The 106,141-nt window shown below is 40.8% G+C and overlaps 1 protein-coding gene across 8 annotated transcripts; it reads right to left on the bottom strand.

Moving 5' to 3' along the window:
* Window positions 1-816: 816 nt before the first annotated feature.
* Window positions 817-89,029, bottom strand: SNAP25 (synaptosome associated protein 25). Of its 8 annotated transcripts, none has more exons than XM_035298368.3 (9): window positions 88,910-89,029; window positions 80,491-80,642; window positions 33,520-33,654; window positions 31,481-31,522; window positions 23,353-23,401; window positions 15,882-15,999; window positions 11,837-11,962; window positions 8,915-9,059; window positions 817-2,118 (listed from the first exon to the last, which is right to left on the bottom strand). In XM_035298368.3, exons 3-9 carry the CDS (start codon window positions 33,589-33,591, stop codon window positions 2,050-2,052), a joined length of 621 nt encoding a protein of 206 aa, XP_035154259.1. In that variant the 5' UTR covers window positions 33,592-33,654; window positions 80,491-80,642; window positions 88,910-89,029; the 3' UTR covers window positions 817-2,049. The 8 variants fall into 8 exon arrangements, with proteins under 8 accessions (XP_035154259.1, XP_008993995.1, XP_078227467.1 ...); XM_008995747.5 differs by lacking the exon at window positions 15,882-15,999 and adding an exon at window positions 15,600-15,717; XM_078371341.1 differs by having other exon boundaries at window positions 80,491-80,587.
* Between the last annotated feature and the right edge of the window lie 17,112 nt (window positions 89,030-106,141).

Here is a 106,141-nt window from a genome sequence, read left to right as displayed (position 1 = left end):
GCAAATATTCACAACCTGATGAACTGATAAACAAAATGGGATCTATGCATACAGTGGAATATTATTTGGCCATAAAAAGGAATGAAGTACTGATCGTGATATGACCTGGAGGAACCTTGGAAACATGCTAAGTGAAAGAAATCAGTCCCTGAAGACCACACATTGTATGATGCCATTTATGTGAAATGTATGGGTGAATCTATAGAGATAACTAGTAAACCAGTAGTTCCCTAGGGCTGGGAGCAGTGAGATGGGAGTGGCTGCTAATAGGTATGGGTATTTTGGTGGCAGTGATAAAGATGTTCTAAAATTAGATTGCACACCTCTGTGAATATATAACAAAATTTAATTATATATTTAAATGGGTGGATTTTACAGTGAGTTAGTCAAGCTGTTTAAGAAAAACATGGAGTCAGTGGTGGTGTGATAGTGAAGCTCTCAATTTTAGATGGTGGAGATTCTGTAAAAAGGAAACAATACTGGAGTTGACAGACACCAGATACACCCGAATCTATGTAGGGCCATGCCTGGATATCACAGATTTTTTTCCTATGAATTTTTTTCTACGTCTTCTGGATAACTACATTTTCTCCCTTAGCCAACACTGAATTCACAAGGTAATTCTAGAACAGGTTATGAGAATCAAGCCAAGTTGTCAATTGCCACTGGAATCATGCTTAAACCTTCTATTTTCCCCTACACTGTCCTCGGTGCACAGAACTGAGTTTTAGTAGCTGGGTTAGAGTAGCCAGGCTTCCTCTTCTTGTGTGAGTACAAAAATCAGACGGGTCCATGAAGAAATTAAAGCAGATCATCTGGGGTCTATAATTTTTAATAATTTTAAACTAGCTACAAAATGTCAATCACTTCACAAACTGACAGAGGAGACAGAAGGAATTTAATATTACATGCTATAATGATATTTATCTCACAGTTTATCTATATTTCATTCATTTATATTATTTTTTAAAAGGTTTCTTTATCAGCTACTAAACATCTCAGCAATTTGGTGTGCATAGCTCTAGATTAAGCAACAAAGAATTGTACTGATAACAAACCACAAGGGAAATGGTGGTTGGTAATAGCCTTATAAAATTTACATCCACACTGTTTCACGGCAAGATTGCTTTCTCCAAAATGTAGCCATCAAAAGCAGCAAACAAACCCTATATTACATCCATGTGACATAATTTCAGCCAAACATGTATTTTGCTGGAAATGATTAAATGGTGAATGTGTCAAATCCAACTTTTTTAAAATTATTTTTTTAAAAAAAGGATGATTATGATTTAGAAGTCTCTATATATTGACAGGAAAAAAAGTGACACTACTGCACTTTTGCTGGTATAACTTAATCTTGACAGTGTCTCAATACTGAGCATGCTTTGTTGTTCTGTTGCTGTTGCTGCTGTTGTTTGATGTGTGTGTGTGTGTTGTCTCATCAGTATGCTACTGTCATGGAAAGTTTTTGTTTAAGTAGGAATCTAAAAATCTATTTAGTTCTCATGCATAAATGCATAAATCACATCACTTTTAGTGCAATGCCTGTTATGTAATTCCACATTGTCTAATCATGAAATCATAAAGACAGATAACAGCCATGAGGAACCAAAGACAGCACATTTGGAGAGATTCAGAGCCTGACACTCAAAGAAAGGACCGTGGCAGTAGCTCTGTGGAATGTCACAGTTTTACAAGAACAATACTGTGTATTGAAAGAATCAACAGCACATTGAGCATTCCTAAATTGTTGTTATTCAGCAAATGCCACTGAGGAGAGAAAAGGAAAAACGAAACTCAAGACATCTTATGAAAGGAGTTAGAGCCACCCAATGACCACTATATACAACCTTTGGAAAGAAAGAGACCCAGAGAGAACAAAAGACACAAAATATTGTTGGGAAGCTGACAGATGGCACAGGACAACATTCACAATGGGGGTGGACTGATGTGTGTTATGTGTGCAGACCTACTAGGTAACACCATGAGAAAAGCATGAAGGAGCTATCTTGCCCGACAGCATTCGGAAGAGAACACAGGTGGGCACATTTAACCACTTCCCAGCATCTTTGTTGCACGTTGGTTGGCCTCATCAATTCTGGTTTTGTTGGAATCAGCCTAGAAAAAGAGGAAAAGAAACAGAACTCAGGTTACTGCTTACAAATTCATTCACCCCTCTGGGTCCAGCTTCAGTGCTTCCTCTTGGGGGAAACCACTTAAGACCTCCTTGGTCAGAATGGGCCATTCTTTCTTTTGTCTTCCCAGAACGATGGCTATGGCTGTATCTGAACATGACCGTAGAAGCTTAATTTTCATTTTTAATAGTTCTCCCTACCAGAGAACATAGGTTTATATATGATTTATCTTTCTATCCTGGAATGACACTCAGTGACATCTATGGTAGACATTCACATCTGTTGGACTAAGTTGAATTACACTCCTTATACAGTAAGATTCAAACCATGGCTAACTTATTAGCGGTGTCATTTGAACAAATTACATCTTGGATCTTCAGTTTTCTTGTCTCCTACGTGAGAATGACAAAAAGTATTGCTAATGAACATAAGAATGTATGGTGGACCCTTGGACATCATGGGTTTGAACTGTGTGAATCCACTTTTATGTGGATTTCTCTTTCTTTTCTTTTCTTTCTTCTGTCCTTCTTTCTTTCTTGTGACAGAGTCTTGCTCTGATGTCCAGGCTGGAGAGCAGTGCTGTGATCATGGCTCACTGCAGCCTTGATTGCCTGGGCTCAAGTAATCCTCCTGTCTCAGCCTCCTGAATAGCTAAGACCACAGGCATGTGCCACTATGCTTGGCTAACTTTTCTATTTGTTGTATAGATGAGGTCTCATTACGTTGCCCATGTTGGTCTCAAACTCCTGGGCTCAAGCGATTCTTCCTCCTCAGCCTCTCAAAATGCTGAGATTACAGGCATGAGCCATTGTGCCGGACTGGGATTTTTTTCAATAAATTTATTGGAAAATATTTTGGAGATTTGTTACAAGTAAGACAAACTTGCAGATAAATGTGTAACTAAAAATATTAAGAAAATTAAGAAAAAATTAGGCATGTCATGAACGCCTAAAATGTATGTAGATACTAGTCTATTCCATTATTTACTACCATAAAATACATACAAATCTATTATGAAAAGTTAAAATGTATAAGACCTAAACAAACATAGAGCATGCATGGCACTATTTGCATTTAAGAGAAATGTAAAGATGCAGTATTAAATCATAATTATATAAAGTTAACTGCAGTCCATACTGTACTACTCTAATAATTTCATAGCCACCTCCTGTTATTATGGTGAACTCAAGGGTTGTGCGTGTCCGCTTCAGATGCTCTGTGATGCTAATCATCCTCACCATCTCTCCAGTCAATTGCATAGTGCAGTAAAAAGTGATCTCTTGCAGTTTTCACATTTTTTAAAAATTGTGTTTAATGCAATACTGTAAACCTTGAATAACATCATGGCACTCATACAAAGTGCCACTAATGATGCTAGCAGTGCTCCCAAGAAGCAAAAAAAAGTCAGGACAGATCAAAAAATTTGAATAGCTTAATGTGTACTGAAGATTTCAGACTGATGAGACATCTTGTAAACAAATGATATAAACCGGTGATATCAATAAATACAATAGAGTATTATAAATGTATTTTCTCTTCCTTATGATTTTTCTTAATCACATTTTCTTTTCTCCAGCTTGCTTTATTGTATGAATACAGTAAATAATACATAAAACATATATGCTAACAGACTTTTTATGTCATTAAGGCTTCTAGTCAGCAGTAGGCCATTAGTAGTTAAATTCTTAGCTACATGGGGGTTGACACCCAAAACCCCATGTTGTTCATACTATGCTCCACTCATTAAGCTTTGACAACATCAAGATTAATGATATCAACTAGAAAATGTGTACTGTTATTAGCTCCCTTTTTCAAATTAGACAAGCAGGCAGAAAGTATCTGAGCAATGTGTCTGAAGTCTTAGTACCAATAAATGAAGAAATCAGAGTCTGAATGCTAGCAACCTGGAGTCAGAGTCCACACTATTCATCACTTACTGAGATCAAATGAGTTTATACACATAATGTGCTTGGAATAACGTTTTGCAAAAATGAAGGGCTCTTTAGTTTATCTTGCAATTATTGTTACCGTGTAAAACTTGGCTTGCTTCTAGGATGCTTATTAGTTTTTAATGTGTACTGAAGATTTCAGACCAATGATTCATCTTGTAATGTGAAGACTCATATCTATGAGTTTAATAACTGTCTTGTCTTTAACAGTTGCACATTTTACCATGATTTTATATCTGGCTTGCTTTAGTGTCTCAGTTGATCTCTTTACTGCTTGGGTTATGTTTGCTGTATATGCAACATGAAACCTAGGGCTGCTACCGAGATAAATCTTTAAACTCCAGGAAATGAATGATTACCATTGCCACTGAGAAAAATGCATCAGCAAGCAGAGGTGAAGACAGCGATTCTGTTGAGGCTATTGTTTTGTCCTCCCCTGACTGGTAATGCTGTCTATCTTTCTATAGCCTGGGAAGTAGAGGAGGAGGCTGCGAGGCAGTGTGGGGAATCCAAACTGTTTTTCTGTCAACCAGTGTCACTCGGTGATTACCAACTTTGCACCTATTGTTGTACTTCCCAATTTCTACTGAACTGAGTCTTCTGTATTCAGTTCACATTATGAATTCCCAGGACATTAGAATTATCCATGTTCAAATAGATATTTGCAAAGTAAAAACAAACATTTCTAGATTAATCATAGCTTTGAATTACCTGTCAATAGTCCTCTGCCATCTGTTTGAATAATTGAGACTTGACTTTTAAAACTAGGATTTACATAGTAAGATAAGGCATTTATTTTGGTTGTTTTGAACTACTGACTCGTATTTTTGACCTTGGTTTTCTCAACTGGAAAACAGATAATCTCTCCAATTTTACCTGGTTCTTAAACCCTCCGTTTCTATCTACAAATGGTATCAGAAATAATGACACTTCAGTGCAACAGAAAATTACAGGATCAGAGCAATGTGAAATGATCCTGCAGATTCAATTATCATGTTGCCAGACTGAACTCTGAGAAAAGCTCAAATAAGAACAATAATTCATTGAAAAATAATGACATTTCTGAGGGCAAACATTCTAGGATCTCCTGTTCAAGAATGCACTGAGGAGCCTTCACATGGGGATATGAAGTAAAGTGTGAGGTTACTCTGTATATCCTCAAAGGATTCGGGAGGAGCTGAAATAGACTTATGTTCAATGAGCATCTGTGATTTCCACCTAACTTATTTCTGAAGCATATGAAAATTCCACCCCATGTAGTATCTGACACAGAAAGTACTGTATCTTTATTATATAAAAGAAGCAGTTCCTTTTAGAAAAAAGTCTGGAATCTCCTTTTAGATGTCTTCCTGGTGTTTGAAGAATGCCCCTATGATCACCCTACTTATATGCTGTAGGACTTTATTTATGACATCTGTCCCATTCTAGTTTTTATATTTCTATTTAGAAAATTCTAAATTTGCTGGCATGCCTAACACATGTTACATGTTTGTCCTTGCGAGAAGGCCAGGATCACCACCAGAGAGCCTGTAAAAGGTTAGAAGGAGCTGTTCAGCCCATCTTCTGAACACTCTGGGAATCTCTTCAGTTTCAGAGCATGGCAGGTAACTTTTAGAACCCAGTTCAGACTTCCAGCTTATTCTGATCCTGGGTTTGAACGGTTCTGTTACTATCCTTCAGGTGAAGTAACCAGGTCACAGAGCTGGTGATTGGCAAAACCGTATTAGAACTCAAAATTTTAGCTTTCAAATGCTATGTTTCCTCACTGATAGAAGAACGTGAGGACTGCTAAAGCATCAGCCTCACTCTATTCCAATGTGTGGCTGTCATCTACCACTGACAACTTTATGACCATAGCTCACTGCAGCCTGGAATTCCTGGGCAAGGGATCCTCCCACCTCAGCCTCTGGAGTAGCTGGGATTCCAAGCCTAACTTACCAATGATAACTTTAAATTAAAGTTTGAACATTGCTAAGGTATTTCCTTAGCAACAGTTCTCATAAACCCTCTGATATAGGCTTGCCTCCAATTGAGTAAGTTTTCTGAAAAAAAAAATATGTTTTTAACCTCAGAAGGTATATCTATGTATATCTATATGGGGTTGTTTATTTTTATATATTGTTATTTATATATGGATATATATATATATGGCTAGGTATTTATATATGTAAATACCCTTAAGCAGAAAACAACATTTTTAAATAAAGTAATTTCTTGACAGTCCACAGGGATGTATTGAAAATCCCATTGTTAAGGACTCCCAAAACTTCACTATTAAGTGATGAGAAAAGATCATGATTGATAGAACTGGGTGAAAGTTGCTGTTGGAGTCATGAGAGACTATGAGAGAAACATCACGTCTCTCCTTACCCTGCAGTGTGATTGTAATTATATCTTAGATATGCAGGAGACTTCTGCATACTGTTTCCTGTTATCAGAAATGAGAACTTCAATGAAAAGGTGGAAATCTATTAATAATTGTGCAGTTCATGCAACATGATCATTGGGGGCAATGCTGAGTTGAAATGCGCTCTATTTAAATCACGTGTGGATTTTAATTCTGAAAAAAAGGGGGGTTTTAAGTGTTGACTGGAAACTAATTATTCAAAGGCAATTAGACCCCTTTCCCACTTCTTAAATGGTTCAGTACTCAAGGAATGATACAAATTGAAACAGTTATTACCCATCCACCTGCCTGGCTTCTGATTAAACTTTGTAGCTGCATATGTCTCTGTCCTTACAGTACACTGGGCTTAGAAGAAAACCTCCCTAAAGATGAGAACTAGAAATACAAAGTGGCAGAATCAAGATGCCACTTGCCTTTCCAGAAACACATTTTCTTGCTTAAAGTTCAATTCTGTCAATAAGAGTTTGACCTTTCTATTAGTAAAGACTCTCCTTCTGGAACCCTAATTGGCTTTGATGCATTATCTAGCTGCATCTGCAAGTAAAGTGGGTCCATTAATATAAAACAGATACTTCCTGTGTTTTTCAAATCATTTTTCTGTTGGAAGGCAGCTCAGCAATGATTTCTTAGTTCATTATTCTGAGCCGTAATGGGTTAGGTCAGTGTGTGTTGGCTCTAGTGAGTTCTGAAACTCTCAATATTATTCTAATATATATTGATTTACACAGCTTTAAAAGCTTTATCATATGAAAGCCTTAACAATGATAAGCATGCCATTACTTGCAAAAGTAAGCAAAACACAAATATTTTGCCAATGAACACTAAAGTTTGCGCTCATATTGATCAGGCAAAATATACAATCAGATTTTTTTTTTTTTGAGACAGAGTTTCACTCTTGTTACCCAGGCTGGTGGTGCAATCTCGGCTCACTGCAACCTCCGCCTCCTGGGTTCAGGCAATTCTCCTGCCTCAGCCTCCTGAGTAGCTGGGATTAGGCATGCGCCACCATGCACAGCTAATTTTTTGTATTTTTAGTAGAGACGGGGTTTCACCATGTTGACCAGGATGGTCTCGATGTCTTGACCTCATGATCCACCCGCCTTGGCCTCCCAAAGTGCTGGGATTACAGGCGTGAGCCACCGCGCCCAGCCTACAATCAGATATTTTTAACGTGGAGTAAGTACCACACAACGGGGTGAAGTGTCCTTTGATGCCTACTTACGCCTTTTTCAAGTCATTGGAGGCTGCCTGGATACCAAGAAACTACTATTTAGACTTAGGATTCTAGAAATCTTAAAAATATCTTTCTCTGCCTACCAAAATGGAATGAATTATTATAAGGAAATTCAGGATATCAGACAAAGAACTTCAACATCTCCCAGAAAATAAACACACAACATAAGTTACCCACATTGAGTAGACTGTAGATGTGCAATTATCATTAAATCTATAATGTCTCTATTTCTCCTCTTTAGCATTTGGACGTAAGAGTTTCTAATCAATATTCAAGACCCTACTGCTTGAGGAAAGGGTGTGAAACAAGGAAATATAAGTTATGTCAGATTTCTGTGTTGTAGAATATCAGGTTTTGGTGCCCTAGGTCTCTTTATAGGAACTTTCCAATCTTTTCTAATTTTTAGCCTCCAAATCCACCTTTTCAGTCCACTTCCTCCAGCCTTTCTTATGGCCCACACTGACACTGTGGGTCTTAGAGCCAAGTCTGGCGTCATTGTGTAAACTTGATTTTATCAGATAAAATTCCCTGTTTTAAGATCTGGGGATGTGAACTGTTAAACTGAAAATGAAACCTGGATATTTTCAAATTATCGTTAAAGCTTTGGCACTTATAAAAACAAAGATCATAATCATGTCCTGGCTAAACTGACTATTCCTTCCCCCATTTTCTGATTCTGTTTCTTTACCACCTCCGCTTGACGAGCTATTAATGCTAACTATACTTCAAGACTCAATTCAAAGTCAACTTATTCTGAGATTTTCCCAAATTTGCTGCTTGAGATCTTTCCTTATCTAATCCTGTTTAGCATTTTACCTGTAGATCTCTTAGCGAATTATATTTTGAGTGATAGAAAATTCATCTGGAGGCTCATTGCCTCCCATAGGCTGTGAATTTCTTGGCAGTAGGGATTATGTCTTTCTCATGTGTACAGGGCCCACAGTGCCTAGAACAATTCGTGGCCAACAGGAGTCTTTGGGACTATCTGATGGTTTAAATTTGATCTCTTACTTTTAATTCTGTTGCTGAATCCTATATTTTTTCTCTTGGAAAATGAAGAACATTTCCAGCTATCAGTGTGCCTGAATTCAAGGCCCTGTTTTGAAGATCTTGTTATGCCCTTCACACTTCCTGATGGTCATTTCAGAAGTGACTCGCAGTAGCGACTTGCTGACTGCCACGTGCTCACCTTCTCCATGATCCTGTCGATCTGGCGATTCTGTGTATCGATCTCATTGCCCATATCCAGGGCCATGTGACGGAGGTTCCCGATGATACCGCTCACCTGCTCCAGGTTTTCATCCATTTCATTTTCTCGGGCATCATTTGTTACCCTGGGATCCAAAGAGCAAGTTTTAGAAGATAGAGGTTGGAAAACATATTGAACACCAAGGACCCAAAGCATAGGGGAAATCTGTAGTCCTCTGGGCATCAACTTTATCTATAATCTCCATCCAGTACAAAAACACATTTTAGCTTTTGTACATTTAAAAAATAATGTTTACAATTGCATTTTGATCCCCTGAATTTCTATTCTTAAAGAAGGCATATTAAATGGATTTATCTATTTTTCTCACTCCTGCCATTATGTCGTTTCCCCTTCATGTGTTTATTCCAATTTTTATTGTTTAAGGATGAAAACATTTTACTTGAAAGAACTTTAGGTCAGAGCACGAAGATGGAATTAGACAGAAATGGTATTCTTCTTTCTGAAATACCAACCAAAATTTCTAAGACTCAAATTAAGAATACAATGAAAACTTATGGGGCTAAGTCAGAGTCTCTATGCTCATCTCTTTTCCCATTTGGGATTGACACCAATGAGAAGAGTAATGATAATTACAGTCTGCCCCTTAACCCTGCTTGCTCCCATGAACTCCAAGGAGAGCTACTTGTTCAAGATGATTTTTATTTGCTCATATGTTAATACCATGGGTTTTTAGTGGCATGGTGAATAGGTGATTTCAGCGTAAAAAGTTGTGACAAAAGACTATTGTTTCACGTTGAGTGGAGTGCGAATGGGAGGAAGGAGCTGGCTCACAAAACACATTACATTTTTTTCACAGTCCAACTTGAAAGTTAAAAAGGTACTTATTCGGCCGGGCGTGGTGGCTCTTGCCTGTAATCCCAGCATTTGGGAGGCCAAGGCAGGCGGATCACGAGGTCAAGAAATCGAGACCATCCTGACCAACATGGTGAAACCCCGTCTCTACTAAAAGTACAAAAAATTAGTTGGGCATGGTGGAGCGTGCCTGTCGTCCCAGCTACTCAGGAGGCTGAGGCAGGAGAATTGCTTGAAACTGGAAAACGGAAGCTGCAGTGAACCGGGTTCGCTCCACTACACTCCAGCCTGGGATAGAGCGGGACTCTGTTTCAAAAAAAAAAACGGTACTTATTCCAGAATTTCCCCAGTATATATGGTATTGAGCTAAAAAATGTTCAAAAAGGTTAAAATTCTTCCCCCATGGTAACTCCCAATCTACACTGGCTCATTACGGTTTTAAAAACAGCCCAGGCCAGAGAAAACTTAAAAACTTAAAGGAGAACTTTGTAGCTTTTTTCCTGCAGGGAAGAAGTTTGTTTAAATGATCATCAACAGCTAAGACATACTTCTAGCTCGATGGTGGTTGGACCTGAGTGCATATCAGAATCACCTGAGGAGCTTTAATGGGCCACAGGTGCTTGTGTCTCACTTCGAGATTCTGGTTCAACTGGTGTTCAATTAAAAGAAAAAAAAATCTCCCCTGGTGATTCTAATGTGCAGCCAGGCTTGAGAATCCTTGGTCTACTTTCCCTGGGAGCAAAGGGAGAGCTGAGTTCTGAATTGGCTGATGTGTGTAACTCCAGGTTTTTTTTTTTTAAGAAAATGTCCCTGAGTCATAATTTGAGATTTAAATATATATATATTTATTAATTGATTCATTTATTTTGAGACAGAGTCATACTCTGTCACCAGGCTGGAGTGCAGGGGTGCCATCCCGGCTCACTGCAACCTCCACCTTCTGGGTTCAAGCAATTCTCCTGCCTCAGCCTCCCGAGTAGCAGGGACTACAGGCACTCGCACCATGCCCAGCTACGTTTTGTAATATTAATAGAGATGAGGTTTCTCCATGTTGGCCTTGATGGTCTCGATCTCTTGACCTCAGGATCTGCCCGCCTCGGACTCCCAAAGTGCTGGGATTAGAGGCGTGAGTCACCATGTCTGGCCGAGATTTTTAAATAGATATTTAAGCTGGCTTTTGATTCTAGGTTTCAAAATAAACCATTCATAAAAAGCTCATTATTCTCTATTTTCGCTCCAAATCCATTCTTGGACCTTCTTTGCTCTGTGCTCTCAGAGGCTAACCTCATGACTGTATCATCCAGCTTCTCTTACCCTGTGGCTTTTAATAGGCTTTAGCTAATGGCCAATGAGAAACTGGAGGCCAAGAGGAGTGAGGAGTAGGACCTTTATCTCCCTCTTTCACTCCCTGCTAGCTTTGGTAGTGGCTGTGTTTCTCTACTGATAGTTCCTTGCCCACAGTCATAACTATGTTGGGTTCTAATAATCATTCCTTCTCCTGTCCCCCAGGACTATGGTGGTAACAGCTTCCTGCTATTGGTAGCTCAGAAGTGCTTCACCATTCCTTGTTATTAGCCCTGCCCATCCCTCTGTAAGTAGTTTCTTTTATAAGCTCTATTCAAGTATACTCATGGAATGAGATGCCTGTCTACTGCCACATTGAGGCTGGATATGGTCATGTGACTTGCTTTGTCTAATGAACCTTCAGTGAATACAAGCACAGGTTTGGTAAGTGTTGTGCACTGAAGCTTGCCCCCTTGGAATGCTGCTACCACCATGTAAGGAACCTAGACTCTCTTGCTGAAGAGGCCACATGGAGGAGAACAGAGGTGCCCCACTAACAGCCCCAGCCAACCACCAGACAAGTGAATGGGGCCATCTTGGATCACCCCACCGCAGGGAAGGGCCAGGAAAGGCTTAGAAAAGAACACTCAGCCAATAGGTAGATTCATGAGCAATAAAATCATTGTTTTTTAGAACAACACTCAGTTTTGCAGTTGATTGTACTTGACAACAGAGAACCGCTACAGTGCATGCTATGAGGCTCACCTGCGGATGAAGCCGCCACTGATGGCCATCTGCTCCCGTTCGTCCACTACACGAGCAGGCTGGCTGGCCACCACTCCATCCTGATTATTGCCCCAGGCTTTTTTGTAAGCATCACTTGATTTAAGCCTATGTAAAAGAGAGGGTGAGTGACAAGGCACAGGGGTGGAGCAGCAAGCTCTCAATAATTGTCACTTCCTCAAGCGAAGAATCGAACCAAGCGAAAGAGTTTTAAGTCGAGGCATTAGAGAATACCGATATATCATAATCCAGACCCAAACAGTTGGCCACCACCATGCCTCAGCTACTCAACATTTCACTTCCAATGGAGTCCACTGTAGTGGACTTCACTCTTTGCCCATAAGGTTGTTCTTGTTTTGGTTTGTTTTGTGGTTTGGTTTGGATTTCAGACAAGGATTAAGGTAGCTGGAGGACATTTAGTTCTATTTTAGTGATGTGGTTATATTTGGAGACACAAAACACAGAAAAACATACTGGCAGACAGACACAAAACAAGACTGCCAAGTAGAGTGTGCACACCACACCACAGCAACACACTGTCAACAAGAAAACATCCTCAACCAAGTTTTTACACACCATCATGCAAAGATCCCTGTGGAATATTTTTTTTTCCCCCGAAACATGTGGAACTAACATTTCCAAATCTCCATGAAGGACATAAAGGATTGGTGGTTGGCCAAGGGTGATGGTCTTTGTGTTGCCTCTAGAGTGATTTGAATTAGATAATATATCGGTACTTCCAAACAGTCACCATACATCCAGAGTTGATGTACAAACCTTTGTCCACAGAGACAAAAAGTAAAAGAAGCATAGTGAAATGAATGCAGGAAAATAGAAGAGAGAACAAGCCATCTAGCACCAAAAAGGGAAACCCCTCTATGTCTTCTTCATGCACCAGCTACAGGCATGAGTAGAAAGTGAAGCATTCTCATTTAAGCCAAACTACTCCAGAAGTTGACCATTCTCGAAAAAGGCACTAGCAGGACAGTAATAGCCTTCATGAGGATTTGAAACGCAGGTTCAGTAGCTTCTTTGTTGGGCTGAGGGGCAGGGTGGAGAGTGCTTACAAACTCCTACTTTAAACTATCCTGGATTGTAATAAAGGAGAGTGGTTTGATGCTGGTATGGTCTCCATGGGCTGTATTCACTGAGCTGCCTTGGAGAAAAACTTAAAATCCAGGCATACCTATTGTGCCCAATAGAAACATGTGCAGCATATCTTGGTGGGTGTTGTAATTAAAGGCAATCAAAGATGTTTTTAGGTTCTTTACATAGTAGAAACCACATGCTTTTTAGTCCAAAAACAAGAGACATTCTTTGGTCCGATTTTCACATTTTCTATTCTAAGACACCAGAATTTAACATTTTTTTTCTCCTTCTTTCACCAGAGGACTGTAGCCCTCTATTAAAACTGGCTCCAATACTTGCAGATTGGGGACCAAGCAACCCTGGAGACAAACTGGAAAACTGTAAGGATGGAATTTAAGCAACTCCCACAATCAACTCTATAATGCCACAGGCCTTAGTGCAGTCAAAATGTATTGCACCAAAGGGCCACGGACCCATTCAATGAAACAAGATCCCCAAACTAAATTTAATAGGACTTAGAGTCTGGCTTTTTTAATTTTATTTTTTCCAACTCCCCATCTCCCTCCTCAGATTAAAAGAAGGTATATGGACTTTGTGATGTTTTCTGCTATGTCAAATGTCTGCCATACCATCTTTGGCAAAGTCAAAGGAGTGGGAAGTATGCGTTTCTGAAAGAAGGCAAACCACTGCACCCACAATGCTGCACATAGACTCACATCACTGCCGTACATCTACCATAGTCCCTCGAAACATGCCGAGACAGGGCGAAGCCCTCAGAGAGTCCAGGGCACCACCAGCCACTGCGTTGTGACACATGGTTTTTAAAGCATTATTTACACACAATAGGGAACACCTCAGTCAAGCTTTGAAGCTTAATTTAGGGTCTCTTGTGCATTAAGGAAATTAGTGACCACTCAAATGTGGAATTCATAGGAGCCATCATTTCATTAGAACATTAGAATCCATCCCAGGGGACCCTGCCCCCACCCTTTCTTCACACACAGTTGATGAAGGGGGGAAAATGTATCTGTTGGAATTTATCACAAAATGAATGGAAATCTCACCTGGGGACGAGTTGCCACAGAAAGGAATATACAGTCAAATCTTGACTAACTGGAATGCTTGGCAGTGAATTTTTTGATGAATTATATGACTTTCTTAATGAACAGTGGGACCATGAAGGAAAGTTTTCTTTCATGGGTGATGGGGGAGTATCTTTTCTAGACTCCTGAGCCACTTTCCTGCCTAAGAGTCTTAAGGTAGAAAACCAGATTGAATCTTTCCTTGGTTATCATTTATATTGATTACTTGATGGCCTTTCTTGTGAAGATCAACTGTCATTGTTTGGTTCTCATAGATGTGGAATTTGCAGGAGGATGGAGACTGAGTGAGACAATGCACACTACCTAGACTGCCCTGGAAGGAAAACCATTTTACATTTCTGATATGAATTTTTTTCTTCTTTGCTAAAAATGGAAGAGAGAAAGAGCATGCAGCTGAGGTTTCCAGTTACCTAGATTCCAGTTAATCAGGCTTTACTGTAGATCATTCTTTAAAAAGCAAATCTTAAAAAGATTTTTTTTTTGCAGTATGAGCCCCTCCCCCTCCTAAACAGGAAGTGGGATATTTTAAATCAGCCTCAAAGTTTAAAGGATGTGAATGGTCATATAATCTGCTAAAAAGGATGTCAATTTCTATTCTAAAAGCTAGGATCAGGAGAGCTTTTAGGAAAAAGGGTTCTTTTAAAAGGGGAAAGTGGGAGGGGTGAGGGAGACTGAATGAGGAGTTTAATTTTCCAAATGCATGTTGGACAGTCCACTCATGCATTTCTTTTTCCACCACTAGCCAAATGAGATAATCGTCCAGAACCCTCAGTTTTAGGTTCCTTCTGTTGCAAACCTTTATAACCACATGTCACATTTCTGCTACATTCCAAAACAGCGTTGCAGAACCTTGAGAACAGTTGAATGTTTTGTGATGTTGTGCATGCAAAATCTACACATTTCAACATTTCAGCCAGTGTACTGCTAGATCTTCCAAGAAGAACAATTTGGGAGGGATGGGTTCAATTTGGGTAAGGCTTTAGCGCTTCTTGCTGAAGAGCTCTTTGCCTCTGTTGGGTGCGGCAGCAGCATCTATTAACCGAATTTGGCAACTGGCGGGCAGTAGAAAGGGAGAATCTCTGTTGTATTCTCTAATTTATAGAATGCTTTCCTGGGCCAAATTACCTGTCTCTTTTATTTCAGAAAAAAAATCAAACCCTCATATATATGTTTCTCATCTTCCAAACTTACCCGCGGCCTTTTCTAAATCTGCAATTTTAGACCCTTGGGGTTGGGGGAAAGGAAGTTCCCTGGGTGCCTCTTTCTTGAGGCTAGGCTCTGTCTCAAGGTACACTTTCTGGAAAATGTTGAAACGTTCATCCATAAAGTTGCTGACAGTGAAGATTTCACTGTAGTATGCCTGATTTGTAATGCATCAACAGTAACTCCTGCTAATATCATCTATGCTATGAGATGAATGCATTGGAGACGGTATTGATCTGTTCTGCATGCCACATGCTCATCCTGCTTATGAGCTTGGCAGGAATGAGCTTGTCAAGGCTTGGAGATGGGCCTTGGGAAACCAAAGCTTCAGGCAGGCAGGCAGCACCTACTTGTTACAGGGACACACACAAAGCCCGCAGAATTTTCCTAGGTCCGTCAAATTCTTTTCTGCTTCTTTCATGTCCTTATTGATTTGGTCCATCCCTTCCTCAATGCGTTCCAGTTGTTCTGATTAAACACAAGTATTTTATCCCCACAGAATGAAGCAGATGGAAAAGGACAAAGAAAAAAAAGACAAAACTTCAGACATTCACTTTGACATTAAAAAAGAAAAAAAAAAAAAAAGAAAGAAAACTGGACGCCACAGATTAGAGCTGGTACCCAGTACCTACTTGTTACAAGGACATATGAAAAGGCCACAGCATTTCCCTAAATCTTTTAAATTTTTCTCAGCCTCCTTCATGTCTTGGTTGATATGGTTCATGCCTTCTTCGACACGATCGAGTTGTTCTGGTTAGGACAAAGGGATGACAGTGTGGAATGAATTTTTTGGGGGTTTCCAACAGAACATGAGAAATGACTACGTGAAACAGAATTTGAAAGAGAAGGAGAGATCTCGCAATGCATTGTCCAAGAGGATGCATTGTTGAAGACTGCTACGACTGCCCTACACAGGTACAGGTGGAAGGAAATGAACAAAAATGATGCTCAAAATAGTTTGTAATTCAAACATGATGGGATGGGGTCGAAGGCCTGTTTGATTCTGAGTGTCCAGGAAAACAGCACAGCATATTCACTTACTCAGGCACCAGTGAAACCCAGGAGAAAGAAAAATAGGGTGTTAGTTTATGTTTTAGGCATTCCAATGTAATGCTACTAGAGAAAGTGTCTGTTACAACTTTAAAATATCTCCATCTTTTGGTTTTTAAGCATCGTCAACCAGATAAAGGTAGAAAATAGAATCCGTTTTCTTCTTTGGAGACAACAGCAGCAGCAGCAATCGTAAGCAATGGATATGGACCTCTTTCCTTTTCCTAGCAGTGGCTGTCCAGCAAGAGGTAGCCCGTGGTCTGCACTCGATGGTGCATATGTAATTCATAAAAGCTGTTAAAAAAAAAAGTAACATCCACACAGCAACACTGTAAGTCCTGGAACATTGCAATTCCTCTCTCATCCTATGACTTAATTGCTACGAATGTTTTGGAAGGCGTTTCACTTTTCTGTCCCCTGATTTCCAAGTCTACGATGGCTGGCATGTCAAACACCAAGCCCAGGCAGAAAGCAGGGAGAATGAGTGTCTCTTTGGAGGTAGGGTGATGGATTGGAGCATAGGACAGTACAGTGTCACTGCTGCTAGCACAGCTGACCTTAGTGTATCTGAGACATAGATCGACAGTTCATAAAAATGAATCATACTTCTAGGTTGCCAGGGTTACATATACCAACTTGATTAATTTTATGAATTGTGTCACCAAATTGAGACAACTACAAGTTAAAGGAAAGGATTTTTGAAACAGCTTTTAAAAGACCATTAAAGGAAAGCAGCAATGAATGTCTTGGCTGTCTAATTACAAACCCTAATTACGTTTCCATTCCTCTTTTCATCTGTATTTTCATGCATGCATGGCTGTGCCTCCTGGAATAAACGCATGCCTAGAATACAACTGATAAGGACATTCCCAGCCTAGGGGCATACATTAGTGCTTAAACACAATTTCATATTAAGTTATACAGTGGAAATTGTGCTTCCAAAAAATTAAGATACATTCACTAGTGACCCAAACTGCCAGACTGTGAATTTGGTGGTGGGAGGGGGGGAGGCCTATTTTGTTTTCTTCTGTGAGGCTAAATAGCAGAAATCAGTTCATGAGGAATCTATTTCTCCTATGCTTCGTAAATGATGGGTGAAAAAAAATTTCATTGTTTATCCAGCATTGAATACCCGGAGGAAATAGCAAGGTAGTGCAGGAGAAGTTTTGCTGAATAAATACAGGCACAGCAATGGCTTAAAAAAAGACTCCTTAAAAGAGCTAAATATGGCTGGGCACAGTGGTTCATGCCTGTAATCCCATCACTTTGGGAGGCCGCAGTGGGTAGATCACCTGAGGTCAGTTCAAGACAGCTCTGGGTAACATGGTGAAACCCATCTCTACTAAAAATACAAAAAATTAGCCGGGTGTGGTGGTGCGGCTGAGGCAGGAGAATCTCTTGCACCCAGGAGATAGAGGTTGCAGTGAGCTGAGATCGCACCATTGCACTCTAGCTTGGGCAACAGGAGTGAAACCACATCTCAAAAAAAAAGAGTGGTTGGGAGTAAGTATATATATGGCAACACTCTACATGCAAGAGGACTTTTTTCACTAAGAACTTCACTCCAGTTTCCTTTAAAGAGTACAATGAATTAGTCTGTAGATAAAGGTAAATATTCAAATGGAGGGACTGGTGCAGGGAAAGGAGCTCATCAGATGAAGAACCATTATATGTACAGACAATAGCGATACCAAATCCCAATCAAATAATTGCTAATGGTCTTTGGGAGTATGGGCTTGAGATGGATTGGAGGAGGTGTCTGGGATCAGAAGAAATGCTGCACTCAGCTAATGGCAGCTGAAATAAGCATATATTATGGTGTGGGGACACATATGCAGTCATCTGTCCTTCTTGAGGAGTTTCTCCTAGGAAACAAAGCAAGCTGATAAATTTTTTTGGCCAAAATATAAACTCGCTGCAACTATATCAGGGACCCATCCACTGTGCTTCCAGAGATTAGGAGGTAACATATATATGTGAATTGGTGCACAGGTAGCTATGAGTTAGATAATTGATATTAAAAGGGTAAAACAAACAGGCAAGTCTAAATCCATATTTCGGAAAGCTGGGCTCTGCCATCAGTTACCAGCTTGATTTGGCAAAGGTTTGACTAAAAGAAAATTCTGAAGCTGAATTTGATTCAGAAAACAATTGACTCAAAACACTATTTCATAACTATCAATGTCAGTTGAATATGCATTTATATATGAATTCTAAGTCAAACCCTTAATTTAAAAAACATTGTGGGATCATTTTGTTGCAGAAATTCTAACAGTAATATTAATTTTTAGAGTATACTGAGTTATGTTTGTGGAGATGCTTGGCATATTGGGACTTCAGAGCACTTCAGTGATTTCTGTGAAGACGTTTCTCAGGAAATGCTTAAAAGCTTCTCATTCTGGGATGGACAGCAGCATCTCTGAGGCTGGTGGAGCGCCCCATCGGTGTTGACTGCTTTTGTTCTCCCTAAGCTTGTTCTCTGGCTGGTTTCTGTTTACTCTTGGAGGCTGGAAGGACAATCACATTTTGAGTAGGGAGGGGTCCTTCTAGTAGATGACCCTCTATGTTGGGGCCAGAGCTTAGGCTTTCTTTTGCCATGATGTTGGATCACTGGTTATTTGTGATAGATCCACCAATGATAAGATGCTCAAGGATCTATGTTAATGTTTTCCACTAATGTTTTTCCAATGATTGGTGAAAACAAAATTTCTACTAATCTCTCCTAAGTAAGCCAAAATGGGGCCCTTAGTATTCTCAACCTGGTAAAAATCAGTAGAAGAATAGTAAGCATTAATACTATTAATCTAGTATGCAGCCTTCATGAATATATATAGTTATGAGACATTGCCTATGTGAATTTCATTTTCCTTAGCATTGATAAGCATAAAGAAATTTATTTAAATTTAAACAGCCATAAGTGGCTATCATGTTGGATAGTACAGATTTAGTCATTCATAACAGATATTGGTGAGTGGACTTTAGCTAGAGAGATTGTTCTTCAAATGCCACCTTGTAGTGCCATGAATCTTGTAAGAAAGCTGACTCTCTGGAGAGGGATTTACTTTGTCTTTCTTCTGTCAGATAGTAGACAGATTTCACTGTTTAGTTTGGAGTTGATCCCCAGGTATTTTCCCAAAAGCCACATCTTCAGCATTAAAACAGACATATAACCCAGCAAAGACCAGCAAAAGAAACAAGCTATATTGAGGTAAAAGCCTACATTAGTGCCAAAGTCATTTGGGGACTTCTCTTGGTGACAAATTTTCTAGAGGAATAAAAGTCCCAGGGCTCAGTACATTTCCAGGGCTGTGTTGTCATGCTCAGTGCTCCTTGGTGTCTCCTGATACCTGGGTATAAAGCAAGAATCCCATAGGAAATTTCCCCGTGCAGTCATTTAACTGGACAACCTGAAATGGCTTGGCCTGACCCAACAGTGGTTGGGATGGTTCTTTAGAAGGATGGCTGTTTCTTGAGGCTCCCATGCTGCTGTGGGGTAGAAATAGTCAACACTTTTGGTGCTCAAGCATAAAGAAAATTAGTAGAGCATAACTGAAGAGAAATTTCAAAGCAGTTACCTATCTAAACAAGTAAAGGCATATGCAAAATTAAAATGCATTTATAATGGCAATGAAGATAGTTGTTGACATGCTCATCTGTCAATTAGAAAGGTCCTTCTGGGTCCCTACTGCCTAATTAAGGGGGTCCTGAGTTCCTATTATAGTATAAATGAAATGTGTACCATTTAAGACTGGGCAGAAACCACCCACTTTCAGGGGGTTTACAGTTGCATGTTTCTCAGTATCTATCTACTCACCACACACTGGGTAAAACCTGGTCTATCCTTGTTTAACTGAGGAATTCAGCATTTACTGTGGTATGGCCATAACTGAAATGTCTTAGCCAAGAACATTAAGTGTCTCATGGGGAAATCTGTCAGACATCCTATTCTGCTTTGTTTCTCAGAGAATAATACACAGATGATTCTGGAGATCATTTGTGCTAAAGAATATATATTTTTACATTTTTATGAAGATTTCAGCAAATTGTTATCTCTATTTTCTTTAGCAAAGTACAATGCAATTTATCACACATGTAAGCCTGTTATCCATGTTTTCTCTTTTTGATACCAGGCTCGTATATATTATTTTCCATGTCTTTATGTCAGTGCTTTATTGTTCGGAGGGAAACGGCTTGATCCTAAATCTACCCTCCATTGCAATGTCTCTTTTTCCACCCCCCTCAAGTTAAAAATCATTAACTTAAAAAAAAAATAAGGTGAAACTGCTAATTATTTGAGTGTGGGTACCACTCTTCTATTGGGCTTTTGCTGTTTAGTTATTTCATTTATTTACCTATTTTGAGACAGAATCTAGCTCTGTTGCCCAGGCTGGAGTGCAGTGGTGCAATCTCAGCTCACTGCAGCCTCTGCCTCTGGGGTTCAAGAGATTCTCCTGCCTCAGCCTTCTGAGTAGCTGGGATTACAGGTGCATGCCACCATGGCTGGCTAATTTTTATCAGAGATGGGGTTTCACCATATTGGTCAGGCTGGTCTTGAACTCCTGACCTCATGATCCACCCGCCTCGGCCTCCCAAAGTGCTGGGATTACAAGCATGAGCCACCATGCCTGGACTGTTTAGTTATTTTTAAAAGCAATGACTTGCTGCACCCTGAGTTTCAAAGCCTGGGACATTGTTACACAGATTCAGCCAACAAGTCACATGATAATAATAAACCCATTTGGAGAGTTCTGAAGACTTCCACTGCAAATGCAATACCTTCAACATGGAACTCCAGTAGACTTCATTATTTGTATATAACTTTTGACAATTTGTATTGTGAAAATTGAAGGTAAAGCATTGGAGTTTATGTTCAACTTTTTTTCAAAAATTTTTCTCCATTTTTTGGATCAATTGGTATATATTTATTGAAAAATTTTAATACAAATAAATAATGTAAAACCAATAGTCTTTATATGACAGCCAGATGCCTCTAGCTGTGCAATTATGCACCCCACCACAGTGTTTACATTGAGGCCAGGCTCTTCCTGTGATGCTTCAAGCCAATGGCTGGGCACAATGGGGCTACTAGTGCTGGAACATTTCTGCCCAGCACAGGGCTCCTCTAATCAGCAATCTTTGCTTTTGAGTTCTCATGAGCCTGGCTGAGGGCTTCTCAGAGTAGCATTGCAGTGTGAAGCTCTTCCCATCCAATTCTACTTCCTTCCCCATCTACTTTTATAGGGGTCAGACTTGATTCATAGTTGGAAGGCTGTCCCTACCTACTCTGCCCCTCTTCCCTTGATCTAGCACAGACATTTCCCAAATAAATCTCTTTTGCTTCCTGGCATTTGCTCCCCAGGGGACTCCAAAGGATGTACCTTCCTCCAGTCCCTCTGGCTCCCATCCCAAATCCATGGAAGTCAGTAAATAAAGATTTACCTCATTTATTATGTTGGTTGCAGAACATTTCTTTTATGGCCGTACCACAATTAATTGGATTGGTCTCCTCACCTACAGACATTTAAGTTGTTTCTAATATTACATTATTATGAGTAAGGCACATGCATTTTTCTTCATATAACTGTAAATGTATATCTGTAGTGTAAAATTCTAGGAGTGGAGTGTCTTGGTTAAAGATGGGCACAGTTTAAAATGTGAAGATATTATCAAATTATTCTTCAAGACATTTGTATCAGGCTGCAGTGCCCAGCTGTAGAATAAGAGTTTCTGTTTTCCCAACACATTCACAACACTGGTTATTATCAATTTTTAAAATGTACACCAGTCTGCTCTAAAAAGTGCATCTTTTCCTGGTTGGTGATTAGAGCATGGTTTAATACACCTGTGAGACATTTTATCTTACATCCAATACACCTGTGATGACGTTTTATCTTACATCCAATACGCCTGTGAGACATATTATCTTACATCCAATACACCTGTGATGACGTTTTATCTTACATCCAATACACCTGTGATGACGTTTTATCTTACATCCAATACACCTGTGAGACATTTTATCTTATATCCATCTTTTTCTTTGGGTTGCTGCCCTTTTCTTGGACATGCAAGGGCTCTCTGGATTTTAGAAGTGCCTTCTGTCTGTCATCTGTAAGGCATGTTATCCCCCACAACTTGAAATTTATGCTTAGAGGTTATTTATGGTTTCCTATGTCGTGAGTACATTTTACATGTTTATTTTTATCATTAAAAAAACAGTCATGACTCCAAACAATTTTCTAATGCATTTACGATATATGAATTAAAAAATTGCAGAAATCTGTTTCTTATTATAAGAATTCAGAATGGAATCAGGTAACTGACTTGTGGGTAGAATGCTGTACAATCTCACCACAGGGCTAGATACATTGAGACAAAGAAAAATGATGGTATTATCCTTTTTGTTTCCAGGTTAGGTATAGAGATGCTATATTAAAATGCTGGCTATCTAATTTTCCTTGCTTCTAGTATTTCTGTAATAATTTTAAAAACTGGCCAAATATTTCAATTGGTTCAATGTTCTACTTTCCAGATAATTTCCCTCAGGTTACATTCTGTGAAAGGTAGTTCCCAGGTATTTAAGAAATACCCACAGTGACTTGGAAATCAAAACCACTAGATACTGAATTGGGATGGTCAAAAAAAGTAGACAACATGATATACCACATCTCATTCTATCTAGGTATTATTAGAAGAAAACCAAATTTATTGGGAAAGTTTGGGGACAAGGATAATAAAAAAATTCTTATACTATCCAAAATAATATCACTAAAAAAATAAACAATGGCTTATGACTTCAAAATTCTGTTACCCCAAAATATATAACAGAGATAGTAGTATCATCGATTCACTCATGAAGAAGGCCTCAACATTTCCATACGTGCAATCTTTTCAATAGAGAAAGAAAAAAAGCAATGTGAAAAACCCAAAACCCTCACATTCTTGTACACGTGTAACATAGGTCAAAATGACCTCCTGCATATGCACAAATAATTTTAAAAATGCACATTATTCAGAAGCGGAATTGTTCTTACTGAAGAAATCTGAACTTACCTCCTTGTTCATCCAACATAACCAAAGTCCTGATACCAGCATCTTTACTCTACATTCCAATAATGGTAGCAAAGGTGAAAAGGAGTTCGAGAGAGAAAAGAGAGAAAGAGAAATCAGTAAGGGGACCATTAGCCCTAGAAATGGAAAATGAAGAAGGACCAAAAGGAAAAAAGGGAGGAAGTATGGATGAGAGCCCTGATGGGTTGGGGAGGGATAGAAGAATGGACCACCTGTGGACTTGCTCCACCAGTGATGTTCTGGGCAGAAGAGGAATGGAGCACAGTCTCCATGGGGTAGGGCTAGGGTGGGGCCTGCATAAAATCAGAATACACATACTTCATATTGTAATTTCACATACTGTAATTTTATGTTTAGAAATAAAAATGTCTACAGTTTTTAATAACACCAATCACAGAAAGCAAACCTTTGGAAATTTTCTAGCTTGAATTTTCCTCTTGGTCATGATCTATCAGAAAATCTTCAGCAGTGAAACTGGGGAGGGATGCCCCATGGGGAAGGTGAGCAAGAATCTTGGTGGTGGGGGTTGAGGTTTTTAGATTCAACAGAAGAGAGCATGGCTTCGCAAAGGTTGGAAAACACAGCTCAAAGGAAAACTCACTCTCCTATTTTCTCTCTCTATAGACAGGGTCTGCAGTATTTAGAATGGGATTGAGATAAGAAATAAGGGCTCTTAATTCTGAAATCTAAATTCTGCATAATAATCTAGTGTGAGAAATTCCTTTACAAGCGTTACAGAAATTCCCCTGTGCAGGAGAAGTTTTTAAAAGCCACCCTTCATCTGCTTATTATTCAAACAAACCAAACACCACCTGAACTGTGGGCAGGAAGAGAGTGGAAGTTGGTGGGCAGGGCAGAAGGAACCAAGATATCTGTGTCACTCATACTTAAGAATCCTCATTTCTAGAAAGTTTAATCAGTTAATGCCTTTCATTTTACAGGGTGACTGCTAATCAGCATAAAATGGCATTGCTTATAGTTTGAATTAACTGGTTTTCAAGTAAAGCTCATGGTAACCCCAGAATAAATTCTAAGCTAGGACCACTCTCATGGTACTTATTTTCCACTGATATCCTCTGAACTAAGAAAGAAAAGGGAGAGATACTAGTGGAGGCCACCAAAGGGCTTTTAAACAAATAGTATTTTAACAATTAAATTGCAATAGTGCTTCTGAAAAATAAAATCCAACACTGAAAACGATTTCTCAGAGCTTTTATAAACTCATCATTTTAGAGAATGTGTGCAGTTAAATACCCAGGACACAAAAGCCTCCTTTGCCTTTGAGCACACTTTGATAGGCTTTAGTGGCAAAGTCAGGATGTGTGTGAACAGGACGGGCCAAGGATGGCCTCAGGAGTCCTTGACGGCACAGACTCTGGAGCCAGATGTTAGGTATAGTGAATCCCAAGTTTCTCTTCAAAGAATCAGTAGGTCAGTATGTAAAGCTCTCTTACTCTTTAATACTCATTCTTTAATTCTCCATTGTAAAGTTTTCTTTGTAGTTTCCAGTAAATAACCTTTTCCACCAGTTCTAATCAGTAGTTCATATCTGTTCCCCCGGTCCCCTGCTCTGTCTTCACTCATCCCAGCCACATGCTCCAGTCACCTGCTCCAACCATCTGCTTTGACCCCTGGCTACTTGCTCTGACCTGCCCGTAACCATCCTTCCCACCTGTAACCATCCTTCCTGCCAAACTACCCACCGTACCACTCTGGCTCGTACCCCTCCTCCCTTTATTTTTATTTATTTATTTTTTTGAGACAGAGTTTTGCTCTTGTTACCCAGGCTGGAGTGCAATGATGCGATCTCTGCTCACCGCAACCTCAGCCTCCTGAGTAGCTGGGATTACAGGCACGTGCCACCATGCCCAGCTAATTTTTTGTATTTTTAGTAGAGATGGGGTTTCACCATGTTGACCAGGATGGTCTTGATCTCTTGACCTAGTGATCCACCCGCCTCGGCCTCCCAAAGTGCTGGGACTACAGGCGTGAGCCACTGCTCCCGGCCCCCCTCCCCCTTTAAAAACAGCCAATCGGGATTAGTCTAGACTGTGTGGTCTAACCCTAGCCAATAGGGGAATGACACGGCAGTAGGTGACCCTCCCACAGGCATAAGTACCCCTTTCCCTTCCTTGTTCAGGTGTGCACTCGCCATTATTCCATCTGTGAGCCACACCCTTCTATAGAAGCAAATGGCCTTGATGAGGAAATTTATATTTGAGTGCTATTTCTTTTGTGGCATGGAAAGTTCTAATTCTAACACAGACTCTAGGCTGGAATGCTGGTGATTTCACTCCCTAACTATAGGGCCTCAGGCAAGTGTCCTAATTGTTCTGTGCCTCAGTTCTCTCCTTTGTAAGACAGCAATGACAATAGTTAATACCTCATTGAGGTGGTATGTGCAGTGAACAAATTAATATGTGGCATGTGCTAGAATGGAGTCTGGCCTACAGTTAGTGTTACGTGTTTCTAAAATAAATATATTCAGAAAATGCATCTATAGCAGGCTATCTAGGCAAACTAAAGATATCATCATTATCAAGTATCTGAAGCTTCTAGACCACTACTTCCCAAACTTGAATGTGCATATGAATCCTCTGCACATGAATTGTCTTGTAAAATATAGATTCTGATTCAAGAGGGCTAGGGTAGAGCCTGGGCTTTTCATTTCTAACAAGCTCCCGAAACATGGAGCTGGTTCAGGGACATACATACACAAAAAACATTCCAAAATATTTTCTTTAAATGTGTTGTAAATAGGCTTTTGTCTGTACCAGCCTGTATTTCAATGATTTCTTTGCTGTTTTCTGGATTCTTTCTCCATTTCTTGTGAGATGAAATTATAAAAGGCAGATGGCTATTCAGGCATATGGATGTGACAATGCAGGTTCTGCTGAGGGCAGAGGCAGCTCAGAGATCACTTTATCCTCAAGGACCCAATCAGGCCACACGTGACATCCTTGCTCCATTCTTTTGGGGACAGTGGATGGGAAAAGGTTAGTGATTTTAGTTTGGCCAGTCCAGCCCTCATCTGTTTGGACTTTCTTGATATTCTATCATACCCATTTATTTTTATGCAGAGTCCTGCAAGTCTAATTTCACATTTGTCTAATTCGGCGCTGAATGTTTTAACACTAGAATGATTCACGGAACTAATTTGAGGGAGCAACCGTTTTTTTAGGTTGCCCCAATTTGGGAGAACAGAAGCAGCGAGCACTGATGTGGGAGTCAGGGATGCTGGGTTGTGTTCTCAGCTCAGCCAGCAACCAGTCATGAGACCCGGGAGAGACATCTGACCTTCCAGAATGTTTCTCCATGTTTAAGATAAGGATAGGGATGCCAAATAAGATTGAGCAGTTGATAGTTGGTTAATCAGTCACTGGCTCGCTCCTCCCTCCCTTCCTTCCCAGTATTTATTGAGCCTCTACTCTGCCCTAGGCACTAAGGATAATGGGTAAACCAATGTATGACTTCTCAAATATGCTCCTCTGTGTGTCAGACGATTAGGTCAGGTGGGCAGAACCAGGATCTGTGAGTCATCACTTCTTAATTCTAGACCTATCTTTGTAATGCTAGTGCTCTAGAGTCACCTGTTCTGTCTCAGCTTCCCTGCTGTCAAATGGGGACAGTAACTACTCCCTCATAACTTCTCACAGTCTGTTATGAAGTAAGATGAGCTAAAGAGGGACCAGCCTCTCAAGGTTCACCTCTATGGGAAGCTGACACCTCCATGCATTCAGGAAATAAGATACGAAGATGCAGGATTTAATTTGAGTAGAATCTCAATCTGTTAAGCTGTCTTGTTTCCTTAGATTCTTTGTGTGTGTGTGTGTGTGTGTGAAATCTCAAAGAAAAATAATGATTGTAAGAATTGCTGGTGGAAGAGAAGTTAAGTGTTACGTGTAAGAACTTACACTCTGAAATCAGGTAGACCTGGGTTTTAACTTCATGTCTGTCATTTATAACTGTGTGTCTCAAGCAAGCTACTTAACCACTGTGTACCTCAAGTTCCTCTACAGCAAAACAGAGATCAAAATAGTAGTAAAAGGAAGCTAACAAAGATTAGATTAGGTAATGTACATTTGATGATGATGGTAATGATAGCTCCAAGCACAGTCCCAGGCGCGGTGGCTCAAGCCTGTAATCCCAGCACTTTGGGAGGCCGAGGCGGGTGGATCACGAGGTTGAAAGATCAAGACCATTCTGGTCAATATGGTGAAACCCCGTCTCTACTAAAAATACAAAAAATTAGCTGTGCACGGTGGCGCGTGCCTGTAATCCCAGCTACTCAGGAGGCTGAGGCAGGAGAATTGCCTGAACCCAGGAGGCAGAGGTTGCGGTGAGCCGAGATCACACCATTGCACTCCAGCCTGGGTAACAAGAGCGAAACTCCGTCTCAAAAAAAAAAAAAAAAAAAAAAAAAAAAAAAAAAAAAAAGAACTTGGATTTGGCTCTGCTGTTTTGCTGACAGCTTCTATCAAAATAACTAAGTTGTTTTTTGGGGGAACTAGAAGCTTAGAGATGGGCAGGAAAGAAACAAGATTTCAGGGAGGCAGAATATTACTTTCTCTTTTTCCTTAAATAGTATTATGTTTTAGTAGCTAGGAGTGTGGGGAGGTAGTTCTATTTTTATCTTAGCTCAATTCTTAGTTTCTATTTGAGATTGCTGGGGAAATTGCCTACCTAAAAACAGGGGAGTTGGAGATACGAAGGATTACTTTCTCTTTTCCATTTCTTTCTTTTCTCTTTTTATTATTTCTCTGTTTTAATTTTTTTGTTTTAGTTTTTGCAGATGAACTAAGACAATCCTTACAGAATGTTTCGAATCTTTCCTTGGCCATTCTGAGATGCTTTCCCCAAAGTCCAAAACATTTGAACTAAAACTAGAACACTCCAGGCACTATCTCCAAAAGACCCCACATCTGCAGATCTGAAAAGGACTGTCCAATCTCAATTTTTTCATTTTTAGCGGAAAGTCTGGCATGCACCGCTTTAGAATGCTTATTCTCTTCGAGTGGCCAAAGTGTCTTCAAAGTCTTGTAAGATAAGTTGGCATAAAAAGGAAGGATGCTAAAACATTCATGAAATATTAGTTGTTCAATAACCACTCCATGAAAGCTATGTGGTGCCTCTGAATTGACCTGCCCTAAGGCTGCAGGGCTTTTCCTGGGCTTAGTTTACATAGCCCTGGGCATTCGTGAGCAGGCTTCATTTCCTGCATTTAGCATTAGCAGAGTTAACTTTTTTTTCCTGGAATTAAATACTCTCTCCTTAAGGATTCTCCTACCAGAATCAGCTGTTCCCTCCCCTAAGCGCCTGAGGCAAATATGGCCTTGAATTTGCAGAGCTATTTACTTATCTGTTTCCCAGCAAGATACGAATTTACATCTTCCTTCCTAGCCCCCAGAGGTAGGGATTCTGTGACTATTTGTTGAAATGCATTCACCAAAAGCGAGTTCCTAACTGCAGGCTGAGAACCAAATGCTCTGTGATTTCTAACGTTTTTACTTATCTATGGCATTCATTCTTTTTCTGAATTTTCTCCACTGAGCTCTGTGTAGCTTTACATTGACCTTAAAATGCTCATAATGACGACTATTAAAAAGCAAGACCCCACCCCTAACCACGGTTACACCCAGGAGTCTACTAAGGATGGTGAAAGTTGTATATTCCACTGAAAGTGAGACTGTTTGCCTTAGGGAGATTTCACAAGTTTAGTAACCTTTCCTGTCTTTGAGACTGAATTTCAATAAGGATTCAGCTCAATTCAAATTATATGGCACTGTTGAACCTTGGGATCATGGGTAAGATCCTGGTACTTCAATGCTCAGGTTTTCCAAATGATTTTTGCCCTTGATAAATATTTAATACAGATTCTCCTAGAGAACATCCTTTTTGATTGAAAAGCAGAATATCATCTGAATAGCCAATGTCCTAGACATCAGGATGTTTGGTCATAAATATAAAATAACCCAGGAGGAAGTAAGAGCAAATCAATCTACGCTAATAACACTTTGCTCACAATTTCCTAAGCATGGAAAGTCTAATAGCCTCCTCTCATTTATTAGAGGTAGGAGATAGCTTCCATCTGCTTTGCTCCTTGTCCTAAGATGTAGCTTCATGCTTGATTGAAAAACGCTTTAGGAGAAACAAAACCATGCGATTCGAGAATCCTCCTTCAGATTCAGAAAATCTCAATAAGCTCTTGAGATTTTCTTCCTTAGACTAAATTAGAGCAGATACTCATTTTTCAAGACTGGCCAACACAGCTTGCAGTTTAAGAAGACACGTGAAAAAGTGACCACGTCTCAGACTATGATGTGTCAGGGATCGGTTAAAGGTGTGTGTTCTGACTCATTGGTTCTGTCCTTTCCACGATCTGGGCAGCATTTCAGCATTGCCCGGGCAGGCGAATTGGTGACAGTTCTGGTATTTCAGAAACTTATAGCAGATGTGCATACACATAAGCAAAAAAGAAAACTGAGATTGGGGCTATGGTTGAAGGTCATAAGGATGTATTAGGATAATAATATAATAACATACAATCAAATAAATATCTTGGTTGACTTCCAGGTTCCCTTCGGGTTACCATCAGAGCTCATGTCGGCATATTACTAAGATGAGCTTGTTTCCCTTTTTTTCCTCCTGAAAACTTGAGAAAGAGTAAGTCTATGCTAAGAGCCTTGCCTGCACCTTAGATTTAGAGTATCTGCCTTTTTCTTGGTCCCCAAGCATTTCTGCATGAGCAGTGGTGTTCTCAGGACAGAGCAGATAAAGCATTGCTCTTCACTTAGACAGAACGCTGCTTCCCTGCGCGGAGGGCCTGCTTTGCTATGGCTGCCTTCCTGTGTGGCCTGTGTGTGCCACACTGCAGGCTCAAATTATCATTTTGGGGGATAACAGATTTTGTTATGTGCGCCCCACCCACTTCCCCGGCTTCCTAGGGAGTGCATGCTTGCCACCTCCTTCCCACTCCTCCTGTGGCAATTCACATTTAGCCATATCTCATTGCTAGGTGAGAAGCTGAAGCTACAGAAATAAAGAGAAGGAAGACATTGGCTCCTCGAGTGTGAGAAGCGGCTGCCTTTCCTTTCAGCTTTTGTAAAATGTATCTTTTCTTCCCTTTCATCTTGCTGCGTTTGCAATTTATGGTCGCATGACAGGAGTAGCTTCATTTAATCATTCTGCCAGAGAAAGCCCAAGATCTCTAAAAATGATAATCACACATGAATTTATACACTGATAAGCAGTTTCAAAGCACAGCTAAAACAACATCTCACTCAGTAAAAACTTAGGCTTGTTTTATTAGGTTAAGATAAATATAGTTCAATCCATTCTTTTTCCACTTCATCTCTCCCATTGGCAAGTTCAATTAATCCATTTATTCTGCCTGGTTGATTGCTGCTCTACCAAATTGGAATGAGTGAGGTTTATGATTGCAAGTACCCTTTTGATTCCATTATTGCTATGTGCCCCATATTACCTGTTTAAAAATAGGTTGGGATTCATTAACCCTGTCTTGCAAATGGATGCTCAATCCAGACAGGAATCTAAAAAAGCTTCTGTATTTATATTATTGGACTTGATATTTCCCCTTGTTAAAGGGTTTTCCTATTTTTTTCATAAATTTTAGTGCTTGACTTTAAATACAACAGTTTCTAAATATGACATATTTATATGCATACATACTTTAAAAAGTTATATATGTAGCTAAAGTTAGAACAGAATCTCAGGATTAGATGCAATTTACAGGTACTAAAATAATTACAAATAAAGTTCTATGTGGATAACTCCTTTGCATATTAAAAATTGCTCTGATTTGCTTAAAGTGATACAATCTATTGTGATTTCCTGAGAGCACTGACTTGGAAATTCTATTCTTCTCTGCTTCCCAGACTACAGAAGTGTCTTGGGCTGGAAGGGAGAGTGAAGGGGCCTTCATGGCTATCTGGCAACCTAAATACAGCATCTCCTTCCTTATGAGCTTTCCTGATAGGCTACATTCACACTGGAATCAATGGGATCATGGCCTAAGGAAACGTAATACCATCTAGGAAAGGATATATCAGCATAAGGGATTTGTTTATCTTAAAATACTCTCACTTCTTACCTCTTCAACCAGTTGCAGCATACGACGGGTGCTTTCCAGCGACTAAGATTAAACAAACAAACAAACAAACATAAACATTATGAATGCAGGATCCAGAGGTCTTGGAAAGTCAGAAAAACTTCCTTTACTTAAGAAACACAAAGCGTCTCTATCACATGTTCTTTTCTGTTGGCACGTGAAACACAAAATGTCATTACATTTTCAAACTCTTTCCTGTCAGTTTTTACATGATCAGACTCCCTAAAGCAATTCCATTAAAGCTCATCTTCATAAAATCAAAACCATATGAAGCTGATCTTGATATCAAAGACAAAGTAATCTGGAGAAGATAATTTTGCATGCTCAGAATGCATGAAAATTTATATCAAATACTCAGAGGACTAATTTGGCCTCCCTGGGCCAGAAAGATTGAATTTTAAACACAAACATAATTTTTCATGAATTGAAATGAATATAACATACAGTTTCTTACAAAACTCCTAGAAACACTATTGGAAGTTCTTATCAATACAAATTAAGTTGTCACCCTGGGGTGAAAAAAATCAAGCATGTTTGAAATAACTGGCCTATAGGAGACAGCTATAATAATTATCTTCATTCTCAGATAAGAAAAAAATGAGATGGGAAGTCTGAGCTCTGCAATGGTTCCTTGGGCATGGCATTGTCACTTTTTTCTCAGTTCTTTTGAAACGACTAGAATCCAACAACCAGTGTGATTTCTCAAAGCTTTGCTTTTAAGTGACAAACTTATTTTGAAAAAAATTCTGCAGGAACCTGAAGGATGTTAAGTTCCCTGGAGGAGCTGTCAGTTGGCTGCTTTTTGAAATAGAATGGCTGCAAGTAGCAGTCTGCTGGTAAAGGTTTAACTACCGGCTCTCTAGGACAAATGTACGAAGACATACATGTATTCAAGTGTATTATATTACTGATATAAAGGATGAAGGGCACCCAATTTACAAAGAATAGTAAAATATACAATACTCTCTTTATTGTAAATTCCACATAGCCAGTTGATTCTCACAGAAACCTTTTACTGATTTTTGCTGAACTTTTGTGCCTGTAGCTAACCATGTGATGAACCAGTGTCTTAGGGAATCATAATTTTCAAATCCTGGAAGATTTCCTCTTTTTGTGTTATTCATAGTACAATAGCTCCAGACATATATAATTTTAAATTTAATCTGCATTATTAATATTTTCTCCACTTTTTAAAGTCTAGGCAATCAGCAAAACAATAAGTCAAGTCCTGATCTGTACTATTTGCAGATTCTTGGACTATAAATATTCTTACTGTATCTGATTTTTAAATTTTAAAGTATTTTTAGAGACAGGAGTCTCTCTATGTTGCTGAGGTTGGTCATGAACTCTTGGCTTTATGTGATCCTCCCACCTCAGACTCCCAAGTAGCTGAGGTTACAGGTGGGAGCCACTGTGCCCGGCTCTGCCTGATTTTAAGCTACAATTTCATACTAGGATCATGAAATTGGAAAAACACACAGTAACACATTATTACACCTTATTTCCACCGTATAAGTACAATAGATGGATCTCAAAAGCATGGATAGTAGAAAAATGTAGCAAAATAATTAGGAAGTGATGAGGTTTGAGTGTTTATTATTTTTGACTTTAATATAATCTGTCTAATTGTCAGTTTATGTAATTCGATTTTAATAATGGCTGCATTCAGCAACCAGCTTGCAAAGTTCCCGAAAAATGTTAACAATCTGCTCTCAGAACTGAGCCTTCTCCAACACAGCACTGCATGTAAGGCACCCAGAGACATTTCTTTTTTTTCTTAGAAGACCTTGACTTCTCAGGATTTTTAGAAATTGAGAGTTAGGACCAAGATATTAATTCATATGAAGGTTTTTAATCAACTCATTCTGGTCTGCGGAAGCCTTAGGTGTATAGAAAATCAAAGTCATATTACTTTTTCTAAAATAAATTGAGACATTAAAAGAAAGTCTTTCCCTACCTGAACTTGACAAACCCCTTAGGCCCCCATCTTTTGCCTCCCTCTCTAGGTCTCCACTCCTTACCTCATCAGCCAACTGGTCAGCCCTTCTCTGCATCTCCTCCAGCTCATTGCGCATATCTGCGTCTTCGGCCATGGTAGTGGTGGGGAGTGGCTGGGCACCTGGCCTGGGGGGTCAGTGATGGGTTTGGCCCTGGACCTGAGAAGAAGTAGATTTGAAAATATGAGAGCTTATGTAGGTGTGCAAAGACCAGAAAATCTAAATGGCTCATACTCAGTCCATATGACTCAAGTTTTCTGAACTGAAAGCTATGTTCAGACAGGGGTCAACAGAATTGTGCTATTTCTCTGAAAAGCACCACAAATACATTCTTGCTAATTCTACCATGGAGATAGACACCTGTCTACCTATGAAGTATTTTATTTTTTGAGATAAAGTTTTGCTCTATCACCAGGCTGGAGTGCAGTGGCGTAATCTTGGCTCACTGCAACCTCTGCTTCCCAGGTTCAAGCAATTCTCCTGACTCAATCTCCCGAAAGCTGGGACTATAGGTGCGTACCACCACATGCAGCTAATTTTCAAATTTTTTTCTTTTTTAGTAGAAATGTGGTTTCATCATGCTGGTCAGGATGGTCTCAATCTCTTGACCTCATGATCCACCTGCCTTGGCCTCCCAAAAAGCTGGGATTACAGGCCTGAGCCACCGCGCCCAGCCCCTATGAAGTATTTTTAAAGAGACAAACTACCCAGGAGTTGGAAATGATAATGTGGAAGGATATGGTTTGGGGTTAGTGCACTTTTATCATCCCATTTATTTATTTTTCTTTTTTCTTTATTTTAAATAGCTCTATTAAATTATAACTGATATATAGTCCACCCCACATATTTGAAGTGTACAACTTGAGAAGTTTTGATAAGTATCCCAGGAAAACATGACCACAATCAAAACAATGAACATACTCATTACTCGCCCAAATTTCCTAGGCACCCACTGGCCCTTGCTCCATCCCACCCATCTATGCCCAGAAAACTTTCTGTCACTATACATTAATTTGCATTTCCTATAATTTTACATAATAAAAATCACATAGTAGTACTATTTTTTGTCTGCCTTCTTTCACTTAGCATAATTATTTTTGAGATTTATCTATGTTGAAGAATGTATTAGTAGTTCATTCATTTTTGTTGTTGAATAGAATTCCACTGTATTTAGAGACCTTTGGAAGCCAAAGACAGACAATCTTTCATCTATTTCAGTTGTCATCAGAGGTTGCCAAAAGGGCTTGTGTGAGGGTGAGCCACTATCACTCCAAAGAGGATGGGTCCTTGTGCCTGAAAGGTGACCAGTCCATTTCTTGGCTACTCTCTTGAAATCCTACATGATGCAAATGATGGGCAGCAGGACTGAGTCCATTCCAGGGAGAGCCCTCCTTCCTCCTTCCTTCTCAGATATTTATTGAGCACCTATAATATTGCAGACTGTGCTAGGCATTAGGGATACAGTGATGAACAAGATAGGCAAATTCCCTGCCTTTACAGAATTCAGTCTAATTGAGAAGACACAAGCAAAAGAGGGAATTCGATGATTCAGTGTGATGATATTACACTCAGGGACATGTCTGGTATCATGGGTGCCCATGGTTTGCAACAGGCCTCTCTGAGGAAGCCATGTCCCCAGGCCATCAGAGGGAAGGAGGTAAAGGGCCCAATGGTGTAGGTATCTGCTAGAATGAAAACTTCTCTGTGAGTAGCACATTTGAAGAAGGCATGGGCTCTTGCCTTGTAGGTAAGATGGTCAATTGTGCACTTTATCTTCACTCTTGCACGGTAGAGCGTGATCTCTGGGAAATGGCCATGCAGCCAGGAATTACATTTCTGGTTCCCATTGCAAGAAAGTGGTGCTTCATGGCGAGACAGTCCATGAGTGGTAATAGAATGATGTGTGTCCCTGTCAGTCTAAGGCAATTCGAAAGCAGGTGTTTTCCTCCCTCTCTTTCTCCTTCTGCTAGAAAAACAGAATCTTAAAGGATGGCTAAGCCATGAGACAGCAGGAACTTGGGTCCTCCATATTCCTGCATGGAGGAGAGCGACTCCTGTCCGGTAACGCCTGGACTCTTACATGAGCAAACAATATATTTCTATGATGCTATGGCAATGTGAGCATTGTTTTGTTATAGCAGCCTGTGTTACACTAAGTAATAAATGTCTGAAGAAACTTAACATGGAAAAGAAACATTGCACAGGAGCATGGTTTCCTAACCAAAAAACGTATTTGTGTCTGTCCTTGTACTGAAAACTGAAGCAGGGAAAGGAAATTAGATTTAGGGCCTTGGGGCACTACAATGTTTATTACTATTATTATTTGCCTAAGAATCAGAATCACTTTTTGCAAAAATAAAAATGAAAATTCTGTATCAAAAAAATCAGGAACCTACTCACTGAGAGGCAAGCCTAGATCCGAGCCTGGGGGAGGAGGCTCTGCCGTTTCACCTCCCAGGTCCACGATTCTACTGCTCTCTCAACAAAGGTGGAATCTTCTGGGCTTTTAATTTAGTATATATTAGTATCACTTTCCAAATGTATTGCTCTTGTGAAAGAGATCATACTATTCAAGGTTCTTAGGAGGAATCCTAAAGTGAAACTTCTTTGGAGATAACAGGTTTTGCAGGTCTCTACCCAGTGATTCTTGAGCAAAGCATCAAATATGAAGCCAAATTAAAAAAAGAAATAATAAAGCTTTGGGGTTGCATTATTCTACCACTGGCTTTAAACAAATAATGGAGTAAGTTAATGTGAGGTTAGTTTTATGGGCAGTCATTTAATAACCGACAGAGCATCTTACTATGAGCCTGCTAATTTTCAAATGCCTGTTCTGGCCACTAGATGAGATGATGTAGAGATGTGACACTGTGTTTTGCTTAAATACATGAGAATTTATTTCCATATCTCCATTTTAGAAACTAGGATCTAGAAAACAGACACTGGAAGGAATTTACACCAAGTCACTCCTGAATCTCAAGATGCACAGAAATGAAATTCCAGCATTCCCAAGTGACTGGGGATCTATCCTCCAGAATAAAGCTGTGGACCTGTGGAGAAGTTGAGTAGTTTGTGAGCCATAGCTTAGTGAAGTGGGTGGATAAAGGCGTTGATGTCAGGAAGACCTAGCTGGACTGTTGGCTATGGCACTCAGGAGCTGGGTGAGTCTGGGTAAGTTCATCACCATCTCTGAGCTTTAGTTTTCTCAACAGGACAAACAATACCAATCTCATGGGGTTGTTGAGGGGAATAAATTATAGAATAGTTCTGGCCAACCTAGTTTGTAAAAAAGGATGTGGAGCTTAATATTCAGAAAGCCTTGCTCATTCGTGACAGTCCCATAACCTTGGCTAAGAGTGGAACAAACCCAGTATTTGTTAATCAGCTTTCCTCTACTAACGTCTGGGCACGAGGCATGTGGCTGTGGTGGTGAGCACTGAGGAAGCCTGAAACCAGGGAAACCAGCAGAGTGCCTGGGTCTCCAGTCTTTAAGCAGCACCTCTCACAGGAATACCACAAGGAGACAAACAAGAGTGCCTTCCGGCCCGAGCTCCATCTTTACATTTTGCTGCTGGGTTCCTGGGGGAAAACGTCTATCTTCAACCTAAGCAAGGCATTGACCTTTCCTTTTAACAGGTCAGTTTATTCCAAGGCAGGGGTCCTTGTGCTTTCAGACCTGTAGTGCTATTGCTCTGTCCCACTCTTTCAGGTCTATTTGCTGATGACTGTTTCTGAGCACGCTCTCTCTCTCTTCTCTCTTCCTCTCTCTCCCCATCCCCCACTCCGCGCATACTCAAGTTTCCTGTGTTTCCTTGGCAATCTGCTCTCAAAGTTGTTATTCTTAGCATGTGAAGAACAGCTGCAGGGCCCCCTGGCTCCAAGCTGACAGCAACCTATCCAGGTCTGGCTGATGGGCAGCTGGTGCGATGGCAGAGAAGCCATGTGGCAGATACCCTTGGTTTCATCACTTTCACGGTTCCCCCAGGAGCTCCCACACCTCTGTTTTGCTCTAAAACATGGAGATACGTTTGTGATTTGAAAGGAGGGCTGATGAATCCAAGAGGTCTCAAACACACAGTATTTCAAAGCTGAAAAAGCAATTCCCCTTCTCCTAACAAGAACAGCTGGAGAGTGGGCGCTGAGTGCACCTCCAGATCTTCTGTTGGGATGTTTAGCTAGTGTTTAATAAATTGCTCCTATAAACCCCAAACTCATGCATGTTAGCATTCTAAAAGACAGCAGCTGAAGAGGCATAAGGATGTTTATTAATAGTAGTTTCAATAGCTGAAAGGATGTTAGTAGTGAAATGGCATTTATGATCAAGACAGCCTGTAATACTTCCCTCATATTAGCACATTAAACTGCATCTTGAGATTCAGGAGTGACTTGGTATAAATTCCTTCCAATGTCTGTTTTCTAGATCTTGGATGTTGCAGAGCAGGTAGAAAGAGGAAACTAGGAAGCAGAGGAAAGTAGAAAGAAAAGCCACTCAAAACTATTCCCCGAGGCTCTGATGTAAGACAACCTCCTAGTCTATTGAGAGCCTAACAGTATCTAAATAATTATCTCAAATAATCAGTTGCTTATTAGCCAAGGGTCTGGCCCCTAGTTGGGGTTCAATTCATGTTAACTGACATGAATGTGACACCCCCAGGTAGCATTCAGTGTTCCCTAATCAGCACTTTTCAAGGTGTGGTCCAGGACAGTGTTTCCGAAACTTCCCCCAGAGTCAGAATAAGCAGAAACCTTGCTTAAATGAATTGCGGGGCCCCACCCTCAGGGATTCTAATTCAGTTGGTCTGAAAGGGGGTCACTTGTCCTTCTTTCCTTCCTTCCTTCCTTCCTTCCTTCCTTCCTTCCTTCCTTCCTTCCTCCCTCCCTCCCTCCCTCCTTCCTTCCTTCCTTCTTTCCTTCCTTCCTTCCTTCCTCCCTTCCTTCCCTCCTTCCTTTCTTCCCTCCTTCCTTCCTTCCTTTCTTCCCTCCCCCCGCCCCCACAGTCTTGCTCTGTTGCCTAGGCTGGAGTGGAGTGGCACAATCTTGGCTCACTGCAATCTCTACCTCCCAGGTTCAAGTGATTCTCCTGCCTCAGCCTCCTGAGTAACTGGGATTACAGGCATGAGCACCTTGCCTGGCTAATTTTGTATTTTTAGTAGAGATGGGGTTTCCCCATGTTGGCCAGGCTGGTCTCAAACTTCTGACCTCAAGTGATCCACCTGCCTCAGCCTCCCAAAGTGCTGGGATTACAGGCATAAGCCACCAGGCCAGGCCTCTGGAACATATTTTAAAACAATGCACAAAGTAGAATACAAGATATAAAAACAAATTTGCCTTTGATTGATTATTCCTACAGGTTTTAGGATTGCAAATCAAATTTAATCTGTATGATTAATCGTAGTTATAGGGTACCCTTGCAGCTCTCAAAATAATTTCTAATTTCTGTAACCAACTGCAGACAAACGTTCCCAGCCGCAGTAGCAGTGGTGAGAGACAGAAACATCTGAGACAGATGTTTAACATTAGAAATGGAAACATCTGAGGGTCTGTCACTGTCAAGATACTTGCTTCAAGGTGGGCAGGCTGCAGTTATTCTTTGGTGTCATGGGTAATTTGAAAAGCTCTTTATTCTTTAATGCTACACACAAGTCTATCTGAAACCCTCATAAGATGGGAGGGCAAATGGACTCCACAGAAAACCCTTCTTCCCTGTCAAGGGGCTTATTTAGCTAGGTGCCTTAGGGTAAAAATGCTTTCCAGCTAAGACTCTGAACTGAAATATGAGTTTAGGGCCCAGAAAGAGAGGTGAGTGTGGATAGAGCAGTGTGTGTTTTTTGACATACAAGGTGGATAGGGACATGGCTATTATGCTGGGGACATTGATCATTAGTCCAAGTTCCACAGGACAGGAATGTCTCAGGAAAGATATAAGGAAAGTCTGCCCTGAGCTAATATCTATTTCTTTCTGTTCCTCTTTTAATAAATAAACCAGACTAACAAATATGTATAAATCAACACCCATCAGCTGAATTATCACAGAGAGCTGAAACCTACATCTTGATGTGTCCCCACACTGTTCATCATTTGTAGGAAGCGTCTTCAGGGTAGATCCTTCTCTTTCTGCAGACCCTGCCTGTTTTCTGGTGGAGGTACACTTTCAAATTAAACAAAAGTTTGTAAAAACTCACTATATTCAGCAAAGCCCAGAGAGGAACAAAAGGACTTTATAAACCAAGTGGGACAACTCTCCTTATCTATTAAGAATCATGCTGACTAACACTTATGGAGGGCTTGCTCTTTGTTGGGCACTATTTTAAGCACTTTTTATACAAAGTATAACTTTACATAAACTTTCAGTGAAACACAGGGTGCATACTATTACTATCCTCACTTTGTAGATTATGAAGCAGGCTTATGGTAACTATTAACATTAGGCTAAATGTTAGATCAAGAGTTTGGGTCATTTAAAAAATGTATTTTCAAAGCGCATTTATTCTCAAAGCAAAGTGTATGGATATCTCACGTTTTCATAACAAACTGGAGACTATTTTTAGATTCATATATATATTGGAAAACAATATGGGGTGATTTCACAGGTACATCTCAGTAAATCCCAGTTTTTCTTATTGTTTATCATCTTTATCTATATTTTAAATCACTGGTTCTTTCACACCCCCCACTTCCACCTTTATTCTTTTTTCTTCCTAAGATGTGTTATTGTGTTGTTCCTTTTATACCTTCTTGAATTGACAAATGACTCATTTACTTGGCATTTTTCTTGTTTTGGGTATAGTATACTTACTGCTATAAATTGTCCTCTGTGTGTTACTGTTGCTGTATCCTATAGGTTTTGGCATATAGTATGTTCTTTGTTATTTATATCTATTGAGTTTTAATTTTCAGTTTTAATTTCTTCTCTAATGCAAGAGTTATTTGAAAATGTGATGTTAAGATTTAAATATTAGAAGTTTTTTTTGTAATTTCTAATTTTATTTTCAGTATGTTGAAAGTGGTCTATATAACTTTTACTTTTTGGAATTTGTTGAGATTTCCTTTGTGCCCTAACACATGGCCAATGTCTGTGAATGTTTAATTTGTGTCTGGAAAGAAAGCCCATTCTCTCTTTGACTCCAACTACCTACCTATTGACATCCAGTCAAGCAGAAAAGGAAGGTTTATGTTATTCAAACTCTAAATTCTTTAGTCAGTTTGGCCTATTGATTTCTGAATGGGGCGTTCAGGCCTTCCACAGTGAGTTAGTTCCATCAATTCCTTCTATTGCAGCTCATTTTTACTTTTTACATTTTGCAGCTGTGTTGTTATATGTTTATAGTCCATGATTGCTACCTTTCCATAGTGCATTATTGCATTTATCAATGACGAAGTATTGCTACCATATGTTCTTCATGTTGCGCAACCTTGATCAAACTCTATCCAATCAAATATTCATTTCTCTTAGCCTTATGTCTCTCAAATTCATCAGGTGAACCAAGATAACAGCAACAACATCAAACTAGATGTAAGAATTTATCTCATGTTAATCAGTCGTTTTGTCCACCCTCCAGTACAGGGCACCATTAGGAGACTCAGAACCCGTGGCTCCATGGAGCTTTCAGTCAGCTTGGGAAGTAAATGATGTTGGTAGTTTGTAGGGCATGTGAAATGGGGAGATTAAAATAACATAGCACGGTCAAGGGTGGAGCACAGGCACAGAGTCACACCCAAGGTGGGAGCTCAGCCTCTCACACCTAGCAGCCTAATATGGAGATCGTGTGCATCTAAGCTTCTAAGTCATAGGTTAATGTGCTCTCACTTGGTTCATGGTAGTCACCTTTTTTCCCTCCGGGTTTCTATTCTTGCCCTTTAGAAAGAGCCAGTACTTGGATTTGTTTGGAGACTAATAATCTCTTTCCCTGACTGGAATGGCATGGGAATATGATCAAAACTGGGTTTAGTGCTATTATTTTCTCTAGATGAAATTTCTTGAAAAGAATGCACCTGTAAGACGCAAAGCACGTATTCTAAGGGAATAATTAAGCACAGTGACTGCGGCTGAGACAACTCTCTAAGTCCCCTCATTGGAGGGGTGAGTGAAAGTGGTGGAGAGGTGATTCCTTCTGTTTTCTGAATCATGAGAATTTGACCCAGGTTTGAAGCAGCCTTTCCCTATTGGGCAAAATCAGCTGGATTTATTTTAACATGCTATGCCACATAACTGTTAGTTGTCAAAACACTTTTCACAATAATAGCTATTTATCAAGAACTTGCAATGTGATACAAATCAAACTAGGTACTTTATATAAAACTAGGGGGGTTATATAGAAACCTTCAAATCTTTGGTATTCAAATGTGGTGCCCAGACCATCATCACCCTGACCTGGGAGCTTGTTAGAAGCTCCACCCAGACTTATTGAATTGGATCACCTACTGAACAACATATCAAGCACTTAGTTTAAGAAGTGCTGCCCCAAACCATGATCTCTATATTAGGCTGGTAGGTGTGAGAGGCTGGGGTCCCACCTTGGGGGTGATTCTGCCCATGCTCCAACCTTGACCATGCTATGTTATATTAACGTCCTCAGTTCACATGTCTTACAGACTCCCAACATCATTTACTTCCCAAGCTGACTGAAAGCTCCATGGTGCCATGGGTTCTGAGTCTCCTAATGGTGCCTGTGCTGGAGGGTGGACAAAATGACTGATTTCCACGAGTTAAAAATCTTGTATTCAGAAAACAAAGAGAAGATAGTTATTAGAAAAAGCACATTGACAACGTTCTGTTTCTCCCAAATAACACGGTTTGTGAAGGCTTGTTGTATAAGATAGAGGAACCCAGTACCAGTGGCTCATGCCTGTAATCCTAGCACTTTGGGAGTCTGAGGCGGGTGGATCATGAGGTCAAGAGATTGAGACCATCCTGGTCAACAGGGTAAAACCCTGTCTCCACTAAAAAATACAAAAATTAGCTGGGCGTGGGGGCATGTGCCTGTAGTCCTAGATACTCAGGAGGCTGAGGCAGGAGAATTGCTTGAACCCAGGAGGTGGAGATTGCAGTGAGCCGAGATTGCGCCATTGCACTCCAGCGTGGTGCCTGGCAACAGAGCAAGACTCTGAAAAAAAAGAAGATAGAGGAAGAAGACACGGAGGATTTTGCATATTGGAGACTCTGTGGATGGTACTAATACATTATTCTTCTTCCTCTGCAAACAATTAAAGCTCATGTCTTAATGCTAAACTAAGGAGCAGAGCAAAAAGTACTTTCAGCAAATAACAGGTTGGAAGTTTCTGTTTACATTTTTATTACTAAGAATGGGCATTTCTTAAATCTTCTGTGTTCATAGTTATAAATTTTCTGAAGTATGAAATGGACTTGGCTCCTTGTTATTATATTTTTGAATATTCCTGTGCATGAAATTCAATCTCCTCTTTTCATAACAGGAAATACTGGTCTTAAACTATTTTCTAGTTAAATCAGATTGTATTTCAAATATGATGAACACATGTCTTGTGAATGAATTGAAATGCCATCTTTTATCCATTTTATACCCATTTTCTGGATACCAGATGAGTCACAATGGCTCAAAATAGGACCTCTTAGTAGCATGGTCTGAGATGTCCTTGCACCAAAACCTTTTGTAGTTGCTTGTTAAAATGTAGATTCCCAATTACGTTACCCGTGGAAAGTAATCTGGAGGTCGGATTAGCATCTGCATTTTCAACAACCACCATAGGTCCTTCTTATGCCTCCCAGAATGGGAGGATCCATGTGTAGCATCACTTAGGGCTGAAGGTCTTTGCAAGGATCCAGTGGGAAACTCTAGTAACCTTATGATAAACCACCCAAAAACACAAGAACATGGTTCCCCAGCATTGAGGAGGCCATCTTGATCTGAGGTGGTGGTCTCTTTTTCTTCCCACCATGTTCTTTCCAATATCTGATGACATAATATGTGTTAAACACCATTGATATGCTTCTTATAGGAGGATTTGGCTGAAGAATAATCTCAAGTGACAAGTATTTTAACCAGCTCACAGAATTGCCACCCTCTCCCACAGTGTCTCTGAGGGGAGGCACTATATTGGGCATTAAAGCCCAATTCCTTTCCAGCTTGGCTCATCTATTTCCCAGAACATTCCACCCCACACCATTCCTAAATGGGATTCTATATCTGTATATCTGGATATAAATAGATGCAGTCTTGATCTGGTTTATTTTGAGAAGGGAAGTCTGGCTTCCCTGATATGCCTCTTCCCTGGGCTAGTCCAGGATTAATGACAGCATCATGAAAAGCGGCCTCTGCTTGGGGTTTGTATTTTAAGGTGCTGGGTCTGGGGAGGCCTAGCATTTAAATGCAGCCAGCATTGGCATTTCTTAATTGTAACAGGGCATCCAGCCACAACCAACACTGATTATGCCTAAATCTCTCTTTTTTGAAAATGCCAATATTTCTTTTGTCTGTTTTGCAAATGTGGCTAAATGGGTATTTAGCCCTGTGGTTGTATTATGCAACAGTTCCTGATTGTTTACTTCGGAGCCAAAGCACAGTGGCCTCACTGACCAGGAGAGAGAGAGAAGAGGGGCCTCAACCTTGTCTCATTGATTCTGTTCATAGTTAAACCACAGAAACTGGTTCATTCATTTAACCAATATTTACTGAGTGCTATTGTGAGTGCTGCATCCAGCCCGAAGCTGGAGTGGAGAACCGCCCCGAAGGGATGGTTCTAGGAGCTCTCACAAGAAACCTTTGCTTTTGGGTCTCTTCCTTCCCCTTGCTAGGACAGAACTGATGAAAATGTTTGTGTTCCGAGGTATACGACTTGGTTCTTGGGAGATGAGCGTGGTGCTAACGCTTGGCCACAATAAAAGAAAATCTTGTTATACCCTAAACAAAATGATTCCTCTCAGGAGCGCGTGAACAGACAGAATCTAAGACCAAGCAGAAAAAGACCCCACTACCACCATTCTCATGAAAACCAAAGGATTTCTGCACTCCTATGACCACACCAACACCTGGAAGGAACGTGCTGTGTGTTCAGGTTTAGTAACAGTTTTGCCTTCAGGAGTCGACGTTATTGGTGATCTCAGCTCCCTGAGGGGTTCTTTGTGGTCATCTCCGTGTTTCCGTGCCTGTGACCTTCTTTGTAAGAGCACCCCAGGGTTGCTTCGCCTGATCCACTGAGGGTGGCAGCAAGTACCTGGGACCATTTGACCCACTACTCCCCCCACCCCCACCCACCTGGGCAGGCCCATAGCTCATAACTGACTGGCAGGGGAGTCCAAACACCCAGCTCCTGTACTGCTTCTGTGCCTTAAGGTGAGACAAACCACAGGTGTAATTTACTCCAGAGATTCTCTCAGGATCATGCCAAACTGGGACCCTGCCGGCAAAGGCTCCTTTGCTTGGCTTCCTTCCGTCCTCGCTGTCCTTCTCCACACTCCCTTTCTGGTTTCTCCTGGGAGCACTGCCTTAATAAATCTCTATCACATAAATCCCTGTCTTAGGGTCTGCTTCTGAGGAATCCAACTGAAGACAACTTCCACTAGTTTATGAGCTATTTATTTATTTTTGTCACATCTGGATAACTACACGCCATGTACTTAGGGGAATCAATAAATCATTGAATCAGGAAAAGAGCGGGGGTGGGGGAAAGGAACAAAAATGCTCTGTCTTCTCAGCCTGGCTGAACTTACTTGGATTTGAAGACTCAACATACAAAATATCACAGAATGGCTAGAGCTTGAGGGTTACTGAGTGTCATTTGTCGCAGGAGAAAGGGAAGCTCAGAAAGGTGGAGTAAATTGAAACTACAGAGTCATGCAGGGCCTGAATCTTTAAGTCTGGATCTAGCGCTCACCTTAAGGTATCCATGGAATGGCAAACATCAAAACAGTGGAAAGGAAGGGACTTGTCTGTGCTAGCTGAGAATGTTTTTAGAAAATATAAAAATAACAGGACTAAGGCCAATGTGGCCTTTTTCCTACTGTTATTTCAGACAATTGCTATTTTTATATTTTATGATATCATCCTTCCATAGCAAAACTAAAACTCTGCTTTTTTTCTGACTTAGATCTTCTCTGGTGGGTGCTGGTCTTGGTATAGAATGCTTTCTCTCCTGAATTAAAGCAGGCATAGGAACGATATGGTTATTTATCAGAGTATCAGTGGTGTTTCTATTGCTGAACGAATTGCGTTTTTTGCATTTTGTGTTATTTTCTTCTGCCTTCTGGAGAAAAGATAAACAGATTGGCGGGTAAATAATGCTGATCAACATAATTTCTGTTTTCCCAGAAAAAGTATTTACGGTGAAGACAACTGTGGCCAGGGCCCCCATATCCTGAACTCATTATCCTTGTGAATAGTTTTTCCAAAACCCTGGGCTTCTTATGTTTTCTTCACAATTTAGGCATAAATGCACACTACATTATTAATACTAAATCTTTTAAAAATAATGGGTTTGAATGCACCTTTCAAACACATAGCCTTATTCCAAGTAATAATATCTATAAAATCAGAAATGTTATGGCTAATTATGTTTGTCTAATATACATTAAAGTAGATACACAATTGCTAAAATTTATAATGCAAACTTCATCTATCATCCCCCTAAGCTCATCTGGCCAGCCACTGAAGGTGTATGTGCTATACTGGGGAATTCATTGCTATCCATGTGGGGCTGAATCACACACTTACATTCTTGCCTATGTTTCTATATGTCTGGCCCATATAGAGGGTGCAAGCATAGCAAGGCAAGCTTTGCAAACAGAGTCTGAGTTGAGCAAAATCTAGGGTGTGGTGGCCCAGGAACAGAAGTAGAACATTTAGGGTGTGTGGAGGTACCTTTATCCTGGGATCTGGAAGCCCACAGGACAAGTGATTTCCTGAATCACATGTTCATACTCATTCATTTGTAGTTACCTTAAAGCTGAGAGGAGAACAGTGTGGTCAAGGACTTTGAAATCCCATTATACTAAGGATGACTGAAGGTATGAAGATGTTTAGCTTGGAGAAAAGAAAACAGAGGATGACTCAGTAGTTACTGCAAGGAATAGATACCAGACTTGTTCAGTGGTAGCCAATAAATTGTGATTTCACTTACAACTCATTGGCATGAATGTGTATTAGTTGTAATCTGTACCCTAGAGGTGGTTAGTAAACACCGATAGTACCCTAAGCAGACTTCTAGGAGAGGCAGTTAGCATTTGAAAGAGTTATGTCAGGAGCACACATTCCTGAGAGAGCTACTCTAAGTGCTTCAACTCTGTTTGCCTGTGATCTACGGAAAGGTTTACTTATTAACATAATGGATGTTAGGAATAATTTTTTATTGGTGGAAAGTGTTCAAAATATAAGCATTGTCTAGAAATACTGTAAAGGTACTAACATCCCACATAATATAAGCTTTGTGTGTGTGTGTGTGTGTTTGTATGTATGTGTGTTTGTGTGTTGTGTGTAGTGAGTCTGCATATGCCATTAACCTAAGGCTCAAAATTGCTCCTTGATTCTGTCATGATTAGAGGAGTTTCTTGACCAGTTCTCACTGGTAGAGCTTGTTAAAACTCAGAATGCTGATGTAGTAAGTGATTCTGGGGTAGGGCCTAGCAATTTGCATTTCTAAGATTCTCATTAGTTGATGTTGCTGCTGCTGGTGGCTCAGGGTACACAGATTAAGAACCACTTTTTTGTTTGTTTGTTTTAGTCTGATCTGACTGCAAGGCCACCTGAATCCTGCCACTAGAATATTATGTAAGGTGCTGATTAGAATGCCCAAATGAACAGAAAACAGGTACTACATTGTGTTTATAGAACAAATTTCCAACTAGTATTGTGTCTGCTTGCTAAGAAATATTTCAGTGAGGGAAGAATCCATACTGAGGCTTGTTTTCCTTAAACATAATACCTAGTTCCAACGTCATGAGGGAGAAGACCTACGAACTTCACCTACTTTATGTCTACTAAAATAATTACTAAGAATTATCAAATTGGCAGAGGAAAATTTGCGACAGACTCCAAGGAATAAAATCATCAGCACTGGGAGGAAGTGACAGAAGAACCTTCTAATATCTGTCCAAAGTCTGGGTTAGAGGACTTGGAAGAAGCGAGTTCCCTATTTCAGGAAAGGCTAATCAACCAGCTGGCAGCCTTTGATGGCCATGATTCATTTATAAGATGCGACACTGGATCAGGTGATGTGTAAATTCTCTTCCAAACCTGGGGTCTTTGGTTCTATGAAGAAAGCCAAGGTGCATGTATGGTATTGATGACACAAACCCAGGACCCTTCATAAGAATGAGTTCTGGCTGGGCACAGTGGCTCATGCCTATAATCCTAGCATTTTAGGAGGTCAAGGCAGAAGGATTGCTTGAGGCCAAGAGTTTGAGACAAGCCTGGGCAACATAGCAAGACCCATCTCTACAAAAAATTTAAAAATTAGCCAGCATGGCAGTGTGCACCTGCAGTCCAGCCACTTGGGAGGCTGAAGTAGGAGGATGGCTTGAGCTTAGGAATTAGAGGCAGCAGTGAGCTATGATCACATCACAGCATGCCAGCCTGGGCAAGAGAATGAGACTCTGTCTCAAAAAAAAAAAAAACAAAAAAAAAAAACCAGAGAAGAAAAAAAATTCCTGATTAGCTGGTCTTTTAAAATGGTTCCTCAGAATCGCATTTCACCCACAAGACTGTCATAGAGATTAGAATGCTGATGGACCTAATTCTTTCTATCCATTTTGGAAAAGGTTTGCCTTGCTGGAAGAAACACCATCTGCTCCTCAGTATTACAGGATCCACTGTGGAAACAAGAAAGACATTTCCTAAGCCAGCAAACTCCCAGGAAGGAGCTGACTCACTTGCAAATTCTGCTTCCATGGAGGTGAGAGAAACAAAAATGCCAACCTAATTGTTATTCCTCAGATTAATCTGATAATCTCATATCAAAAAACATGGGCATTCACCCTAGACCTCATCATTACTATCACCTCTGCTGAACATATATATATATATACACACACACACACACACACACACACACACACACACACACACATATCACCTCTGCTGAACACACACACACATACACATATATATGTATATATCGCTCTCTCTCTCTCTGTGTGCATATATAGCCTTAGTTAACAGTTCTGGTATGTCCCTCTTTGAAGAAACCAGGACCTATGAACACAATCCCACTCTGAAAAAACCTTACTGTACATCAACCTACCAAGCAGTTAAACTAATATAGAGACTCACTGGAAAATTATTTGTTCTAGAAGTGAATTCATTGCAGGGTTTCTTTAAATAGCAAAGCTACTAACTTACATTCTAGAATTTTATATATCATTAAGTACTTGACACAGGGATGGGTAACAAAAAATAGAAAAAGGTCCCCAGCTGAAGTGTCAGGCATCCCAGCTGATGGCAGAAGAGCTCCACATGATGATAGAGTATCTCTGAAGTGATTGTGGAAGTCAACGAGAACAGAAGACTGATTGGTAAAATTGGATTTACCCAAATATCTAATTGCTTAAGATAAGTAACTACTGTGACTGTAACTACCTTAGTGTGAAAATTTCACTACCTCAGTTGCTCAATTTGGCATTTCCTATCATTATCATGAAGTGGATTTAAAAGGCCCTTGGATTAGACCTTGTAGGCAAAGGGTCTGGGGGTGTTTGTAAACCACATAGAGAGCAAGTCCTGAGAACATCAGGGAAGGAAGCATTTTGTGGCCAAATGCTAAGATGTTGTTGCTGGATCAATCTCCACTCAGGGTGCGTTTTCTAGGTTCACGTCTATCACTAAATCCATGTTTAATCATGGATAGTTTTCAAGGTACCCTTTCAAAAAGTTAAAAACATGAGTCTCATAAAAATATAGAAGGAGTATGTGATGCAGATTTATTAACTCATTAACAAGAGGGCCAACAAGATGGTAAGGCCGGTTCAAAGAGAATTCATACATAATGTTGGAATAAGATTACTAAGAAATACAAAGCTGGTTAATATCTTACCGAGCAATAAAAGTGTAACCTTTGCAGTTGTTTTTTCTACCACATAGAAATCATTTAAATTTAAATTTTCATCACATAAGAATCTCTAAATTAACAAACAGAGTCTGGACCCTGATCAAAGTTGAGAGTATGTCAAAGAAAGAGAATGGGATAATCCTTGAGTGGGTCCATTAGATGATGATGTACCAGTATGTCAAATGAGAGATGTGATGATGCACCAGTATGTCAAATGAGAGACGTGCAGCCATCATTGTGCTTTATTTCCAAGTTATGGACAGTTTTTCTGAATAATACAAACAGGTAAAGTTTTCCTTGGGCACTATGCTATGAAATTTGTTGGCCTAGTAGGTGAACTTTTTTTTTTTTTTTTTTTTGAGACAGAGTCTCATTCCATTTGCCCAGGCTGGGGTGCAGTGCTGCGATCTTGGCTCACTGCAACCTCTGCCTCCTGGGTTCATGCAATTCTCCTGCCTCAGCCTCCTGAGTAGCTGGGACTACAGGCACATGCCATCATACTGGTTAATTTTCTTAGTTTTAGTAGAGACAGGGTTTTTCCATGTTGGTCCAGCTGGTCTCAAACTCCTGACCTCAAGTGATCCACCTGCCCCAGCTTCCCAAAGTATTAGGATTACAGGCGTGAGCCACCATGCCTGGCCAGGTGAACTTCTTTTTGCTTTGGAAGGTTGAATAATATTTATTGTTTCTCTTAGTGTTCTCAGTGAAGAATTTTGTTTTCTCTTTTTTTTTTTTTTTTTTGAGACGGAGTTTCGCTCTTGTTACCCAGGCTGGAGTGCAATGGCGCGATCTCGGCTCACTGCAACCTCTGCCTCCTGGGTTCAGGCAATTCTCCTGCCTCAGCCTCCTGAGTAGCTGGGATTACAGGCACGCGCTACCATGTCCAGCTCAGTTTTTGTATTTTTAGTAGAGACGGGGTTTCACCATGTTGACCAGGATGGTCTCGATCTCTCGACCTCGTGATCCACCCGCCTCAGCCTTCCAAAGTGCTGGGTTTACAGGCTTGAGCCACGGCGCCCGGCATGTTTTCCTTTTTTTGAATTGTATACCCATGGTTCTCAAATCTGAAGGGGTACATTAAAATCTCCCGGGGAGCTTTAAAAAAATTGATGTCTATCCAGTTTGGGCAGTATGGCCATTTTCACTCATAGGTGGGTGTTGAACAATCAGAACACATGGATACAGGGAGGGGAACACTACACACTGGGGTCTGTTGAGGGGAATAGGGAAGGGACAGCGCGGGGTGGGGAGTTGGGGAGAGAAAGCATGGGGAGAAATGCCAGATAAAGGTGATGGGGAGGAAGGCAGCAAATCACACTGCCACGTGTGTACCTATGCAACTATCTTGCATGTTTTTCGCATGTACCCCAAAACCTAAAATGCAAAAAAAAAAAAAAAAAAGCAAAAAAAAAAAACTGATGCCTAGGTGACACTCCAGACCAACTCAATCAGAATCTCTGAGAATGAATCCCAGATGCAATATATTTAAAGCTCCCCAGATGAGTTTAATGTGCAGCCAAGATTGGAAATTAATGTACTATTTAGAATCAATATAGATGTATGTATGCATATACATAAATTAATTTTTAAAGTAGAATCAGATATACACATATTATCCCGTTTTTTCTTTTTAATTAACTGAATTATGAAAATTTTCATAATTATTAGTCATTGCTCAAGTGATTTTTTTTTTGAGATAGTCTTGCTCTCTCACCCACACTGGAGTGCAGTGACGCGATCTGCTCACTGCAAGCTCCACCTGCTGAGTTCACATGATTCTCCTGCCCCAGCCTCCTGAGTATCTGGGACTACAGATACGTGCCACCATACCCATCAATTTTTTTTTGTATTTTTAGTGGAGACAGGGTTTCATTGTGTTAGCCAGGATGGTCTTGATCTCTTGACCTCCTCATCTGCCCACCTCAATCTCCCAAAGTGCTGGGATTACAGGCATGAGCACCTGGGGTGTTCAAGCGACACCCCAGTCCAATTCAATCAGAATCTCTAAGAATGAATCCCAGGATGCAATCTGACATTTTTGCCTCAATGGCATTTTTAATGATTGTGTAATGTTCCCTCATATAACACATTAAGGTTTGTTTGGCTAATCTCCTATTACTGAATGTTTAGGGTTGTTTTGTTTCCTCTCTCCTTTCCCTTCACCATCCCTTCCCTTCCTTTCTATTCCCTTTCTTTTTGCCATTATAAGTTAGGCTACCATGAATATATTTACATAAACATTGCATCTACATCTTGGATTATGTCTTTATAATAGATTCCCGGGAGTGATTATCTAGGTCAAAGAAAAGAAATGATTTAATGACACTGAAGTATATTATCAAAATGCTTTCTACAAAGGCTCATCAGTGTATACTTTCAACTTGTGATTTCTTCAATATTTTATTTGTAAAATATTTGCATATTCCAAAATGAGTTAAAAATTCATTTTTTTCTAGTTTTCTCAGTGGTCATATTTAATTCAACATTTTAATTCAGCTAAAATTTGTTTTAGTGTTCATATGGAAAGAATGAAAGCTCTCATCTATATATTTTTAAACAGCTCCTTTTTCAACATATTTTATTGAATAATTCATTCTTTCTCCATTAGTTTATGACTCAGAAAAGTTTAAAATAAAATATGTAGGCTAATTAATGGTACTCCATAATACTGGATAGACTCGAAAGATGCACATGAAGGTTTCAACTACTAACAAACTAGTTTAAGTACATTCTTGCCTAAATCTTAGCTATTATCATTTCTTAAAGATACCTAGTTCTGATTTTAACTCTTACTCATTTATAGAACACTTAGGTGTTGAAAAACAACCCAAAGCTCATCCTCTCTAAGATGGCTTTAATCTGTCTGCAAGCAGCTTGTAGCTTTGCCAGTAACAGGTCTGCCTAAATCCATCTGTTCTACTTCACATGTTCTCCCTCTGGAACATTGTTTATACCCTTGCATTATCTATGAATAAAGGTTTTTTGACATAAGTTGATTTATTATCAATTCTGAATTTAATGGAATCCATTTTCATAAGTTTTGTTATTATGCATTTATTTCTATTTTTATAATCATCATGGTCTCACAGTTCGGTGCTTAATAGCCCTATGTAAAATCAGTAAATGAAGCCCTAAGTTATCAAAGCCACATTAACAGATGAAAAGGAGGCTAGAATTTTTATGTCCAAGAAAACAGAAAAATGTTCACTAAATGGGGGACACAAATCTTCCAACCCACCTGATTCCTGTGTTAAATCATAGGAAAGGTAGACTTGCCTACTAATCTTTTTAACCAGTTGTGCTTCATCAGTAACTGTAGTTCTCAAGTTGTACTCTTTATTACCTTTCTTGAGCCCAAACCCCTTCATTTTGCGTCTTCTATTGCCAGGTAGTATATAGACCACTCATGATTAAGTGTTAGGAAGAGGAACAACGAGCCTCAGTGAATTCCCACTCCAGAACCGTGAGTTGGCAGAGGAAATAAATTGTGTGTGCATGGTGTGTGTGTTACTATTCCAGAAACTTACAGGAACTTACCCTGACCCATTCACCCTCTCCCACCTAGTCTCTGTATTGCTCAAAGAATTACTTGCCCATTGGAAGGACACATGCAAGATGGTGGACAATACTTAAGGTTGTCACTTGTGGCCGGGGGAGCAGGCATTGTTTGATGGCCTTTTAAACAATCAAATTTTGGAGTGCTTTGCCACACCAATGAGTCTGTGTAATACTATCCAGTCTTTTGGAAACATGGCAGGTTGGTGGTCACAACTGTTATTCTCATCCATGGGTCCACCTGGACCCTGGTATTTGGCAAATTCCAACAGGCAAATTTTCAGATCTTTTTCTTACCCAAAGTTTAGGCTATGGGCTGCCCCAATGCCTCGGGGAGAAGGAATTCCTCTGTATCATTTCAAGTACCTTAGCCACAAATGGCTGGGCTCCATTGTGTCCCATAAATCTTTTTACTTCAGATGAAGAAAAGTCTGAAGGTTCAGACCCTTTTCTATGGCAGCTAGCTGGAGGAAAGCTAGGGAGACTTTCCCTGAGGTCAGTGAGACACAGACAGGCTATATCTGCTTTAGAAGAAGTTCATGAGGGTCCGAGACTGCCCAGTGCATTAAAAAATAATTTTCCAGACCAGAGGCAGGTATGTGTCTCCAGCACTTTGCCTTGGGGGAACTGTTTTTTCTTTGGAGGATTTGAATTGCTATTTTCTCCATTTACCACAAGGCCTGTGTCTTCCTAACCAGTTTCTCCTCCTGCTCCCAAAGTATTTACAAAGAAGGTAGCTCAGGATGGGGCAAACTGCTCAAAGTTCTGTGTTTCTAAGAACTTCAGAGCAGGACCATCCTCCTTTGGGATTCCACAAGCTATCTGCAGAGAGGCACTTCTCTATTGGAGGTGCAAGTGTGGGGAAAAGTAGAGCATCCTGGGTTTGCTGCTTCTAAGAGCCAATCCTGAACCAAAAGTCTATGCGCAGAGAATTTATTGAGGGACTGCTCTGGGGGAAGATCAGGATGGGAGTAGAGGTCAAGAAAGGGGAAGAAGCCAAGTAAGGAGGGTGTGCCAGTATCAGCATCATCCTCCATGGAGCTCTGGAGTCTTAAATGCACCTCAGAGCATCCCTCATCTCCAGGAGAGACAGCTGGACTTTTGCACACTTCTGTATCAATCAGTCATTGGCTAAAACCACTTGTGAGATACAAACACTCCCAGCCATTTCTGATCTCTGTATGGATGAAGCAATACTTTGTATAAGTAAAATCACACATTGCCTTTAGCAGCAAAACATACAGAAGCTGTGTAATGGGCTGGTAAAAGGGAACAAAGGGATCTCATAGGAGAGCCACAGTGTCTGCTAAAGGAATCCTCTGGGGACAAATCTTGTAGCTCAGGCTGAGCAATGCCCCAGAACTAGGGAGAAGCCATCTTCCTGAAAGCAGGTGGTAAGCCATCTGTGGGCTCTGTGGGAGCAGGAGGGCACATCCTGCTTAGGGAACCCTGCCAGTCAGCAGGGTGGAAGGTCTGGCCAGGTCACCCTGAGAACCGCCAGGTCAGCCCCGTAGTGGGTGTTAACACCTTTTTTCCAGTCCCAGGGCGTGTGTGACATGCAGATCACAAAATGTTTAAATGTCATTAAACTACATATACAACTGCCAGATGACTTGTATTAGTACCCCCAAGTATACCTTTGGAGTTATTGCTGAGTGACACCACGAACAGGAAGAGTCCTGCATATAAAAATTACATTTTCAAGTCTCATGATTATGAGATCCATCAGCACTCCTCAGTCTTGCTGAATGGGACCCTTTGCTGCTCGACCACTCATTCACAGGCGCTCACAGTAACAGGGATGATCCCTGAGCATGTAGAGTCAGCCCAGCACTGTGTAGATCCTGATATGTGATAACACAGTGTCATAGTTTCTACAGCTCTATGTGAGGTGGGTGCCTTCATCATCCCCATTTTATAGATAAGAAACCAAAATACAGAGGGGCTAAGCAAGTGGCCTAGAGTCACATAGCTAGTAAGTGGCAGAACCGGAATTCAAATCCAGAGTCCTCATCACTGAGATGCAATACCGTGGACAGACACCCTGAAGAGCTTATGAGATTCTGGATGTGAAGAAGCCAGGATTCCATCAGGATTCAGTTCAAGGCCCGGCAAATCTTACTTTAAAAGTTAGGACCTGCTTTAGCTCTCATCTACCCCTCACAGTTTGTAGCTGAGGAATCAGAAATAAGGTAAAGACAAGTGACCTGGTCAAGACCACAGTTCTGAGTGTCCTTAGGGTCTCATTCCTGGTCTATGATCGTCTTCATTTCATTGCCTCTCATTCACATAGCTCCTCAGCTATGTTGCTCCTTGGAAATGATAATTAAGAACAGTTAACCTTTACTAGGTCCTCAATATGTACCAGGTGCTGTGCTAAGCACCCAAATGCATATTTTTATTTAACCCTAGTAATACACCTATGAAATAGAGATCTATTATTATCTAGATTTTTTTTTCAGATGAAGAATCTGAGTCTTAGGGAGGTTTAAATATTTTGCAGCAGGTTACACACTTAGTAAGTGGTCAAAACCTAAATCTCTTTGAGTTGAGAATAATTACTTTAATTAAAGCCAAGAAAAATTATCAAAAGCTTGAAAGCTAATAAAAAGAATGAGAAAATTCTTTTATATCAATTGAAACATTTTCTAATAGGATCGCCTGGGGATTATCTAATTTTTTTTAGGGGAATGTACCTTGTCTGGCTTACTGTTTTTTTCTAATAGCTTTATTGAAGTATAAAGAGCATACAACTAATGCACACATTTAATTCACAATCTGTCAAATTTTTAACATATGCATATTGCTATGAAACCAGCACTACGATAAAGGTAATGAATGTGTCAATCACCCTCAAAAGTTTTTGTTATTTACTCTTGATTAGAGACGAGACTGACAAGTTAGATGTTACTTTATAGAAGATTGAGCAAATGACTTTCATCCAGTAAAGAAGCAAATGATATCTCTCTGGCAGAAAGGATAATCCCAAACACTGTAGTTGTATTGCGTGGGAGGGCATGAGTCAGTTTGGAACCCAATTTAACAAATTTATTTTAACCTCCATTTCCTGACCGGCCACATAAATCTTTGTTCCTCAAATACTCTGTGAACCAACTTGATCTGCCTACTGGTTTTCTCACTAATGAAGTAAATAAATCTCTGACATATAGTCACTATACAGTCCTATGATAGTCATGTGCTAATTCTGGAAATTATGATTGCCTCTACCAAGTTTGCATGTGTGTATCTCAGTATGTGCAGATGTACAAAATGTTCCCAAGAGCAAATCAGGGCACATATTGGCCTGTTAACTGGAGGGTGGTAGAGTTCTAGATGGTTCTAGAAGGTCATGGCAGCCATATGAGAGAGCAAGCTTACGAAGTTCGCTCATCCTCATTTGGCATGTGCTGCTGCAGTGACCTGTCAAACACAAATGTACAGAGAATTTGTGCCTCAAATCTCTGTAGGTTCCTGTTCTTTCCATCTCCCCAGATTTGAGATTTCCTTTTCTGTAGCTACACAAATATCCAACATTTCCATAAATTCACTTTCTAGGAGGAACATATGATAGGCAAACAGGCTTTTCTAGGCCTGTAGTTCATTTACCTAGAACCTCGAGGGGATATACGATGAAAACAGAAGATCTCATGAATAACAAAAAGGAAAGACAAACGCCACCCAGGAAAGGTTATCCTGCTTTAATCACAAGTGCAAACATGGCTCCCTTCAAAGAAATTCATGTGTTCTTTTTTGGAGGTAGAAGCAGGTTTGTTTAACATTTTCCAAGGGATCAGATCTCATGCTTATTAATCACTGCTCCCTTAGGAGCACGACTGATGAAAATGCTTCCCTATGTACTTTTACTATAATCCTTCCAATGTCTGCTATTTGTTTTGCCATAATATCATCCCTCAATCCTTTTCCAGCCTTCAAAAGTCTGAACAAATGGCATCTCCTGGAGGAGGTTGGCAGCCTGGACCAAGGCTCCCTTTGGACTCCTGTGTGTTTTCAGGTATCCTTCCCAGCATTTCTTGCTTCATGCTACACTGGCCTCTTTATGTTATCTCTATCTCCCAGGACACTGTGATAAGTCCTCAAATTCTCCATGAAGCACAAATTTGCCAGGAAACAAAATTCTCTGTACATCGTGTTTGAGAGGTCCACTCCACCAGCGTCGTTTTAGTCTGAGTGTCTACCATGCAGAAAGCAGCAGGTAAATAATTGTGGGATGAGGATCATGTCTCACACTTCTTCATAGCATTTTTTGTTTGATATGATCCTGGGCTCTTAAGCTGGAGTATACAGTCATGCGTCACTTAACTATGGGGATACCTTCTGGGAAATGCGTCATTAAGCTATTTCATCATTGTGTAAACGTTATAGTGTGTACTTAGGCCAAACTAGATGGGATAGCATCTAAGCAGACTATCCCGTCTAGGTTTGCTTAAGTACACACTGTAATACAATATGGTATAGCCTATTGCTCCCAGGTTATAAATCTGTTTAGCATGTTACTGTACTGAATACTAAGGGTAACTGTAACACAATGGTAAGTGTTTGTGTACCTAGAGATATCTCAACATAAAAAAGGTACAGTAATAATCTGGTATTATTATCTTATGGGACCACCCATCCATCCATCGTTAACCAAAATGCATGGCACATGACTGTGTATGTTTTTTAACTGTTTCACAAAGCTTTTTGGCACCGATCTTCCCTTGACTATTTAAGGTAGTATGTTTCAAATTAATTTGAGCATGCTAATACCTATTGGAGAGACCAATGAGTAATTTAAAAAATTCTATACACACTTTGCCCATTAAGCGTTAGTATCCTAGAGACTGTGGGTTAAGTCACTGAGGGTTTAAGACTAGAGATAAGTGTTGGGGCAATGCTTTAAGGTTTCTTCTTCGGGGGACTTGGAGACCACTCGTGGCCATTTGGGTGTCATTTTTGCAGGGCTTGACTAATGTGCTCAGAAAATTTAGTCCCCCACAATGTGTATCATGGGGGCTCTGGTTCTAAGCAGATAGAAGGTGATCAACGTCTCCTGAACAGGAATCATGAAGCCATGTCATACCTCTTCCACTTAGACCCAACAAGTTCTTTCACAAACATCTTGGACAACCAGAACCAAATCTATTTTTAAATAGTTTGTAGACTTTGATTGAAAAATACTTTTAAAAATTAAGTTGTTTTCAGAAGAAACTGAGTTCCCTAAATAAGAAAATATTTAAATGGAATAATAGAGTCAGAGATCTTGTAAAGGTCTGATAGTTGCAGTCAGTTTTTTTTTCTTTAAGAAGGATGTTGCTGGGCCAGGCGCCATGGCTCAAGCCTGTAATCCCAGCACTTTGGGAGGCCGAGGCAAGTGGATCACGAGGTCAAGAGATCGAGACCATCCTGGTCAACATGGTGAAGCCCCGCCTCTACTAAAACTACAAAAAATTAGCTGGGCACAGTGGCGCGTGCCTGTAATCCCAGCTACTCAGAAGGCTGAGGCAGGAGAATTGCCTGAACCCAGGAGGTGGAGGTTGCGGTGAGCCGAGATTGTGCCATTGCACTCCAGCCTGGTAAACAAGAGCAAAACTCCGTCTCAAAAAAAAAAAGAAGGATGTTGCTAAAGGAGTCTAGGAGTTTAGTCCAGGACAGGCAGCAGCAACATCTGCAGAGAACCAGCTAGAAATGCATATTCATGAGCTCCACCCTAGATCCACCGAATTGGAATCTCTGAGAGTGCGGCCCAGGAATTTATGGTTTTTTTTTTTTTTTTTTTTTTTTTTGAGACAGAGTCTCCTTCCGTTGCCAGGTGCCAGGCTGGAGTGCAGTGGCACAATCTTGGCTCACTGCAACCTCTGCTTCCCGGGTTCAAGCAATTCTCCTGCCTCAGCCTCCCAAGTAGCTGGGACTGCAGGTGCACGCCACCATGCCCAGCTAATTTTTGTATTTTTTTAGTAGAGACAGGGTCTCACCATGTTGGTCAGGATGGTCTCCATCTCTTGACCTCGTGATCTGCCTGCCTTAGCCTCCCAAAGTGCTGGGATTACAGGTGTGAGCCACCACGTCTGACAGAAATTTATGTTTTAATAAGTTCTCCAGGTGATCCTGATGGTCACTAAAATTTGAGACAAGCAGACCTAAAACTTTACCGAGGGTTAGCTCTTCTCCTTGGGAAGCAAAATAATTAGCTTTGCAGGGTTCTTGTTAGACTAGGGCTTCTAAAAATCACCTGGAGAGCTTATTAAAACACAGATTCCTGGGCTGCTGTCTGTGGCATGCACTGAGCAGGAAGGATGGACACCCAGAGAGCTCCAAGCTAGTCTTACATGGTTACAAAAGCTACACTCCATCTAGGCAGACATCACAGAGGCTCTGCCATCACAGGAGGGTTATTGTTTTTCATGTAAGGAAACTGCCAAAATAATACCAGTCTCTTTGCTGTTTGAAAATAGCACAGAGGACTTGGGAACAGGTTCCCGTCAATAGCTTCAAAGGGTAACATCTTTGGGCCATTTATTTTTCTATTCAGACTTCACTTGATGAGATTGTCATTCCTTCAGTCAGAAACAGTCACTTCAGTATCAGTATGTGGAAGCTGCTGGGGACAGGGCTCCTACCACCAACCATCATGGATGGGGCTTCCCAGCAAGGGCCCCTTGCCAAGGGATTGAATGAATGAGTGAACAAATGAGTAGCTGCAATCCACATACCTCCCAGGAAAACCTGGCTCTCAGAGAGGTTGCATCTAACTTCTGAACTATCTCCTTGAGCACTATAGCCTCACTGGAAGAAAGACACGAGCTATCAAATAAAGTAAACATTGGTTGTTACTGTTTTCTGTGAGAGTAAACTGGAAAATGGATATAACATAGACTTGACAAGCTGTGTGTCCATGGCCTATTTATTGAACCTTTCTGAACTTCTTTTTCATTTGTGAAGCAGAATTAACAGCACATGCCTTGACACTGCTGTGACCAGAGTTATTCGCAGAGTGGTTGATGAACCTGCAACATCAGCATCAGCTGGGAGTCTGTTAGAGATGCAAATTCTTAGGCTCCAGACTAAATGAATCACAATATCTAAAAATGATGCTCAGCAAATTGCTTTCACAGGCCCTTCAGGGGATTCTGATGCAAATTAACATTTGAGTAGCTTTGGATGTGAGGATCAATCGTAGAGATTTTAAGGGTCAAAAATGTTCTAAGTAGGGCTGCACTACTTTGAATGGTTGTTCCACTACCTGCTTGCTGTGTGATCACAGGCAAGATGTCTAGCCTCTCTGTGCCCCATTTTCCCCATCTCAAAAATGATTGTTGTTGTAGGGATTAAATGAATTAGTACATATAAAGCAGTTAGCAGACATTCTGACACACGGAGCATAACAAATGGTATTATTGGATATTTAAATACAAAACAATGTCATGTTATGCTATATGTATAATAATTATTCGTAATTACTGCCTCTACACATGAAATTATGGTTAATTTCATTTTCCTCGTCATATTCCTCTTTACCTATTTTTCTGAAATTAACATGAATTACTTTTATAATCCGAAAGAAAACACTATAGAATAATTTGCATTGAAGGAGGGAAAATATTAACAGGTAAATTACATGAGGTGTTGGGGGGGTGGCTATGAGCTATTTTATGGGTTCTCCTGGGTTACTCTGCACTCTGTGCCCTTATCCTTAAAGCCAAGTATACTTTTTGTTGGTTTCTGTGCACACATGTGTGTTTTATAACTTCCATGTAATTCAATCAACTTTTTAGGTCTCATTACCTCATGGGCATGGGCTCCACATGATTAGATTGAAATGTTAGCCATCCCTCTTTGTATTCATGCAATCACTTGGTGAACAAACCCAGGCTAGTCTAGTGGATTATGAGATACACCCTGCGGAAGAGTGTTAAGTCATCTTAGCTAAGGCCACTCTAAACCAATGCGCCCTCCAGCTGAGCTAGCAACACTACAGAGGGAGTGAGTCCAGCTGAAGTCAGCCCAAACTGCTGACTTACGGAATCATGAGCTAAATAAACGAATGTTGTTTGAAGCCTTCAAGTTTTAAGTCGAGGGTCATTTGTTACAAAGCAAAAGCTAACTGACCTACTGAGTGTATCTCCAAAGTTTGCTTTCGTGCCATCATCCTCTCTCCTAGTTCTGCCCTCCATACCCTGCAGTCAAATTTCTTTTCAACACAGTTGGACTATCAGGATGAGTAAGCAGCAGGCAGCAAGTGGAGCAGAAATGCAGCATGCTTGGAAGGCACAGTCATGGAAGGTGCAGTCTTTACATCCTTTACTAAAAGAAAATAGGCCAAGAGGAAAAAAGGAAGCCTGACTTAATCTAAATTTTTCATATGGCATCTCAGGAACAACCAATGATTCTATTCTGAGCCTTTTCCTCTATTGGAGCTGAAATGTATTTCCAGTTTTTAATGCCCGTGTTGGTCTAAAAGGAAATACTGAAGTTGTGGGCTAGGACAGGAAGAATGTCACTGGTGAAATAAAATCTTGTCATCTCATTTCATTTCAGGAGCCAGAAAAAAATTTGCTACAGGGCTGTCCCTAAATGCCATCACCAATTGGAACAAGTGGTTGTTAGTGGCACCTCTTGACCACTCTGTTGTTGGTCATCGATTTATGAGAGCTCGGGGGCAGCCTTCTGGGCAGAACCAGGGTGTTCTCTGCGGCTTCCCAAATCCTTTAAGAAGTAAAAAAGATTTTGCATTTGCCATTGAGAAATTGCCAGTTCTTTTATAACTTTTGGGTCATATGGATCTTAACTGAATGCATGAGGCCATCTTAAGTGCTTAGAAACACCATAGTTGACATCTGTGAATCACGCACATCATGTCAAGCAGGGTCTAACTTCTTCATGTGTGTTTGTGCTCATAACAATGCTATTATCATCACCCCTGTTTTACACATGAAGAATGGAGGAACAGAAAAGTTAAATAACTTTCCCCTAGGTCTCAGGCTCTTAACCTTTATGCTAAATTGCCATTACATGCAGGACTGTGCCTGAACATAATAAATGCTCAATATTTGTGCCCGATGATGTGAGTCCTAATAGTAATATTGAACCCAGTGGTTGGTGAACACATCTATAGAATAAATATTAGTGACAGGGCACTTTTTTATTCACCTCTTCTGTCCTTATATCTCCACCTAAAGGGCCACTCTTAGCACATCTATTCTTTCTGGATTTCAAGGGGATCACGAAATTAAAAGGTGGCAATTTGGTAGGAAGTTTATGAGACTTGTCTGGAAAGTGAGTTTTTCAGCAAGCATTTAGTTTTCACTGAGGCTGTGTGTGCATTGTGGCTGAGGGCTGGGGTACTGATGGAGCCCCTGGGCATGGTGAGTGGCAGTAGGACCCATTCCCCTGCCACTGTCATGGGAAATGGGTCCATCTTTTCTTTCTTTTCCATAAGATGTTTTAGATAAACATCAAAATTTCCTGGCTCAGTCAATAAGGAGATAATAATTATCTCCTTATCAGTTCTCCTGATAAGGAGAACCTTGCAAATGCAATTTCCCTTCTCTTTCAGTAAACAGGCCAACCCCCTTTTATCTCCCTCTCCAGCTTCTCCTCCCACCCCACGTACAGGCACAGATGTGCATAGGATGCACTTGTGCACGCACACACACACACACCCACACACCATCTTTTCTTTTATTCTAAACAAGGAAAATTAAATGTGAGATCCTGTCTTTCAAACATAATAGCTCAGAGATAGCTCAGACTCAGCTTAGAATCAATATGCCCTTGGTGAAGCCACTGGAATTTCAAGTTTTCCCAGCAGGTTTTAGACAGAAGTGGAGTCAACATATTTGGGCATAAAATGAATTCCAATGAGCTCCATTAAATAATGTCAATGCTTGGGGACACTCACTAGTTACCTGGGCTCAAGGGCACACAGCTTTGAAGTCTCAGACTTCAGTAAAGGTATGTTTAAAATTTCAGTCATGAAGTGAATTAACATGCTTTTCTTCCCTGCCAGTTTTGGAAGTAGAAAGATAATTTTATATGGGGACAAGATGGGACAAAGGAAAGGACAAAGCTTAAGATTTACATGTGCTCTTGGGATTTCAAATATAGATGCAGGAACAAATAAGCAAGTCACAGCACCTTATCATGAGTCTATTTAATTATAAATTCTTTTTTTCTTTTTGAGATGGAGTTTCGCTCTTGTTACCCAGGCTGGAGTGCAATGGCGCGATCTCAGCTCACTGCAACCTCCGCCTCCTGGGTTCAGGCAATCTCCTGCCTCAGCCTCCTGAGTAGCTGGGATTACAGGCACGTGCCACCATGCCCAGCTAAATTTTTGTATTTTTAGTAGAGACGGGTTTCACCATGTTGACCAGGATGGTCTCGATCTCTTGACCTCGTGAGCGGCTCACCTTGGCCTCCCAAAGTGCTGGGATTACAGGCTTGAGCCACCGCGCCAGGCCTAATTATAAATTCATTTAAGACACATTGGGCACCCATTGTATGGGAATTGTGTGTGTGTGTGTGTGCGTGTGTGTGTGTGAGAGAGAGAGAGAGAGAGAAAGAGAAGGAGAAAGATGAAGATAGCATTTCTGTCACCCAGAAGTTTGTAGTTGAATTCTGATGCAAGACTTTGGATCTGGGCACATGCCCAGGGTGAAACTGTAAATGCAATACTTTGAAACCCACACTGCCCCAGAAACAAAACCTTTTTTAGACACCCCAGTTTTATTTTTGAGGCCAAGTTTTGCTTTTGTTGCCCAAGCTAGAGTGCAATGGTGCAATCTCAGCTCACTGCAACCTCTGCCTCCCAGGTTCAAGTGATTCTCCTGCCTCAGCCTCCCAAGTAGCTGGGATTTCAGGTGTTTGTCACCATGCCAGCTAATTTTGTATTTTTAGTAGAGACAGGGTTTCTTCATGTTGGTTAGGCTGGTCTCAAACTCCTGACCTCAGGCAATCCACCTAACTTGGCCTCCCAAAGTGCTGGGATTACAGGCCTGAGCCACCGTGCTCAGCCTAGACCCTCAGTTTTAAATGAACGTTCACTTTCCCCAAATATAATTCGATAGCTAATCTAAATTCTCCCAATCAGAAACTTCCTTTGCTTTACAAAACTCCTGACCTAAAAGTTAAGGAGGGTGGACTGGTTTTCTTAACTGTGGAAGACACAGCATGAGGATGTGAGGATGTGGTTTGAGTGGTCCAGGTTCTATTTTTTTTTTAAATTGCATTTTAGGTTTTGGGGTACATGTGAAGAACATGCAAGATAGTTGCATAGGTACACACGTGGCAGTGTGATTTGCTGCCTTCCTCCCCTTCACCTATATCTGGCATTTCTCCCCATGCTATCTCTCCCCAACTCCCCACCCCCCGCTGTCCCTCCCCTATTCCCCCCAACAGACCCCGGTGTGTAAGTGCTTCCCTCCCTGTGTCCATGTGTTCTGATTGTTCAATACCCGCCTATGAGTAAGAATATGCGGTGTTTCATTTTCTGTTCTTGTGTCAGTTTGCTGAGAATGATGTTCTCCAGGTTCATCCATGTCCCTACAAAGGAGACGAATTCATCGTTCTTTTATGCTGGCCATCAGTTCCATTTACTGAAAGAGATGCCCTGCCAGCTCCAACATCCCTAAAACCAAAGACGAACTGAATTCCCAAATGCACATTCAGAAATTGAGAGAGCAAGCTACAGATGGTGAGAGAGAGAAGGAGGTATTTCTCAGAAAGAAAATTTAATATTAGTTGGCTTTGGGAGAGAATGCTTAATATCAGCTGGCTTTTGGAGAGAATGCCACATTCAACTGGGAGTCCCTCAGCAACCTTTCTGAACACCTCAGCTCTCTTTCCCTGATCTAGGCCCCTCTTTCCTGTCTGGCATATGCTTGTTTAAGACTTAGCAGATGATGGCCAGGTGGAGTGACTCACGCCTGTAATCCCAGCACTTTGGGAGGCCGAGATGAGTGGATCATCTGAGGTCAGGAGTTCGAGACCAGCCTGACCAAGATGGTGAAACCCCTTGTCTACTAAAAATACAATACTTAGCCAGGCGTGGTGGCACACACCTGTAATCTCAGCTACTCATGAGCCCCAGGCAGGAGAATCACTTGAACCCGGGAGGTAGAGGTTGCAGTGAGCCAAGACCATGCCATTGTACTCCAGTCTGGGTGACAGAGCAAGACCCCACCCATCTTAAAAAAAAAAAAAAGAAAAAAAGATTTAGCGTATGTTATTTCTCACTGGCTTCCCTCTCCCGATGAGACCCGCCACCTTTCACACAGTCTCACACAGTTTATACTTCTCCTTTATACCACACAGCATCGTGTAGTGGTTACAAGTGTGGACTCTGAAGTCGAAATGCCTACATTCAAATCTTGGCTCTGCCACTCACTGGCTGTGTGCCATTAGGTAAGCTGCCTAACCTCACTGTGCCTCGGTTTCCTAATGTGTAAAATAGTGATAATAGTCCCTACCTTGAATTCTCTTTATGAAGATGGAATGGGTTAATATTTATAAAATGATTTGAACAATGCTGGGTATATAGTAAGTGCTAAGTAAATGTTTGTTTAATAAACTCGGTGGATTTAGTTTTGTTTCTTTTTCCCAAATGTAAGTTTTAACTTACTATTTTATGTCACCGAAGTGCATTATTGTGACCTTAGATATCAGATACACAAGGTCAGAATAAAGAAGGCAATTATTACTACCACTATTATTAACACAATTGATAGTGAACATTTGGTGAATGTTTGCACCATAGTCACAACCTTATTAGGCATTATCTAATTTAATCTTGGTAATAACTCCTAGAAATAGATATTTGACCAATGCCCATTTCTCAGAGGAGGAAACTGAGGCTCAGATAAACCTAAAATAACTCACCCAAAGTAACAGCCAGGAAGTGCTGGCTCAATCCCAGGGGAACTGAGGGGTATGCAAAGTCCTAGATCACTTGAAAAAGTTTGCAAACAGTAATTGAGATCTAATGCAAATTGGTGAGGATAGTGTGGTGGCTATGAAAAGGTACCTCACAGATTTCTGACTGATTTCCACCCACCTCCACACACACCATACTGTGAGGGTGAGCTAGACGCAGTCAAAGATTTTAGAGTTGGGAAAGGGAAAAATACTAACTTTATAGTGGAGAGACCTGGCCGATATGACCTTCACCAAATAACGAACTGTAATATTACCTGTGATGTCATATAGATCCACTGTGTCCCCGACATGAAATGACAAGTAGGCCACGTTGCCTTAGCTGTATTCTTTCCAAAAACCCGTAACCCAAATCTAACAACCCAAGTCTTGTACAGGAACAAGAATAGACACACCCAGATTGGAGGACAGTCCACAGGATCCCTGGTCAATGCTCACTCAAGACTGTCAAGGTCATGGACAACAAAGAAAGACTGGCAAAACTGTCACAAGCTAAAGAAGACAGGGTGGATATGATAACGAGATGCACTGTGGTGTTCTGGATTCGTCCTGGAACAAGAAAGAAACACCGATTGAAAAGCTGATGAAATCCAAGTCAAGTCAGGAGGTTGATTAGGAGTAATGTACTCATGTCGGTTTCTTGGTTGTAACGAATGTATCATGATAATGTTAGGTTTTAACAATGGGGGAAGTGGGGTGAGAGGTATACTACCCTTGCAACGTTTCTGTAAATCTAAAAATATTTCAAAATTAAAAGTATTTAAAAAGTACTCCCAGGGATTGTAATTCAATTGGTTCAGGATACAGCCTGGGCTTCAGGATTTTTAGAAGATCCCAGGGCATTCTGATGTGCAGGCAACGTTTGGACAACACGGATCTACATTCGAAAGAGCTACACAGTTGAATGGTAAAGCCAGTGTCTCTAAGTAAAGCTGTGACCATCACAGAAGCAGCTGTTAGGCCGTCCTACTTCTCAGCTACTGGTTTCTTCTCTGCAATCACAGAGCAGGGGACAGGAAGAGCCACTCCTTGCTAATAGGCCCTGTTTATTCTCCATTTATTCTCAGAAACAGGAGCAGATATCTTTGGTGGAAGATTCTAATGTACTGGTTAAGTGCACCTAATCCTAATCTCCTTTTATGCTGGCTAAATGAATATTTAGATACAACCTTCCAGAATGCAGTGAATTTATTCCTGGGAAGCTGGATGAATGGAATACCCATAAATTGATTCCTATTTTAAGTGTACAGTGGGAGTTGATTATTTGGAGAGCATCTGTAGGCAACGAGAGGTTTCTCCTGTCATAGGCCTCCTATGTTAACACATTTACTGTTAGAAATGTGGGTCCTATGCTTTCTTGCAGCAGGACACTTTCTTAGTCTAGGCCTCCTCCCTGTCCTCTCTCAGTAAAGTCATGGCTACTATAACAGATGCTGGAGGTGCCCTGTCCAGAGTCCTGTACTTTCCACTGGCAGGTGCATCTGTTCCCCAGATGCTGGGCCTGACATATCTCAGAGTTTACACCTGTGACTTCTCCTGAGCCCTGCCCTTGACAGACAGGAGTCCCTTCCCTACCGGGAGTTTCCAACCCCTCCACCCTGTGCTCGCCAATGACTGACCGGTTCAGGGCTCCCAAAACCTGCCTCTCCAAGTCTCAAGGCAGGAGTCACTATGATGCAATCCACACTCCAGGGCTCGTCTGGGAGTCTCCAGCTGCAACCACATCCTTTCTCCTGCCCCATTCTTCCCCCCTCACTTTCTTATATAGGTTTCACTTGAGAATCCTCCCTTACTGAATCACTTGCATACACATTCTGCTGCATTTAGGGAATAGATTTAGAATCAGCTTCTCTTCTGCTCCAGGGGGAGACTGTGGGGACAGCATTTAAAGTTTTACGCAGCCCCCCATGGTGCTCACCCACTGGCCATTCCTGTCCAGCTGGGAGCCCCTCGTAAGGAACGCTACCTCTCTGAGTCTCAGTTGCTTCACTCACAGTCATACTCTGGAACTGCAGTCACCTCCTCGGAAGGCTCCACTCTCACTCCACTCCAAACCAGAGTATCTTGTAGAAGATATATCAGATCATATCAATCTCCCTGTTATAATTCCAGGGGCTCCCCAGTGCTCTTGGAACAAAAGCCAATCTCCTCTGCAGGCTGCCAGGCCCTGGCTGACCTAGCTCCCTCCTAATACTTCACTTTCCTCTGTGCTTCCCTCCAACGGCGTCAGCCTATTGCTGTGTCTTGAAAGCACCCACCTTGCCCCGGCTTCAGGCTTGGCATGGACTGTCTGTAACGCCTGTCTACAGCATCTTGTGACTGGCCATTCATGTCATCAGGCCTCAGCTTAAACACCTCCTCCTTGGAGAGACCTTCCCTAATCTGTCTCTCACGACCACCTCACCCTATTTCAATCTCCTGCTTAGCCACCATCCCCATCTGATATTTTTCTTGTCCATCTGTCTGTTTGATGTCTGCCCCTTCCCTAAAAGGTAATCACCCTGAGAGGAAATATTGCCTGGCATGTTCACCCCTGTTTTCTCGGTGCCCAGAGCAGCGCTAGGCCTGTAATAGATGCTCAGTAAACACTTGGGGAGTGGCAGAAAGAGGGAGGGGAATTGATGGACGCTGTGGGCTGCAACTGTGTGTGATGAGGAAGATGAGGTTGACGAGGAGCTGGGGTGCAGAGCCAACTCCACGTGCTCTGAGGCTCAGGAGACACTGCCAGCTTGCCTGTGAATCACAGAACACAGATGCTGCCCTCACTCCCTCCACTGCACCCACCCTGCCCTCCCATCCTGATCCCTGCCTTCCCAGCCAAGGCCTCTGCTGTTTTCTTCGGCCCAAGAACAGCTTTGTCAGGAAAGCCCATGTTGGCCCTGCAGTTCACGCTGGGCTTCTCTAGAGCAGGGCACACAGCCCGAGACTCTTGCCTGGCTCCGTGGAAGCTCAGTGAGGCCACAGGGCATTTCCATTACGCTGGCAGCTGCTTCGCAGAGGCTTTTCTCCAGCTCATGTCAGGGACCCCCAAAGCCCGCTGTGATTGCTGGCTCCACGGAGCAATTGAAGCCATTGGCATCACTCCCCAGGTCGCTAATGGCAAATGCTGAAAGACTGAATGCTCCAGAGCCCCCTGCCTGCTCTTCCAGGGCTCTGCAAGCCTAGCCTCCTCTGGAGGGATGATTGTAGAATGAGGCAATCAAGATCAGAACAATGAATGCAGGCCCCAAGTCAGGCAAGGGGATGGGCCTGCAAACATCACAATTACCCACTTCAGAACAAGGCCTGGCTGCTAAGAAACGTTCGTTCGGGAGGCCTCTGGCTGTGTGATGTGGACCAAGCCTCTCCGTAAGGCAGGAACACGTGCAGCCTTCGGGGGAGACGCGGAGGATGGCTGAAGGAAGCAGGATCACGCTTTCCTGGCGTGGAGGGTGCCATGTTGAAATGAATCCTAGCATTTCTGTGCCCTGGTGCCCAAGTTCTTTATAATCTCGTTCTCTTGAGCATGGGAGGCACCTGTGAGCCTGACAGGATGCCATTCTGTGATTAGTTACGATATATGGAAAATGTAAATGCGTCCTGCATGTATGATTAAGACTTCTAATCACTCGATTTTGAGGTATGTAAAAAAGGAGATTGCCTGGGCTGGGCCTGACTTAATTAGATGAAGCCCTTAAAAGAAGGACTGGCCCTTCCTGAAGAGAGAGATTCTCCTGCTGGACTTGAAGTTAGCTGTCATGTTGTGAGTGGTCCCCAAAGGGGTCACATGATGAGGGACTGAGCGTGATCCCCAGATGACAGCCAGCCAGGAAACAGGGCCCTCAGTCCTGAAATGCAAGGAACTGAATTCTTTCAACAACCCGAATGAGCTCGTTGTGGAGAAAGCTGCAGATGAAAATGTGCCCCAGCTGACCCCTGCACAGAAGCCTTGTGAGATACTGAGCAGAGCGCCCTGCCATTTGGGCCCAGACTTGTGATCCCCAGAAACTGTGAGGTAAGAAATGTGTGTTGCTTTAAGCCACTAGGGTTATGGTAACAGTGTTACACAGCAAGAGCTAATGAATACAGTCGGGCTCCAGAAAGTCCCCTCGGGTTCCTGCTGCTGCCTTCCCCAAATCAGAAGGCTCTACCCTGTCTTGTCCTCCTCTGCTGCTTTACTTAGGGAGGGCTCATGGGACATTGTGAAGTAGCATAGAAGCTTTGGCCCAAGGCTCCGCAGGTTCCAGGGATGGCCACCCCACTGACTAGCATGGTCATATTCCATATTCTGGGCATATTCCTTGTAACTTCCTGGAACCTCAGTTTCCCTGTCTGTAAATGGAAACATTACAATTACCTACTGCATTTGGCAGAGTGTACAGCAAATGACTTCATATGCATAGAGTGCTCAGTTAGTGCCTGGGAGCACACAAAATTTGTAATGACTTTTGTAATTCTTCCCTGCTTGTACACCTGCCTGCAGCCACCAAATTAAGTCTACTTAGTACTTTAAAAAGACCTACAGGCTTGGGCCTAGAAAGAATTCAATTGTGTTTCAAAGCCAAAAGTCTTAGATGAATGTCCACTCTGTCTAAATATAGTATCTCCTTCATTCTCTTTGCTCTTCCTACTTTATATGTCTTCAGAGCATTTACATTACCTGAAATATCACCTATGATGGGTGTCTATGAATTTCATATACGTATGCATGAAATCTGACTATTGTCTAAAGCCACAGAGGTGGCATGGCATGCTCGGTGGTTCAAAAGAACCCGGAATTGGAATCTAAGGTGGGATTTAAAATGAGGTTTGAATGACTTGAGACCCGTACTCTTTCTTCTCCATAAAACACTTTAGATTTTGCCATTTAAATGGTTCATTTGGAAGCACTGTATAAAATTTATGCTCCCTGAACTATACCAGGACATTTTCCATCAATGACCTCTGTCACATTCTTTCAGTTTTTTTAGGTCTAGCTTTACTTTTTGTTTTCGGCCTATGATGGGTGGAGAGAATCTGCCACTCACTGATAGTGGCTTCTGAGCCCCCACCTGAGATGGTGTCAGCATTGATGTGTTATTGATATTATTATTATTGAGATGGAGTCTGGCTCTGTTGCCCAGGTTGGAGTGCGGTGGTGTGATCTTGGCTCACCGCAACCTCTGCATCCTGGGTTCAAGTTATTTTCCTGCCTCAGCCTCCTGAGTAGCTGAGGTTACAGGTGCTGGCCACCACACCTGATTGACTTCCACAGTTTTAGAAGAGACAGGGTTTCACCATGTTGGCCAGGCTGGTCTTGAATTCCTGTCCTCATGTGATCTGCATGTCTTGACCTCCCAAAGTACTGGGTTTAGAGGTGTGAGCCACTGCACCCAGCCTATTGATATTTTTGAAATAACAGTATGATCTTTATGAAGTTGGATATGTTGGCTCTAAAATGGAGTCGCACAGCATCCTTCTGCACCCACCCATTCCCCTTATATTTTTGGCCACCTGGAAACAACAGTTTTGTATTTATTACTATGGAGCCCCCCTGAGACTGCTGGAGCTGCCACCTCCCTCCCACTCCCTCGCTGCCAGGCTAGAATTAATTACTCCCTCTTTTAGTCATTGCCACATGGCATCTTAGTTTTAAAATATTAACCACAGTGAATCAGGGCTTACATTGTGGCCTGGTGCTTATGAACAAATCGTGTGGTTCAATTTGCTTGGGGTACACAGGTGAGGTCCGTCCTAAGCCTGCAAGGTGCTGCAAAGAAATGGTTCCATGATTTCTTCCCCACTAGGATGCCAGAAGCAGCAGGGTCCACCAAAGCACCTGTTGTATGTGGGTGGAAAGAGACCAGAACATGGGTGGGTGGGTATGAGTTGGAGGGAGCTTAAGGACTTGGAGAGTCAAAGATGTGTTGAGCGTGCAGACAGTGGTCCCAGTGCCCAGAGTAAGGAGGCCTGGAGGATGAGAGGGATAGCCGCTTCCCCAAGAAAGGATCTGGAACACTGACAGGACATCAGTTAATTCCATGGAACCAACCTGAGAACAAGAGATAAAGGAACAGGAGAGATAGGAAAGGAAGAGGAGAAGGATTCAGGAGAAATGGTGGTATGGGGGCTGTATATGGCTGAAACTTTTCTCAGCAGGAGAAAAGACTCCTCACCTAATTGGGGTGAAGCTTGCTGTGGATGGAGGTTGGGCTTAAAAGTGGATCTGCATGGGAATCTCAGCTTTGTTATTTTTAAGCTGACGGACTTAAGGTAATTTACTTAACCTCATTGCACCTCGGTTTTCTCAGCTATAAAATGAAGCTAATAATATCCTGCATGTTGCCCTGAGAGTCGGATGTGATGATGATGATAAAAAACTTCATCTCAGTACCCTGCACATTGATATTGAATGAATGGTACCCAGTAGAGACTCAGTGAATAAATGAAGGGCCAAGCTATCAATGTGCCGAAGCTGGAGACAGCTGTTGTGATACTTGGGGTGTCTGGTGGTAACAATTTGCAAAACTATCGCCGGCAGTTGGTGCCCACCATATACCCATGGCACTCAACTTTTCTGTATATTCTAAGGGGCTCTTCTGCTAGTGCCTCTACTGCAAGTAAGGCAAGACTCATTGCCTCAATCTGAGTTGTAGAGTTGGTCCCCTGCAGGGCTGGGTGCAAGTTTACACTCCTGGGAACAGCCCTTAGCCACTGAAGGATGGGAGTTGGTGCGTAATACTCCGGCCTCCTTGCTTTTCAGGTGGGGTAATCCAGGCATGTTGTACACTCTCTTCGAGAGAGGTCCCTGACTGTGCTGAGTCCCAGCAGCAGGCAACCTGCTCAAGAGTGTCCCCTGTATTAGCTTTCTTTGAATCTCTGTCTAGATTCTCCACTCCCCCTCTGCACTTCCTAGGATCACCTCCCAAATAAAACGTGTGTACCCTCATCCTTCACTCAGGATCTGCTTTTGGGAGGGCTCAGCCTAGGACAGCATTCAAACCAAAGAATTTAGAAGTCTTCAATTTTTTTTTCATTTTGAGGCTCAGTAAACTGAAGCTGGTGCAGGAACTGAAACAGACAGTTCTTCCCCAGGCCTCATCTTTAGGAATCTTCTAATTGATATCTGAAGTGAGTTGAGGAAATGTACAGCCAGGTGTCAGAATGCCCTTTGGAAGCGCTAGGCTAGGTAGCTGGGTGAGTCAGCTGTGCCCTGCTAATCCCTGGAAGAGCTAAGAAGAGGGCTCTGGTGGGACCTGCTGTGAGGCTTCCATGCAGTTGCTTGGTTTGTTTTCCATGACGCAGCAACACAGTTGAAAAGCCTTCACGGTTTTTTCCATTGCCTCCTCCCTTGGGTTCCCACTTCCAAAGCGCTCATTGGGTAGAGGCCTGGCTGAGAATTGTTTCTAGCATTATGGATAGCTCTTGTAATTAGAGGAGAAAGCAGAATTTGCTTAAACAGTGAGGACTTCTGGAGAGATAGAAAAAAACTTGAAATGCAATTGTCTCTACCAAGACAGGTTCAAGTGAAATTACAGATGAAGCAACATTACCGTAAAACAATAAGATGCTGATCCCTTCCCACCCAACCTTGCCAGTTTGAATCCAGAAAGTCTTACTTATCCTCAGTGTTCAAAGGAGAAAATTTCCCCTTTGACTTCCCCTCTGAATTAATCAGATACCTGGGTCTGTGGTTCCTTAGCTATGCTGGAGAGATGAACCTAGACATTCAGGCGCCCTCTTGGACCAAGGATATCCAAAGTTAAACTTGAGGGCTCCAAGACTTATGGGCACAGGGTGATAATAAGCCAGGTCTAAGTTTCCTGGTTTGTAGAACTTAGTGGAAGATGTGTAGTTCCAGGATGGATGGGCAGAGCCCATCTGTTTATGGTGAAGTGGAACTTTCTCTGACTTATGCTCCCAAGATTGGTGGGAACTGTGGTCGATTTTTTGTAAATATAGTTGGCATAATTCCCCTCCTAGGATCCATAATCCCCCTTCCACACTGACTCTGTGCTTGGCCACGTGACTTACTTTGGTTAATGAGATAATAGCAAATGTAGCCTCAGCAAAGACTTGGGAAGTGCTTACACATTGGAGGTTGTTCTCTCTTGCTGTTCTGAGAAACTCTGTAACTCCTGCCATGTCTGTATGCCAACATTAGGGCTAGCCTGTTGGATGAGAGACATGTGGTCCAGTCCCTGATGCCCTAGCCAAGAGCCAGCAATAACCAGTAGACATGGTTAGTGGTTACTGGCCACCAAGCGGGCCCCACCCAATCTACCAGTTGACTGAAGAACTAACTTGACCCATAGACCCATAGGCAATAAGAAATGGTTGCTGCTTTAAAACACTGAATTTGGGGGTGGTTAGTTATACAACAAAAATTACTGCTTCAGGGCCAGCCATTTTTCACTGGCAGCTGGATGACATGTGGACCCACCCCTCCCTCCACTTCCCTGGCTTTCTCCCATCCCGCCACCCACAGGGGTGCAGGAGAGCTCGACGCTGATGTCTCATATTGTTTTACAGTTGTTGCAGATATCTAAAAATAGCATATATTCTCATTACCACTTTGAAATTATGGTAGTTATTAGACTTAACACTCAATATTATTATTTAATGCTTTAATTACAAACCACATGTCACTAATTTGGCTTTTCTAAAAATATTTTAATAGCCATATTTAAATAAAATCAGTTTCCTTTATATCCCCATTTATTTATTTTTATTTTTTAATATTTATGTTTTAGAGCTGAGGTCTGCTCTGTTGCCCAGGCTGGGGTATAGTGACATGATCGTAGCTCACCACAACCTAAAACTCATGGGCTTAAGCAATTCTCCTACCTCAGTCCCCCGAGTGGCTGGGACTGCTGGGGCATGCCACCATGCCTAACTAATTTACTTTATTTCTTCAGAGACAGGGTCTCACTATGTTGCCCAGGCTGGAATGCAGTAGCATGGTCCAGTTCAAGGCCACTGAACTCTTGAACTCTTGGACTCAAGTGATCCTTCTGTCTTGGCCTCCCAAATAGCTAGGATGCAGGTGCATATCATCATGCTCAGCTAATGCCTATTGACTTTATTTTATACATTAAAAAAATATCACTCTGAGAGTAGCTTCAGTATGTCTTCGCCATAGTGCCAGTGGGATCCATGGGAAAAACAAAAAGTTAAGAGCACTTGAATTCAACCCAGATCAAAAAACATAGTCTATTTAGTGCGATTTATTTTTCTAATTGTGTTTCTCAAAATGCTGACATAACTTATGAAGACATTCATAGGAAAGAGTTGTGGTAAAATAACCAAGACACTTCTAGTTACTTCTGATCCTGGAGGATTATAAAGCCATGAAAAGTTTCCTAAGTTTGGTAAGCAACGAAAGCAAACTCCAATGCCTATAGGAGTGGGAGGATAATCAAATTTGTGCCTTGGGCCAGTTATATAAACTAGTGGTAGGCTTTGTGGGAAAATGGAGAGAAAGTACCCTGCCTTAAGGCATTTCAGATTAATGATTTTGTAAATCCAGAACTGTCCAAATAAAATACATTTGTGGGTAGTATTAAGCCTATAGAGCACTAGTGTTCCATTTGTGGATTAAGAGCAAGATTGGGGAACTGGACATCTGGTCAACCTTCATCCCTGAACTGGCTCTGTCATCAAATAAGTAAATGATCTTTTCCAGGGCAGTCAAATTTCTATGTCCTAATTTTTATATCAGCAAAATGGTTATGGTTTCTGTATTGTCTTCCTTTCCAGAACTGTCAAAGTTAAAAAAAAAATAGATCCTGGGGGGAAACAATTTGAAAAAAGAAACAAGGATCATGAAACATATGCAGAGTAAATCAATGCAATTGTTTGCTAAGTGATCGGATAAAACTTAAGTCTGTCTGTATAGAACATGGTTCTTTTAAGTCACCAGCCTGTCAGATCCAAAAGAGGAACTTCAAGGATTGAGTGGACCTTGCCTGCTCACTGAGAAGCCAACTCTGATCCATTGGGCCAAAGTTGTTAATAAATTTGGAGGAAAAAGCACAGGAAGGAGCCACCCATAGGAGTCTCAAGCCGTAAAGTGGAGGACTAATTTCCAATTCAATAATACATAAAAATGTACATGCAGGCAAACCAAGTTGAAAACAAGCTCAAATAAATAAAAAGGAAGGAAAACAAGACTCCTGAGATACAAGAAGGGAATAGAACGAGTTCAAGAAGGGAGACCATGAACTTGAACCTAAATTTGCTGGTCCAGAGGCACAGTCTTGTAGCTGAACAGCATCTTTGGGCCCAGTTCGTCCACCTCAAGAAAGAATCTGAATAGGGTCTGTACGTTCTAGGGTCTGTACATCTTCCTGGATCCAATTATCCAATTAGATGCCAACCCTTAATGCTGTTTCTTAATGGACCAGAGATAACTCAACTTTATACTAGGCCTTTTTGGTGATTGATGGAAAGATGAGTTTTAGTTAGTAAATGTAGAGGAATGAGATTCTCCCTTTCCCTTCCTTCACTGCGTCCAAGAAAATTCGCGACAGGTTTAAATACTATGGTTGACTGGGTCAAGGGATCACATTCATATCTTCTTCCTCTGGGTTGCATACATTTTCATAAAGCTTACATGGGATGTGGCCTAAGTAGGTCTGGAAGGAATCTTAGGCTTAATGGGAATTTACCACCTGGTTTACTATCCTGTGATAGAATCTGGTTTGTCTCTAATCGTTGAGTCATTGAGCCTACACAGGGCATAGGTGCCCCAGCTCATCAGTATATCTGTGCACATAATATGGTCCGGACAGAAGGCAAAATGAGCCAAAGGAGAAAAGACTTGACTCAGAGGACCAGTTATACCTTGTTTTCTGTCACTGTAGACGGTTTGGATTTTATGAAGTTCTTTTGTCTCACTGTATCCTTTAGCTGTAAGTATGCCTAGTCATGAAATCTGGGAGACAAATGAGAAAATGATGGGAAAGCAGATCTATAGGATTCACATCAAGGTTAAATTTATTTTTATTGTTGATAAATGATGGGATCAAGTGCTAGAGTTCTGCTGATGTTATAGTGGCAAGGGGGCATGAAAATCATTGATCCCACAGATGCTTTGGTCTCTGCTTAAACGCTGCCTCACAGAGATGCAGTCTCTTAAATCTAAATCATCATTTCACCTCCTTGGGGCATCACTCAATGTCCCTGTCCTACATTATTTAACTCATAGTATCGTCTTTCTCTACTAGAAGGTAAGCCCTATGAGAACAGGACTTCTACTTTGTTCTCTGCTTATTACCATTGCTTAGAACTGTGCCTCAGCTATGGTGGGGGCACAATCTGTATCTGATGGATGAATTGTAACACGGAGTGAACATCCTGCAGAAGAGGTTACTGGGTCTCACCCTAGAGTTTCAGATTCAGTAGGTCTGGGTGGGGTCTGGGAATTGCATTTTGAACAAACTCCTGGGTGATAAGAATGCTGCTACACACCATATTTTGAGAACAATGCCCTAGAGTAATGTATCATTGACTGTGAAAGGTCATTGCACTTCAGATCTTAAATTCAAACTCAAGTTCTCTCTCTTATTCACTGTGTAGAAGAAGGAACCATTTTCTTCCTCTGAAAGACTCACCAATTCCTACTTTGTCCCATAAAATGGGAACCTCCAGTCTTTGGGAAGATGAGTGTTTAGGATGATACTCCCTCCACTCCTTCCTTTACTTGCCCCTCCCACTCCCAACTAAAGTATTCTGTGAGATGGGAAATAAGCAGTGAGCAAGTATAGTTCAGTTCTCCTTGGCTTTTTCTCTGGGATCTGCCTGCCTACAGCAAGTTTGCATTTTCGGCTCCCCCAGATGGTATGCTTCCAGAAGCAGGTTCTGTCACTTGGGGTAATGGGCGTGGTTGGGAAAAGGAGGGAAGGGTCTATGGTTCTCTAGTTATCTTGTCTGACTACACACATTTCTTTAGCCCATTCTCCTTTGTGGGTCCCAATGTCTAAGCCTGGAACAGAATTGGAAAGGAGTAAGGAAGTCCAATAATCTGACTTTGGCTGCTGGTTGTAATCTTTTCTTTATTTCTCCCCCCCTCCAATACTGCTTAACAAAATGCCTAGTATTTTAATCACTAAACTCTGTTTATGTATGAACTGGTTTGTCAGGGAAGGGTGGTGATCAGTGCCTTGAATCCACTGTAGGACCTTGATCAAACAGCATTCTCTCTTAGTCAAGTGTGAAATGTAACACCTGCCACTCAAAAGGTTGCTGCAGAAATTAAATACAGAACAAGCAACAATAGACTAACGTAATATCTGCCACATAGTAGATGCTCAAAAGATAGTGTGAGTTTCAAAGTCTTTTCCCAGGAAGCTCTCTTGTACTGTAGAATTTCTCCCCAAAGCAGAATTTGAAGTCATTGCTCTATATAGGGTTGCTTTGGAAGCCTTTTCCAACTTTAGAGAAAAATCATTCTGTGGATGCAGCTTAGGAGCATACGTTCTGCTGTTTATGTAACTTGCTTGTACAGGTTTTATATTTATCGGTTTATGAATAAAACTCAAGGTTTTGACAATGAGATGATGCATGTAGGAATCTTGTACTCAAGGCTGGCTCCAAGAAAGAATCTGGGTTTTCATCTCTCTGCTTGTGTATTGTGTGCACGTATAAAAACACATGTCCTCACACGATATTTAATAAGAAACCTATCCCCACCCCCAACAAAAATCCTTAACACAAAGCTGAATATAAAATGAAGCCAACAGATGTAGCTTCAGTAATGGTTCACTAAATAGCGTACAGAAAATTTCTTTTTCATAAGATAAAGAATAGCAGGGAATATTGCATATTCTCTCTTTAACTCCTCAAGCATCTTTAAAATCCAAGATGTAAAGGAAGAGGGGACCAGTGTTTAGTTAAATAACAACTGGGCCTCTTTGTATATCTAAGCATTACCCTGAGGAATAGGTGGTCATTCCCAAAGCAGAGATGCTAATCAAAGGCATTATTTAATCCGCCCCCTGCTAGAAAAACCAGACTGTTGACACGTTTCCCCATTTTATTATGCATGCTGCTCAAGCTAAAAAATAATGCACTACCAAGACTTGTTTCTTTAAGCAAACAACATAATCAAGAGGGAAAGAAGCACATGGCCTTCATGTAACCTGTGATAAAGAACCCCGGAAACCTGGTATGGCAAATAGCAGGTAACTGAACATAACAACAGTCCCTTCCTCTTTCTCAGAGTGGTGGAGGTAACTACTCCACAAAGCATTGGCTCCTTTAGGTCTCGTGACAACCACTTGACATATATGCATGGCAGCAATTGCTCTCATTACAGATGTAAATAAAAGTGAGGCTCAGTTCAGATTAGGTAAATTGTTCAGGGTTATACAATTGAAGTGGCAGAGCTGGCATGCAGCCATCTGACTCTCCATCCATTGCTCAATGAACTTGTTTGGACACATAGTTTCTCTGGTCACTTATACCACCATATCTCACCTGGCTATTTACCTCAGAGGACTCAGCTTTTTAGATTTGGCTGACTCATGTTCTACATATCAGCAGTGTGCTTTCTGAGAGGAACTCATGAATTTTGTGCAACTCAAGGGATGATTTATGGGGTTGTGGGGAAAACCATGGACTTTGCAGTCAGAGACAAGCGTTCCAAACTCTTTTAAGGTTGCCATGGAAATTAAATGAAATAACATACATCAAATGTCTAGTGCAGCACACAGTAGGCATTTAGGAAGTTAGTTACTTTTTTCCTCGTGGTCATTAAGTGGTAGTATCTTCAGTCTTCTCTGAAGAAAGTAGGATGAAGAGTGACTAACCCATGATTTCATGAGAAGGAATGGGAAAAATAGAAATGGAAAATTCAGTGCTCAGTTGGTGAGGGTATTTTTCTAAGGACAAACGGGACTGATTTCCCAAATTATGCCCAGGCTTATGATTCTCTCCCAGGTAGGAGGAGACTGACTATTTGAGAGGAAAAGTCAGAGACTGGTGTCTTTGAAGGACCCTTTTAAGGAAGCAGAACCAACAAGAAAAACTTGTGTCCACCATGCCAATTCTAACAGTGCAGCAGCAAATATGTGACTCTGAAGGCAAGAGTTAGCCAAACCCATATAAATCTACCCCCCCCGTGACTATATATCTCAAATGGATATGTAAAATATCCTTTCCATCTTAGTAAACAGTAAAACATTTTAACTGTATATTTCATGTATGCTAAACTGCTTGACTTGAATGTGAAACTGACTGAAATTGCTCTTAGTGAATGGCTTTTAATCTCTGAATATGAACCTATTTTAGCAATGCCTTTTTTGAGACTCTTCTGATCCTTCATTAGCATTTTAACTCCTGACTCATAAGTGATAAAACAACAGATCAGAGTATTACACTATTTGCCATAGTTTGGCAGCTAATTAGGGTAAATCAAAGTACTTCCTTGGGACATAATTTCATTCCAGTATTTAGGATGAATCTATGTTCAAGCCTACACAACAATTCCTGAGTTATTCCGATCATAACATTTGATCAATAAAAGGTGGAATTACTTACAGTGGTAGAATTCTTTTCTCTGCAAAGGGGTGGCTGGTATCCCCATTCGCTCACTTATTTCCTGCATACATGGGTGTGACAGGCACTGTTATAGGTGCTGAAGATTCAAAGAAAGCTAAGATATTACCCTTGCTTTCAAAGACTTCCAAAGTCTATTAAGGAAGAGAAATACATAAGTAGATAATTACAAAGCAGTGTGATCAATCTTACGAGAGACAGGAGCATTGCTTATTGGTAAGAGGTGAATTTCTGAAAGTAGGAGTTTGGGGAATTAAGAAATAATTCTACTTGATCCTGAATCACTGAACCTTGTTTAATGATAGGAAGTTTTCAGAGGAGGGAAGTGGATTGGATTGGGAGGAACACTCATCCAAAGGGCCCCTTCTTAGTCAAACTGTTTTTGCATTGCTCCATGAGTTTTGCAGTTGGGAATAGGATTTCTGGCCCAGGAGTTACCATGTTTCTTAAAGCTTGACTGGTTTCTCCCATGAGTGGCAGAAAGTGGCCTGTACAGGGAGAGATCCCAACAGACTGGTGTACTGAAATATAGTCATGCATTTAAGGGACATTTAATGACATCCTAGTTGATTGCCATGTAAATAGAGACAAATTCAAACAAAAACATACCTTAGATATTTACTGAGTTCCCTGATGGCTGAAGCTGGTTCTTAATATGTATTTGTTTATGATATAGCAATCTCTCTGTAGATACTGACAGCTCAGTATATTATGATTAGAGATCCATAGCTCTTTTCTACATTGGGTTTAATGTCTTAAATTCTAAAAGGCACCCTATTGAAACATGCCTTCTAAAATAATAAAACCTGATGAGGGGACACCTAGCATAACACATGAAGGGCAGAAACATGATGATTTTTTTTACAGATCTAACTTCAGGAAACAGTATAGTGTTTTACTGGTACATGGCAGATGTTCAATAAATATTTGTTCAATGGATTAATTAATGAAGAATGCCATAATAGCAGCTGATTTATGATGGAGGAATACATGGGCAGTCATCATGGAATTGAAAAGTAGATACATTCAGCAATTTCTCTGGCATAAATTAGGAATGGACTTTCCCGTTAAAACAAAAAATTCACACAACAAGGCTAATGCATAGTGAAATACTTTGCCAGCAGGCTTTCTGGCATTTATTTCTGTGAATTTTCTATTTATTAATAGAGAATTCACAGTGTAATTTACTTATACCTAGCTGCCAGATCAACTTTGAAATAACTGTAGGAAAATTTAAAAAATTCACTGTTTTGGAATTTGCTAGTCATTATTCTTCGAAACTGTACCAAAGATGAACATAAATAAAGGAGATAAACAGCTTGGTCTGAGACTCTTCATGGAAAGGGAACTCTGTCCAACTTGCAGGATTTTCAGAGCTCAACTGAGAGAATTCTCTGAAAAAGCAATGAGGCAGGAGTGTAGAGCTGAACTCTGGCCTCAGGGGGGCACCTAAGAGACTTTCATTTTTTTACTTGCTGTTATCAGTAAAGGACAGAAACCACTGATTCAAGGTTACAGGCATGGAAAGTCATCTCTCAAGTTCAAGATCTGTAACTAGTGTCATTTGAATGAAGGAAGTGATGGAGAAGCTGGGACCAGATGGTCATTTTGTGGAATCTGCCACTTTTGAGGAAAATAACCTTTTTCTGTAAGTAAAAGTGGACTACCTTGGAATATAAGACACAACGAGTCAGCAGAAAGGACCAATAGTCTCAATTTAAGACATGAGAATTAGACATCTTTGAGTAATATGAACCACATCAACAACAGCAAAGAAGGGGATGAAATATGTTTTTCCACAACCAAAGAAAGCCCAGTACAGCTGTTATTCAGTGTCAGTTGGAAGCAGGCATCATTTGACTGAATTTCTCTAGAATGATTGTTAAGCATTTAAAAGGAAATGCTAATCCTTAAACAGGATTTTCCCTCATCTCTTTTTGGGGGATACAGATTTGTTGTTCTTACCAGTAAATCAGTCACTGCTGAGGTTAACCTCTGTAGTCAACAATAAGAAAATCAGTTAGGATTTCCTCTTGTGATACTGTGTTTTACCTTGGTGGAAAGATACTGAAATCTGCACTAGGTTGTGATAAGGCAAATGTGTTCCCCAGCCCCTTGCCCCAGGGACATGTGAATTTATTTGATGTGTGACTTTCATAATTAAATTATGAATTTAATAAATCAACGTTGTACCACCAGCTGCTGATCTCTGACCTCATAGGCTTTAAAGCTTCCTTCTCCCCTTGTCCCATGTTTTTAAAGTTTTCCTGTAATGTCATTTTACCCCACATCCTCCCAATGTGATTAGTTTTTGAGCTGGCTATCAGTATCATGAGATTCAGGTCACATAGGAATGTTACTTCTAAAGTACTTTACAGCTCATAGATTCTATAAAAGTTTCTGTTTCCTCTTTGCTAAGCAGCAGAGGAAGTAAGAGGATGAGTGAGGGAATAGCAGCTAATATATTGCTAAGTCAGACACAGGAGATGATCCAAAAGAGGTCTAGAAAGGAATTTTAAAGAACAGTTAATTCAGTTGAAAAGAGAATTATACAAAGTTTAGGCAGGTTGTAGGAGACAGTATGTGCCAGATAGCTACAAATATGATTGAGAAGGGCAGGAGATACCCAAAGCAGTGATGACTCAGAATAGGGCTTTGAGGAAGAAATCAGGATTTCTTAACTCTGGGAAGGCTTCAGAAAGATGAAGGCAAAACAATTTTGAGAGGAAAAAATAAGGATTGGGATGAGGGAGGCAATGAATGTAATTAATCTTCCAATTAGGGTCAGATCGGTCACTGAAGCGTTATTAAGATGATGCCAGCTGAGGCCATTGGTCACTAGGCCAGGACCCATTGCCTGGGGTTTTCAGCACTGATTTCATTGATTTTTGAATGGTAGGGATACTGGGCATCATAAGTCGACTTCTATCATTCTGCCAATAAGGAAACCAAGTTCAGCAGTGGTTGAGTGACTAATTTAAAGACTGTGTGATTCCAAACAGGAATAACTGTACAAGCAGTTATTTCAGGGCTAAAGCTGGGTATCCTGGCTCTAACCAGTATCCTTACCTTCAGGCCTTGCTACCCAGTAAGGAGGAAAAGGCAGCAAAGAAAAAAAATGTCATGTGTACTCTCTATTCCTTATTTGGCCAATATGAAAAATGTGGATGATGCAAGAGATATCATAAAATATACTTCATAGTTTAATCTCTAGAGTCAGACTGATCACAGTTAAGTCCTGGCTCTGCTTTGTGACAAGTTACTTACCCTTACTGTGCCTCAGTTATCTCATCTGTGAAATGGAAATAATAATAGTAATCTGACCATAAGGTTGTTAGGAGGATACAGTGAGCAGTATAGGTAAACACTTTTAGAATGAGAGTCACATTCTTTTCCCCCATATGCCTATTCTGATTAATCACTGCTTTGGGTACCTCTGTCCTTCTAAATCAACTTATGGCTTACTAAGTGTGTTCAAATACTATATCTGAACATACGTGTTTGTGGGTTACACTATTTATTTAGAAATCAGAAATTCCTTGGACTTTTATATTGGGTGAAGTGCATGAGAGCCTTGTGAAGAAAATTATGTAGGAAGAGTAGGTATTATTGTTAAGGCAATAATAGCAATTCTGAGGAGTTCACAGTGCAGCTGGGGTTCTCTAGAAATTTCTACGAAGCCTTTTTCCTCTTGTAAGACTTTTTTTGTTTTAACTTTTTGTGCACTCATCATGTCCTACTTCCTCAATGCTATGTCGTACCTCCTCCCTTCACCTTACCTGATGCTTATGTGGCCCTTGGACTCAGTTTAATAACCACCGACCTGATCTCCTAAAGCATCAAATGCCACTACCTCCAAGTTTCCCCTAGGTAGTCAGCTTGAATATCAAAATGTTATCCTGTGGCATCTCTACTGTCAGTGTTCTGGTGAAGAATAGATAAAGATAGTCTCTTGATGCTTCATAGCCAGAAATGAAATGGCAGTAAAATCTATATCTGTCATTGGCATTTCTTCCTGTGTACAAACCCACTGACTATTTTGGCTTAACAATTCTATCAGCATTTGGAATCCTGAAGCTCTGCTGTGAGAATAGTAACTACAAGGTTAGAAACAAAATGGGTGTAATTCAGACCTCGAGGTAACCCTGAAGTGAGGGTAAGTAGCAAGAGTCAGCAAGGTGGGCAGGGAAAGAAATTGGATATACTGCCGACCCCAGTTTTTCAAAATTCTACAATTCCATCTTTTTCCTCCCATTTTTAGCCTCTTGGGGCTGATTCTATTTGTATTGCTGCTCAAAACATGCTCAGAACTAATGACTTTTTTCATCTTTCTAGTCAGTGTACTTGGTAATGCTGAATACTCAGAGAGAGCAATAGAGTGTTCTACACCATGTTTATTATTCAAGTGCACCTTCTGGGACTTTCTGGGACTTCTCATCACCAGATTCCTGACCTTCTTTTCAATCTGTCTGGCAAGTACTCAACTTGCATAATTTCTTTTAGTCAGTAATGGAAAACTGAAACTTGCAATTAACTCTCAAGTAAGAATTATATAACTATGTATGTATATATATATATATATATACATCCTGCAAAGTGATCCTAAAAGACGTTTCAGTGAGAACTGATTTTTTTTTTCATTAACTGTCTCTTATGATACCAATTTGCTCCTTTCTTCTTCTGGAAGAATGCAAATTAAATCCACTCTGTTAATAGCAATTTCTGGATATTAAGAAGGACCTGGTCATATTGTTTTTTCAGCTTCTGCTCAGAAATAAACTGTAGAGGATATAGCATCAAATTCTTAGCTTGACATTCAAAGCCTTCCACAGAAGGCTCCAACTTTCCATCCTAGCCTATTTCCTCCAAGCTTCTTACTCCACCCAAATTGACGGGCATTTTCAGGGTTTGCTAACTGTAGAGTGGGCTTGCCTAATGTGATGTTTTGCATATGCTGTGACTTCAACTTAGCAGAATTCTCCCACCTCTCTGCAAGCTCCAAAAGCCACCTCAAGGCCTGCCTCTTCTCTCAGGTGGTCCCACTCTACTGTGATATTGCCCTCTTGAATTTATGTTCCCTATTTTTGGTCACATTCACTTGGAAATTAATCACATATATCATAATAATTTTTCTTCTCATGTTTTATTGCATTTTCATTCTGGTTTTATTTATTAACTTATTGTTTATTGCTTTTATTAAGATTGCTAGATACTAAACTTATTAAGGTCAAGGCAAAACCATGAGATTTTATATCTCCCATGGGATTCATTTATTTATCTGGTGCATACAAGTTGATCAATATCTTTCTATCCGGTTGGTCCTTGCTGACAAGGGATGACATTGCAGAAATGTTTCTAGTGCTGAGGCTTAAAACATGGATTTTTCCTTCCTTTATAGAATTGTAAAGCAGTCCCATAATGTGAGAAACATTGTTTATTCACAGTGCATTATCTAAAAAGCAGATTATCTGTTTTTCTTCTTCATGTCTCCTCTCTCAACCTCTTACTCAAATTCTTTTTCTCATTTTTACTCATTGTCAAAACCTACGCTGTTAGGCTGAAGGCTGACTGCTACGCAGCTTCTAGGTGTCACAGGCAGAGATATGTCTTTCAGCTGATAACACTCACTCAAGGGTTAACATTTAGAGCTTAGGAATGTCTTTAGACAAGCTAATTAAGGGGTAGTTTGTATTGTGTTTGTGCATGTGTGGTCGTGCGTGTTTAACAAAGTAAAATAAAATTGTAAATTTTGGGGAGATTTTGCCATGAAGAGGTTAAGAGGATTGTAAGTTGTTTTGTAATTTGAACGTTGAGGTGGTAATGCAGTAAATGTCGATGAACAAAAACAGGCACCGGAGGGTCTGTGTGAATGACTCTTGGCTCATCCTACGTCCATCTACGCCTGCCTCTTCTCACCGCATTGCCCTGGATTTTAAAAATTCAAACTTAAAATAGGAAATTTCTCTATTTTTTCCCCCTGAAGCTTGTCAATGATATAAATGTTAGATACATAGTTCAATTATATATTTTTTAAATTTCTCAGTAAGCTATTCTAAAATTAGCTTTCTAATTGTGCAAATTGCTTTTTCCCCTCAGCTCTGTGCCCTTTGCCATCTTTACTGCAGTCCTCTACTTCCCCCCCTCCTTCCCAGTTTTCCACTAGCAAACAAACCCAGCAGTAATTGCTAATGTCCAAGCACGTAATTCTGGCAGCATTAGGCTTTTCATTTGACGCAACTACGCAGAGAGCTGTCTGGACATGCAGCATGAAGTTAAAGCATTTTTAAAGATTCCTGCCCATATTTTCTTCTCTTCTCTCACCGCTAAAACACAGTTGTTTATTTATTTTGTCTGCAGATGCAGAGTTTTAAACTTCTTTTATACATTTACATACTCTTATATAAATGTCCACTCGAATAATTTTACATCCATGCACAATAACAGATCAACATATACATACATGGAAACACATGGTCATCCACAAAAAGAAAAAAACACTAGGAAATAATTGAATAGCTAGGAATGAAATCGCCTTCTGTATATGAACAGGGAACTTTAGTATCTGTAGTTTACGGAAGATTGGAGGTATGACTATCTAAACACAATCCAGGGTCTAATTTGGGGTCCTTTAAGGGGATCATTATAGCATTTCTTTAATGTGTTGTATAGATTCTTACATATGACGCTGTTACCCTCTTTTTGCTAACTACTCGAATGGCGTAATTTTGATACTGGTCATTTTATGCTAGTTTTATCTATATTAAACAGAGAGAAGTATCCCTGATGACTTTTGCTTTCTCAGATGCTCCAAGCCTCAGAATGGAAAATGGTTAAAGTAGTTATCACCACCTCAGCAAAATCCTGCAGTGCCATAAGAGAAATTGCAGTAGGTCTTTTAGGTCAGAGTTCAGTTCCAGTCTAACACCATGGTTCTTTACCTGCATTACCCTGAAGAACATAGTTGGATTCTCCTGAGGAAGACCAGGCTTAATGTTTTCAAAATCTGAAGCTATCAGCCTGCAATAACCAATGCTGATAGGAAATACTTCCAGTAACTCTGAAACCATGGCCAAAGAGGTTATACAGTATGGGACCTGTAATATTTATCAGATGTGTTTTTGTGGATGAATACTTGTGTTCATGCCTGATTGCAAGATGGGGGGAGAAGGAAAATAAACAGGGATTCATTTTTAAAGTTGATTCTGCTTAGTTCAGCTAATCTCAAATTGTTATCAAATGGAAACAGGTAGAGAGACGTATCCTCCCTATAAACAGATAGCATTGGCTTCTTCATATATACACTACTTATGCCCACCCAAGATCTGTAGACAGACCTACTCTGTGTTAAAAAACAAAACCCTTGATACCGTGCTAAAGGATAAATGCATATTTTTAAAAATGTATCTATTTTCTACCTAAAATAAGAGGCAGAAGGCAACACAGATTTCCACAAGTAGATTATTATTTTGTTGAAGCTATGAAGGTGAGGAGGGAAGCAGAAAATTGTCGGCAAAGGAGTCTCTGTGAGCAAGATTTATTTCTTTCTTGTTTTCTTTTAACCTACTATGACTGCTCTATTAAGAGTCTCCGTAAGACCGGGGTCTCAGAGAGACAATTTGGTCTCCAGCCCTGGCACATCCAGCCCTGGCCAGGCGTTTCTGCCGCAGGCAGATGCGGCGTTGCGGCCGGACCGCTGTCCCCGGTGCTGAAAGGTCGAGGGCGCCCGCGCGAGCCCTTGGTATTGCTATCCAGGGTGCTGAGCGCGGGCCGCCGCAGTCCCCGAGGCCAGCCCACCCGCGCCAGCCCTCCGCAGAGCCCTCCCACCCGGCACGACCCGCCCGCCCCCCGCCAGCCTGCAGTTGACGTGGAGCAGGCGGCATAAATCAAGTCCGCGGGGCATGGAGGCTGCTGTCGCTGCAGTAGCTCAGCTTGCCCGGGGCGGGAACTCCCCCTTCTCCTTTAGCCTCCCCAGCACCCACACCCTGTCTCCCCCTTAATTCTTCCCTGGATAATAGCACCCTAAAGACAACAGTCCTAATAATAGGGTTAGAACGACGTGGGGGGGGAACCCAACAGCCCTAAACATCTCTGAAAACTGCATGGCAAAATGGAAGAAAGAGGGGGTCCCACTACTGTTTCAAAAGAGTAAGTTATTCGGTACGTATCCTCGCTCTTCCTCCCTGTCGCTCCATTTGCAGGGCTCCCGTTTCCCCTTCCCCCGACAGCTCACCTCAAAAACACTTTATAAAGCCCCCACCAGACGTGCACACACGGAATACCGCACCCTAAGTGCACCAATACTTGTATTTACCCAAGCCCATTCGGACTGCCCAGCTGCTGTCCCTTCTGGGTATGCAGCCATCCCGAGCCAGAGCCACGACCTGGGGAGGGGGCTTCTTACCTGGGCTTCTCGGGTGGATGTGTTCTCCGGGCCTCTGCAGGTTGCAAGTGTGGAGGAGCCGCGGAGCAGGGAGGGAAGGAAAGACTGCGCCTGACCTCCCCGAGGTTTCGTCTTCAATGCAACGTGAGCTCTGCCCTCATCAAAGATGGCCGTCCGTCTTGACGTCAGCAGCTTTTAATAGCCGCCCGGCGAGGGGCGGGAGGAAGTGGGGGCGGGGCACCGGCGGGGGCGGGGGCGGGGCCCGAGCTGCGGCGCGCTTGACTCGGCTCCCCGTGCGCTGCCCTGCAAACAGCCGTGTTTTCGCCTTCTATAAACACCCGAACGGGGCGATTCTTGTGACTCCATTTTAACACTCAGTCTTGGGCAAATGCGTTCAACCCGCGACTGTATTGCTGATGTTCTCTGGTGCCTGTATGTGTACATATGCGTATGTGTATAAATGCATGTGTGTATATACTTTATAATACATGTATTATATGTATATATTTGTGTGTGTGTGTGCGCGTATGTGTATATATATATTTCCCCACATCCCACCCCGTTCAGTGGAATCTGTGGTTGAGTCATGTAAGGAGAAGGGAAGGTAGAGGAGGGGTAAAAGGTAGTGATGGGAGGAGTGGGGGGAAATTTTCAGCGGCGATTTGTTTCCTCCAAAGAGGGTCCGGAGGGGCATCCCCGTCCACCCTCGCCGGCTCCATATATGGCCAGGCTACGTGGGTTGCTATTTTTATGAGTGACTTCTTCATGTTACCGAAGCAGCGTCGAGGGCTTGCAGCTCCCTTTGCTGTGGTCAGCCGGGGAGCGAGGCTGGCGCACGTTATTTTGAAGTACGTCAGAGCCAGGCTCTCTGAGCTGTGGCAGGAGTCGGGGGAAGGAGAAGGAAAGCGGAGTTAGCCCAGCCAGCGTAGGTTTGCAAAGGCTGGGGGATACAAGTTGAGTTGTTTGCCTAGGGCAAAAACGGAGGACGCTGCTTTCGGTGGAATTTGCAGTCGGCACTCGGGTTGCGTGCTGGGTGTCTTAGGGGTACCCTACGGAGTCAGGGATGCCCCGAGGAAACCGTCCTAACCGCCGGGGGAGGTGGGGGCTTAGAAACAAGGACAGCTGGGACGCCGCCGAATCTGGTGGTTCACTGAGTACCTGTGCAGGCCTCCTCGGGGGCCCTTGGGTGCTCAGATCAGGGCGGGGAGACAAAGGCTACTTGTGCTGGTCATATTAGAGATTAAAAATGATAATGATAAAGCAACAATCCTAACTGTCCTTCCTGGCCGTGCACAGGTCTGGGGAGGGGGTGGTGCGCGGATAGCTCGGCGGTGGCCGCCTCCCGGATGATTCACAGATGTTGGGGAGGCTGTCGCCGGGCTCTCCACGGGTAGGGAGGGCTGGGGAGCGCGTGGGAGGTGGGGGACCTCGCCTGAGGAACTGTTTGTACTTTTCCGGGAAGGATGTGATTAGAAGTCGTGCCTCGCAATGTTAAAACTTGATGGCCTCTTTTAGGAGATGGAAAATCCTTGTCTCGCTTAGGAGAAACCATTCAGAGCTGGGTTTGGATAAACGGCGTGCAACCTCTCCCCCTGCACACACCTGCCCCACCAAACACACACACACACACAAACACACACACACACACACACACACACACACACACATCCCACTGGCCTGAGAGCCAAGCTCAAGCAATAATACGGCCTTTGATTGCACTCTATTGCGGAGGGAGGGAAGCAGGGAGGGGGGAAAAGAAGAAGAGTTGTGAAGGCTCTGCGTTTAGAAAGAGTGGGGCTTTTAAGAATTTAATAAAGGATACCTTTAATTGAAATCAGTAGACATCATTGTTTCTTAAAGATTCTCTGGCCTGAAAAGTTTTTTTTTTTGACATATTAATGTTTGCCATAATAATTAACAGTGTTTGGATGTTTATTAAAGCCATATTCCTAAAAAAAAAAAAGGCATGTTGCTGAAAGTTTTTTACTTAAATATTCATTAAACACTTAAGATTTCCATACAATAAAGAAGAAAATCTGCAAAGTCCTTAGATACTAATTGTCAAAAGTCTCCTGATTATGGCTCTTACTTTCATTATAAACCAAGCTGGAATAGGGGGAAAGTGGCAATGAAAGCAATGTACTGCAAAATCCTTTATAGTCAGATTTTTTTTCCCCAAAATGTGACACTTTAAAAAAAGGCAGCATGCGGAAGTTTGAAGAGAAAAAAACAACCTGCAGAGAGAGAAACAAAATATCTGTATGGCCCTCAGACTAGAAATCATTCAGGCAGAAAGTTTTGTGAAGGAATGGAGGAGGTGGGGGATTTTCCAGGTTTAAAAAAAAAAAAAAAAGTTAAAAAGCAAGTATGTCAGTGATGGAGGCTTCTCCTGCAGGCAAAAGCTATGTGGAAGTCACAGGGAAGGACGGGCTTGGTTTCTGAGTTTTCAACTGCTGATGCCCCACACTGACATCTTTTAAAATGACAGATAGGAAGAGAGAGGTAGACTGTTTCGAGGCAGACTCTTTCAAGGCATTACAGAAAATACCATGGACCCTACAGGATTAGCTGGTGGCGGTGACAGCATTTTCTGTCGCTAGTGCTTGTTTTGAAAATGATGCTGTTTGAGAGGTTCTTCATCTTGCTCTGGGAAAGGTAAAAAAGTCTAATTTGGAAACATAAACATTGGGTACATAAAAGTTTGCTAAGGATAACCAGATAACCCTAAATGTATTTTGGATATGATAATGAGATTTTTTCCCCCCTAGGATTTTCTCATGGCATGATTAAAACAAAACAAAAACAAACAAGAAAACATCATCATTTTGCCAGTAGGGAACCAACAGATTCATGTTACTCAGGGTTTGCAAAGGCCTGAACCATACAGGGAAGGAACCATTGCTCCAAGATGGTTCAGCTGCCGTGGGTTATTTCTACAAAGGACCAACACAGAGTATCTAATCGTTAGGATGAGTAATGAGAAAATTACTTGCTTGGCTAGATGGATATTTACACTATGATAATTCAAGCCTCTGAAAGCTTTTTTGGTACATTATGCCCTGAAGTATTCTGGTTTGCAGTAGCTGTAGGTCCAAGGTATTTAGCTTGTATCTCAAAGGTAAGGTGCAACATTCATTGTTGACTCAATAATTACAATTTCATAAGGAATAATAATAAAAACTTGTCTAAAATCCCATGTGATCTTTCCAAAGTCAACTTGAAAATAGTTTAGAGATGGCCCAGCTTAGAAGCCCCCTCTCTAGGGTCCTCCTCTGGGAAATGCCAGGCACTCTATGACAATGTTTTCAAAACACTGTGAGGGCTCAAGAATATTCAGTTTGGGTGCAAGAATATTCAATTTGATATATCAACTGTTTTGATTCCTTGTTTGCTTTCTACATGGTTTGCTTGCCACTTTCTCTTCATATATTCTTCTAGCCCTTCACCCAGTTCCCCACCCCATTTATATATAGTGAAGTGCCTTAAAATGCCTAGAATAGTTTAGCTCTGGGTTTAAACTATCCAGGCTGTCCTTGTTCCCTGAAGCCTCTAAGGTGGATATATATTTGTGAGAGGTAAAAAGAGAACCAGAAATATTAGTTACAGTTTTTGTATTGCTGTGTTAAGAAAAAATATGACTGTGCACCCAGAATGTTAAATAACATTTATTCTTTACTACAGACAGTATTGTGGGAAGGAAGAAGGGGACTGCCCAGCAGCGAGAGGCTGGATGTTTCCACACTTTCATTCCTTGATGCAGCAAAATTACAGCCTTTCTTTTACAATGCATCCTGGGATCCTCCACAATGCTGATACATGCCTGTGGTCAAGTAGAAAGGAAGTACCTGTGACAATCAGGAACAGAGAAGCAGAGAAAATGGTAGTCCAAATTAATACATTTCAAAAAGGCTATTTGATAGGGTATCGCAGTATTCTTTGAGTAAATCTTTTAGGAATCATATTCATTCTGTAACCTCTTTGTATCTCAGTTATCTCTTAGGTAAAATGGAGACAATAATTATACCTAATTGACAAGGAAATTATGAAGCACGAAGTATCATATGAAGTATTGGCTAAATACAATAAGTCTATCATTTTGATGAGACTTTATTTCTCTAAGAAATGACATGTAACTTGGCTTTAATATGGAGGATTGCCTTTTTTCATTAGCTGTTAACTAGATATGTGTCAACATTCTGGGCCTTGGTTTTTCCATCTGTATGAACTTATTCATTTACTCAGTATTGAACATCTGCCATATGCTTGTCACTGGGGTCTCGGAAAAATTGAGTAGGGCATTGAGGGTTAGAGGGGTTAAATTACCTGGCCAAGGCCACAGCTAAGAAATGGTATAGCTTACTGTTGAACCCTGGGGCCCAAGCTCATAATTACTCTGTTTTAGTACAGCCTCTTCCAGCTCCATCAGACTCTCTTTTGCCCTCTGCAGCTACCTTCTCTGCCTCAAGACATTGTGGCTTGTGTATGCCTTTTCTCATTAGGGGCTTCAGGGTTTCATTTGATAGAGGGATGAGTATGATTTTCAGCTTTGGTTGGGTGAATAACAAGGTTTCGCTGGGGCTAATTTCAAGAAAGAGATCTAGGCTGTTAACCTGTGGTAAACAGAAACAACACATTCTAAGGACGGGAGTTCAAATTACAGTCAAGGAGGGAATTCAGAGATCAATATCCAATAAACTGCTTAAATAAGAATCGGGGCAGAACATGCTTCCAAAATATACCTAAGCGAGTCAGCCAGAGGTCAGAACACAATGGCAATGTGGATCAGTGGTTTTGAGGCAGATGATAAGTGATCTTCAATAAGAGTTGATTCCAAGGGTAGAGAACTCTGAAGGTGAGGATTGGGTTAAGCTGGGTTGAAATGAATGACTCAGGATATACCTGGGAATGGAGCAAGAATATCTAGTGCCATTTTGTTGATTCTAGCAGAGAAGGTCGTCACAGTTCTGCCAGCTCACAGGCACCAGCCTAGGCAAGGCACATTCTAATACATCAGCAGATTGCATCAATGATCTCTTGGTCATGTCCAATGGACTTTTCATCTTTATTGACTTCTAGGTTCACCTGACAGCATATACTTGCTCCTTCCCTTTCTTAAAGCTCTCGTTATCAGGTGCCTTCACCTCTGTTTCTCCGTTCTTTTTTGGCTCTTCATTTTCCATAGCAGATGGGTTGAAGCAGCAAAATTGTGATGCCCAGCAGGTTAAGCTGGACATTTCCTTGAGTCCTGCACAACCCCCCTGGGAGCTCCATATGTCCATGGAAACTGTCCTTACTCTCCACCCTGAAAGCCTCTGTGCTCTCAGCCAAAGAGAAAAAAATTGAACAGCTCTCATTTGTATAGCACTGTGCTAAAGAAATACAAAAGACTGCAAAGAACTGTCACACACACGATCTCATTTTATTCTTGCAACAACTCTCTGAGGTACGTGTAATAGTAATTATTATTTTAATTCCCATTAATACATGATTATCTTACATCATGCAATCAGTTGATAATGGAGTTAGAATAGGTACTGAAAACGTCCTATTCTAAATTCCATGTCAGAAAATACAGAATTCTGATTGGTCTTCCAGGGTTCTCTACTGACTATGGTACATCAAGAGACTCAGTGTTCTATTTCTTTCTTCACATGTTGTCTTCAAAAAATCTGATTCATACCCTTGAGTTTAACCATCATTTTATATATTTGACTTTTAATTTCCTATTCCCAGTCTCACTCACTCTTGTAAGCTTCAAAGTCTATTCCTAGCTTCTTGATGGACTCTCTTATCTGGATGAATCAAAGTTACCTCAAACTGAACATATATATGCATAAGTTGATTCTGTACTCTGCAAGAATCTACTTCTCTTACATTCTTAATTAACATTCTCTCCTGGTGTCCTTTCTTCCAAACTAGCATACTCACAAGCATCTTATTTTCACTCTCTGTTGCTGGTTTTGATTCATTTTCTCAACTCCAAGGGTTCAAGACTTAGAACTTTTCTCCTCTCTGCATAATCATTCTCTGGTAATTTTATCCATTTCCAGGGCCTTGAGTAGTACCTATATGTTGATGCTTTTATCTTTGCATATTCAGCCCTGAATTATCTCCTGAACTGTATCTTGTGTGTACAACTTTCTTCTCAATATCTGTGCTTAAATATAAGGCAAATATGGACATCTAACTTAGCCAAAGCAGATTTCGGATTTTTTAACCTCAAGAGGCTCCCTTCATCTTAGTTCCCTACATTAGTGAATTACATAGACATTCCTAGTCCCTGAGGATGAAAATCTTACATCATTTCACTGATGATTTTCACATTCACACCTAATAAATAATACTTGCTGCTCTACTGTCAAAATACTTTTCAAGTCCAACTACTTCTCAGCACCTACACAGATACCACCTTAGTTTTAAGTTATCATCTCTCTCTTGAGAGATTATAGTAGCCTCCTACTTTACCTCCTAGCACCTGTATTTCCTCTACATAGCTGCTGCAATGGTACTTTTAAAAGACAAATCTGATCATATTTCCCTTCTCAAAACTTCAGTGGCTCCCATCACACTTAGAAGTCCTTTTTTTTAACCTACAATATCATGCTCCTGACCACTTCTCTGGACTCATTTCCCAACACCTCTCCATTCCAATCACCTTGGCCTTCTTGCTGTTCATTGAACATCCAAGCACACTCCTATCTCAAGACCTTTGCATTAATTATTATTTCTACCTGAAAAAGACTCCTTCAGGTCTTCTCAAGTCTCATCTCCTCAAATGCCACATTTTCAAAGGAGGCTTCTTTGACAATCTAAACTAGTTAAAATTGCTAACCTCTATTTTTAAAAATTCTTTTATCCTACGCTATTTTTCTTCATAGACTTTTCTCCTGTTGATGTTATATATATGTTTATAGCTACATATATATTATATTTCCCAGAGGCAATTATTTTCAATGGTGTTTGCATTTTCTTTGGTTACTTCTTTTTGTTTCCAAATAATCTGCAGACATCACTAATTCTTGATTTATAAAATAGACTATCAGTTGACTTCCTAATAATAAGGCTGTCTTATGTCACCTTCCTTTCTTCTCCCCAGCCTGTCAATAACAAAATTGTTTGTTAAATAGTCATTCAGCCATTAACATGTCTAGGTAAATATTGTTCACTGTAAGTAGTACCACACAATGAATATGCTTCTTTTTTTTGTATATTTTCCCACTTTCCCTAGAGAAGCTCTTAGAAGCTTCATAGAGAAGTAAAAACAGCAATTGCATACAAAGGAGTAAGAATCACAGCAAAACTGGACTTCTTAAAACAAATCCAGATGGTAAGAGTCAATGGAACAGGTCTTCAAATACTGCAAGCAAAATAAATCTCTATCTATAAGCCTATATTAAGCCAGAATATTACTAAAGAATAAATGAAAACATTTCTAGATGTGCACAGACTCAGGATGATTTCCTTCCATGCACTGTTTTTGCAGATAAAAATATTTTCTAAGGATTATACCCTAACAATACAACAACTCACAAAGGAATCTATGCAACGTGGGAAAACCCAGGAACTTTGGAAATATTAGAACAAGCTTTTTTTTCCCCCTAGGACCAAAGCTAGGAAACAGATATGGTAATACATTAGTGTAAAATTAGTTTATTTGACAAATAGTGTAGTTTAATTGGTGGCTAATTCTAGTATTAACCTGACAATGGCATAGATATCTCCTGTCAGTAATGAAAAGAAAATGCCCCTATAAATGACAGGAAAAACAAAAGCTGTATTAAGTATTTTTGGTCCAAATATGAAGTCAATTATATGAGACAATTTTGAGAATTTTCTGATGGAGTTTAAGGCAACTTTTTAATTTGTCCTTTATCTTCAATATTTTTTTTTTTTGAGACAGAGTCTCCCTCTGTTACCCAGGCTGGAGTGCAGTGGCACTATCTAGGCTCACTGCAACCTCTACCTCCTGGGTTCAAGCGATTCTCCTGCCTCAGCCTCCCAAGTAGCTGGGACTACAGGCACGTGCCACCATGTCATGCTAATTTTGGTATTTTTAGTAGAGATGGGGTTTCACCATGTTGGCCAGGATGGTCTTGATCTCTTGACCTCATCCACCTGCCTTGGCCTCCAAAATGCTGGGATTACAGGTGTGAACCACCATGCCTGGTCTATCTTCTTCTTCTTTTTTTTTTTTTGGTGTGAAAATTTAGAGCTACAGAAACATTTATTCATTTCTTCTTTAAAAACTTACCACCCTACTTGGTTCTGCAATAAATATTATTTTTATAATCATAATGCTGTAAATGCTCTTTTTTGATCTTTGAAGTTTAAATTAAAGTGTAGACCAGGAATAAATGACTTAATATTTACCAAACAGAATCTGGATATTATGGGGCCTAACATATAGAAGTAGTGAGAGAGCTGTCAGATGTGAGAAGTGAAGGAGAGGGCTTAGGAGAGGCAACGTAGAGAGGTTTTATAATGCAGACACCCAAATTTACTCATTTTATATGGTAAAGGATTAAAAGAATCAGTATAAAGTTGATAGAAGGAAAAATAACTTTTACTCATGGTGTAATTATATATAAAATTACATGTATAATTATAAAGTTAGCCAACAGAAAACCGAAAAGTTTGGTGGTTGTAATAAAGAAGAAAAGCCAATAAGATGATGTTCTCATTTTTTTTTTCATAAAGGGCGGTTTATATCTTATTTAAAAGTGGTAAATCAAGAAATAAAAAGATATTTAAAATTAAGGTTGTAAACACCAAAGATAACTTGAAGCAGAAGGTTGTTTTTTTTTTGAGATGGAGTCTTGCTCTGTTGCCCAGTCTGGAGTGCAGTGGCACTCCACGATCTTGGCTCACTGCAACCTCCGCCTCCTGGGTTCAAGAGATTCTCCTGCCTCAGCCTCCTCAGTAGCTCAGATTACAGTCGCCTTCCACCACGCCTGGCTAATGTTTTGTATTTTTAGTAGAGATGGGGTTTCACCATCTTGGTAAGGCTGATCTTGAACTCCTGACCTTGTGATCTACCCACCTCCGCCTCTTACAGAAGCAGAAGTATTTAGTTAAAGATGGTTACTTCTGGAAAGGATAATGAGTAAGGTACAAGATTTTATTTTATTTAAACAATCTTCATTATTGTTTTTATGTGAATGTATTACTCATTTTTTAAAAGAATGTCAGTAACACAATTATTTCCAAAAGCTTTTATGCAAGCTGTCCTGGTTTGGGTGGGCTGCATAGTTCTGTCTTCACTATCCTATACTATAATGCTTTGGCAACTCCAACACCTTTCTTATTCAGTATGCCAAAATGGCATTGCTTTTTAAGTGGAGAGAAAAAAAAAGATTCCTTGAAATGTATTTTTAACCCCTTTGTTTTCCTGGACAATGCTAAGGAAAGATACTAAGATTAAAATGGAAATATGAGATATGAGAACTGACATCTGTTCAGGAGGTGTGTTTGAGCCAACATTTTAATAATAAAATTATGATTATGGGAGAGCCACTTTGGGGATGGTTGAATAAGGATCTCTGAAAATCTGTTCCTCCATGAAAGCAACAAGAACACTCACAAACATTGTTAAAATATATATTTTTAGAAATCTGGAAATTAATCAAAGGCTTGCAACAATCTGAGGAGCATTTATTTAAGAAAAATGTCTGCATTTTGTTAAGAACAAGAAACTTTGTGGCATTTAACTTGCCCCATTGCCATTCCCCTTTCTGAAGCTTTATAGCAACCTTGAAAACCAGGAGCTACATGCCATTTGGAGGGGAACAGAATTGATTTGGAGCTCCCCAGAGTCCCATCCAGAGAGAATTGTCACTATTTAACTTGTTTGAAAGTTTCCTGAAGGTGAAGATCATAAAACTACCTATTGGGTACAATGTTCATTACCTTGGTGACAAAATAATCCATACCCCAAACCCCTATGACATGCAATTTACTCATGCAACAAACCTACACAGGTACCCTCTGAACCTGAAATAAAACTTGGAAAGAAAAAAAATAAAAAGAAAAAATTAAAATTTTTCTCAAAACTATCACTCTTGAGGCTTATCTTTATTTCATGTAACTTAGAACTCACAAAATGTAAACATTATCTCCCCAAAGCATTTGTCAAAAACAATCAGCATCAAAGGTTTCACACAGCAGCTGCCTGAGGCAGTGATAATGGCTGGGACAAATAAGAAGTTGACCAAAAATCTTAAAAAGAAATGCTGGAAAATTAGATGTTCAATAGGCTGTTTTGGAAAGTTCTGACATATTCCTGGGAATCTAGAAAGCCGTGCACATGCATAAAGCCGAGTGCATGCCCCGTGTTCTCTCACCTCTGCCTAACCTGAGACTGCATAATCAGGAAGCAAAGATTAAGGCAGCTTTGTAAACTGCCTGGTGGAGCATTGAAATATTACTCCAAAAAACACATACACAGAACTTCTCAGCAAAGACTATGAGCCTTATTAGTGCAAAATGTTTAAGAAAATCTGTGTCCAAACATGAGCTGAACATTAAATTAGCTGAGCAGAGACTTCAGGGCCACATACAATAAAGAAGACTTAACAAAGCAGTTCAGCAAAATCACCAAACAATCAAGCAAAACTCCCCCAAATAGATTGAAAACAAAAAAGATGAAAAATACATACCATGCAAATAACCAAAGGAGAATTGGATGAAGTGGATATCCGGCAAAATAGATTTTCAGACAAAAATTGTGACAGTGACAACAATAGTATCAAATAGCATCAATAACAAATGCTGTAGGATGAAGGTATAAATCTGATGTACGGAATTGCCCACATTGTGTTATTTAAAATGCCTAGTTCTTAACTAAATCTTAAGACATACTACATAGTAAGACATACAAACAAATGTGGCCCATACACAGGAGGAAAACAGTCCCTGAGGCATTAGAATTTCTGAGCTATTAAAAATCCGTTAAAGAACAAACGAACTAGCCCATGTCCAATGAACTAAAGGAAAATATAGGAAAGATGTCTCACAAAATAGAGCATATCAATAAATAATAGGTATTACAAATAATCAAATAAAAATTCTGAAGTTGAAAAATATCATAACTGAAATAAAAAATTCATTGGAGGAGCACTATAGCAGATTGGAGGTGGCAGAATAAAGACCAGCAATTTCAAAGATCAATCAAATGAGATTATTCAGTCTGAGGGATGAAAAAAGAATGAACAGAAACTAATAGAGCCTCAGAGACCTGTGAGACATCATCAAGCATACCAAGCAAGCATAAAGGAAAACCAAAAAGGAGATGAGAGAAATGGATAAATAGAACATGTGAAGATATAATGGCCAAAAGTAACAAAATTTTGAATATTAATATTAATCTAAATACCCAAGAAGCTCAACAAACTCCAACTTGGATAAACTTAAGGAGATCAACATCTGTGTGCATTATAATCAAAATTAAAAGTTATAGAGGGAGAATACTGAAGGCAGAAATTGAAAAATGGCTCATTATGTACAAGGGATCCTTAATAAGATTAAGATTTCTCATTAGAAACCATGGAGGGGCCGGGCGCAGTGGCTCAAGCCTGTAATCCCAGCACTTTGGGAGGTCGAGGCGGGTGGATCACGAGGTCAAGATATTGAGACCATCCTGGTCAACATAGTGAAAACCCATCTCTACCAAACACACACACACACACACACACACACACACACACACACACACACACACACAAAATTACCTGGGTATGGTGGCGCTTGCCTGTAATCCCAGCTACTAAGGAGGCTGAGGCAGGAGAATTGCCTGAACCCAGGAGGCAGAGGTTGTGGTGAGCCGAGATCGAGCCATTGCACTCCAGCCTGGGTAACAAGAGCGAAACTCTGTTTCAAAAAAAAAAAAAAAAAAAACAACCATGGAGGCAGTTGAATGACATGCTTATATTTAAACTACTGAAAGAAAAAGACATTCAACCAAGAAGTCTATATTCAACAAAATTATCCTTCAAAAGGAAGGAAAAATTAAGACATTTCTAGATTGAAACATAAACAGCAACAATAACTAAAAGAAGGAAGTGCCTCAGCTGAAATGGAGGGACTAGACAGTGACTCAAATCCACATAAAAAATTAAAGACTACCAGTAAAGGCAGGTATGAAGATAAATATAAAAGCCGCCTTTATTGTGTTTTTTTCTTCTCCTACCTGATTGAAAGTACATAAAGCAATAATTGTAAAACTGTGTTGATGAGTTTATAATGTATAAAGATGTAATTTATAGGAAATAATAGCATCAAGGAGAAGGAGGGAAGAGAGCTATGTCAGAGCAAAGTTTTAGTGTACTATCAAAATCAAGTTGGTATGAATTTGAACATGGTTTTAAAACCTTATCACATTAATTATATTTCCAGCTATGCACAGTGGCTCACCTTTGTAACCTCAGCTATTCAGGAAGCAGAGTTGGAAGGATCCTTTGAAGACAGGAATTCAAGTCCAGCCTGGGCAACACAGTGAGACACCATCTCCAAACAAATAAGACAAACCCCAACAACCACCATTATGAGCAATATAGGGTGGCTTTGCAGACCAGGACCATTTTGCTTGCAAATTATAGAAACCAGACCACAGTAACTTAGGCATAAAAGGGATTGTATTGGCTTACACAGTTAAAAAGCCTGGGATCAGGTCTATAGTTTCAAGCAAGGGTGGATTTAGGTGCTCACACAATGACATCAGGAACTTACCTCTCATCATCTCTGTGTTTACTTCATTCTCACATAGACTCAGCCAGTTATCATCAACAGCAGAAAAGAACACGCCACTTTTCTACTCGTTCCAGCAAAATCCCCATTGTTTTTAGTTAGTCAGACCTGGGTCATATATTCATTCCCAGAACCCATGATAATTCCAACCTGACACACATCGACTAGGAGTCGGGAAGGAAACTCCTTCCAAGGAAAAATCAGAATGAGGCAAACAAGAAGGAACTGCATGTTGAACAAGCAAAATACCAAGTACTCATCACAGAGAGCAGAGCCAATTGACAGTGGAAGGTATTGAGTGCTTGGGTGGGAGGTCAGAAACTCAGCAAGATGCTGGGGCTTGAAGGGTTAATGCATCTAATACAACAAATCTGGCTACAGATGCTTTTCCAGTGGTATAATCCTGTTGTGATTCTTGCTAAAGGTATGCTTCTCAGATTCTGATTTAGTGGGTCTGGAATGAAGTTCAAAAGTCAACATTGCTAACAAATTCCCAGGTGCTGCTGACGTTGCTGGTTAGTGGACCGCATTGTAGTATGATGCTGTGCTAACGTATCAATGTAAATAATCTCTAGCTGTGGTGAGTTCTGCATCTTAATTGCCCTGCCCTTGAATTGGTGGGAGATTGGACGATTCTGTATTCTCTGCCTGTGTGCCCTTGGTAGGCTTGATCCTGCTATCATTCATTTGTCTCTGGGGGATTTGGGAATGAGAGGCAGCCTTTCTACCAGAATTATGGGCTTCCTCATTTCTCTACCCTAGGACTGCATGGGTTTAAGGCACTGGACCAAAGGAGAGCCTTGGCTTGCAGTTCTGGAAGGTTAGTTAGCTGGCCCAAGATCAGCATTTTATTTAATAAAAGAGTCAGAGATTACTCGATTTCTTGCTGCTCACTTATTGCTCTTTGGCCATAGACTAAAGAGATTTGCCAAAGCCCAGATGACTACAGTTGCAGGAGTGGGCCCTGCTGAGACCAGATTCAACCAGCAGAACTGCCAAGTTGACCCACAGGTTGATGAGTCACACAAAATGGTTATTGTGAGCCACTGAACTTGCGGGAAATTTCAATACCATATTATTATGGCGATAGATTACTAAAAGACTATCTGTGTGGATCTGGGATTTGTTTAACTTCTATAATCCTCTGTTTCCTCTGTAAAATGAAGATAAACTCATGTAGGATTGTTGTGAAGATTAAATCGAATAAGAAAGTGGAAAAACTTAACCCAGGATTCCAATACATGGCCAAATTAGAACTACAGTTTTCCTGTATACAGCTAATCTTCAAGAAGACTCAGAGAAAGAAACTCCCTGGTAGAATTAAAAACAGATGGGGTAAAGAAAGACAGAAGAGGGAAGCAGTGTTTATTATTCCCTTTTGATGACAGGTGGTTTCAGAGATTGTCCAATATGTTTTCTAGAATTCTATCTTCTCTACCAACTTATGTGGTAAGTTTTACTATTCTCTTTTCATAGATAAAGAAACCAAGCTCACAAAAGTGAGCTGAATTTGTTAAAGTCAGATAGTCAATGATAGGGGACCTGGGATTAAAAAAGCAAAAATACTAAAAAATGAAAAATAAATACAAAACTTGATCTTTCACTTTAAATACCTGACTCCACTATTAAACCCCAACTCAACCCGTGATCACATTACAGTTTTTCTTGAAATATTTTTATTCGGAGCTCCCACTATAGAGTAAGAAAATAGATCCGATATCTTAACCAAACTTTTCAAAGATTGTTTCTGCCTTTTCTACTCAACTTAATTTATCGTCTTTCTTTCCAGAACCAGTCTCTCTCTATCTCTGTTTGAATTTCTCCCTGACTCTATGTCTCTCTCTCACTCTCTTCTCTGTGACTCTTTCTCTATCTCTTTCTTTCTCTGCCTAGCTCAGGCTGTCTTCAGATCCCTGTAGTTAAAATGCAAGTGGAAAACAAGTGACTCAGCAAGCTGGATGTTAATTTCTTTAGTTTATTTGTTCTTAAAGAAAAAAAATTCTCTTGGCAGCATATCTAGAAAGAGAGAAATGAAAATTTTAAGGCTCTTGTGGGAAAAGCATCTTAGGTATACACAGTCTATACGGTGTTTTAAAATTCAACCAGGCAGGAAAAGAGGCCAAAGCTCACAGCAGAGTTTTAATAAACCTCTTTATCATTTGTGTTCACATGAATGAGCCATTTCTTTTTTCAATGTTTAGTGTCTGTAGGAAATCATTCCTAGACCTAGGATTGCTTTTTTTTTTTTTAAGATAGAGTCTTGCTCTCTTACCCAGTTTGGAGCACAGTGGCATAATCTTGACTCACTGCAACCTCCGCCTCCCAGGTTCAAGCAATTCTCTCGCCTCAGCCTCTGAGTAGTTGGGATTATAGGCACCCACCACCATGCCTGGCTAATTTTTGTATTTTTAGTAGAGATGGGATTTAACCATGTTGGGCTGCCTGGTTTCGAACTCCCGACCTCATGTGATCTGCCCACCTCAGCCTCCCAAAGTGCTAGGAATATAGGGATGAACCACCATGCCTGGCCACTAGGATTGCTTTTGTCAAGTTTGATTCTTCATCTTTATCTGATTCTTGATCTGTATACATATAGCTTTTTTACTTTGTGTTCATAGAAACAAAAGACTGAGAACCATGTTTCTATTTGGTGCCATATGCCCTAGATTTGGATGATGTATTGGTCAGCATAGGCTATGTTATACTGCAGTAACAAACATTCTCATGCTCATAATGACTTAATACAAGAAAAGTTTATTCTTCCACTTGCTATGTGACCAGTGTAGATTAACAGAGCCCTTCTTCATCATACTTACTAGTGGATATCTGCTGATGGAGACTCCAACTTGGGGTTCCATGATTGTCAATGTAGAGGGAAAGGGGAAATGAGACAAGCACAGGTACTCAGATGATTCTTCTGGAAAAGATATTCATTACACTTGTTCATGTTTAATTGTGCAAGGCAAGTCATGTGGCCTTTTTTTACTTTAGAGAGTGGGGAAGTGAGTTCTCCCAAGAGAAGGAGAGCCAGGATTTTTATAAACAGCTTTAATAATGAGCCCAGATGGTTTCCCTGAAGGTCAGGTAGGGTCCTTGCTTCTCCTGGACCAATAATAAAATAGGATCCTGGCTGATTCACTTTTCTCTTAGGTGAACTAACTTCTTTTCTTGGAAATAAATGATGTCATATCTTATTATACAGCTTAGAAGGTTAACATGCCCAAGAAATGTCTGTGCTTTGAAAAAGGTAACACAAAATTTTATTCTTTAAAATAATATGTACCTGGGGATAATGCCCTTCGAAATAAGCAATGTCCTTTTTTAGTTATTTCTTGCTTCTAATGTTACCTGGAAAAAGTCTTACATTGCTCATACTCTTTTTGGAGTTATTAACTTTATTTTTAACCTATAATCCATAATTACCACTGAGCTCCAGGAAGTCAAAATTTTGTTCATATTGGAGATGTGAAATTTGACTTTCCAAGGTGAACTGAACCTTCAAATATGTAAAATGTATTTTAAGAAATTGTATGCATATGTTTAAATTTCAGCCAAATAAAAGTGCTCTTGTGATTTTCTAAAACGTTTATCATATTTTCTACCAAATAGGATTGACAGAACTTGACTTAGAAAGCTGGCACATAGCTTCATGGAAGCAGTTTCTAGAGCAGTGCTATCCAACATAACTTTCTGTGATGATAGAAATATACTATAGCTGCCTTGTTCAATAAGGTGACCACTAGCCACATGTAGCCATTTAGTGCTTAACACGTGGCTACTGCCCCCAAGGAACTGCATTTTAAATTTTGTTGAATTTCGATTAGTTTAAACTTATATAGCCACACAGGCCAGTGCTAGTATATTGAATAGCACTGCTCTAGAAGTTAGGTTTTCAACCAATGTTGATTATTGTTGGATTTTAAAAACTGAAAATGCATTCTTAACTTGAAATAAAGGAAGCTCACATATGCATCCTGGTCTGCTTGCTGAGAACCTGAGATTGCCACAGGGATGTTTTCTAATTCTGGAGTATGAGCATCTTTGAATTCCAGCAACCTGCAGAATCACTTATTTGGGAATAGACTCTGGGTTAGGCCATGCTGGGTGGCAGTTTTGGACTGCGGGATGGGATAGAGGTTAAGGTAGAGATTATCCTCAACCAGAACTATTATGTCAGTCGGTTTGGTGGCCTGATACCCTCTCCTGGTGAGAACTATGGGCTCCAGGATGTCACCTGAGGGGGTCAAGGAGAAGGCCCTGCCAGCTAATGCTGCAGAAGACCTGAGGTTCACAAGCAAACAATCATCCCATAACTTGCTCCTACTGTCATCATTCCTCATTACTGTGGGGCTCAAGGTTGACAGTTTTACACCTCCTTCTACTATCTGCTTCCCACTTCAGGAAACCCTCTTCATCATTATGTGAAATGACAATTGCTGTTTTCTTCAGCGTTTCTAGAGTATGAAACAAACATCATTTCATCCCTCCCCAAGAATACAGTCAAAAGACAAG

This window comes from Callithrix jacchus, chromosome 5, assembly GCF_049354715.1.
Source record: "Callithrix jacchus isolate 240 chromosome 5, calJac240_pri, whole genome shotgun sequence".
Classification (NCBI taxonomy): Eukaryota; Metazoa; Chordata; class Mammalia; order Primates; family Cebidae; genus Callithrix; species Callithrix jacchus.
Note: the sequence above shows the minus strand (reverse complement) of the source record. Positions and strands in the feature narration are given on the sequence as shown.

Coding starts and splice junctions, on each gene's coding strand:
- SNAP25 (XM_035298368.3), bottom strand. CDS start 33,591: ATGGCCGAAGACGCAGATATGCGCAATGAGCTGGAGGAGATGCAGAGA. Junction 31,523..33,519: donor CTGACCAGTTGGCTGATGAG/GTAAGGAGTGGA, acceptor GTTTAATCTTAG/TCGCTGGAAAGCACCCGTCG. Junction 16,000..23,352: donor TATGTTGGATGAACAAGGAG/GTAAGTTCAGAT, acceptor TGTCCTAACCAG/AACAACTCGATCGTGTCGAA.